This window comes from Pempheris klunzingeri, chromosome 2, assembly GCF_042242105.1.
Source record: "Pempheris klunzingeri isolate RE-2024b chromosome 2, fPemKlu1.hap1, whole genome shotgun sequence".
Lineage (NCBI taxonomy): Eukaryota > Metazoa > Chordata > Actinopteri > Acropomatiformes > Pempheridae > Pempheris > Pempheris klunzingeri.
This window is the reverse complement of record NC_092013.1, coordinates 2,300,482-2,428,288: the sequence shown is the minus strand read 5'-3', so window position 1 is coordinate 2,428,288 and position 127,807 is coordinate 2,300,482. Positions and strand designations below refer to the sequence as shown.

General features: G+C 42.9%; 15 protein-coding genes and 1 long non-coding RNA gene across 16 annotated transcripts; 7 read left to right on the top strand and 9 right to left on the bottom strand.

Moving 5' to 3' along the window:
* Positions 1 to 7,892: 7,892 nt before the first annotated feature.
* Positions 7,893 to 15,258, bottom strand: LOC139220218 (E3 ubiquitin-protein ligase TRIM39-like). The gene is made up of 4 exons (XM_070852287.1): positions 14,985 to 15,258; positions 12,367 to 12,516; positions 10,226 to 10,360; positions 7,893 to 9,345 (listed from the first exon to the last, which is right to left on the bottom strand). Exons 1-4 carry the CDS (start codon positions 15,256 to 15,258, stop codon positions 8,351 to 8,353), a joined length of 1,554 nt encoding a protein of 517 aa, XP_070708388.1. The 3' UTR covers positions 7,893 to 8,350.
* Positions 15,259 to 17,338: 2,080 nt separating this feature from the next.
* LOC139214458 (E3 ubiquitin-protein ligase TRIM39-like) lies at positions 17,339 to 20,742 on the bottom strand. Its single transcript, XM_070845323.1, has 2 exons — positions 20,447 to 20,742; positions 17,339 to 18,681 (listed from the first exon to the last, which is right to left on the bottom strand). The coding sequence occupies exons 1-2, from the start codon at positions 20,718 to 20,720 to the stop codon at positions 17,651 to 17,653; spliced, it is 1,305 nt and encodes a 434-aa protein (XP_070701424.1). The 5' UTR covers positions 20,721 to 20,742; the 3' UTR covers positions 17,339 to 17,650.
* A 1,514-nt stretch (positions 20,743 to 22,256) lies between these two features.
* Positions 22,257 to 25,736, bottom strand: LOC139214467 (E3 ubiquitin-protein ligase TRIM39-like). The gene is made up of 2 exons (XM_070845335.1): positions 25,441 to 25,736; positions 22,257 to 23,582 (listed from the first exon to the last, which is right to left on the bottom strand). The coding sequence occupies exons 1-2, from the start codon at positions 25,712 to 25,714 to the stop codon at positions 22,555 to 22,557; spliced, it is 1,302 nt and encodes a 433-aa protein (XP_070701436.1). The 5' UTR covers positions 25,715 to 25,736; the 3' UTR covers positions 22,257 to 22,554.
* Positions 25,737 to 27,318: 1,582 nt separating this feature from the next.
* Positions 27,319 to 30,723, bottom strand: LOC139218459 (E3 ubiquitin-protein ligase TRIM39-like). Its single transcript, XM_070850022.1, has 2 exons — positions 30,433 to 30,723; positions 27,319 to 28,576 (listed from the first exon to the last, which is right to left on the bottom strand). The coding sequence occupies exons 1-2, from the start codon at positions 30,704 to 30,706 to the stop codon at positions 27,549 to 27,551; spliced, it is 1,302 nt and encodes a 433-aa protein (XP_070706123.1). The 5' UTR covers positions 30,707 to 30,723; the 3' UTR covers positions 27,319 to 27,548.
* A 6,513-nt stretch (positions 30,724 to 37,236) lies between these two features.
* On the bottom strand, positions 37,237 to 40,723 carry LOC139217843 (nuclear factor 7, ovary-like). The gene is made up of 2 exons (XM_070849318.1): positions 40,421 to 40,723; positions 37,237 to 38,562 (listed from the first exon to the last, which is right to left on the bottom strand). The coding sequence occupies exons 1-2, from the start codon at positions 40,692 to 40,694 to the stop codon at positions 37,535 to 37,537; spliced, it is 1,302 nt and encodes a 433-aa protein (XP_070705419.1). The 5' UTR covers positions 40,695 to 40,723; the 3' UTR covers positions 37,237 to 37,534.
* Positions 40,724 to 42,522: 1,799 nt separating this feature from the next.
* Positions 42,523 to 44,832, bottom strand: LOC139213740 (nuclear factor 7, ovary-like). Its single transcript, XM_070844359.1, has one exon. It carries the CDS (start codon positions 44,739 to 44,741, stop codon positions 43,341 to 43,343), a length of 1,401 nt encoding a protein of 466 aa, XP_070700460.1. The 5' UTR covers positions 44,742 to 44,832; the 3' UTR covers positions 42,523 to 43,340.
* Positions 44,833 to 45,425: 593 nt separating this feature from the next.
* On the bottom strand, positions 45,426 to 52,309 carry LOC139217480 (uncharacterized). The gene is made up of 3 exons (XR_011585624.1): positions 52,182 to 52,309; positions 47,057 to 47,173; positions 45,426 to 46,402 (listed from the first exon to the last, which is right to left on the bottom strand). It is a non-coding gene; the product is annotated as an uncharacterized lncRNA (long non-coding RNA).
* A 3,159-nt stretch (positions 52,310 to 55,468) lies between these two features.
* eif6 (eukaryotic translation initiation factor 6) lies at positions 55,469 to 62,838 on the top strand. Its single transcript, XM_070850740.1, has 7 exons — positions 55,469 to 55,524; positions 55,757 to 55,981; positions 57,240 to 57,325; positions 57,588 to 57,763; positions 58,279 to 58,455; positions 59,793 to 59,977; positions 61,654 to 62,838. Exons 2-7 carry the CDS (start codon positions 55,875 to 55,877, stop codon positions 61,661 to 61,663), a joined length of 741 nt encoding a protein of 246 aa, XP_070706841.1. The 5' UTR covers positions 55,469 to 55,524; positions 55,757 to 55,874; the 3' UTR covers positions 61,664 to 62,838.
* Positions 62,839 to 66,241: 3,403 nt separating this feature from the next.
* LOC139213736 (E3 ubiquitin-protein ligase TRIM39-like) lies at positions 66,242 to 77,435 on the top strand. The gene is made up of 7 exons (XM_070844346.1): positions 66,242 to 66,292; positions 67,734 to 68,019; positions 68,287 to 68,355; positions 74,004 to 74,072; positions 74,259 to 74,339; positions 74,760 to 74,864; positions 76,130 to 77,435. Exons 2-7 carry the CDS (start codon positions 67,746 to 67,748, stop codon positions 77,305 to 77,307), a joined length of 1,776 nt encoding a protein of 591 aa, XP_070700447.1. The 5' UTR covers positions 66,242 to 66,292; positions 67,734 to 67,745; the 3' UTR covers positions 77,308 to 77,435.
* On the top strand, positions 70,782 to 72,187 carry LOC139219541 (E3 ubiquitin-protein ligase TRIM39-like; the record flags this gene model as incomplete). Its single annotated transcript, XM_070851443.1, has 1 exon — positions 70,782 to 72,187. A coding segment is annotated over one exon (510 nt), but the record flags the coding sequence as incomplete, so codon positions are not given.
* A 4,226-nt stretch (positions 77,436 to 81,661) lies between the features above and the next one.
* Positions 81,662 to 86,778, top strand: LOC139213146 (E3 ubiquitin-protein ligase TRIM39-like). The gene is made up of 6 exons (XM_070843784.1): positions 81,662 to 81,780; positions 82,766 to 83,051; positions 83,418 to 83,486; positions 83,592 to 83,672; positions 84,094 to 84,198; positions 85,462 to 86,778. Exons 2-6 carry the CDS (start codon positions 82,778 to 82,780, stop codon positions 86,643 to 86,645), a joined length of 1,713 nt encoding a protein of 570 aa, XP_070699885.1. The 5' UTR covers positions 81,662 to 81,780; positions 82,766 to 82,777; the 3' UTR covers positions 86,646 to 86,778.
* A 2,162-nt stretch (positions 86,779 to 88,940) lies between these two features.
* On the top strand, positions 88,941 to 90,620 carry LOC139213167 (nuclear factor 7, ovary-like). The gene is made up of 2 exons (XM_070843807.1): positions 88,941 to 89,009; positions 89,119 to 90,620. Exon 2 carries the CDS (start codon positions 89,136 to 89,138, stop codon positions 90,534 to 90,536), a length of 1,401 nt encoding a protein of 466 aa, XP_070699908.1. The 5' UTR covers positions 88,941 to 89,009; positions 89,119 to 89,135; the 3' UTR covers positions 90,537 to 90,620.
* A 17-nt stretch (positions 90,621 to 90,637) lies between these two features.
* On the top strand, positions 90,638 to 96,834 carry LOC139213155 (E3 ubiquitin-protein ligase TRIM39-like). The gene is made up of 6 exons (XM_070843796.1): positions 90,638 to 91,753; positions 92,697 to 92,982; positions 93,250 to 93,318; positions 93,506 to 93,586; positions 94,007 to 94,111; positions 94,796 to 96,834. The coding sequence occupies exons 2-6, from the start codon at positions 92,709 to 92,711 to the stop codon at positions 95,956 to 95,958; spliced, it is 1,692 nt and encodes a 563-aa protein (XP_070699897.1). The 5' UTR covers positions 90,638 to 91,753; positions 92,697 to 92,708; the 3' UTR covers positions 95,959 to 96,834.
* Positions 96,835 to 100,458: 3,624 nt separating this feature from the next.
* On the bottom strand, positions 100,459 to 110,050 carry map1lc3a (microtubule-associated protein 1 light chain 3 alpha). Its single transcript, XM_070848072.1, has 4 exons — positions 109,891 to 110,050; positions 106,882 to 106,937; positions 105,266 to 105,372; positions 100,459 to 102,831 (listed from the first exon to the last, which is right to left on the bottom strand). The coding sequence occupies exons 1-4, from the start codon at positions 109,928 to 109,930 to the stop codon at positions 102,669 to 102,671; spliced, it is 366 nt and encodes a 121-aa protein (XP_070704173.1). The 5' UTR covers positions 109,931 to 110,050; the 3' UTR covers positions 100,459 to 102,668.
* Positions 110,051 to 111,248: 1,198 nt separating this feature from the next.
* dynlrb1 (dynein, light chain, roadblock-type 1) lies at positions 111,249 to 114,785 on the bottom strand. The gene is made up of 4 exons (XM_070845499.1): positions 114,705 to 114,785; positions 114,324 to 114,399; positions 113,336 to 113,503; positions 111,249 to 111,829 (listed from the first exon to the last, which is right to left on the bottom strand). Exons 1-4 carry the CDS (start codon positions 114,705 to 114,707, stop codon positions 111,786 to 111,788), a joined length of 291 nt encoding a protein of 96 aa, XP_070701600.1. The 5' UTR covers positions 114,708 to 114,785; the 3' UTR covers positions 111,249 to 111,785.
* A 1,379-nt stretch (positions 114,786 to 116,164) lies between these two features.
* On the top strand, positions 116,165 to 127,036 carry ssuh2.1 (ssu-2 homolog, tandem duplicate 1). The gene is made up of 12 exons (XM_070849262.1): positions 116,165 to 116,245; positions 121,115 to 121,210; positions 121,314 to 121,398; positions 121,575 to 121,704; positions 122,742 to 122,802; positions 123,050 to 123,174; positions 123,270 to 123,332; positions 124,140 to 124,249; positions 124,827 to 124,919; positions 125,078 to 125,183; positions 125,535 to 125,642; positions 126,706 to 127,036. Exons 1-12 carry the CDS (start codon positions 116,221 to 116,223, stop codon positions 126,838 to 126,840), a joined length of 1,137 nt encoding a protein of 378 aa, XP_070705363.1. The 5' UTR covers positions 116,165 to 116,220; the 3' UTR covers positions 126,841 to 127,036.
* The last annotated feature ends 771 nt before the right edge of the window (positions 127,037 to 127,807 follow it).

Sequence of the window (127,807 nt, the reverse complement as noted above, 5' to 3'; positions counted from 1 at the left end):
CTGTCAAAGAGGACCTTTTTCTCTCTTTTTTTCACCATATAAAGCCAATGAATATCTTCATGTCAATGTAAAACTCCCTTCAGCTCGTAAAACGAAATCGAAGAAAAGCTTTGATTAACACAGCTTGGACTGATGGGGTTTTGCCGATGTAGAATAGAGGGTCATCAGCATATAATGATAGAAAAGATGTTCAACAGACAGTTAAACAGCCTCATCTCTTATTCTACACATTTTTTTTATATTTAACAAGCAGCACAAAACCAGGACCTGTATTTAGCAAACTGCTAAAAGTAAAACTTTGGATTTAAGTGAAAGTTTAAGGAAAATTTCTTAATTTTTACTCTCACTCAGAAATTTAAGAATAAAATCTGTTTATCACATTTAGAAATTACAACTTAAAAAGCCTCTCAAATTCAAAGGATCGCCACACACGTAAGAAATAGATGTTTTAGCCTACTATTCACATCTTAATTAATAATTTGACCAGATATTATACCAGTGCTCTCAACTAGCAGCTGAATTTCTCGCTATGAAGCAAAGAGCTTTTTTAACCCTAGACCGTGTCTACATGTGATTCTTAGACATTTGATTAAAAACGGCCCCTGAGCCGAACTAGTTGGTTTAGTTTGGTCCGTGAGTCTGTATTTCCCTCATCTTTGCATTTCTTTTCCACACTCTACCAACGAGAGAGGCTCCTGGAGATGTGAAAGAATTGGAGAAGAGAAAGTAAAGCAACAGGAAGGCAGAATAAAGCTGGGTTTCAATAGACGCAGGGGCAGGAGGGAGGGAGGGATGCACAGGGGATATATGTGGGTCTGTATTAGTATGCTGGATGTGACACAGCGACATCGACGGAGCTTAATGAAGTACTTCTGTTCACAAAGCTCTAATAGGGGCTACTCGTCCTCCACATCCCTCGCTTTAATCCCACTGTCGTCCCTCTGTCTTTTATTCACTGTCATCCTGCAATTCTTCCTGTCCATCTGTCCATCTGTCCTCTCCATCTATCTAATCTTTTACCCTCTCCTCTGTCCATCTGTGCCGCTCTTCCTGGCTACTCATCTCGTGTTTTACGCCTTTTTAGATCTTTTTTTTTTAATTTTTCAATCACACCATTAGTATTCAGTCTTATTAACACACCAGGTTGCGCCTATTATTCTTCAAATTTTATGTAATATTTGGCTTTAATCGCCCCATTGTGTGATGTATGGGAGTTATTGTTTTGTTTTTTTTTATCTCAGAAAGATAAATTCAGATTTTATACAGCACATTGATCACTAGGATTAATGGTCATTTTCCTTTTCATCACTTGTGGCCCATTTGGTGAACATGAACAAGCTGTGGGCAGTTTACTGTTGGTATCTTGGTACAATTTCAGAGTGTTTTCTGGGAAGATTGGGTGATTTAAACGGCTGCCATTTTGGGGATGTCGAAGTGTAAAACTCCTGCATTTCACTTTGATGAACAGACTGATCATGTAGACGAAAAGATGCACGCATGCAAAAGTAGATTTTGACTCATCTTACGTAACACTCAAGTCCTCAGCACGACTTCTGAAACAGCAGCACTGCAGCTCTAACTTTGCATGCTATTAGAAAACACATGCTGCTCATTTAAATGTCATTAACTCCAGTATGACTCACAATAGTTCACTCGGAGGCCAGTCGGCTCCCCAAAGGGTTTGGAGTCCCCCATCCATGACCTCCCGCCCCAGGCTGGAAATCATTGTTGCAGGACGAGTTGGGACATCCAAAACTGAGTCACTCCTTCTCCAGACTGTCTGTGTTACTCTGCTGATTCTAAGTTGAAGATTTGATTTATCTTGTTCCTGAAAGTTCTAAAGAGTTTGTTACTGCTCACGCACTCATGCAGATTAATATTGCAGCAGGGTGCAGCATGTCTTTCCAAGGCTACTGTAGACCCCATACATTTATAAAGGCACATGCTGCCTCTGTGCATCTCTCTCCTTCTCTGCACCGCCTTGTTCTTGTTCTCCTTCGCTCAGCTTTGTACCTTATTCACCAAGCTCTCTGTTCCGCAGTAATTGAATGTGTTCTCGCCGCATATCCTTGCAATTACTCGCTGCTGTCGAGAGCAATTCAGCACACGCAGCATTCAGCACAAATCGATGTCGTTCAATATCCTGCAGCGCTATTTTGACTTGGTGGAAAGACGCATATTTGTTCCTTGAGGGTGTACAATAAACACAGAACAAGACATTCTACTCCTTTTACCTTTAAGCCTATATACAGAACTCAGACTCCGTCTGCTGGGAGGTTTGTAGGAGTTTGTAGAAACGTGAATGTCTATACAAAGAAAATTGCCTATTGGACCAAACTTGTCTTTCTCTTTGTGTTTTCTCAGCTGGAATGAGACAGAGCTGCTTGATTCAAGTAAAAGAAAATATGCATTTGATCTAAATTTAAGTGAGACAAGTTTAAAAGCTGCTTTCCAAAAGGAGATATCCAACACTTGGATGTAATTAAGGTTCACATGCAGGGCTGTGACCAATAGTTATTTCCATTTTTGATTAATCTGCCGGCTCTTTTCTCTACTGATCAATGTATAATTTGTGTATGAGATGTGCTTTTGATCACATTTGAGAAGCTGGAACCAAGAAATGTTTGACACATTTTCTCAAAAAATTACTTAAATGATTAATTGATTATCAAAACGGTTGCTGTTTCATGTTCCGTCGATCGATCAATTAATCATTTAGGCTTTAGTCATATACTTACTATGAATATTCAGAATGAACATGATGGGAACACGATCACTGCTGGAAAGAATTGTATCGACTCTTATAATTCAGGCTGATAAATTTCACTGTCAGTGTTGTACTCATGTCAGTTGTTGAAATATTTATTGATGTGCTGCTTCGGATGAAAATAATCATCCATAATTTTTGGGATGAAACGCTGAACTGGTGATTAACTTAAAACGCAGCTCATACGGCTCGTAATCTGAGCAGGTTATTAGAACAGGAGATCTTGTGAATTGACAGGAAATGGAAATTAGCCTGCATGTTTCCTCACAGCAAAACGAGCATTAATGTGGAGTAATTAGGACGATAATGGTATTGAGTGCCGTAACCATTACTAGTTTAGAAAGGCTCCATTTTTGGACTGTTTATCTTGATATCACTGTGTTCTGTTTTAATTTGTTGATTGTCTTCCTCAATTTTCTGGGAGGGGAGGGAGGGTGGGGGCACTCTAAAGGTCACGCTATGAAGCTATTTTATCTGTTTATTTCACAGCAGCTTTATCGATGAGTAACGCGTCACGTTTACTGCTTAGTGCACTTCTTAGGCGAGGTGGGCACTCGTTAAGGTGGCTATCAGCTGCTTGCCGCTGGCTGGCACACGTTGTGAATAATAGAGCTCCAGGCTGGTGGCTTTTTTGTGATTTAACGTGAGAGACGATGGGAAGGGAGAGTCGCAGCTTTCTCTCGGCGCGTTCTCCCTGAGGGGGGAAACATTTCATCGAGCTAACGAGGGGTTTCCATCCCACTCCAACACACCCACATGTAGTAATAATAATATCTCCCAATTCATTTCTCTCACTCTCGCATCGTCGTCGTTCTTGGTGCTCATTCATTATGTAAACGACAGAGGCGTAGTTGTTGCTGAGAATAACTTGCATACAGGATAATTACTTTGCTATCAGGTACTAACTGTAGGTTTTACATTGCAGGCAGATTATATGTTGCAAGCCGCTGAGTCGCTGCACTGATGCAATCAGGGATTAAGTGCCTTGCTTCACGGCACTTCAGCAGTAGATGTTGAGGGAGAGAAGAGAACTTCTCATGCAGTTTCTCATGCTGATTTTCACAGCACTCTGAGGCGTTAAAGCCGGCGACTTCCTGTGTGATTTTTTTGCCTTTTTTAACAGTTTAGGCTCCTGCCGCCCCGATGTTGCTTTGACGCCGAATGACTCCTGTTCTCAAATCATCCTCATCAGGTTACAGCGGTTGTATAAAAGGACGCTCGGTGTGGGTTTTACCAGCTAAGCAGTGAGTTTGACTCGGATTGCAGTACTTAATGAGAGAGGGTAATTTTGTTGGATTTTACCAAGGAGGGTGGTGAGAAGATAAAACATTTTCATCATGTTTTACCTGGGGGAAAAAAAAAAAAAGAATCAGATGCATTTATAAAATGTGTTCTGTATTAAAGAGACACCACCCTCCCTTTATCCCGCTGGTCTGAAACTGTGTATATATTTACTGAGATTTACAGAAAAATAGCAGTTTACAAAAGTAGAGTGTATTTCAGCAGATGTCTGTTTGTGGAAATGGAAGAAGGGTACTTGAAGAAAACATACTGTAGTGATTTATTGTCGCTTATTCATATTACTTATGGAACACACATTAAGACAAAATATATGTACATGAGGTTTTTAAATTACGTGGTGGACGCTGTCTGTCCACAGCTCTTCTGTTTGAAACGTATTTATTCAGCTAGGTTCTGTGCTCGTCACAGAGGGCAAAGGGTCCTCTGAAAATTTGCCTCTTTATGGTTATTGTATGCAGACCTGGGATAAACTGGCACTGACACCTACTTTATTTACACTGGTGTTGTGGGATTTTTTTTTGTTTTTTTGCCTTGGAGTCCACACCTGCCACAACTCGACAGTTGTCTGTCTTTGGCCATTACACAGAACTTACTGTGCATCCATCATGTGAGCATTACTCTGAGTTCAAAGGAGGAAGGTGATCTCTAAGAGCTTGGTGGTACCTTCAGCTCAGTTTTGTCCCAGGTCTGGTGATGTTCTGGTGGCTTTGGACAACAGTGAGTTGCCTTTAAAGGTAGACTTAGTTATCTGATATGGCCACTCCCAAACAGGGGTGACACTTGCCAAAGATGGTACATCTGCAGTACAGTCAATTCAGAAAACTGCCGCTCAATGACTTCAATCTCTGAAAAGCAACAAAACGATGCAAGTTTGTCTTTAAGGCTTGGTTCAGACTGCAGGCAAATCAGATTTGTTTCCCAAATTAGATGTTTTTCACTAGAAGTTTTTAACTGTTGTTGCTGTTATTTGGAAGTGACCAAACTGGATTTGTGTGTCCAGACATCGCCAGCCTTTCTGCATGGGTGACTCAGCTTTCCACCGTGGAAGCAAGACAATTAGAGATCAGTCATCTCGCCCTCCATGCAATCGTGCTGTCAAGTCGTGGATCAGACCTCCTCGGTTCTCTGAGTTGTCCTTCATACCTCTTCTCTAGTATCAGCATGGATTCTGCTCAGCCGCTCTGCAGCATATACGTCACCATCATGTGTCGTATTGCAAGTGACGGAAAAGACACTTTGAAATTCAATTTTGAGCAGCCAGACTGAGACGCATCTGTAGAGATCCAACTGGAGTCGCGTCCTAAATCACCTCCGAATGTGGCGAGGATCCAAAAAATGCATTTCATGTGGTTTTTAGCTGTCCAGACTTTCCAAAATCATTCTGGATAAGCCACAAAAACGGATTTGGGCTGGCAGTCTGAACAAGGCCTTCTTTTAAATTAACATTTTTGAGTTGTTGTGGACAGAAAATATCTTTAACTTCACATATTTGTTTTATTTTCCTGTGTAAAACCATTGTGAGGACTAGTTTCACCTTTACAGGTCATTCTGCTATAACTGCCTCTTTGAGTCCACTGATTACAGCTCTTCTTTTTAACTCCAGAAATGGTTTTTTAACTGGACTTTAAGTGTATTGGTACAAATTCCATCTGAAACATCTCTGGCAAACGTTGCAATGAGTTTGTGGCGTGGCTTCATGTGGCTAAGTCTTCCTTTAACTTGCCTGTTGTTGCCTTTAGTTTCTAACGTTCTCTTTTCTTAAAAAAAAAAAGATAAATAAAGTATACGTAGGTGAATAAAAACATATCAAATGTAGTCTGGGCAGACTTTTTGAAGTAACAAGATATACTGAAGTTCTTTGGATAATATGACAACAAGTACTACTACTACTTTTAGGGAGAGTTTATCAGATATAGCTTTAAGAGAGATTCAATTCTGTTAGTTTTTCTTATGAAGAAAAAGAAGAATTTTCTGTAAATACAGTATGATTTTTGTTTGGTTTTGGGTTTTTTGACCAAATGGGTTGATTATAAAATCAAAATGAAAAAAATCTGACCTTGGCTCACTTCTTTACATGCAAAATGAAGCACCATTTTGTTTGTGGATTTTTTTATAGGGTCATCACGTAGTCCTTTCCAGTCGGATATCAAATATCAGCTCATGTAAATAGAAACCAACGAGAGCTTTTGAAAAGTTTTGTATTTTTATTTCTCTCTTATTTAAGATGAAAGTCATCATCCTTTGCACATAATGTTATACCATTTTTATGACAATGCTTATATTGGATAGGCATGTTTACGTTTATGACTTGAGAAGATTATTCTGTAATTCCAGTTTTATTTCTAATGAGACATAGTTTGATTATTTGAAATGCTAACATGACTGGATTTTTTTCTATGTTTGGTTTGGTTTGGTTTTAGTGTCCCACACCAATTATATACCAATAACACCATGTTCTGTTAACAATGAAATGTCAATAAAAGTGAAAACTTCATTGTCTCAGAAGTGTTTTTCATGGAGATGTGACACATATATTCATGCATTCATAGCCTAATCTTTCAATTGTACCTCTTACTAACAGAGAACTTGACGACTGCCACAATTGGCATCAAAATTCGCTCTCAAATCTGAACACAGAAAAAACACATATGTTCAGTTTCTGTGTGATGTACACTTTTAAAGCTGCTTAAAAATCAATCATAATCATTATAGCTCCAGAACTTGCCTTGAAATTATCACATTTTTAAGTTTTCTTCAGTATCAAAGTAATCCAGTGATAACTGTCTGTGCATCCATGGGTACACTGCAAACAGGAACTGCTAATAGGTAATTCGGCATACTTTTAATGGTGCCAATTAGCGAAAATGGAAACCAATATAGGCTGAAACTGCAGAGCTCAAATGTTAGCCCACAGCTAGCTAACTGGCTCTGTGGAAAACATTAAGAATTCTTGTTTACATCCCCCAAAGCCTCCAAGTAATGTGAGCTGTAGTTCCAAAAGTTAGAGCACAATAATTACCCAGATCAAAGTAAGACAAAGGACAATAGAAGTTTCAGAATCCATTGATATTAATTTTCATGTTGCATTATCAATATTTGATTTAAGTAACTAGGGCTCAGTGTCCCAACAACATATCATATTCCTGACACGCTCCTCTATTCAGTCATGGACAGATTTGCCTTTGGGGGGTGTTTTAGGAGGGGCAGTTTGTCCCAGGGGGGGCTCGCAGTCACTGTATTACATAACTGCCTTCCCCCGTCATTACTTTATGTAATCTTGTCAACTCTGCAATGAGAGAATAACCTGAGCCATCCCAGATTAACTGAGCCCCATTCCTGCTTTCAATAATAATTATGGTTTAAGATCTTTTTTTCTGAGCAAGCTCTCCCTCCTTTTTATAATTCAAACATTTATGCACATATTTCTTTCTTCTGACACTCTTATCTGTCATACATTTGAATTTTTTTATGTACTTTTGCTCTTTCCTGCTAAACGCTGCATTCTGTATTGATATGAAGCATGTCGTTTCCGTCCTGTAACATTTGATGCTCCCCTGTTTATCTTGTCTTTGTGCTGTTGTATGGCTGTTGGTCTTCACAGTGTGGGACAGCAGGAAACCTTCACTGAGTCTGACTCACAGCTGGAAATGCTTTTATTGCTCTGCCGTTTTTTGTTTTTTTTTAGATTTTTTTTTTTCCAGGAAAAACACAGTATTCAGTATGACAGTGTTTAAGTGTACATTTCACACTCGTTAGCCTTCGATAGCCAAGATATCAAATGAATTTCTGCAAGTCCATTAACATTTTTGGGGCATCTGTGAGATTATGTGCAGTATAAATCTACCACATGTGCATAATAAATCTGCCTTGTGGTATTTTGCTGAAATACCCCTTTAGGGACATATATGCATCTCCGCTGGTGATATGCAATATGTTCAACCACCTGCCCAGTAATGGGATTGGACAGACTGGCTCCGCAGAAACCGATGCCTTCCAACACCATTTCAATTTCATGGCAATTTAATGTGTTATTTGGAGAAACTTTAATTTCCTCTATTTTAGCCAAATGGACTTTTAGGTCAGCTTTCACATTTTTTTCTTTCCCAGATTTTACGCTTGGCAGTAGTATTGTTCTAAATGGGTCAGTACATCACCATTTCACAAAGTTAAAGGCAGCCTGTGGACTTTTGGACCACTAGTGTCACTGTAGAGCACCCACACAAGGACGCACAGGGGTGGCCTGATGCACAGATCTGCTGTTAAATCAATCATTTCAACCTGTTATTTTGGTAATATCTTCACTGAGAGATTATTCCAAGCATGAATGTATGGAAACACCCTCTCAGTGAAGGTGTGTGTGAAGGTGTGTATGTGTCTGTTAGTATCAGGATCAAAGAACGACAGCTTTCCTCTGTTCCAGTCCAGATTCACTCTGATCCTCTGAGGCTTCTTCTGCACCACGAGATCAGTGGCTGGAGCTGATGGTGAGAGTGCTGAGTATTTACCATTATAGAGTCCTATTCTCCAGAATCCAGACTGTATGTTTCCCTTCCTCTGGACAGACTCTGCTAACAGACCCAGTGTCCACCTTGTGTTGTCTCCAACCTCAACATCCCAGCTGTGAGTCCCTGAGGTGAAGCCCTCAGATCCCAGAACACCTTGTAAATAATCAAACCTCTCTGGATTATCAGGAAGCTTCTGTTTCTCTCCTCCTCTCACGCTGCTCAGATCTTCAGGCAGGATGAGTTCTGGATGTGCAGTGTTTGGGTCCAGGATCACAGGAGAGTAGGAGACCATGTCCTTCATCTTGTTCCAGATGTTGAAGTTCAGGTTGCCCAGGTGTTTGGCCTCGTCTATCAGAGCTCCTGAGGGCAGCTGTGGATCCTCCAGCAGGAGGCGCTGCTGGACTCTCTCCACTGCAGCCTTGTAGTTGTTCAGGAATGAGACGTCTTCAGCTCTCAGCTCCTCCTCTGTGGCTCTGACTGTGTGTGAAAGAGCTGCTATCTCTCTGATCAGAGCCTCCATCTTCTCCTTCATCATCTGACTCTTCTGCTCCTCTTCCTTCCTCAGTGCAGCCATCCTCACCCCCTCTTCCTCTTCTAGAAACTGGTGAAGCTTCTTAAACTGCTCCTTAATCTGCCACTCTGTCTGTCTGGCCTGGACCTTAATGTGTTTTTCTGTTTGATCAAACTTCACTTTAACTTGTTCAGAAACCTCTAACTTCTTCTTTAAGGGCTCCAGAGTTTCCTGAAGTTTCTTCTTGTCGCTGAACGAAGCTGAAAGCAAAGCAGACAGAAACTACAGTCAGTGTGTGTGAGAACAACCTTAAATTTCTCAGTATCTGCATCACTCTGCTACTTATCTAGCATACAGTCAAAACCCCCCTTCATATATAAAAACAACCCTAAACCTGGTCCACAGTGCACTTAGAGGTGGAGTAGGCAGGTTATTCTATCCATGATAACCTTTCAGCATGTTGCAATTCAAGTGGTCAGATAGAAAACTAGACTTCTGTACCTCCTCTTGGCTGTTTTCGGGCTTTGGTAAAGAATAATAATAAGAATAATACATTTTATGTATAATGCACTTTTCATTTGGAAATACAAATCTCAAAGTGCAGCAATTAAAAAAACACAAGACATTTAAAAACAACAACGTTTAAGAACACAGCCTAAAAAACAACAGTCAAATTTAACACCTAGGTTGGTGACTGATGGCCAGATAAAGATATAGAGGTAATGTTAGATGCCCGGAATTAATGTGGGGTGCCGACTAAGACGGCAGAGTTGTTGATTTGCAGGAAGTTGAGATTCATCCACACCTTTATCTCCTCCAGGCAGGTGGTGAGTGTGGATGAATCTCAACTTCACCCCACATCAATTCCGGGCATCTATGGCTGCAGAGGAGTTGGGGTTAGTTTTGAAATAGAGTTGTGTGTCATCAGTGTTACAAACCTGGCTCACAGGTTGCAACAAAGGAGAGAGTCCACACCAAAAGTAGCAGGGAGATATTAATTAACACAGCATAAGTCAACAGAAATATGAACAATGTACTAAACAACAAAGGTTTTCTGGCCATGTGGTCAGCCAGCAACTCAGCCCCAGAGAGAGAGCAGAAGGACAGAGACGGCCTCTCATCGGGTAGGACTACACCTACAGGTGCGGCCAGGTGACTCGACGACTTCTCCAGACGCATGACAGGGGTCAACAGTGTAGATGCGAAAGGCCAGCAAGGCCAACACAACCCCTCCCATAAAGATGAGGGCCCAAAGGGTACTCGATCCAGCCCATCCTGCAAAAAGAAGCAAATTAAGATAGTGAGGGAGAGAGGAGCAGTTCAAAAGAATGAAATGGACCATCATGCTGGAAACACTCAAGGAAGGAATGCACGTGACAGAGCATCAGCCACACCATTCGCAGAACCTTCTATATGTCGAATGTCGAGGCTGAAGGGCTGAAGGAACAAACACCACCACCACCATCAAACTACCAGGGTTTTACCTCTACCACCCACATAAACCTCAAAATTCGTCTGAGAACAGAGAAGGAAATTCCAAAATTAGGTTAGACAACTCTTTCCTTTCAGGCTCAGAAAAATGTCCCAACAACTTATCCAAGTTACTCAGTGATTCTGAATCACTCATTTTCTCTTTCCCACCTTCCTCCACCAAAGAGGAACAGGATAAAGCACCCAGCAGAACCACCAGGGCCGCTGACTTTATTTCTCCCTCACTGGAACAAGGAAAATAAGGTTTCAACATATTTACATGGCACAACTGTGTCATCTTCCGTCTGTCAGGAGTGGAAACCAAATCATTCAAATCTGAAACCTGTTTCACAACAGAATAAGGACCTGAAAACCTTGCCTGAAAAGGAGAACCCACCACAGGAAGGTTTACCAGAACTTGATCCCCTGGACAAAAGACATGCACTTCAGCCCGGCAATCATACAAGCGCTTCATTTTTCCCTGAACCTTTTCTAGATTGGTTTTAGTCATTTTACCTGCTTCATACAAACGTCTCTTGAACTCATTCACATAATCAGTTAGATCTGAAGGACGAGAAAGCATCTTCCAGTCAGCCTGTAGCACTGCTAAAGGACCACGAACGGTGTGACCAAACACCAGGTCATTTGGGCTACAACCAGTACTCTCCTGAGTGACCTCCCGGGCAGCTAGCATTAGCCAAGGCAGCCCTTCTTCCCAATAACAACACAGCTCAGTACAATAAGAGTGCAAAAGGGACTTCAAAGTTTGATGGAACCGCTCAATAGCTCCCTGGCTTTCTGGATGATAAGCAGTTGACCGAACATGTTTAATATGAAGTTTTCATTATAGACTTGGTGGTTGTGCAAGGGAAAAGCAGCTGGATATCTGGTTGTTTCACACATCACTGTAAACAGATACAAACTACCAGATTTGGATTTAGGCAGTGGACCGACACAATCAATCAACAAATGCTCAAACGGTTGATTTGCTACCGCTATGGGCTGCAAAGGAGTTGGTTTAGTAGACTGATTCGGTTTTCCTGTGAGCTGACAAGTGTGACAGGTTTTGATATAGGCAGAAATATCCTTCTTCAACCGAGGCCAGTAAAAGTACCATAAAATCTTGTCATAGGTCTTTTTAACTCCCACATGCCCAGCCACCATGTCATGAGCAATTTTCAAAATACCATCCCATAACTTGGTAGTGTTACCTCTTCAGCTCCGTGGTGTATACCGTAGTAAACGGCACTGCTGCATTGACTCGTTTCGTGCCGGTAACAAGCAGTTCAGGCCGCTGTCATAACAGACTGCAGGAGAGGCAGTAAGCCTTGCGAACTGGAACCGTTTTTATTTCTCTTTTTAGACACAGTGACAAGTGCAGTACAGAGCGGGATGTACACCTAGCGCGCCTCTCTTTCTCTCCTGCATTTCCCAGAAGCCCCCATGCTTAACGGGCCAGGCTTACCGGTAACAGTAGGAACAACAATCTGGAAAATGGCATCACCCATAAACTTATCACCCTGAGGCAATAATTTTCTCACCAACATACCCTCTTCAAGGAAGTAACCATGGGCCACACTTTCCAACTCCTCCACTGGACGCACCTGCTGAAACAGGTCAGACAAAGTATAATCCTCTTTCTACCCCTGTATTAACCCAGCACGCGACACAGAAAAGGTAAAGTCAGGTAAAGGAAACTGAACATTTGGAGAAGTTTTTTTTTAATTTGATTTCCAACTTATTTTTGTTCAGTGACTGAGCCCTAGTGACAACACATACTGGAAAAACCTGCTTGTCATTTTTGTACTCACCCTGATCCCCAGAAGGAGAACAAGTAACCACTGGGGAGGGAGATGACTCCAAGAAGGGACCATCACTTAGATCATTCCCCAGAATCCGCTGCACATCTCGTACTGGAAGGGTAGGACGCACTGCCAGAGCTACTTCCTCTTCCTCCTGATCTGAAAAGAAAACCATTTTATGCAAAGGTACTGGAAACACAGTCAACCCCACACCTCTAACCAAAACAGTCCCCTGTAGCAGTATCAGCTGTAAAAGGCAGCACAGATGCTAAGATAAAAGAATCTAAGGCACCAGAATCTCTCAAGACTTTAACTGGAACTCTTTACACTCCTTACAAACCCATCACTGACATATTCCCAGTATCCTGGATCAATTTCCTCAGGCATGTCAGCCTGGCAAAAGTCACCTGATGAAGACACACCAGATTCCTCAGGAAGAAGCTGAGGCTCAACAGATGAGACATGACCAGCTAATGCTGACGGCTTAGAGTGCTGCTGAACTGCAGCAATAGCTTTAGCTTTCTCACTCATGTTTGTCAACCGTACTGGGACAGCCAGGGCCGCAGGTTTGACCGGGCGGTGACCTGGTTGAGAATTCTGTTTTATTTTTAGGACAGGACATTTCACTTTCCAATGACCTTTCCCTAAACAGTGGTTACAAGTATGTCCTAAATCTGATTTGCTACCACTGCTACCTGATTTTAAAAAAAGGTCACCTCCTGAACCCTTCTGATGACCCCTACCAACACCATCTCTGCGGGCATAGGCACCTTGCATTTTATGAGTTAAGGCATACTCATCTGCTTTAACTGCAGCATCATTTAAAGTTTTAGCATTTCTCTCACTCAAAAAAATTGCCATGCGCTCAGGAAGAGTTTCTTTAAACTGTTCTGACAAAACAAGTTCACACAACTGTTCAAAAGTCTGGCCCTCAGAAGCCACCCGCCATCGACCAAAAAGAATAGACAACTCATGCGCAAACTCCACATAGGTCTCTTTCTCAGACTTTCTTACACTCCTAAATTTCTGCCGATAAGCCTCAGGTACTAGTTCATGCTCAAACTCTTGACACTCTTTCTCCTGCTGTAGCTCAGCTTCACGTATCCTCACATTACACTTTAACCTCTCAATTTCAACAGCATGCTCCTGCGCACGAATAGCTTGGTCTCTATCCAATTCAAATTTGTGCTGTAAAGTTAATAACTCCTTTTGCTGCTCAAAAGTTAAAGGCACTCCTGTCGGAGCAACAGGCCTCACTAATTTCAGAGATGGCTCTGGAATACTAACCTGGGGAGAAAACACCCTCTGAGTGTCACTACTTTTAATTTGTAGATGGTGAAGAGGATAGGACCGAGGACTGATCCTTGAGGAACTCCACAGGGTGACAGGGTGTATCTGAGATTTAGCATCTCCCAGAGCAACATGTTCTGCTCTTCCTGTGAGGTATGACTGAAACCAGTTTAGGACAGAGTCAGAGAGTCCAATGGTGTGCTGTAGGCGGTAAGAGGATGTTATGATCAACCATATCAAGAGCCGTCGTCTGCTGCCATAAGAAGATCATTAGTGACCCTTCAGTGCTGTGGGTGGAGCGGAAACCAGATTGGAATTTTTCATAGAGATTATTTGATTTGAGATGGCCGTGCACCTCGGTGGCAACGACTTTTTTCAAAACCTTGGAAAGAAATGGTAGGTTGGAGATGAACCTGTAGTTGGCTAGGACTTCGGGGGTTTTGGTTTTTTTGAGCTGGGGTTTGATGACAGCTGTTTTTAGTGCAGGTGAAAACAGGCCTGGAGAGAGACTGGAGAGACTATTCCAGTGACAACAACTGTCTACAGTGGAAAGCAACATGGAAAAGGAAGAAATAGAGTTTAACAGCTGTTCTTCAAACGCTGATGAGCGTGAACATGCCTTCAGTTTCCTGATCCAATGACGGAAAGTCCTGCAGAAAAAGTTGCTATTCCATTGACAACAACTGTCTACAGTGGAAAGCAACATGGAAAAGGAAGAAATAGAGTTTAACAGAGGCTGTTAGGTGTGAGCAGCAGGTGATGAGTGGATGTTGCTAAAGGTTTAGCCTTTAGCCACTCATGTAGCTAACGCCAGCTAACATTACAGTAAATCATCCCAAAGGACTTCACAGGTCCACACCTTTGAAAAGAAAGTAGGGAGGTAATTGTCAGAATTGCTGCTGCACAGTATGACAGCATTAGGATCACAAACACAATCAGTTGAAGCTGCTAACTTCAGTTTCCTGCACGAATTAAGAGAGTGCCCGAGTGTGCAAGTGTCCGTGCTGCAGTCATGTGCTCATCTTCACTGACACTGACTCGTTTATTACATTTATTTTCAGCCTCTGTTTGATGAGTCTGTCTTCCTTTCTTTGGGTGTAGACAGTCGTTCCTCCATTTAAGCAGGCTTTCAGCTGCATCTGAAGGGAAATTCACATGCTTTTATAGGCCAATAGGAACGCTGTCCCTCTGAGAGGACCTGTGATTGGCCAAGAGGAGGTGCAAACAAACTGCCTACGCCAACTTTAAATCTTTTCTCATAATTACAAGATCAGTCATAGTTTCCAAGTTCTGTTTGTCATACAACTCTTTATCTGGAAACACAAATGTGTTCTGACCTTTTGGTTCTGAGATGGCGTCTGACAGACTCTGCACCAGATCCTTCCTGGACATTTTCTCTAAAATCATCTTGGTTACCTTCCGAGCTCCGTCAAGTTCACATGTTTGTACCATCAGATCCACTGTGTTCGGCCTGTCTGCCTTCTCCAGTTGGGACTTTGTTATGGTTTGGTTGCCCTGCAGGATGTCGGGCTTCCGCAGATACCATTTGAAGTCATTGAATTCATCGTCTCCCAAGTCCTTAAGAATCTTCAAAAGGTCCTCTGACGTCATGGTGTCTCCCTACTAAAACCAGAAGGAAAACTTGAACACAAACACATCAGAGCAGCAACAGGAGCTGCAACTAGAGTCAATGGTGGAACAAAGGCCAGATATTTCTGCTGACGTTCACTGTTTTTAAGTTTTTAAGTTATCAAGCGAAAGAGAGTAAAAAAAAAAAGATGAATTTACAAATTGATATAACGCAGTTTTGTTCTAAGACAGACAAAAAAAACTGTTGGACTTTGGAAAGAACATCAGCCTGTAAATACGTCTCTTAGTGGGTGCACAGGTTTGGATGTGGAGCGAGATCACTGAAGGGGTCCCCACTGGATGCTGAGTGTGGGGCTTAATGGAAGTTTCTCAGAGCTGCATTTTGACTAAATATAAGATTGTAACTTCTATTTTAAACAGAGTCACTCCTCAGCCTTTCTGCAAAGACACTGAGACTGCAGAGCTGCAGCAGGTCCTGCAAACATCATTTGCTCAGACAGCTTTTTCTGTAAAAGGCTCAAAGTCCTGGAGCTTCCTATCTGATCGGCTGCAATCTGCCACAAGCTCCAACACTTTAAACAGTTAAAAGACCGACCTCATCCTGGTGAATTCAGCAACAAACCTGTACTCATGTCTAGTTCTGGACTGAAAGGTTTTTAAACTTGTGCTTCATTGTGTTTTGCTGTATCCAGTTTACCTTCTGTTAATCTCACCGGTTCAATCTGTTATTTTCATAAAAGTCCTTGTAAAGACGGGAGCTGCAAGTTACCATCCACTATAAACACTATGAACCTTGCATGGGAGAGCTGTACTGCATCTGTCCCTATCAAATAAACCATGAATGAATAATGGCTCCCCTCCCTGCTCTACTAACTTCTCTGTAATGTACTTTCATTTTGAGTGTTTTTTTAGTCAGACTCACGTTCAGTGTGTGTGGAGACTCAGCAGCTTGAAGCAGGAATTGAGCAGTTTTCCATTTTTCTCTCCTGTAGCTGAACTCACTCAGAGAAAGTTGGTAGTTTGGTCTGAAGGTGAATCTGATCGTCTGCTCTTCAGTCTGTGTGTCTCTCTTTAAACAGGAAGAAACTGTTTCCTGGTTTGTCTCAGGTGAGTCAGGTGAGGGGTGGGGCTTTGTAGGCTTTGAACCTACACTGAGTGCAGTGGAAGAGTTAGAACATAACTTAAAGCCCAGGGTGTTTTTATAGTAAAGTTTTTATAGTAAACGTAAGAGAATATTTTAGATCCAAGACGAAAACTGACAGACAGGTCGGACTGAGAGAACAATTATAAATCAGTCTGCCACTTCATGAACATCAGGTTGTGTGTGTGCGACAGGTGTCTTCCCTTTTCTTCTCCACACAGCGGTCGCTAGTCTTCATGGCTCCACACTAAAACCAGACAGTGCAGTTCAACCAGAAGGAAAACTTAAACACAAATACATCAGAGCAGCAACAGTTGGCTGTGATCAGTCTTCCTGTCCGGACTGACTGCTGACAGTCTTTCATGTCAGTCATGAGCTTGTTGAGCTCTGGGAGGAGCAACAGACACACCTGAGCTGTGGGAGGAGTCAAAAACACACAGGTGAACTCCACCTGCCCTGAACCAGCGCTCGCTTTTACAGATCAGGTTACTCATTATGACTTTATGATTGGCTTTACGTGGGAAAGCCGTTTAAAGTCTGTATTTAATTATATGCTGTGCATAAATGATGAATACAGTCTGGGAATAATATTTATTCAAACAAATATCAGTGTTTCAGTTTATCATCAGTGAAAAAATCTTAAAACTGGATGAATGATAATATCATATATTGTCAACACTGTGAAAATGAAGCATATTTTCAAAGTCAGACTGATGACTGACGTGCACTCACAAACAAACTAGTTGAACTCACGGCACAGAACTTGACATCCGGCCAATCATAACGTCACAGTTTGACTGAGGTTCTTGTTCTTCTTGTTGTTCGAGGTTCTTCTTGATCATGAATGAAGCTTTGCAGAAATATGAACAACAGTTTGTTTGGCTTTACATTCACAAACTCAGTGCTGAACTTAAACTCTACATCTTGCAAAGTAATGAGACACAAACGACAAAAGCTCAACCATCTTTATTTCAGTCGTTGCTTTTGAAATGTTTGATTTGGCTCAAATTCAAACCTCACAAATTCAACCCCCACCAAAAGAATACACCCTTCTGCTGGGGTGCGAGACGTGAAGATTATAAATGACGTGAAATCATTTTACATATGAAAAGGTCAGTGACAGAAACAAACAGCTGATTGCTTAACAAAAGAACAATATAAACTGGCACAAAATAAGTAATCTTTGGGATAATGAGGCAGCAGGAGGATATTAAATTCAGTGACTTTTCCCTTGAAGAAATGAACAGCATCATAAATACAATCAGCCTCTCTTTATCTCTGACTGCTCTGTCCCACTGTCACACTGACCTGCACTGGTAATATCTTCACTGGGAGATTATCCCAAGCGTGAATGTATGGAAACATCCTCTCAGTGAAGGTGTGTGTGAAGGTGTGTATGTGTCTGTTAGTATCAGGATCAGAGAACGACAGCTTTCCTCTGTTCCAGTCCAGATTCACTCTGATCCTCTGAGGCTTCTTCTGCACTACGAGATCAGTGAATGAAGCTGGTGGTGAGAGTGCTGAGTATTTACCATCATAGAATCTTATTAACCAGACTTCCAATAGTACGACTCCCTTCCTCTGGACAGACTCTGCTAACAGACCCAAAAACCAGCCTGTGTTGTCTCCAACCTCGACATCCCAGCTGTGAGTCCCTGAGGTGAAGCCCTCAGATCCAAGAACACGTTTAAAACAATCAAACCTCTCTGGATTATCAGGAAGCTGCTGTTTCTCTCCTCGTCTCAGGCTGCTCAGATCTTCAGACAGGATGAGTCCTGGATGTGCAGTGTTTGGGTCCAGGATCACAGGAGAGTAGGAGACCATGTCCTTCATCTTGTTCCAGATGTTGAAGGTCAGGTTGCCCAGGTGTTTGGCCTCGTCTATCAGAGCTCCTGAGGGCAGCTGTGGATCCTCCAGCAGGGGGCGCTGCTGGACTCTCTCCACTGCCGCCTTGTAGTTGTTCAGGAATGAGACGTCTTCAGCTCTCAGCTCCTCCTCTGTGGCTCTGACTGTGTGTGAAAGAGCTGCTATCTCTCTGCTCAGAGCCTCCATCTTCTCCTTCATCATCTGACTCTTGTGCTCCTCTTCCTCCCTCAGTGCAGCCATCCTCACCTCCTCTTCCTCTTCTAGAAACTGGTGAAGCTTCTTAAACTGCTCCTTAATCTGCCTCTCTGTCTGTCTGGCCTGGATCTTAATGTGTTTTGCTGTTTGATCAAACTTCACTTTAACTTCTTCAAAAACCTTTAACTTCTTCTTTAAAGGCTCCAGAGTTTCCTGAAGTTTGTTCTTGTCTCTGAGCGAAGCTGAAAGCAAAGCAGACAGAAACTACACTCAGTGTGTGTGAGAACAACCTTAAATTTCTCAGCATCTGCATCACTCTGCTACTTATCTAGCATACAGTCAAAACCCCCCTTCATTTATACCCTAAACCTGGTCCACAGTGCACTTGAGGTGGGGTAGGCAGGTTATTCTATCCATGATAACCTTTCAGCATGTTGCAATTCAAGTGGTCAGATAGAAAACTGGACTTCTTATCCTCCTCTTGGCTGTTTTCGGGCTTTTGAATGTTTGGCTTTGATAAAGAGACAGCGCTCCTATTGGCTGTTCTTCAAATGCTGATGAGCGTGAACATGCCTTCAGTTTCCTGATCCAATGACGGAAAGTCCTGCAGAAAAAGTTGCTATTCCATTGACAACAACTGTCTACAGTGGAAAGCAACATGGAAAAGGAAGAAATAGAGTCTAACAGAGGCTGTTAGGTGTTTTAGCTTGTGTACATATATATACCATGGAAGCAGGTGATGAGTGGATTTGCTAAAGGTTTAGCCTTGTGCTAACCGTAGGAGAATGTTCATGTAGCTAACGCCAGCTAACATTACAGTAAATCATCCCAAAGGACTTCACAGGTCCACACCTTTGAAAAGAAAGTAGGGAGGTAATTGTCAGAATTGCTGCTGCACAGTATGACAGCATTGGGATCACAAACACAATCAGTTGAAGCTGCTAACTTCAGTTTCTTGCACGATATAGAGAGTGCCCAAGTGTGCAAGTGTCCGTGCTGCAGTCGTGTGCTCATCTTCACTGACACTGACTCGTTTATTACATTAATTTCAGCCTCTGTTTGATGAGTCTGTCTTCCTTTCTTTGGGTGTAGATGGTTGTCGTCGTTGCTGGAGTAGAAACTGCAGGACTTCCCTCCATTGATATCAGAATTTCATCTCTGCTTTTTGCAGATGATGTGGTTCTGTTGGCTTCCTCAGACTGCGACCTTCAGCAGGCGTTGGGGCGGTTTGCAGCTGAGTGTGAAGGGATGAGGGTCAGCACCTCTAAGTCTGAGGCCGTGGTTCTCTGCTAGAAAAAGGTGGATTGCCCCCTCTAGGTTGGGAGTGAGTTGCTGCCCCAAGTGGGGGAGTTTAAGCATCTCGGGGTCTTGTTCATGAGTGGGGGTAAAATGGAGCGTGAGATGGACAGATGGATTGGTGCAGCGTCAGCAGTAATGCGAGCGCTGTACCGGTCTGTTGTGGTGAAGATTGATTGATTTACCAGCCAATCTACTTTCCAGAGAGCCTTAGATATAGGGTGAGGAGCTCGGACATCCGGGAGGGGCTCGGAGAAGAGCCGCTGCTCCTTCACATCGAAAGTAGCCAATTCAGTGGTTCGGGCATCTGGTCAGGATGCCTCCTGGGCGCCTCCCCTGAGAGGTTTTCTGGGCATGTCCCTCCAGGAGGAGACCCAGAACCCGCTAGAGGGATTACATCTCTCGCCTGGCCTGGGGACGCCTCGGGATCCCCCAGGAGGAGCTGGAAAGCATTGTTTGGGAGAAGGGAGTCTGGAACTACTTGACCTGTTGCCACCAAGACTCAACCCCGGATAAGCAGAAGATCTTGGATGGATGGATGGAGGTGCAAAAGTCTTTCTCTCAAACCACTTGAATTACAACATGCTGAAAGTTCAAAATAAGCTGCCTACCCCAACTTTAAACCTTTTCTCATAATTACAAGATCAGTCATAGTTTCCAAGTTCTGTTTGTCATACAACTCTTTATCTGGAAACACAAATGTGTTCTGACCTTTTGGTTCTGAGATGGCGTCTGACAGACTCTGCACCAGATCCTTCCTGGGTATTTTCTCTAAAATCATCTTGGTTACCTTCAGAGCTCCGTCAAGTTCATATGTTTGCACCATCAGATCCACTGTGTCCAGCCTTTCTGCCCTCTCCAGTTTGGACTTTGTGATGGTTTGGTAGCCCTGCAGGATGTCAGACTGCTGCAGATACCATTTGAACTTCTTGAATTCATCGTCTCTTAATTCCTCCAGAGTGTTCAAAAGGTCCTCTGACGTCATGGTGTCTCCCTACTAAAATCAGACAGAGCCGAAAAACCAGAAGGAAAACTTGAACACAAACACATCAGAGCAATTTAAAGCATTTACGTTGCTTTTGTTGCCGTGTGAAGCATTTTGTAACACTTCCTCTATAACTTACGTTTATTATTATGAATCATGGGAGTAAACTGAAGAAATTTTATAGTTCAAAAATACAGAAATATGTCTCCAAGGAAGCATGAAATCATTTCACAAGACTTCACTCTATAGATTCTGTAACATGCAATTCCAACTGAACAGCGAAGTTAAAAAAAACTGGTTTGGTCACAATAAAACATCTGACAGCCCAAATAAGTGGGCAACATGACAGTACAGAGAGCCTAATGGTTGACACAATGACCTTGACAAAAATGTTAAAATACAAATGGATAGGGACTTAAATATATCATTAAGTGCTACATGTTTTGGCTTTAGTGTTGCAGAAACCAGCCCACACCTTTCATAACACGTTTTGCTCCATTCCCATGCCTCTCATTCCAAACTCATATATATCTTTGACTCAAAGCACCAAGGCCGCACCCCTTTGAGCGGAAAGAATGCTGTTTTCACATAACATGAGAAACAGAGCCGAGCGTCGCCAAAGAATATGAGATTTAACTCTTTCACACTGTTCACTGGCCGTGTGCTAAACAGAACAATGATGCTGGTTACCAGTCAGACAGTTCAGCTGCGCCAGTAAACATGACTGTCGTCTTAGATCTCAGTCGGGCTCAGATCAAACGATTGGCTCTTAACATCTCTAGGTTCTGTATTAATTCAATAAAACCATAAATGTTTGGTGGCTGAATTTTAAAGATTAGTTCAAGTCTTAATAATCTTAATAAAGAAGTCACAAGCCTTACTGTATGTGTGTCAGAGCTGTAGCTGGCTGTGATCAGTCTTCCTGTCCGGACTGACTGCTGACAGTCTTTCATGTCAGTCATGAGCTTGTTGAGCTCTGGGAGGAGCAACAGACACACCTGAGCTGTGGGAGGAGTCAAAAACACACAGGTGAACTCCACCTGCCCTGAACCAGCGCTCGCATTTACAGATCAGGTTACTCATTATGACTTTATGATTGGCTTTACATGGGAAAGCCGTTTAAAGTCTGTATTTAATTATATGCTGTGCATAAATGATGAATACAGTCTGGGAATAATATTTATTCAAACAAATATCAGTGTTTCAGTTTATCAGTGAAAAAATCTTAAAACTGGATGAATGATAATATCATATATTGTCAACACTGTGAAAATGAAGTATATTTTCAAAGTCAGACTGATGACTGACGTGCACTCACAAACAAACTAATTGAACTCACGGCACAGAACTTGACATCCAGGTAATCATAACGTCACAGTTTGACTGAGGTTCTTGTTCTTCTTGTTGTTCGAGGTTCTTCTTGATCATGAATGAAGCTTTGCAGAAATATGAACAACAGTTTGCTTGGCTTTACATTCACAAACTCAGTGCTGAACTTAAACTCTACATCTTGCAAAGTAATGAGACACAAACGACAAAAGCTCAACCACCTTTATTTCAGTCGTTGCTGTTGAAATGTTTTGGCTCAAATTCACACCTCACTGGGGTGCTCAATTTCTGGGGTGCGAGACGTGAAGATCATAAATGATGTGAAATCATTTTACATATGAAAAGGTCAGTGACAGAAACAAACAGATGATTGTTTAACAAAAGAACAATATAAACTGGCACAAAATAATTAATCTTTGGGATAATGAGGCAGCAGGAGGATGTTAAATTCAGTGACTTTTCCCTTGAAGAAATGAACAGCATCATAAATACAATCAGCCTCTCTTTATCTCTGACTGCTCTGTCCCACTGTCACACTGACCTGCACTGGTAACATCTTCATTGGGAGATTATACCAAGTGTTAATGTATGGAAACATCCTCTGAGTGAAGGTGTGTGTGAAGGTGTGTATGTGTGTGTTAGTATCAGGATCAGAGAACGACAGCTTTCCTCTGTTCCAGTCCAGATTCACTCTGATCCTCTGAGGATTCTTCTGCACTACGAGATCAGTGAATGAAGCTGATGGTGACCAGGCTGAGTATTTACCACCATAGAGTCCTATTCTCCAGAATCCAGACTGTATGCGTCCCTTCCTCTGGACAGACTCTGCTAACAGACCCAGTGTCCATCCTCTGTTGTCTCCAACCTCGACATCCCAGCTGTGAGTCCCTGAGGTGAAGCCCTCAGATCCAAGAACACTTAAATAATCAAACCTCTCTGGATTATCAGGAAGCTGCTGTTTCTCTCCTTCTCTCACGCTGCTCAGATCTTCAGACAGGATGAGGTCTGGATGTGCAGTGTTTGGGTCCAGGATCACAGGAGAGTAGGAGACCATGTCCTTCATCTTGTTCCAGATGTTGAAGGTCAGGTTGCCCAGGTGTTTGGCCTCGTCTATCAGAGCTCCTGAGGGCAGCTGTGGATCCTCCAGCAGGAGGCGCTGCTGGACTCTCTCCACTGCAGCCTTGTAGTTGTTCAGGAATGAGACGTCTTCAGCTCTCAGCTCCTGCTCTGTGGCTCTGACTGTGTGTGAAAGAGCTGCTATCTCTCTGCTCAGAGCCTCCATCTTCTCCTCCGTCATCTGACTCTTCTGCTCCTCTTCCTCCCTCAGTGCAGCCATCCTCACCTCCTCTTCCTTTTCCAGAAACTGGTGAAGCTTCTTAAACTGCTCCTTAATCTGCCTCTCTGTCTGTCTGGCCTGGACCTTAATGTGTCTTGCTGTTTGATCAAACTTCACTTTAACTTCTTCAAAAACCTTTAACTTCTTCTTTAAAGGCTCCAGAGTTTCCTGAAGTTTCTTCTTGTCTCTGAGCGAAGCTGAAAGCAAAGCAGACAGAAACTACAGTCAGTGTGTGTGAGAACAACCTTAAATTTCTCAGCATCTGCATCACTCTGCTACTTATCTAGCATACAGTCAAAACCCCCCTTCATTTATACCCTAAACCTGGTCCACAGTGCACTTAGAGGTGGGGTAGGCAGGTTATTCTATCCATGATAACCTTTCAGCATGTTGCAATTCAAGTGGTCAGATAGAAAACTGGACTTCTGCTCCTCCTCTTGGCTGTTTCCGGGCTTTTGAATGTTTGGCTTTGATAAAGAGACAGCGTTCCTAATGGCTGTTCTTCAAGCGCTGATGAGCGTGAACATGCCTTCAGTTTCCTGATCCAATGATGGAAAGTCCTGCAGAAAAAGTTGCTATTCCATTGACAACAACTGACTACAGTGGAAAGCAACATGGAAAAGGAAGAAATAGAGTCTAACAGAGGCTGTTAGGTGTTTTAGCTTGTGTACATATATATACCGTGGAAGCAGGTGATGAGTGGATGTTGCTAAAGGTTTAGCCTTGTGCTAACTGTGGCAGAATGTTCATGTAGCTAACGCCAGCTAACATTACAGTAAATCATCCCAAAGGACTTCACAGGTCCACACCTTTGAAAAGAAAGTAGGGAGGTAATTGTCAGAATTGCTGCTGCACAGTATGACAGCATTGGGATCACAAACACAATCAGTTGAAGCTGCTAACTTCAGTTTCTTGCACGATTTAGAGAGTGCCCAAGTGTGCAAGTGTCCGTGCTGCAGTCGTGTGCTCATCTTCACTGACACTGACTCGTTTATTACATTAATTTCAGCCTCTGTTTGATGAGTCTGTCTTCCTTTCTTTGGGTGTAGATGGTCATCGTCGTTGCTGGAGTAGAAACTGCAGGACTTTCCTCCATTGATCTCAGAATTTCATCTCTGCTTTTTGCAGACGATGTGGTTCTGTTGGCTTCCTCAGACCGCGACCTTCAGCAGGCATTGGGGCGGTTTGCAGCTGAGTGTGAAGGGATGAGGGTCAGCACCTCTAAGTCTGAGGCCGTGGTTCTCTGCCAGAAAAAGGTGGATTGCCCCCTCTAGGTTGGGAGTGAGTTGCTGCCCCAAGTGGGGGAGTTTAAGCATCTCGGGGTCTTGTTCATGAGTGGGGGTAAAATGGAGCGTGAGATGGACAGATGGATTGGTGCAGCGTCAGCAGTAATGCAAGCGCTGTACCAGTCTGTTGTGGTGAAGATTGATTGATTTACCAGCCGATCTACGTTCCAACCCTCACCTGTGGTCATGAGCTCTGGGTCATGACCTAAAGAACAAGATACAAGCGGCTGAAATGAATTTCCTTCGAAGGGTGTCTGGGCTCAGCCTTAGAGATAGGGTGAGGAGCTCGGACATCCGGGAGGGGCTCGGAGAAGAGCTGCTGCTCCTTCACATCGAAAGGAGCCAATTCAGTGGTTTGGGCATCTGGTCAGGATGCCTCCTGGGCGCCTCCCCTGAGAAGTTTTCTGGGCATGTCCCTCCAGGAGGAGACCCAGAACCCACTAGAGGGATTACATCTCTCGCCTGGCCTGGGGACGCCTCGGGATCCCCCAGGAGGAGCTGCAAAGCATTGTTTGGGAGAAGGGAGTCTGGAACTACTTGACCTGTTGCCACCAAGACTCAACCCCGGATAAGCAGAAGATCATGGATGGATGGATGGAGGTGCAAAAGTCTTTCTCTCAAACCACTTGAATTACAACATGCTGAAAGTTCAAAATAAGCTGCCTACCCCAACTTTAAACCTTTTCTCATAATTACAAGATCAGTCATAGTTTCCAAGTTCTGTTTGTCATACAACTCTTTTTATCTGGAAACACAAATGTGTTCTGACCTTTTGGTTCTGAGATGGCGTCTGACAGACTCTGCACCAGATCCTTCCTGGGTATTTTCTCTAAAATCATCTTGGTTACCTTCAGAGCTCCGTCAAGTTCATATGTTTGCACCATCAGATCCACTGTGTCCAGCCTTTCTGCCCTCTCCAGTTTGGACTTTGTGATGGTTTGGTAGCCCTGCAGGATGTCGGGCTGCTGCAGATACCATTTGAACTTCTTGAATTCACTGTCTCTTAATTCCTCCAGAGTGTTCAAAAGGTCCTCTGACGTCATGGTGTCTCCCTACTAAAATCAGACAGAGCCGAAAAACCAGAAGGAAAACTTGAACACAAACACATCAGAGCAATTTAAAGCATTTACGTTGCTTTTGTTGCCGTGTGAAGCATTTTGTAACACTTCCTCTATAACTTACGTTTATTATTATGAATCATGGGAGTAAACTGAAGAAATTTTATAGTTCAAAAATACAGAAATATGTCTCCAAGGAAGCATGAAATCATTTCACAAGACTTCACTCTATAGATTCTGTAACATGCAATTCCAACTGAACAGCGAAGTTAAAAAAAACTGGTTTGGTCACAATAAAACATCTGACAGCCCAAATAAGTGGGCAACATGACAGTACAGAGAGCCTAATGGTTGACACAATGACCTTGACAAAAATGTTAAAATACAAATGGATAGGGACTTAAATATATCATTAAGTGCTACATGTTTTGGCTTTAGTGTTGCAGAAACCAGCCCACACCTTTCATAACACGTTTTGCTCCATTCCCATGCCTCTCATTCCAAACTCATATATATCTTTGACTCAAAGCACCAAGGCCGCACCCCTTTGAGCGGAAAGAATGCTGTTTTCACATAACATGAGAAACAGAGCCGAGCGTCGCCAAAGAATATGAGATTTAACTCTTTCACACTGTTCACTGGCCGTGTGCTAAACAGAACAATGATGCTGGTTACCAGTCAGACAGTTCAGCTGCGCCAGTAAACATGACTGTCGTCTTAGATCTCAGTCGGGCTCAGATCAAACGATTGGCTCTTAACATCTCTAGGTTCTGTATTAATTCAATAAAACCATAAATGTTTGGTGGCTGAATTTTAAAGATTAGTTCAAGTCTTAATAATCTTAATAAAGAAGTCACAAGCCTTACTGTATGTGTGTCAGAGCTGTAGCTGGCTGTGATCAGTCTTCCTGTCCGGACTGACTGCTGACAGTCTTTCATGTCAGTCATGAGCTTGTTGAGCTCTGGGAGGAGCAACAGACACACCTGAGCTGTGGGAGGAGTCAAAAACACACAGGTGAACTCCACCTGCCCTGAACCAGCGCTCGCATTTACAGATCAGGTTACTCATTATGACTTTATGATTGGCTTTACATGGGAAAGCCGTTTAAAGTCTGTATTTAATTATATGCTGTGCATAAATGATGAATACAGTCTGGGAATAATATTTATTCAAACAAATATCAGTGTTTCAGTTTATCAGTGAAAAAATCTTAAAACTGGATGAATGATAATATCATATATTGTCAACACTGTGAAAATGAAGTATATTTTCAAAGTCAGACTGATGACTGACGTGCACTCACAAACAAACTAATTGAACTCACGGCACAGAACTTGACATCCGGCCAATCATAACGTCACAGTTTGACTGAGGTTCTTGTTCTTCTTGTTGTTCGAGGTTCTTCTTGATCATGAATGAAGCTTTGCAGAAATATGAACAACAGTTTGCTTGGCTTTACATTCACAAACTCAGTGCTGAACTTAAACTCTACATCTTGCAAAGTAATGAGACACAAACGACAAAAGCTCAACCATCTTTATTTCAGTCGTTGCTGTTGAAATGTTTTGGCTCAAATTCAAACCTCACTGGGGTGCTCAATTTCTGGGGTGCGAGACGTGAAGATCATAAATGATGTGAAATCATTTTACATATGAAAAGGTCAGTGACAGAAACAAACAGATGATTGTTTAACAAAAGAACAATATAAACTGGCACAAAATAATTAATCTTTGGGATAATGAGGCAGCAGGAGGATGTTAAATTCAGTGACTTTTCCCTTGAAGAAATGAACAGCATCATAAATACAATCAGCCTCTCTTTATCTCTGACTGCTCTGTCCCACTGTCACACTGACCTGCACTGGTAACATCTTCACTGGGAGATTATACCAAGTGTTAATGTATGGAAACATCCTCTGAGTGAAGGTGTGTGTGAAGGTGTGTATGTGTGTGTTAGTGTCAGGATCAGAGAACGACAGCTTTCCTCTGTTCCAGTCCAGATTCACTCTGATCCTCTGAGGCTTCTTCTGCACTACGAGATCAGTGAATGAAGCTGATGGTGACCAGGCTGAGTATTTACCACCATAGAGTCCTATTCTCCAGAATCCAGACTGTATGCGTCCCTTCCTCTGGACAGACTCTGCTAACAGACCCAGTGTCCATCCTCTGTTGTCTCCAACCTCGACATCCCAGCTGTGAGTCCCTGAGGTGAAGCCCTCAGATCCAAGAACACTTAAATAATCAAATCTCTCTGGATTATCAGGAAGCTGCTGTTTCTCTCCTTCTCTCACGCTGCTCAGATCTTCAGACAGGATGAGTTGTGGATGTGCAGTGTTTGGGTCCAGGATCACAGGAGAGTAGGAGACCATGTCCTTCATCTTGTTCCAGATGTTGAAGGTCAGGTTGCCCAGGTGTTTGGCCTCGTCTATCAGAGCTCCTGAGGGCAGCTGTGGATCCTCCAGCAGGAGGCGCTGCTGGACTCTCTCCACTGCAGCCTTGTAGTTGTTCAGGAATGAGACGTCTTCAGCTCTCAGCTCCTCCTCTGTGGCTCTGACTGTGTGTGAAAGAGCTGCTATCTCTCTGCTCAGAGCCTCCATCTTCTCCTTCATCATCTGACTCTTCTGCTGCTCTTCCTCCCTCAGTGCAGCCATCCTCACCTCCTCTTCCTTTTCCAGAAACTGGTGAAGCTTCTTAAACTGCTCCTTAATCTGCCTCTCTGTCTGTCTGGCCTGGACCGTAATGTGTCTTGCTGTTTGATCAAACTTCACTTTAACTTCTTCAAAAACCTTTAACTTCTTCTTTAAAGGCTCCAGAGTTTCCTGAAGTTTGTTCTTGTCTCTGAGCGAAGCTGAAAGCAAAGCAGACAGAAACTACAGTCAGTGTGTGTGAGAACAACCTTAAATTTCTCAGCATCTGCATCACTCTGCTACTTATCTAGCATACAGTCAAAACCCCCCTTCATTTATACCCTAAACCTGGTCCACAGTGCACTTAGAGCTGGGGTAGGCAGGTTATTCTATCCATGATAACCTTTCAGCATGTTGCAATTCAAGTGGTCAGATAGAAAACTGGACTTCTGCTCCTCCTCTTGGCTGTTTCCGGGCTTTTGAATGTTTGGCTTTGATAAAGAGACAGCGCTCCTATTGGCTGTTCTTCAAATGCTGATGAGCGTGAACATGCCTTCAGTTTCCTGATCCAATGACGGAAAGTCCTGCAGAAAAAGTTGCTATTCCATTGACAACAACTGACTACAGTGGAAAGCAACATGGAAAAGGAAGAAATAGAGTCTAACAGAGGCTGTTAGGTGTTTTAGCTTGTGTACATATATATACCGTGGAAGCAGGTGATGAGTGGATGTTGCTAAAGGTTTAGCCTTGTGCTAACCGTAGGAGAATGTTCATGTAGCTAACGCCAGCTAACATTACAGTAAATCATCCCAAAGGACTTCACAGGTCCACACCTTTGAAAAGAAAGTAGGGAGGTAATTGTCAGAATTGCTGCTGCACAGTATGACAGCATTGGGATCACAAACACAATCAGTTGAAGCTGCTAACTTCAGTTTCTTGCACGATTTAGAGAGTGCCCAAGTGTGCAAGTGTCCGTGCTGCAGTCGTGTGCTCATCTTCACTGACACTGACTCGTTTATTACATTAATTTCAGCCTCTGTTTGATGAGTCTGTCTTCCTTTCTTTGGGTGTAGATGGTTGTCGTCGTTGCTGGAGTAGAAACTGCAGGACTTCCCTCCATTGATATCAGAATTTCATCTCTGCTTTTTGCAGATGATGTGGTTCTGTTGGCTTCCTCAGACCGCGACCTTCAGGAGGCGTTGGGGCGGTTTGCAGCTGAGTGTGAAGGGATGAGGGTCAGCACCTCTAAGTCTGAGGCCGTGGTTCTCTGCCAGAAAAAGGTGGATTGCCCCCTCTAGGTTGGGAGTGAGTTGCTGCCCCAAGTGGGGGAGTTTAAGCATCTCGGGGTCTTGTTCATGAGTGGGGGTAAAATGGAGCGTGAGATGGACAGATGGATTGGTGCAGCGTCAGCAGTAATGCAAGCGCTGTACCAGTCTGTTGTGGTGAAGATTGATTGATTTACCAGCCGATCTACGTTCCAACCCTCACCTGTGGTCATGAGCTCTGGGTCATGACCTAAAGAACGAGATACAAGCGGCTGAAATGAATTTCCTTCGAAGGGTGTCTGGGCTCAGCCTTAGAGATAGGGTGAGGAGCTCGGACATCCGGGAGGGGCTCGGAGAAGAGCCGCTGCTCCTGCACATCGAAAGGAGCCAATTCAGTGGTTTGGGCATCTGGTCAGGATGCCTCCTGGGCGCCTCCCCTGAGAGGTTTTCTGGGCATGTCCCTCCAGGAGGAGACCCAGAACCCGCTGAAGGGATAACATCTCTCGCCTGGCCTGGGGACGCCTCGGGATCCCCCAGGAGGAGCTGCAAAGCATTGTTTGGGAGAAGGGAGTCTGGAACTGCTTGACCTGTTGCCACCAAGACTCAACCCCGGATAAGCAGAAGATCTTGGATGGATGGATGGAGGTGCAAAAGTCTTTCTCTCAAACCACTTGAATTACAACATGCTGAAAGTTCAAAATAAGCTGCCTACCCCAACTTTAAACCTTTTCTCATAATTACAAGATCAGTCATAGTTTCCAAGTTCTGTTTGTCATACAACTCTTTATCTGGAAACACAAATGTGTTCTGACCTTTTGGTTCTGAGATGGAGTCTGACAAACGCTGCACCAGATCCTTCCTGGGTATTTTCTCTAGAATCATCTTGGTTACCTTCAGAGCTCCGTCAAGTTCATATGTCTTCACCATCAGATCCACTGTGTCCAGCCTTTCTGCCCTCTCCAGTTTGGACTTTGTGATGGTTTGGTAGCCCTGCAGGATGTCGGGCTGCTGCAGATACCATTTGAACTTCTTGAATTCATCGTCTCTTAATTCCTCCAGAGTGTTCAAAAGGTCCTCTGACGTCATGGTGTCTCCCTACTAAAATCAGACAGAGCCGAAAAACCAGAAGGAAAACTTGAACACAAACACATCAGAGCAATTTAAAGCATTTACGTTGCTTTTGTTGCCGTGTGAAGCATTTTGTAACACTTCCTCTATAACTTACGTTTATTATTATGAATCATGGGAGTAAACTGAAGAAATTTTATAGTTCAAAAATACAGAAATATGTCTCCAAGGAAGCATGAAATCATTTCACAAGACTTCACTCTATAGATTCTGTAACATGCAATTCCAACTGAACAGCGAAGTTAAAAAAAACTGGTTTGGTCACAATAAAACATCTGACAGCCCAAATAAGTGGGCAACATGACAGTACAGAGAGCCTAATGGTTGACACAATGACCTTGACAAAAATGTTAAAATACAAATGGATAGGGACTTAAATATATCATTAAGTGCTACATGTTTTGGCTTTAGTGTTGCAGAAACCAGCCCACACCTTTCATAACACGTTTTGCTCCATTCCCATGCCTCTCATTCCAAACTCATATATATCTTTGACTCAAAGCACCAAGGCCGCACCCCTTTGAGCGGAAAGAATGCTGTTTTCACATAACATGAGAAACAGAGCCGAGCGTCGCCAAAGAATATGAGATTTAACTCTTTCACACTGTTCACTGGCCGTGTGCTAAACAGAACAATGATGCTGGTTACCAGTCAGACAGTTCAGCTGCGCCAGTAAACATGACTGTCGTCTTAGATCTCAGTCGGGCTCAGATCAAACGATTGGCTCTTAACATCTCTAGGTTCTGTATTAATTCAATAAAACCATAAATGTTTGGTGGCTGAATTTTAAAGATTAGTTCAAGTCTTAATAATCTTAATAAAGAAGTCACAAGCCTTACTGTATGTGTGTCAGAGCTGTAGCTGGCTGTGATCAGTCTTCCTGTCCGGACTGACTGCTGACAGTCTTTCATGTCAGTCATGAGCTTGTTGAGCTCTGGGAGGAGCAACAGACACACCTGAGCTGTGGGAGGAGTCAAAAACACACAGGTGAACTCCACCTGCCCTGAACCAGCGCTCGCATTTACAGATCAGGTTACTCATTATGACTTTATGATTGGCTTTACATGGGAAAGCCGTTTAAAGTCTGTATTTAATTATATGCTGTGCATAAATGATGAATACAGTCTGGGAATAATATTTATTCAAACAAATATCAGTGTTTCAGTTTATCAGTGAAAAAATCTTAAAACTGGATGAATGATAATATCATATATTGTCAACACTGTGAAAATGAAGTATATTTTCAAAGTCAGACTGATGACTGACGTGCACTCACAAACAAACTAATTGAACTCACGGCACAGAACTTGACATCCAGGTAATCATAACGTCACAGTTTGACTGAGGTTCTTGTTCTTCTTGTTGTTCGAGGTTCTTCTTGATCATGAATGAAGCTTTGCAGAAATATGAACAACAGTTTGCTTGGCTTTACATTCACAAACTCAGTGCTGAACTTAAACTCTACATCTTGCAAAGTAATGAGACACAAACGACAAAAGCTCAACCACCTTTATTTCAGTCGTTGCTGTTGAAATGTTTTGGCTCAAATTCACACCTCACTGGGGTGCTCAATTTCTGGGGTGCGAGACGTGAAGATCATAAATGATGTGAAATCATTTTACATATGAAAAGGTCAGTGACAGAAACAAACAGATGATTGTTTAACAAAAGAACAATATAAACTGGCACAAAATAATTAATCTTTGGGATAATGAGGCAGCAGGAGGATGTTAAATTCAGTGACTTTTCCCTTGAAGAAATGAACAGCATCATAAATACAATCAGCCTCTCTTTATCTCTGACTGCTCTGTCCCACTGTCACACTGACCTGCACTGGTAACATCTTCATTGGGAGATTATACCAAGTGTTAATGTATGGAAACATCCTCTGAGTGAAGGTGTGTGTGAAGGTGTGTATGTGTGTGTTAGTATCAGGATCAGAGAACGACAGCTTTCCTCTGTTCCAGTCCAGATTCACTCTGATCCTCTGAGGATTCTTCTGCACTACGAGATCAGTGAATGAAGCTGATGGTGACCAGGCTGAGTATTTACCACCATAGAGTCCTATTCTCCAGAATCCAGACTGTATGCGTCCCTTCCTCTGGACAGACTCTGCTAACAGACCCAGTGTCCATCCTCTGTTGTCTCCAACCTCGACATCCCAGCTGTGAGTCCCTGAGGTGAAGCCCTCAGATCCAAGAACACTTAAATAATCAAACCTCTCTGGATTATCAGGAAGCTGCTGTTTCTCTCCTTCTCTCACGCTGCTCAGATCTTCAGACAGGATGAGGTCTGGATGTGCAGTGTTTGGGTCCAGGATCACAGGAGAGTAGGAGACCATGTCCTTCATCTTGTTCCAGATGTTGAAGGTCAGGTTGCCCAGGTGTTTGGCCTCGTCTATCAGAGCTCCTGAGGGCAGCTGTGGATCCTCCAGCAGGAGGCGCTGCTGGACTCTCTCCACTGCAGCCTTGTAGTTGTTCAGGAATGAGACGTCTTCAGCTCTCAGCTCCTGCTCTGTGGCTCTGACTGTGTGTGAAAGAGCTGCTATCTCTCTGCTCAGAGCCTCCATCTTCTCCTCCGTCATCTGACTCTTCTGCTCCTCTTCCTCCCTCAGTGCAGCCATCCTCACCTCCTCTTCCTTTTCCAGAAACTGGTGAAGCTTCTTAAACTGCTCCTTAATCTGCCTCTCTGTCTGTCTGGCCTGGACCGTAATGTGTCTTACTGTTTGATCAAACTTCACTTTAACTTCTTCAAAAACCTTTAACTTCTTCTTTAAAGGCTCCAGAGTTTCCTGAAGTTTCTTCTTGTCTCTGAGCGAAGCTGAAAGCAAAGCAGACAGAAACTACAGTCAGTGTGTGTGAGAACAACCTTAAATTTCTCAGCATCTGCATCACTCTGCTACTTATCTAGCATACAGTCAAAACCCCCCTTCATTTATACCCTAAACCTGGTCCACAGTGCACTTAGAGGTGGGGTAGGCAGGTTATTCTATCCATGATAACCTTTCAGCATGTTGCAATTCAAGTGGTCAGATAGAAAACTGGACTTCTGCTCCTCCTCTTGGCTGTTTCCGGGCTTTTGAATGTTTGGCTTTGATAAAGAGACAGCGTTCCTAATGGCTGTTCTTCAAGCGCTGATGAGCGTGAACATGCCTTCAGTTTCCTGATCCAATGATGGAAAGTCCTGCAGAAAAAGTTGCTATTCCATTGACAACAACTGACTACAGTGGAAAGCAACATGGAAAAGGAAGAAATAGAGTCTAACAGAGGCTGTTAGGTGTTTTAGCTTGTGTACATATATATACCGTGGAAGCAGGTGATGAGTGGATGTTGCTAAAGGTTTAGCCTTGTGCTAACTGTGGCAGAATGTTCATGTAGCTAACGCCAGCTAACATTACAGTAAATCATCCCAAAGGACTTCACAGGTCCACACCTTTGAAAAGAAAGTAGGGAGGTAATTGTCAGAATTGCTGCTGCACAGTATGACAGCATTGGGATCACAAACACAATCAGTTGAAGCTGCTAACTTCAGTTTCTTGCACGATTTAGAGAGTGCCCAAGTGTGCAAGTGTCCGTGCTGCAGTCGTGTGCTCATCTTCACTGACACTGACTCGTTTATTACATTAATTTCAGCCTCTGTTTGATGAGCCTGTCTTCCTTTCTTTGGGTGTAGATGGTCATCGTCGTTGCTGGAGTAGAAACTGCAGGACTTTCCTCCATTGATCTCAGAATTTCATCTCTGCTTTTTGCAGACGATGTGGTTCTGTTGGCTTCCTCAGACCGCGACCTTCAGCAGGCATTGGGGCGGTTTGCAGCTGAGTGTGAAGGGATGAGGGTCAGCACCTCTAAGTCTGAGGCCGTGGTTCTCTGCCAGAAAAAGGTGGATTGCCCCCTCTAGGTTGGGAGTGAGTTGCTGCCCCAAGTGGGGGAGTTTAAGCATCTCGGGGTCTTGTTCATGAGTGGGGGTAAAATGGAGCGTGAGATGGACAGATGGATTGGTGCAGCGTCAGCAGTAATGCAAGCGCTGTACCAGTCTGTTGTGGTGAAGATTGATTGATTTACCAGCCGATCTACGTTCCAACCCTCACCTGTGGTCATGAGCTCTGGGTCATGACCTAAAGAACAAGATACAAGCGGCTGAAATGAATTTCCTTCGAAGGGTGTCTGGGCTCAGCCTTAGAGATAGGGTGAGGAGCTCGGACATCCGGGAGGGGCTCGGAGAAGAGCTGCTGCTCCTTCACATCGAAAGGAGCCAATTCAGTGGTTTGGGCATCTGGTCAGGATGCCTCCTGGGCGCCTCCCCTGAGAAGTTTTCTGGGCATGTCCCTCCAGGAGGAGACCCAGAACCCACTAGAGGGATTACATCTCTCGCCTGGCCTGGGGACGCCTCGGGATCCCCCAGGAGGAGCTGCAAAGCATTGTTTGGGAGAAGGGAGTCTGGAACTACTTGACCTGTTGCCACCAAGACTCAACCCCGGATAAGCAGAAGATCATGGATGGATGGATGGAGGTGCAAAAGTCTTTCTCTCAAACCACTTGAATTACAACATGCTGAAAGTTCAAAATAAGCTGCCTACCCCAACTTTAAACCTTTTCTCATAATTACAAGATCAGTCATAGTTTCCAAGTTCTGTTTGTCATACAACTCTTTTTATCTGGAAACACAAATGTGTTCTGACCTTTTGGTTCTGAGATGGCGTCTGACAGACTCTGCACCAGATCCTTCCTGGGTATTTTCTCTAAAATCATCTTGGTTACCTTCAGAGCTCCGTCAAGTTCATATGTTTGCACCATCAGATCCACTGTGTCCAGCCTTTCTGCCCTCTCCAGTTTGGACTTTGTGATGGTTTGGTAGCCCTGCAGGATGTCGGGCTGCTGCAGATACCATTTGAACTTCTTGAATTCACTGTCTCTTAATTCCTCCAGAGTGTTCAAAAGGTCCTCTGACGTCATGGTGTCTCCCTACTAAAATCAGACAGAGCCGAAAAACCAGAAGGAAAACTTGAACACAAACACATCAGAGCAATTTAAAGCATTTACGTTGCTTTTGTTGCCGTGTGAAGCATTTTGTAACACTTCCTCTATAACTTACGTTTATTATTATGAATCATGGGAGTAAACTGAAGAAATTTTATAGTTCAAAAATACAGAAATATGTCTCCAAGGAAGCATGAAATCATTTCACAAGACTTCACTCTATAGATTCTGTAACATGCAATTCCAACTGAACAGCGAAGTTAAAAAAAACTGGTTTGGTCACAATAAAACATCTGACAGCCCAAATAAGTGGGCAACATGACAGTACAGAGAGCCTAATGGTTGACACAATGACCTTGACAAAAATGTTAAAATACAAATGGATAGGGACTTAAATATATCATTAAGTGCTACATGTTTTGGCTTTAGTGTTGCAGAAACCAGCCCACACCTTTCATAACACGTTTTGCTCCATTCCCATGCCTCTCATTCCAAACTCATATATATCTTTGACTCAAAGCACCAAGGCCGCACCCCTTTGAGCGGAAAGAATGCTGTTTTCACATAACATGAGAAACAGAGCCGAGCGTCGCCAAAGAATATGAGATTTAACTCTTTCACACTGTTCACTGGCCGTGTGCTAAACAGAACAATGATGCTGGTTACCAGTCAGACAGTTCAGCTGCGCCAGTAAACATGACTGTCGTCTTAGATCTCAGTCGGGCTCAGATCAAACGATTGGCTCTTAACATCTCTAGGTTCTGTATTAATTCAATAAAACCATAAATGTTTGGTGGCTGAATTTTAAAGATTAGTTCAAGTCTTAATAATCTTAATAAAGAAGTCACAAGCCTTACTGTATGTGTGTCAGAGCTGTAGCTGGCTGTGATCAGTCTTCCTGTCCGGACTGACTGCTGACAGTCTTTCATGTCAGTCATGAGCTTGTTGAGCTCTGGGAGGAGCAACAGACACACCTGAGCTGTGGGAGGAGTCAAAAACACACAGGTGAACTCCACCTGCCCTGAACCAGCGCTCGCATTTACAGATCAGGTTACTCATTATGACTTTATGATTGGCTTTACATGGGAAAGCCGTTTAAAGTCTGTATTTAATTATATGCTGTGCATAAATGATGAATACAGTCTGGGAATAATATTTATTCAAACAAATATCAGTGTTTCAGTTTATCAGTGAAAAAATCTTAAAACTGGATGAATGATAATATCATATATTGTCAACACTGTGAAAATGAAGTATATTTTCAAAGTCAGACTGATGACTGACGTGCACTCACAAACAAACTAATTGAACTCACGGCACAGAACTTGACATCCAGGTAATCATAACGTCACAGTTTGACTGAGGTTCTTGTTCTTCTTGTTGTTCGAGGTTCTTCTTGATCATGAATGAAGCTTTGCAGAAATATGAACAACAGTTTGCTTGGCTTTACATTCACAAACTCAGTGCTGAACTTAAACTCTACATCTTGCAAAGTAATGAGACACAAACGACAAAAGCTCAACCACCTTTATTTCAGTCGTTGCTGTTGAAATGTTTTGGCTCAAATTCACACCTCACTGGGGTGCTCAATTTCTGGGGTGCGAGACGTGAAGATCATAAATGATGTGAAATCATTTTACATATGAAAAGGTCAGTGACAGAAACAAACAGATGATTGTTTAACAAAAGAACAATATAAACTGGCACAAAATAATTAATCTTTGGGATAATGAGGCAGCAGGAGGATGTTAAATTCAGTGACTTTTCCCTTGAAGAAATGAACAGCATCATAAATACAATCAGCCTCTCTTTATCTCTGACTGCTCTGTCCCACTGTCACACTGACCTGCACTGGTAACATCTTCATTGGGAGATTATACCAAGTGTTAATGTATGGAAACATCCTCTGAGTGAAGGTGTGTGTGAAGGTGTGTATGTGTGTGTTAGTATCAGGATCAGAGAACGACAGCTTTCCTCTGTTCCAGTCCAGATTCACTCTGATCCTCTGAGGATTCTTCTGCACCACGAGATCAGTGACCTGAGCTTGTGGTGAGAGTGCTGAGTATTTACCACCATAGAGTCCTATTCTCCAGAATCCAGACATTCTGTCTCTCTTCCTCTGGACAGACTCTGCTAACAGACCCAGTGTCCATCCTCTGTTGTCTCCAACCTCGACATCCCAGCTGTGAGTCCCTGAGGTGAAGCCCTCAGATCCCAGAACACTTAAATAATTAAACCTCTCTGGATTATCAGGAAGCTGCTGTTTCTCTCCTTCTCTCACACTGCTCAGATCTTCAGACAGGATGAGGTCTGGATGTGCAGTGTTTGGGTCCAGGATCACAGGAGAGTAGGAGACCATGTCCTTCATCTTGTTCCAGATGTTGAAGGTCAGGTTGCCCAGGTGTTTGGCCTCGTCTATCAGAGCTCCTGAGGGCAGCTGTGGATCCTCCAGCAGGAGGCGCTGCTGGACTCTCTCCACTGCAGCCTTGTAGTTGTTCAGGAATGAGACGTCTTCAGCTCTCAGCTCCTGCTCTGTGGCTCTGACTGTGTGTGAAAGAGCTGCTATCTCTCTGCTCAGAGCCTCCATCTTCTCCTTCATCATCTGACTCTTCTGCTGCTCTTCCTCCCTCAGTGCAGCCATCCTCACCTCCTCTTCCTCTTCTAGAAACTGGTGAAGCTTCTTAAACTGCTCCTTAATCTGCCTCTCTGTCTGTCTGGCCTGGATCTTAATGTGTCTTACTGTTTGATCAAACTTCACTTTAACTTGTTCAAAAACCTTTAACTTCTTCTTTAAAGGCTCCAGAGTTTCCTGAAGTTTCTTCTTGTCTCTGAGCGAAGCTGAAAGCAAAGCAGACAGAAACTACAGTCAGTGTGTGTGAGAACAACCTTAAATTTCTCAGCATCTGCATCACTCTGCTACTTATCTAGCATACAGTCAAAACCCCCCTTCATTTATACCCTAAACCTGGTCCACAGTGCACTTAGAGGTGGAGTAGGCAGGTTATTCTATCCATGATAACCTTTCAGCATGTTGCAATTCAAGTGGTCAGATAGTAAACTGGACTTCTGCTCCTCCTCTTGGCTGTTTTCGGGCTTTTGAATGTTTGGCTTTGATAAAGAGACAGCGCTCCTATTGGCTGTTCTTCAAATGCTGATGAGCGTGAACATGCCTTCAGTTTCCTGATCCAATGACGGAAAGTCCTGCAGAAAAAGTTGCTATTCCATTGACAACAACTGACTACAGTGGAAAGCAACATGGAAAAGGAAGAAATAGAGTCTAACAGAGGCTGTTAGGTGTTTTAGCTTGTGTACATAGATATACCATGGAAGCAGGTGATGAGTGGATGTTGCTAAAGGTTTAGCCTTGTGCTAACTGTGGCAGAATGTTCATGTAGCTAACGCCAGCTAACATTACAGTAAATCATCCCAAAGGACTTCACAGGTCCACACCTTTGAAAAGAAAGTAGGGAGGTAATTGTCAGAATTGCTGCTGCAAAGTATGACAGCATTGGGATCACAAACACAATCAGTTGAAGCTGCTAACTTCAGTTTCTTGCACGATATAGAGAGTGCCAAAGTGTGCAAGTGTCCGTGCTGCAGTCGTGTGCTCATCTTCACTGACACTGACTCGTTTATTACATTAATTTCAGCCTCTGTTTGATGAGCCTGTCTTCCTTTCTTTGGGTGTAGATGGTCGTCGTCGTTGCTGGAGTAGAAACTGCAGGACTTTCCTCCATTGATCTCAGAATTTCATCTCTGCTTTTTGCAGATGATGTGGTTCTGTTGGCTTCCTCAGACCGCGACCTTCAGCAGGCGTTGGGGCGGTTTGCAGCTGAGTGTGAAGGGATGAGGGTCAGCACCTCTAAGTCTGAGGCCGTGGTTCTCTGCCAGAAAAAGGTGGATTGCCCCCTCTAGGTTGGGAGTGAGTTGCTGCCCCAAGTGGGGGAGTTTAAGCATCTCGGGGTCTTGTTCATGAGTGGGGGTAAAATGGAGCGTGAGATGGACAGATGGATTGGTGCAGCGTCAGTAGTAATGCGAGCGCTGTACCGGTCTGTTGTGGTGAAGATTGATTGATTTACCAGCCGATCTACGTTCCAACCCTCACCTGTGGTCATGAGCTCTGGGTCATGACCTAAAGAACGAGATACAAGCGGCTGAAATGAATTTCCTCCGAAGGGTGTCTGGGCTCAGCCTTAGAGATAGGGTGAGGAGCTCGGACACCCGGGAGGGGCTCGGAGAAGAGCCGCTGCTCCTGCACATCGAAAGTAGCCAATTCAGTGGTTCGGGCATCTGGTCAGGATGCCTCCTGGGCGCCTCCCCTGAGAGGTTTTCTGGGCATGTCCCTCCAGGAGGTGACCCAGAACCCGCTGGAGGGATTACATCTCTCGCCTGGCCTGGGGACGCCTCGGGATCCCCCAGGAGGAGCTGGAAAGCATTGTTTGGGAGAAGGGAGTCTGGAACTACTTGACCTGTTGCCACCAAGACTCAAACCCGGATAAGCAGAAGATCTTGGATGGATGGATGGAGGTGCAAAAGTCTTTCTCTCAAACCACTTGAATTACAACATGCTGAAAGTTCAAAATAAGCTGCCTACCCCAACTTTAAACCTTTTGTCGTAATTACAAGATCAGTCATAGTTTCCAAGTTCTGTTTGTCATACAACTCTTTTTATCTGGAAACACAAATGTGTTCTGACCTTTTGGTTCTGAGATGGAGTCTGACAAACGCTGCACCAGATCCTTCCTGGGTATTTTCTCTAGAATCATCTTGGTTACCTTCAGAGCTCCATCAAGTTTATATGTTTGCACCATCAGAGTCACTGTGTCCAGCCTTTCTGCCTTCTCCAGTTTGGACCCTTTGATGGTTTGGTAGCCCTGCAGGATGTCGGGCTGCTGCAGATACCATTTGAACTTCTTGAATTCACTGTCTCTTAATTCCTCCAGAGAGTTCAAAAGGTCCTCTGACGTCATGGTGTCTCCCTACTAAAATCAGACAGAGCCGTAAAACCAGAAGGAAAACTTGAACACAAACACATCAGAGCAGCAACAGGAGCTTCAACTAGAGTCAATGGTGGAATGAAGGCCAGATATTTCTGGTTCACAGTTTTTAAGTTTTTAAGAAATCAAGCGAAAGAGAGTGAAAAAAAGATGTATTTACTAATTGATATACCACAGTTTGGTTCTAGGACAGACAAAAGAAAACTGTTGGACTTTGGAAAGAACAACAGCCTGTCACACCTCAGCTTGACTCATTCTTGCACTAATTAGACCCTCTCAGGGAAAAAATCAACACTGGAACACATTTACTCATTTACAGTCCTGCTTCACTTGTAAATACATCTCTTAGTGGGTGCACAGGTTTGGATGTGGAGCGAGGTCACTGAAGGGGGCCCCCGCTGGAAGATGAGTGTGGGACTTACTGGAAGTTAATCAGAGCCGCATTTTGAGTAAATACACTACTCACAAAAAGTTAGGGATATTCAGCTTTCGGGTGAAATTTCAGGATGAACCTAAAATGCATTGTAACTTTTCCAGGTGAACTTAATGTGACCTTCTCTAAACCTTTGAATGCACATGTCCAACTGTTCAGTGTCTCAGTACTTTCTGCACCAGCTGCTGTTCTCTAACAAGAAGCTTAACAGCAACATTCACAACAGGTTTGATCCATGAATCCACCAATACATTTCCTGGTTCAATTAGAATTGGTATTTAAACAGTCCTCCTCATTGTGCTGTTCACAATCTGACATCATGAGAACAAGACGACACCTAACAATTGATCAACAGCACCTCAACACTGGAGGCTTCAAACAGGAAGTCCTCAGACGGAGGTGTTCACTGAGCTTAGAGGGTCACAGAGTGTCATCAGGAGGTTGGAACAGTGATACAGAGACTGGAAGAGTCACAGAAAGGAGAGGAGTGGACGTCCTTTGGCCACGTCCCAATTTACTGAGACACTGAAATGTTTTGTTGTGGTATACCTACCACTATTGTTAGATTTTCTTTCAATAAAGTGTTTAAAATGAAGAAATTACCAGTGCATGCTTCTACTTAAATGCCCTACTTTCATGATGGTGATGGTGAATTCAGCAACAAACCTGTACTCATGTCTAGTTCTGGACTGAAAGGTTTTTAAACTTGTGCTTCATTGTGTTTTGCTGTATCCAGTTTACCTTCTGTTAATCTCATTGTTTCAATCTGTTATTTTCATAAAAGTCCTTGTAAAGACGGGAGCTGCAAGTTACCATCCACTATAAACACTATGAACCTTGCATGGGAGAGCTGTACTGCATCTGTCCCTATCAGATAAACCATGAATGAATAATGGCTCCCCTCCCTGCTCTACTAACTTCTCTGTAATGTACTTTCACTTTGAGTGTTTCTTTAGTCAGACTCACGTTCAGTGTGTGTGGAGACTCAGCAGCTTGAAGCAGGAATTGAGCAGTTTTCCATTTTTCTCTCCTGTAGCTGAACTCACTCAGAGAAAGTTGGTAGTTTGGTCTGAAGGTGAATCTGATCGTCTGCTCTTCAGTCCGTGTGTCTCTCTTTAAGCAGGAAGAAACTGTTTCCTGGTTTGTCTCTAGTGAGTCAGGTGAGGGGTGGGGCTTTGATCCTACAGCACCTCCTGCTGACACCATCAGGCTCCAACTCTTCCTCAGTACAATTTTAAAACAAAGTATTCACTCCAGTTTACACCCTGAGGTTCTGGTTTCTTCTTGCTGCATTTATTAAAACAATGTAAAACAACTTATTTAAACAGAGAATAAATTGTGATATTTGGTTACATTGATTCACACTTATTGATTGGTTACATGTTCCATCACCTTTATTAATTGATCAACACTTGTCATCGTATTAAATATCTTTATCAATTCCTACTTCATCTTAATCAATACGTTATATTTACATCATGTGATATCTCAATATTTGATTCCATAATATTCATCTACTTCTCTGATCTTTAACCTCCCAAAACATGAAGAGAAACACATTCATACACAGCTGTAATCATCAGAGTTTAGAAATACTTTATGTTTCCAACAGGCAGTTTTTACTGTCCAAGTGTGTTTGCTCCATTTCTAGAACGCCATCGTATTTATGGGCCACGAATCTTTATCTGCTCTCCATCCCATTTTGAGCCTCCTTGTCGTGACTGAACTGAATGTGAAAGAAGTCAAAACGGGATCATAACTTTTACTTTTCCAGGCATGAACCTGGTCAGTTTATTCCCTGAGAGACTCTCACAGCAGGTTTCCTGTCCTCCTTCTTCTCATTATGGGCATTAACATCAGGTTGTGTGTGTGCGACAGGTGTCTTCCCTTTTCTTCTCCAAACAGCGGTTGCTGGTCTTCATGGCTCCACACACACAAGTGAAGAGAATTAAAATATGGACAACAATTTAAAATGATACAGTATTATTAATAAAAAGACAAATCCTGAATAGACCAGAGATAAAGATCAGAAAAATGTACACATGAAAAGATCGTCAGTAGAAACAAAAAGTAGATTTTCAAACTAAATAAAGAGAAAATTAAAACAACAGCAGAAACTAAAATATGCGTCTGTGGAATAATGAGAATAATGAGACAGGTGGAGGACAGGTGCAGCTTCATCCTCTTTATCTCTGACTGCTCTGTCCCACTGTCACACTGACCTGCACTGGTAATATCTTCATTGGGAGATTATCCCAAGTGTCAATGATTGGAAACATCCTCTGAGTGAAGGTGTGTGTGAAGGTGTGTATGTGTCTGTTAGTATCAGGATCAGAGAACGACAGCTTTCGTCTTTTCCAGTCCAGATTCACTCTGATCCTCTGAGGCTTCTTCTGCACAACGAGATCAGTGAATGAAGCTGGTGGTGAATGTGCTGAGTATTTACCATCACAGAGTCCTATTCTCCAGAATCCAGACTGTATGCGTTTCTTCCTCTGGACAGACTCTGCTAACAGACCCAGTGACCAAGTCCTGTTGTCTCCAACCTCAACATCCCAGCTGTGAGTCCCTGAGGTGAAGCCCTCAGATCCAAGAACACTGAAGTAACAATCAAACCTCTCTGGATTATCAGGAAGCTGCTGTTTCTCTCCTCCTCTCAGGCTGCTCAGATCTTCAGACAGGATGAGTTGTGGATGTGCAGCGTTTGGGTCCAGGATCACAGGAGAGTAGGAGACCATGTCCTTCATCTTGTTCCAGATGTTGAAGGTCAGGTTGCCCAGGTGTTTGGCCTCGTCTATCAGAGCTCCTGAGGGCAGCTGTGGATCCTCCAGCAGGAGGCGCTGCTGGACTCTCTCCACTGCAGCCTTGTAGTTGTTCAGGAATGAGACGTCTTCAGCTCTCAGCTCCTCCTCTGTGGCTCTGACTGTGTGTGAAAGAGCTGCTATCTCTCTGCTCAGAGCCTCCATCTTCTCCTTCATCATCTGACTCTTCTGCTCCTCTTCCTCCCTCAGTGCAGCCATCCTCACCTCCTCTTCCTCTTCTAGAAACTGGTGAAGCTTCTTAAACTTCTCCTTAATCTGCCTCTCTGTCTGTCGGGCCTGGACCTTAATGTGTTTTGCTGTTTGATCAAACTTCACTTTAACTTGTTCAGAAACCTTTAACTTCTTCTTTAAGGGCTTCAGAGTTTCCTGAAGTTCCTTCTTGTGTTGTTGTGCAGCTTCATCAATTGGTCTGAATCTGTGGTTGGTGTGTTTTTCTGAATCTCTGCAGATGAGACACACCGGCTGCTGATGGTCCACACAGAAGAGTTTGAGTTTCTCAGAGTGCAGACTGCAGAGAGCCTCTGAAGCTCTCTGATCTCTCTCCAGTAAGAAGGACTCACACAGGTTCTTTAACGCCAGGTTTGAAGGAGGTTCTGACCTTGAAGATCTTCTCTTACAAAGTGGACACTCCTGTGTTTGTTTCTCTCTCCACCATCTCTTCAGACAGTCTTTACAGAAGCTGTGGCTACATGACAGAACAACAGGATGTTTGAAGATGTCGTGACAGACCGGACAGCAGAGATCCTCCTCTGATCTGGAAGCCATTTTGTCTGTGAGTGAAGCTGAAAACACAGCAGACAGGGATCACAGTCAGCCACAGCTCCCCTCCCTTCTCTCCTAACCACAGTGAAGTTTACTTTCAGTGTGACTCCAGTTTTTAGTCAAACTCACATGCAGTGTTTGGAGACTCGGCAGGTTGAAGCAGCAGTGTTGTTGTTTCCACTTTTCTCTCCTGTAGCTGAACTCACTCAGAGAAAGTTGGTAGTTTGGTCTGAAGGTGAATCTGATCGTCTGCTCTTCAGTCTGTGTCTCTCTCCTCACTGAAGAAAAATAACAGACTGTTTCCTGGTTTGTCTCGAGTGAGTCAGGTGAGGGGTGAGGCTTTGTAGACTTTGAACCTACACTGAATGCAGTGGAAGAGTTAGAGGATAACTTGAAGCCCTGTAATATTATAGGACTGGTGGATCATGGGAGGGAAAGGGATGGAGGGAGGGAGGTGTGTCGGTGATCATAGCCCAGTGTCACTGAGTGTGTTGAGCTTGTTTTAAAACTGTATTTGCTTACAATAGAAACACCACAGAGGGGGGGGGGGGGGGGGTTATTAAAAACACTTGTAAGGAGAGAAAAACAGTACAATAAAAATCAATTGTGAGCTATAATTTGAATGTAATGAATTTAATGAGACACGAGTGAAATCAAACATCTTTATTTCAGTTGTTGTTGGTGAAATAATCCATTTGGCTCAAATTCACAAACTCAGTGAACTGACAGAGATTTCAACCAACCACAGACCAGATATTCATCTACTTCTCTGACATTTAACCTCCCAAAACATGAAGAGAAACACATTCATACACAGCTGTAATCATCAGAGTTTACAAATACTTTATGTTTCCAACAGGCAGTTTTTACTGGCAAAGTGTGTTTGCTCCATTTCTGGAACGCCATCGTATTTATGGTCCACGAATCTTTATCTGCTCTCCATCCCATTTTCGGCCTTCAATTCAAACCTCACAAATTCAACCACCCACCAAAAGAATACACACTAATGCTGGGATGCCATTTAATTTACAGTCCATGTGTCTTCACATCCTCTCCGAACCTTCTTGTTCCTCTCGGTCACAACTGAAATGGATTTTGCAGAAACTCATAATGCAATCAAAGCCTTTAACTTTCCGTGTGTTTACCTGCTGTGTTTATTCATTCTAAACAGGTTTCCTATCTACATTGTTCCTAACCCGCAGCGGCTGTGACATCAGGCTATTCCTTTGACTGAACCAGCGTCTGAGAGAGTAGTTTAGATAACTGGATTCATCCATTTTCATACATCGAGCTGTAATACTGGTAAAGAACCTCATTGTAAGAACAGCAGGTGAAAGGTTCAGACAAACAAACAAGCAGTCAGCAGTAAAAACATCAGCATTCATCTTCTAACTACTCACTGACACTGCAGGATTTTCCAAACAAGTCCTCTAAAAATGCAGCAAGCACGTGGGACTTCAGCGAAGATTTGGTTTTGGATTTTCGGAGGGTTCCTGAAGAGTCACAACAACTTCTCCCATATTTTAGCTCATATGAGCATCTTCTGTGTCGTGAACCTGTTGTTCCAGGACCAGTTTAGTACCAGTTGGTGCACGAGATCATGAAACACATGTTGTCTACCTTCCTGTTTCCCATCTGGCACTGGGGCAGCTCTCCTGGGGTGTCTGCGGGACAAAAATGCATCACTTGCTGTAAATGAATCCTCTTTTTCATGATGTGTGCAATGACATTTTTGTTTTTTTGCTTTTTACTTCTAGGATAAAAAAAGAGGTGACGATGAAAATTCATTCTCATGAAGTTGGCTTCTTTAGGACGAATAAGACAAGGAAGGTGAGTAGAGGTCAGCAGTAATTTAACTTGTCACTGCAGAAAGGTATTCAGAGCCTTTATTTAAGTAAACATACTGTATTTTAGAGGCTTATTGTATATTTTCATGTTAAAAATCTTACAGGGATCATTAGTTAGTTTGCCTTATTGGGTGAGTTTGGTGTTTTTAAGGGTCAGTTTGGATCCAAACTAATGCATTACAACATCAACGTCTGGTGGGTTTGAAGAGAGCAGCTTTAGTTCCCATTCGGCTACAGCTGTCTGATGGAAAGGACTAAACGTGGCATTAACTTATATTATAGATATTGATGTTTCCAGCTGGGTTAAAACCCTTTTTTCCTTGCATCAAAAAATCCAAACTATCCCTTTAATCTGAGGAGAAACTACATTAGAAAAATGCAGTAGCGTGGAAAAATAAAATGAAAATAATGAAGTCAAGTCAAAATTGTCCGTAAGAAGATTAGTCGAGAACGTGTCCTTAGTTATTTTACCTTCAGCTTCAGCAGGTCCTGAGCTGTCAGTGTTGGCAGACTCCTGATGTTTGCCAGCCTCCTCTTCTCTCTCCTCAGCCTTCCTCTCGTGGCTCTGCTCTGCTCCCATCATCACACCTGAGGGCAACAAACACAGGTACGTACAGGCATGCATGCCGACCTCCCTCTAATAGCTGAGGGTTAAGATTAGGTGAGCGGCAGTGGGAAATACGCTTATTTGCTTCTTGCCAAGAGTTAAGATGAGAAGACTAATGCTCCTCTCATGTCTGTACAGGAAATATGAAGCTACAGACAGGCAGCTTAGCTTAGCATAAAAACAGCTAACCTATTGCTCAACATAAGGTGACAACTATCAGCACCTGTAAAGCTGCGTTTCCCCTAAACGCAAAGCAACTTGTGTTTGATCACCAGAACATTTTCAATTCGCTCGACTCGCTTCCCGTGTGCAGCGTCACCCACCGCCTCTGCTCGAGCCTCTGCACCGACTTTGAATGTAATGAAACATTTACTTCCTGGTTGGTGGAAACACACCTTTCATCAAAGTCACAAGTTATAAAATCACCAACGCTTTTGCTTTGAACCGGTGGCCATTTTAACAAGACTTTGACGCCGTTTTAACATCCCCATAAGTTTAAATATAAGCTGCATATATGACGGCAGAGACTTCCATGAAAATGCCAGAACCAACTGTGAATGATCCCAACAAATACTGATATATCTGCTTCAGTTCAACTGTTGTCCAAAAACCAACACTTGCACTGGCTGACGTGTTCCTTCATCACCACCAACACACACACACACACACACACACACACACACACACACACACACACAACAATAGTTTATTTAGACTCACACACTGTCCTGCTGCCCCAGATACTCACTTGAGCACCACGTGTGGATTAATCCCCTGCTGGAAATAGTCCCCATCAAATGTGCTATTTCCACCTGTTTATCAAAAACTACAGTGAGCAGCTGTTTTGGGAAATTACTGAGGAGTGAAACTATACATTCGAAGAGTATTTTCATCTTCAGTGGGAACCAATGGGCAAACCAATCAGAGAAATGGATTTGCTGACAAAAAGAGGATACAGAATAATCAATCGTGTCCTTTGATATTGTTTAATTTATGAAAAGTTGATAGCTGAAGCTTCAGTGGGGGGAAAAAGTTAAAAAAAAAAAAAGCATGGGATGTGCGTTGGGATCTGAGAGATACTCCTCATTTGTCTGGAAGTGGGACAGAGAGCGGACACCGATGGGAAGACCTTGACAGACGAGAGCGATCACGGATATCAGCTCGGACATCTCTAATCCCCTCCACAACAATCCGTCCACGACGCCAATCCAATCAGCCACAACTGAATCAGACACGACTGATGGGATCATCTCACTCTGATTAACACTTTACACGATCGCCGCGTTGAGCCGTGACGGCTTCCCGGTGGTCTGTAATGCATGCTGGGAAATTACACAGGACAAACAGCACCTCGCGGCTTATTTTAATCAATCTATTGGTTATTTCTCACTGATTGGACAAACCAGGAGGACACATGCCACAAACATCCAACTGATTCTTTTGTCCCAAAGAGGTTCGGGCTGTAAGAAAAAACTTTACTTTTGGAAATTACTTGATTTAGTCGGTTAAAAAATGTAAATCAAAGCAGCAGAACCAGAGCTATTGTCTTTTTTAAGTGGGTCCCCAATACATCTGGATTTCTTCACATTTTCTTATCCGATAAACAAACACTAACTAAATAATTAATCAAAATGCTTTTATTAATTTAGTTAAATTATTAGTATTTTTTGGTGATATGACTAAATACATTTACTCAAGTACTTGTACACAGATGTTTCCAGCTTCTGTAACTTTATACTCCACTGCAGCCCAAAAGGTATTTTCCCCATAGACCTCCATTGTTTCACAGGACACCTCCAGCGATAAATGATCAATTATTGCTCTTTGCACAGGACATTACGAGTACGAGCCGATCACCAGCGCGGTTGGGCCAGAGGCATGATGGGATGGACACACAGACTGTGTGAAGGATGTGGACGTAGCAACCAGAAGCCTGACTGGATGGAAGTCAATGGGGAAAATGAGCCGACTTCTCTCTTTTCCTGATGAGTTTCTGCTCTTAGTCTCTAGTTTACTGTCTTCTTCAGCACAGCGGGATGTTCATTTAGGAAATTATGGTCCATTTAGAGGAAGATAGACCAGGAAACAGAGTATGATTTAGGGCGGGACAACACAAACCAATGGATGACGTCAAGGTGGCAACGTCCACTCCTTTTATTCAGTCTACTTATAATACGTCCGTGGTCTCTGCCTGTGTTTCTAGAGAAGCTAGAAATTACCTCATCCACTGCAGGAGATGAAGAAACACCGCTTCTGAAATAACCGGCAACAAAATGCTGCTGATGATTTCCACACTCCCCAAAATGATTTCATTCACTGCGCTGTGCCAAATGGAGACTGTAACCAGTGTGTCAATACGCTAGTAGAAATAATGGGCGGCAGTAAAGTGAGAAATTAACAGCCTCACAAATGCAGAGCATCCACCGGTGCTCTGACTGCATGTTAAAGCTGATTAGGGGCCTAACCTTTACTAATATAATATAAGATGGGGGCGGACATGAAGACTTAACTCGCAGCCAGTGAGTAAAACAAAGAATATCAAGAGAGAACTTATGGATCTGTGGAGCAAAAGTGATGTTATGGCTGAAAAACACTGAACTCTTGAGGGCTGATTTTATTATTTTTCCTTCCAGCCAAGCTGTTAAAACGTATCAGGCAAGTAGTATAACGAGTTAATCTGAGTGACACATGCTTCATTCATGAATTTAAGAGCATCTCAATCAGCATTCAGGGCCGTCGCCTCACTTCCCCTCTCCAGCTGTCACAGCTGGAGAGAAAGCTGGGCTAAATATAGCCCCCCCACCACCCACCACCACCACCACCCCTCTCTTTCTCTGAGATACTGTTTTGTTTTGACTCGAGCTCTTTCTTATCTCCACTGCTGCCCCCTTCTGTTGGAAATAAGCCGCATGTGTCCCCCCCCCCCCCCCCACATGTGACCCAGCTGCAGGCCTCACTCCACTTATTCACCCCCTCCTACTTACTTCCTTTTTGTTCTTCTGCTCTGACACTTCATTGCTAATTCAAGGGTTGGTAGTCTGATTCCTGCTGGACCACCGGGCTCCTGTGAGGCTCGTTCATGTTTAGGTTTCATTTCCTTCAGAAAATTAAACACTTTCAGCACAAACCGGGAAATAATAAAAGATAAATCATCTCTCACCAGCAGATTAATTACAATCTATCTGCGTTATTGGTTTGATTAAAGCGAGCGCGAGTTTGCGAGTTTCAGCTCGCACCACATCAGGACCACAGCTGAGGGACGCCACAGCGGGCCACAGTGGGTTACAGTGGATTACAGTGGGCCACGGTGGGTTACAGTGGGTTACAGTGGGCCACAGTGGGCCACAGTGGATTACAGTGGGCCACGGTGGGTTACAGTGGATTACAGTGGGCCACAGTGGGTTACAGTGGATTACAGTGGGCCACGGTGGGTTACAGTGGATTACAGTGGGCCACAGTGGGTTACAGTGGATTACAGTGGGCCACAGTGGGTTACAGTGGGTTACAGTGGGCCACAGTGGGTTACAGTGGGCTACAGTGGGCCACAGTGGATTACAGTGGGTTACAGTGGGCCACAGTGGATTACAGTGGGCCACAGTTAGTTACAGTGGGTTACAGTGGGCCACAGTGGATTACAGTGGGCCACAGTGGGTTACAGTGGGTTACAGTGGGCCACAGTGGGTTACAGTGGGCCACAGTGGGCCACAGTGGATTACAGTGGGCCACAGTTAGTTACAGTGGGTTACAGTGGGCCACAGTGGATTACAGTGGGCCACAGTGGGTTACAGTGGGTTACAGTGGGCCACAGTGGGTTACAGTGGGCCACAGTGGGCTACAGTGGGCCACAGTGGGTTACAGTGGGCCACAGTGGGTTACAGTGGGCCACAGTGGGCTACAGTGGGCCACAGTGGGTTACAGTGGGCCACAGTGGGCTACAGTGGGTTACAGTGGGCCACAGTGGGCCATAGTGGATTACAGTGGGTTCGTTTGTTTGGCAGAAAAAACTGATTTCCATACAGAGATCCTGGAGTTACTGCGTCTTTGCTATCTATCCAACACAACGCAAAAGCCCACCGGTTATGTGTATTTCTACCTTTATGTGTGTATTTCTACCTTTATTTTAGTATTTCTACCTTTATTTGAGTATTTCTACCTTTATGTGTGTATTTCTAACTTTATGTGTGTATTTCTACCTTTATGTGCGTATTTCTACCTTTATTTGTGTATTTCTACCTTTATGTGTGTATTTCTACCTTTATTTGTGTATTTCTACCTTTATGTGTGTATTTCTACCTTTATTTGTGTATTTCTACCTTTATGTGTGTTTGTATTCTTTGTTTTTAGCTGTGTGTCTGTGAGTATGACTGTATGTGCGATTGTATCCACATTTAAAAACAAAACAGAAACTTTGCTGTTCACACAGGCTTACGGGTGATAACTGTGTGTGTGTGTGTGTGTGTGTGTGTGTGTGTGTGTGTGTGTGTGTGTGTGTGTGTGTGTGTGTGTGTGAGCTGACATGGTCACACTTTGTTAATGTTAATGAATGATGAGTGTTGCTCCTGTTTGAGCATTTGGAGCTTACCTTTAATAATAAAATGTGCCGTATACCTTTATAGTATATAAATTGAACAGAAGTATAAGATTCAAATCACATGAAGGCACAAAGTAGTAACTTCACTGCACCAAACTTAAGGTGGACTACTTCTTGAGATGAAATAGGAAACAGCCGCCTCCACTAATGTTTTCTGCACAATAACACAAATCAAAAATCTCCTATAAAAGGGACTGTTGATGTAAGTCAGTGTAACCAGAGCCTGCACACAGGCTTTATTCAGCTGCTGCCTCAGACATGTTTACAACACTGAGAGCTCCGCCCACACACACACACACACACACACACACACACACACACACACACACACACAGCTCTTAGTGCATAGTGTGTGTGCTGTTTGCTGCTGTCGGGAACATAAATTAATTTTATCCCACCTAGTCGACCCCCTGCTTTCCTTCGGGGCCCGTCGGTCTCTGTCGGCCCGCCGGTACCGATCAGTTTCTCGGTGTTTCCAGGCAGAGTTTCCGGATCCGACGTGTCGGCGGAGCGGCGCACCCCACAGATCGTCTACACAGACGAGAGGGATCACTCCGAGAGTTAGATCAGCGGCGGACAAACAGAGATTGTGAACTGAAAGAGAAGTCAGATTTTCATTGAGGTTATTATAATTCATCCCGAGGTAGACATGAATGGCTGCGTTCAGTTTTGAGGCAATCCATCCAATAGTTAAAGATATTCATTCATTACTCAAGATGTAGAAGAAATTCTTCCGTTATAGAAAGATATAGTTTATTCAAAAGATATATATGAATATCTATTTTTAACAATGAATGCAGTGTACATGTAGGAGCCGTTAACGTTTGTTGTCGGCATGTTACTTTACTTTTATTCTCGTATTAATTACTGTTTTGGACACTGGGCTGTATATGTGGGGGCAAAGGTCAGAATCAGGATCAGATTTATTGTCATCATACAGCAAAGTACAATGAGATTTCGTGTCTCATTGCAGGTGAGAGGAAGAGGAGGGCACAGCTCTCACCTGACCGACCGGAAAATGTCTATTATTGTCTGCGTAACAACACTAATCTCACCTGTGAAGCAAAGCCAAGTGGAAAAACAGCACAGAGTTGCCATTACAATACATATACATTGTATAAAGTGCCTTTGCATCGCGAGATATTTCCGTCCGGACCAACGTGGTGAGTTTGAGTAAAGTCAAGTTTATTCATGAAGCACATTTCAAACGACAGGCGTTGGTTCACTGTGCTTCGGAATAAAAGGAAAATAAAAACAGGTAAAGATCGCACACAACAAAAACATACAGGACAAGACGAGTACAACGATCTACCGCCTGTTTTTGGTTGTAACCATAAACCTGCATCCTGTCCAGGTCCAGCAGGGGGCGACTCCAGTGGTCAGATTGGATGGAAGTCAATGAGAAAATGAGCCGACTTCTCTCCTGATTTATCAGCTCAGTGAACATTTTCCTGATGAGTTTCTGCTCTCAGTCTCTAGTTTACAGTCTTCTTCAGCACAGCAGGACGTTCATTTAGTAGATTATGTTCCCATTTAGAGGAAAATAGACCAGGAAGAGGGGGAGAGGGGCTTTAGGGCGGGGCTTCCTGCTCGCTAACCAATCAGAGACAGGCCATGCCTAAACATAGCCAATCAGAGGAGGGTCCTCACAGAATGAACGTCACTTCAAAAACCTACGATGAAGACGGCAACAATCGCAAACACGAGGTATGAAATCGGCGGTCCATAATAAACTGATTGGCTGCGACTGTGATGCCAATTCATCATTTTTAATCAATACTTGATGTCTCATGCTAATTTACCTTTAACAACACGTTTGAATCGATAACGACTGACCGGTTTTCTCAGAGGAGGATATTAAAAGACAGCATGATAATCTTGAGTGTATAATAAATATGATAGATAGATAGATAGAAATACTTTATTGATCCCCGGGGGGTAATTCTGGTGTTACAGAAGCAGCATAGAGAGTTAAAGTGACCACCACCATGAAGACAAACAAATAAGCAAAAAATGTAGAAAATGTTGTAAGTACCAGATCAATAAGAATTAGCAAGAAAAAAATTGCAAGGTAAATAAATAAATGACTAAAACGAAGGTAAATAAATATAAAATGTAATATACACTATAAAATGTACCAATGCAATATGCAGGGTAAAAATGCCAAATATGGAGAACAAAATGAACACTGCAGTGTAAAATAAATTATAAAAGAGAAAGAAAACTTCACTGACATCGTTGTGGCGGGGTCCGCCACTCTGGCAGCCCTGCTTGAAACGGTGTCTCACGCAGCAGAAAATAACCAGTTGATTTTCCAGACCAGCCAGGTTCAATCCACTTAATGCCACAGATATTTCCCGTTTCATTCCAATAAGGCTTGAACTCACCTTTGTGCTAATCGCCCAAGTGAATATAAATCAGCTAGCAACAGCAACTACAAGTGTAGGAAAAGCAGACGTTGAATGTGAGCAGACAGAAACAGGAAGGAGTGACACCTCCTCACCTCTCAAGCTCTTTGTCTCCTCCTCCTCCTCCTGGTCGGCCCAGACCTGCTGCAGTGACGTCACACAGGTGGTGAGCTAATGGAAGATGTCAACAAACGGGACGTCACGCGGAGAGGCCGACGTGATTGGCGGTGCTGCACGAGGGAAGAGGAAGAGGACGGCAGCGCCTGCAGTTGCTATGCAGGTTAGTGAGGAGGGAAGGCGATTTGGAGATTTATTTATTTGTTTTTATTTACTTCAAGTCGCCTCCTTGCTCTCCAAAATCATCAGAAAAAAACAAAACAAAAACGTGACGGAGACAAATCTGAGGCCATGAAAGCAGAGAGAAATATCATTATATATATATATATAATATTATACATATTACTGTTCATACAGTGCGTCCAATAACATGTTTATTCAAATAGAAAACTGTTCAGGCTGCACAGCAAACAGACACACATGCTGTCCATGCACCCACCGTTTGGTTTAGTAATGAATTCTATTAGAATATTTATTGCAGCCCTCCCACTCAGCCCTGCACTGCTTCTATTCTTCTTTACAGTAAGAGTTTGACCTGTGCACAGGCACTGTATGCTGTCCATTGTTTATATGGATGGCACACCTGTATGCGCCTGTGTGCTTATAGCAATAACTACATATATATGTAAATATGCCACAAAAGTTATATGTATGTTTGCGGACACTAATGTCGTCTCCACATCTGACTAATGCATCACATTAAAACACAGTTTAATTTCTTTTTTCTGTGCACTTTGCACCTTTATTTTTTCGTATTGTTAACTTTTCCACATTTATTTATCAAAATTTTACACGTTTTAAATGTATGTATCATATTTTGTATCGTAAATCTATATTTTAAATCTGTATTTTTAATTATTGACTGCTTCAGTTCTTTTACTCTTATTATTATGCTTTTTGTTCTGCCCCTAAATATCAAGAAATGTTTATGACTTTATATTTCCTGCGTAAAATAGACAACCGATGACAGAGAGCAATTATTTTGTGTCAAAACTAAACAAAATATGGAAAAAGTTCGGTGTTCGTGTCAAAAAAGTACCTTTTAATAGGATAAATGAAAACATGCGGCATCTTTGCTAAAGTTCATTGTATTTTTTTTTTTTTTTTTTTACGCATGGTACGTCCTACGTCACCACGTTGACCCTAAAGCGGAAGCGGAACACGTGGGGTTGTGGGGAATCACCACGCACGTTGAGTGGAAAGGAACCAAACTCAGGTAATTTTATGTCGTGTTTAGTGAATATCTGGAGTTGTTTAAAAACAGGCCCGACTGCACATTAAGTCGAAGCGGCTCGTCGATAAAACGAGGCGCTAAAGCGACGCGTTTAACGTCCGTGAACTTTAGAAAACTAGAAAACTAGCTAGCTTAGCCTGGTTAGCCCGGTTAGCCCGGCTAACTGTGTCAGCTGCTCACATCGTAAATAACTTTGTTGCGTTTTTGCCAACAGCTCACAAAGCTCCGTGTTTCTAAAACAACGTGTGCTGTTCCAGGATCAGAAGCCACCCTCCTCCTCCTCCTCATCATCAGTCATCATCATCGTCTTCTTCATCATCATCATCACCACCATGGCTGTGAGAGCGTCGTTTGAGAAAAACAACGAGATCGGCTGCTTCGCCAAACTGACCAACACGTACTGCCTGGTGGCCATCGGCGGCTCCGAGAACTTCTACAGGTGAAGTTTGGCCTTTTGGCCGTAAATGACACGTGGCTTGATTAGTTTTTAGACACTTATGGAGGCATGGATCTGTCTGCCTGTCTGCCTGTCTGTCTGTCCAGTGAAGTGAACAATCTCTGTGTCTGCAGAGATAAGCTGTAATGTAGATGACAAAGTGCAGTTTCCTTCCTCTGACATCAGCACACGTGTTTGGGTGTTCGGATATAAAGTTAATATTGATGCTGTCCTCACACTAGAAGCCCTGTGGTCTTTACTTTTGACACAGCAAGGTGACGATTTTAAAGAATCTTTTCTCACACAAGATGATTTACTAAAAATTTAAGGGCGTCTCTCCGTAAAATCTGAATATTGATCCTCTACACTTTGACCAGCAGGTTAATGAGCCCCATTCGGACAGCTACATTAAAACGCTGCTTACACGTCAATGCGGCAGTAACAATTACAGGTACTGTGAAATGCTATGACGGCACGATGTCAGGTCTCCCTCTTCATGTTAACACCGTTTGATCCGGATTGCCACGTTTCTCCCACATTTCGGTCTGAGTTCTAAACACAGGACCCCTAACCCTAACCCATGATATTAGCTTATATGCAGATATGTCACTGTGTGTGTGTGTGTGTGTGTTTAGGCTGTTAAGTGTCGAGAACACAAATGCCAAAAGTAGGTTATTTAGAAACAGCGTCATGATTTGTTTTGTCCACCAGAAGCTGCGTTAAACTTGATTATTTATCTTTAAAATGTCCCTCTCGGCGGGAAAAACAAACTAATGTCGTTCAATGTATCCAAATCTTTAAACTTTGAAATATCTGTAAAAATATTTAATGAATGAATGATAAGTAAACCATGCCAATCTTGTTGCAGAAATGGAGGCAGTGCCGCACCAAACCTCATTGGAAAATCTGATAAATTAAAGTTTCCCTCCACGTAGGCAAACATGGATACCAGGAGGAACATGGTTTCATATATTTCAAGAATCAGGGGGGTCCCCTTTGTAATTCAGCATGTTGGTGATCCAGTACGCAGTCACAACAACACAATCCCACTCTCCTGAACCGACCTGTGCTGCTCAAAATTCAGTAGTTTAGTCTGGTTTGAGCAAACGTCGTTGTCGTTTTACACATTAAGATTTAATGTGAAGAACTGTTTTGTCTTTTGGCTGAGTGGTGAGTGGTTATCAGCTGGCTGAGGAAAGAAAAGCCAGCGTGGTTCAGTGACTGGAGAAGTGACAGGCTGCTGTTGTTTGTGTGACCGCAGTGTGTTTGAAGGGGAGCTATCAGAAACCATCCCAGTGGTTCACGCTTCCATAGCAGGCTGCCGCATCATAGGCAGGATGTGTGTGGGTGAGTATAAGGCTCTGGAGCGCACACACACACACACACACACACACACACACACACACACACACTTTTCAACAGCATCTTTTTTTTCATCCTTTGATTTTCATCTGTCCTTGTTTTTGTTAAATTTTTCCACTTTCTCTGGTCCCAAAACTTATTCAACACTCCAACACTTTCCTGTATCTGCAGGCATGAGAACTTTACCAACACAGGCATGTCGGTGTTCCTGACTTTCTGACTTTTCTGTTTCTCGTCCTGAACTCAGGGAACCGTCACGGCCTCCTGGTGCCCAACAACACGACAGACCAGGAGCTGCAGCACATCAGGAACTGCCTGCCGGACGCCGTGAGGATCCAGAGGGTCGAGGAGAGGCTGTCCGCTCTCGGTAACGTCATCGCCTGCAACGACTACGTAGCGCTGGTCCACCCCGACCTCGACAGGGTGAGACGGACACACACAACTGTACACCTCGGAGGCTCATGGGGGGGGCTGAGCCTGTGACAGTGTTAGTTTAGTTAATTAAAAGTTGTTTTTTTTGTCATTTATGAAGAAAAGTATAATCCTTATGTTCACAGATGGATTAGCTTTTCTCTTTAATTATCATTGATTTAATATCCACTGCAATCTGCCCTTAAATACAGGCTTGCGTTCCCCTCGGAGCTCGAAAGCCTCATTATCTGATATTTTCTATGATTCTTCTGTTTCCTTAATTCTTGTTTATTGTGTACTTTTGGTGTTTTTATCTTAATTAAATATTATTAAATAAAGGTCAAAAAATCATCATTAGCTAAATGAATCTGTGGTTTCTCTTCTAAACTAAATGGGCCGTGGCTTCTAATCAAGACATTCATGGGTTAAGCTACAGTTCACACGCTCTTGTGATTAAAAGAAATAAGCAGTAAAGTTGCAGACAGTATCTCTGTTATGAATACATGCTCTCCCTCCCTTCCAATCAGGAGACAGAGGAGATCCTCGCAGACACTCTGAAGGTGGAGGTTTTCCGTCAGACGGTGGCGGAGCAGGTCCTGGTCGGCTCCTACTGCGCATTCAGCAACCAGGGCGGCCTCGTCCACCCGAAGACGTCCATAGAAGACCAGGACGAGCTGTCGTCCCTGCTGCAAGTCCCCCTGGTGGTGAGTGACGGGTGGGGAGGAGGCTAACTTCACAGCTTGACTTCACATCTTCACCATCCTACGGCTCGATTTTAACTGGCAGCCTTATGTGCAGTTTGATTGGTTGATGGCGGTGTCCTTCGCCTCCCCCCCGTGTTTGAGCTGCCGACATCACAGAGCAGCCAAACCTCCGAGACAGTGTGGAGAAGCAATGAGATAAAGATTTACACAAGTAACAGGAGGCGTAAACCATAAAACGCTTCCTGTGAGGCAGTGAAGAGCAACTAGACAGAACAATAATTATTATTATTAGTAGTAGAAAAGTAGTAATAGTTCTGATTGATGACTTTAGTTATAGATATTTATTTTTAAAAAACAAAGGCTACAAAGTGTTTTTTTATACAATAAAACCCCAAAGCAGCAACAACAAAATGGAATAAAAGGTAATATGAAGTAAACTTGTGCAATTAGACACAGATCAGAAATCCTAAATAATAGTGATGGGGACTAAACTTACATAAAGCCTGTTTATAAAAGTGTCTTTTTAGAAGGGATTTGGAAAATGAACCTGATTTAGCTAATGCCCTCACCTCACACAACTAACCACAGATGATCTGTGGATGTCGGCTGGTATTGTATCATGGAGCTTTCTAGCCCCTCGGTGAACAAACTGCCTTCTGCTGCAGCTCATCGGTCCAGAGAGGCAAAGGGTGGCCACACCAAATATTGGGACTTTTGCACAGCACAATACATGTTTATTTTTTAAAAATCGGTTTAAAATGAAAAGCCCTGCAGCGTTTCTGTGGCTCGAGGCTTTTATTCGGTGGCCATCACCAAAAGCAAACTCCATGTAGACAGACGTGGAGGCAGATAGCAGCAGCAGCAGCAGCAGCAGGTCAGCGAGGTAGCCGCCATGCGATCAAGGTCAAGATAGGCGGCGTGTCACCGGCGCCGGGCAGCTCGATCCTGACGCAGAGAGCACTCTGTGGTCCTTTTTCTCTGAGGATGCTGCATTTGGGCTTCTGAGTGTGTTTTGGTGTCGTGTATCTCATGTTTTGGTCCATCGATGTTAGAAGGTTTCTCTTATGCTACACGTTGCAGGAACATGTACCATAGATGGTATGGTTGCTGTCCTTAAGTCAGCGTTCGTGGCTCCGCTTTGCCTGTTCGGTCCAAGGAAAGGTCACGTCCATCTGGCTTTAACACCCGAGCTCGTGAACGACATAAAGTTCCTGAATGCGTCTTGTTGTCGTCTCTTCATTTCGAACAACCACAGAAGGGCGTCCCTACAATCAGTCAGCAGGAGAGAATAGGAGCAAATGGCTCGTTCAATAACGGTGGTTTCACTCCCTGTTCAGGCCGGCACCGTGAACCGGGGGAGCGAGGTGATCGCGGCGGGGATGGTGGTCAACGACTGGTGCGCGTTCTGCGGCCTGGACACCACCAGCACTGAGCTGTCGGTCATCGAGAGCGTGTTCAGACTCAGCGACACGGCGCAGCCCTCCGCCATCGCCACCAGCATGAGGGACTCGCTGATCGACAGGTGGCTCCCACACACACACACACACACCACACACACACACCACACACACACACACACACACACCACACACACACACACACACACACACACACACACACACACACACACACTGTCCAACCTCTTTATTTCTGTCTCACTATGCTGATTTTACAGGTTTGTTTGTCTTCGTCATCTGTGCACCTGAAACAAGATGTAAACAACCTAACAAAGTTAATAAGGATTAAGTGGAAGATCGTGTTTGACCCACATATTTCTTTTTTTTTTTTTTTTTTTAAACGCACAATCACGCAGAAATGATTGTAACACTCCTTCACAACACCTGTGGAACAGACAGGTTCATTTACACCTGTTCATCACACACACACACACACACTGAGACACTTGAGATTACCATGGGTGATGCTTTTCTTCGTCCTCACAGCCTAAAAAAAATGTCTGCACACACACACAGGCAACCATCTGTTCATTTTAAAACTACTCCCTGCTTGCAGCCTAGTTTGACTTTACAGCTTTAACTTTTTGAATCTCTCACGCCACCTGTCAGCGGACGTCTTCTGGAGGCCATGTTGTTGCGTCTCTGCTGCCTGCAGGTTCACGTGATCTTCACTCCGTCTGTCATTCAGACCCTCGGATGAATTTTCTGCTTTAAGGAATCGTGAAATTAAAGTTAATTTCTCGCCTAAAAATGAATCATGGGAAGTATTTCAGATGAAGGCAACTCGTCGTCATTGTCAGCTTATTTCTAGATTCTAGCTGGACAGTTGGATGGATACTCCTGTCACGTCTGTGCCATGAAGCTACAGCCAGCAGCTAGTATAGCTTAGCATAAAGACTTGAAACTGTTGTTCTGTGAGGAAACCATGGAGATTTCTCACCTGACTGCAGCTCTTCAGAGCAAATTTCAGCTTTGTTTTGGTTTTAATGGCCTCAACTGTTCACGTTCACTGGTGTCAAAGCTTTGTCTTCAGCAGCAGACATACTTGGTGACCAAAAAAAACGCAGCTGAAAAGTGTGTATATTATTTTCATAGATTTTATTTTATTTACTGTTGGACTCCATCCATCAGGGGGCCGAGAGAGCGGCTCCGAACGAATGAATGCTTCTGCTCTGAATGTGCTGGACGTAGATGGAATCTGACCCGCTGCTCCCAGATTATAGCCTCTTACAAGTGACTTCACATTATCGGGTTTTCTTCCCTTTAAAGCACCATACGGAGAGTGTACCTGTTTCCGTTTAAACACGTGTGTGTTCATAAATATATGTAGGATGTGTACACCGTAAACTCGGACTACCAGCTAAAGTCTAAACTAAGAGTTCTGTTCTTTGGTTCTGTTCTCGATTTGAAGTGGTCTGCACACACACACACTCTCACTCCCATCTTTCTGAAGCACAACTGAAATGATCACAATAAGCAAATAAATGCCCCCAATTGTTTGGTTGGAAAATCTGATTATTGGTCTTCCTTCAGTGGTTTAGGCTCCGTCGCACCTGTGCACGTTCATCAGTGGTAGCACTGGTTTACAGTCCATCTCCGAGTCTCCTGGTGTCCTGTTTAATCTGAAAATAAGTCACAGGAAGTAACTTGAGTCCCGTCTTACAGAAACAGTGAGCCTTTACATGTCCATTTTCCTGTGATTTCAACCATCTTCTCTCTCTCTCCCTCTGCTTCCCACCAGCATGGCGTAAGCCGCCTCTGCAGTTTCCTGCTTTCGAGGAGCTCTGCTGTGGTTCGTCTGGTGTCACACATGAAGCCAACAAGCTGCTGGATGTCATTTCTCAACCTTAAACGCCTCCTTCCACACAGTACAGTTCACTTTCACCCAGAAATCACAGCTGCCACACTGTAATCATCATTTTCAATCATTTTGTACCTTTGTTAGCATTTGGTTTGATCTTCCTAAAGCCTTTCCTGTGGTTAGCGCAGTCATTCTTCAAAGCAGCTTTCTGCAAGGAAATGATCAGTTTTCAGTGAAAATCCTGGAGTTGTACATTCGCCGCCTCATGTCGAATGGCGACTGAGACCGGTGGAGAGAAATTGGTCATCCTTTTTAAAAGGAGAGGCTGTGGCTGCTGATTCTTTCTGCTTCAACATGGAAAAACTGGTGCAGAAATGGTGACAAAGGGTGATTTTAGCCCTTTGTGGCACTGATTTGAATATTTTTCTAACCAAACGGGTAGAAACGAACGGTTTCCCCCAGTTTGGATAGATCAAAAGTGGCCAAGGCTGTGCTAAAAGGATTTAAAAATCAATCAAATTTATTTTTGTGCCTGTATCATTAAATAGAAAGAAAACGTGTCTACAGTCTTTAGGTAGGAGCTTGTAATTCTAAACCGTCTTAACAGAAGCACCTCCCCAGCCGGCTGTAGCTTCTGTTGCTTAAAGGCAGTAAGGAAACATGTTTTGGTTCCTCACTCTGTTGTCTGCAGCTATGAGGGAAACACACACCCATCTCAGAGCTGCATCGCCACCCCAAAGGTTTTTCTGATCCACAGGATTTAATCCACTGTTTGCTGCTTTGGTGGATGAAACTGTCGGGAGGCAAAGATCCAATATTCATCTGAACGTTATTGAAGGGTTAAGACTGATGCTTTGCCTGAGCGAGTGATTAACAGCATGCAGTGTGATAAATACACACAGGTAGAGTGTGATTTCAGTGTCAGTGGTCTTTCTATGTCACAATAACACAAAAGCCATCTAATGAAAAAGTCGGCAGATCATAAAGAAGTATGAAATGAGGAGTTTTTAGTCGAGTCTCTAACAAATGGAGGTCCGCCTGCTGAACCCCAAACATGCTCGACCTTTCTTAGCCAACAGAACGTCTCGTCTGTCTTGTAAAATAAAATAAATCACCCTCTTTTTATCTGCTTGATGTGTTTTGTTTTTGAGGTTATGCTGTATAGAAACATAGAATAGAGTGAGGAAGTCACTAAGGTATTCACTGAAGTACCGTTGTGCATCAGCATTTTTCTCTCTTTATTCTTGCATTACATTTCAGAAGGGAATATTTAGCCACTGCTAGATTTTTTCAGATTTAAGATTCGATATATAAAATAAGATCCAATGCTTTGTCAAACCAGTTAGCAGCTATTTGAGCTGTGTGGTCGTTTTCACCTCCCAATTTCTCACATGGTTTCTTTTAGATAACTGTCCTACAGAGGTAGAATCACCTGCTCTACCTCTATAAATATCTATTCTATAAAAGAACACAGAACAACTTCATTACCTCTTTCCCCTCTCATTCATCATCTCATGCAGCTCTGCTAGCGTCCAGCTAAAGAGTAGCAGGAGTCCTGTGTCGTGGGTGTGTGAGGTTCACAGCAAAAACAGACGGTGAAACACTTTGTGATCATCAGATCGACATCAATCCAGCAACATCATGCACGTTTCACCACAGTTTAGATGAATGTAGATGTTGAATAAGATTCAGACATTGCAAATGTAAATACATACACATTACTGTGCAAATGTTTTCAGCCCGGACACAGAGAGCAGTCTGTTAGTCCACCAGTGTTAGAAGGTTTTTCTTATGTTATATATTGCAGGAACATGTACCATAAAAACATTTTCATCCCAGCCATCTCCCATCTCTTCCGGTGTTCCCCAGGGTTCTGTCCTTGGACCTATACTTTTCATCATCTATCTCCTCCCCCTTGGCCACATTTTCCGTAAATATAACATTCACTTTTATTGCTATGCAGACGACACCCAGCTCTACCTTTCCACCAAACCCACCTCCTCCCTACCTCCCACCTCCCTCTGTGACTGCCTGCAAGAAATCAACTCCTGGTTCTCCTCCAACTTTCTCAAACTCAACAGTGACAAAACCGAAGTTCTCCTCATTGGTACCAAATCCACCCTCACAAAAGCTAACAGTTTCACCTTCACCATCGCCAACTCCTCTGTCTCCCCCTCCCCTCAAGTAAAAAATCTGTGTGTCGTCCTCCCACCGGACATCAGGAACATCAATACTTTGACCATCTTCAAATCTCACCTCAAAACCTACCTGTTTAAACAAGCCTACTCACTGTAACATCACTCTGCAGATCTTCCACCCCTTGGTTTTTTAAATTTTTTGACTTTTTAACTTGCTTTTTCACTGTTTGTTTTTAACTGTGTTGTACGGTGTCCTTGAGTGCCTTGAAAGGCGCCTATAAATAAAATGTATTATTATTATTATTATTATAGATGATATCTGGAGGTTGGGAACCACTGGACTAAATTAGTTTCTTCAAATTCAGTTCAGTCCTTTTACAAAACCTTTTGATGGCATATGGTCGTCTTTAGGATTCATTCACCACCATCTGTTCTGCTTTCTGCACTTGGCGGATGTGGCGCTAAAGCGCAGTAGATGTACGGCACTGGAGAGCGTTCAAGTGGATGTTCAAGGGGCAGATTGGAAGCAGGAGTTTGAGCGTTAGTTGTTTCAAAGTTGTATTGTCACATACACGATCGTACACAGTTCAACATGGCTTATGTGTAAGGCATTCAGTGTGGATGGTAAAGTAAGATTTTCATTGTACAGGGAAACCTGTTTCTGTACTGTACACTTGAATCTTTAGGACAAATCTAACAATAGAGTAAGAAATATACTAATATGCTAAACTTAAGTATTAAAATACTAAAATGTTTTGTATCTGTAAATACAAAACACATGCAGTGAGAATTAACAATATGATCGGTATGAATTTTACAGTAATTAGATAGCGTAGAAAGTTATGAGTTTAGTACAAATTGTTGTCTGTCAGGACGCTTTCTATGGTGCAGGTTTAGAAAAAGTGCATGGGACTTCAGCCAGCATCATCACCAACATCGGCACACCTCAGGGGTGTGTCCTCAGCCCCATCCTCTACACCCTGTTCACCCACGACTGTGTTGCCTCCCACAAGGACAACACCATCCTGAAGTTTGCAGACGACACCGCTGTGATAGGACGCATCACCGGTGGAGACGAAGCATCCTACAGGAGGGAGGTGGACAACAACCTCACCCTCAACACGGACAAGACTAAGGAGATGATAGTGCACATGAGGAAGGAGAGGAGCCCTCATCAGCCACTGCTCATCCGAGGTCAGGAAGTGGAGAGGGTGAGCAGCTTCAAATACCTGGGGGTCCACATCAATGAGGACCTCAGCTGGACACTGAACACCACACAGCTGCTGAGGAAGGCCCAGCAACGGCTGTATTTCCTGAGGAGGCTGAGGAGGTTTGGCATGTTGTCAAAAATCCTCACCAACTTCTACAGCTGCGTTGTTGAGTCCATCCTAACCGGCTGCATCACCGTGTGGTACGGCAGCACCACCATCATGGACCGTTAACTCCTGCAGAGAGTGGTGAAGACTGCGTCCAAGATCACCAGGACTCCCCTGCTCTCTCTGCAGAGCATCTACAGACACAGAGTCCACCGGAGGGCTGCCTCCATCATCAAGGACTCCACCCACCCCCAACACAAACTGTTCACTCTCCTCCCCTCAGGCCGGAGGTACAGGAGTCTGAAATGCAGGACGTCCAGACTCAGAAACTCCTTCTTTCCCTCCGCCATCAGGCTCCTTAACCCCTCCCTCCTAACTCTAATCTGCACATTCATCTGCACATTGACTGTACTTTATGTTAACCCTGGAGAACCCGTGGGGTCAAATTTGGCCGCTGTTAATTGCTGCTACCCAAAATGAACAAACATAAAAAAATTGTCAAATTTAACTTCAAAAACCCAGAGTGCCACAGAAGTGGCAGTTAAATTTGACAATTTTTTTTATGTTTGTTCATTTTGGGTAGCAGCAATTAACAGCGGCCAAATTTGACCCCATGGGTTCTCAAGGGTTAAGTTGCACATTTTGTAAATATATTTATATGTTAAGCAATAGCAGTTTATTTAGCAATAGTAGTTTATATTTATATGTTTTTCTATTTTCTTTTATCCTCTTCTTTTTTTACTCTTTGGCATTCAGTGTGGATAGCAAAGTAAGATTTTCATTGTACAGGGAAACCCGTTTCTGCACTGTACACATGACAATAAACGCTTTGAATCTTTGAATCTTGAATCTGAATCTGAAACAAACCCCTGTGTTACATGTGAAGTAAAAGCATGTAGCAGAGCCGGTCTGACTCCACCCCTCACCTGACTCACCTGAGACAAACCAGGAAACAGTTTGTTATTTTTCTTCAGTGAGGAGAGAGACACAGACTGAAGAGCAGACAATCAGATTCACCTTCAGACCAAACTACCAACTTTCTCTGAGTGAGTTCAGCTACAGGAGAGAAAAGTGGAAACTACAACACTGCTGCTTCAACCTGCCGAGTCTCCACACACACTGAACGTGAGTCTGACTAAAGAAACACTCAAAGTGAAAGTACATTACAGAGAAGTTAGTAGAGCAGGGAGGGGAGCCATTATTCATTCATGGTTTATTTGATAGGGACAGATGCAGTACAGCTCTCCCATGCAAGGATCATAGTGTTGATAGTGGATGGTAACTTGCAGCTCCCGGCTTTACGAGGACTTTTATGAAAATAACAGATTGAAACAATGAGGTTAACAGAAGGTAAACTGGATACAGCAAAACACAATGAAGCACAAGTTTAAAAACCTTTCAGTCCAGAACTAGACATGAGTACAGGTTTGTTGCTGAATTCACCAGGATGAGGTCGGTCTTTTAACTGTTTAAAGTGTTGGAGCTGGCGGCAGATTGCAGCCGATCAGATAGGAAGCTCCAGGACTTTGAGCCTTTTACAGAAAAAGCTGTCTGAGCAAATGATGTTTGCAGGACCTGCTGCAGCTCTGCAGTCTCAGTGTCTTTGCAGAAAGGCTGAGGAGTGACTCCGTTTAAAATAGAAGTTACAATCTTATATTTACTCAAAATGCAGCTCTGAGAAACTTCCAGTAAGCCCCACACTCAGCATCCAGTGGGGGCCCCTTCAATGACCACGCTCCACATCCAAACCTGTGCACCCACTAAGAGACGAATTTACAAATGAAGCAGGACTGTAAATGAGTAAACGTGTTCCAGTGTAGATTTTTTCCCTGAGAGGGTCTAATTAGTGCAGAACATGAACCAAGCTGAGGTGTGACAGGCTGGACAGCGTGTTGTTCTCAGAGGACAGGACTCCACTCCAAGATCAGACGCCAGATAACTTCAGTCATGTCTTCCATCAGTCTGCAAGTGTCGTGGTTACTTATGACTCCAGTTCTATGAGGACATGAATGAGCTTTTTCTACAAATCACTCCAAGGAGTTATAACAGAGAGTAATAATAATGAACTTTATTTGTAGAGGAAGTGTTACAAACTGCTTCACATGGCAATAAAAACAGCAATGAAGCAAAAATGAACACAATGAAATTAAGCAAGGCTTCCAGATTATTTATTCACAGTTAAGGAGTCAAAGACAATAAATTCATGAACTAAACTACAAAATAAAACTTTGAATTGCACATTGTTGTTTATGTTTCTGTATCTAAGGTGAAACTTCAGAGAAACTGAAAATACACTAAAAAAATAATGGTGGTGTTTTGCTGCGTAGTTTTCACACGAGACAACAACAGAGTCATTCTCTGTATTTTCTGTTTGAATGGATGAGATGAATCATTTTTTTTTTTCACCCTCTTTGGCTTGATTACTTAAAACCTTAAAAACAGTGAACGTCACCAGAAATATCTGGCCTTTGTTCCACCATTGACTCTCGTTGCAGCTCCTGTTGCTGCTCTGATGTGTTTGTGTTCATGTTTTCCTTCTGTTTTTTTCGGCTCTGTCTGATTTTAGTAGGGAGACACCATGACGTCAGAGGACCTTTTGAACACTCTGGAGGAATTAAGAGACAATGAATTCAAGAAGTTCAAATGGTATCTGCAGCAGTCTGACATCCTGCAGGGCTACCAAACCATCAAAGGGTCCAAACTGGAGAAGGCAGAAGGGCTGGACACAGTGACTCTGATGGTACAAACATATAAACTTGATGGAGCTCTGGAGGTAACCAAGATGATTTTAGAGAAAATACCCAGGAAGGATCTGGTGCAGAGTCTGTCAGACGCCATCTCAGAACCAGAAGGTCAGTCACTCTTTCTTTTATCTGTAAACAAACAGAGTCTCTCAGTAATGAAGATCATTGTAATCACCATAAAAATGGAGGCCTGATCTTGTAATTATCATCAAATGTCATCATTCTTTGAGAGGACAGAGGCGTGATGGTGCTACCTGATTAAATTCCCTTTTATTTACTTCTTGGTGTGAGACAATGAGATATTAAAGTGAGTAATATGATATGACTTTATATTTATCAACGTTAGCCAGCATAGACTAACATCATGGCCTTCAGTTTCAGAAGCAGCCACAGAGGTTGGAGCAGCAGCAGGTCCCTCATTTCTTACCGAGGACGTGAGTCCAGGTGAACTCATCCTGCACAGTCTTACCTTCAAAGCTTAACATCACACTTTATTGTTGGAACTAAAAGTTTTTCCTTGCAATCCTGTGGAGGTAGCATCTATTGGAAAGCTCATTCTTTCTGTTTTGTTCCTGCAAACCAATCATGACTGTAGTGAAGTCTACGTAGGAGAAGAAGCATTTTCTTGGAGCAAGGGTTAGAAAATTAAGATGGTATTTTTTAGCTTTGTCTTATACCTCAGGAATGATACATTCTTGGATAAACATGAAGAAAAGGATGTCTTAAGCACAGGGATGTACCAAAACTATGATAATACCATGAGAAAAAGTTCACAATATGATATTTATCACAAAAGCTTTAACTGTCACCACATGCTTAAATCCTGTTTTCTCTACGAACGTGCATGTTCGCATATCCACAGTGATAAACACTTTTGGAGCTTTAGTAGTTACAACACTGAGACAGTCTGAGGAGGTGCATCTCTCCGGTGTCTTAGAGCAGTACTGCCATGGCAAAACAATTATTTTGGAGACCTCCAGTTTTAGGCAACCTTAAGACTTTAGCTTGACCAGTAGCTGCTAACCAATGCTAGCTTCATTGTGTCGACCAACTCTGTTGTGAAGACTAAAAAACGGCGTAGAAACCTTACATAAACGTTTCTGTGGCAGCAAACACAACACACAGCCTTTCAGTAACTCTACCCCTAGAAGCATGCGCTTTTCTGTGGCCGTGGCAACTAAAAACACGGACATGACAGGATGGTCATCTGCCATATTGCATATTAATTCATATTTGAATGTATTTAATGTATCATGCAGGCTCAAAGGAGGTTTTAACTAGCTGTGTGCTGGATCAGCAGCCACCGCAGCACGGTGTCTCATTTGTTCTGTACACAACCGCTGACTAACAGCCTCACTTTGAGTTTTCAGTCTGGCAAATTAGCAACTCTGTTAAATGCCACAATCATTTAAGCAACAAAGAAAAATAGCAGCCTTGTTATTTTTAGTTCATAGTTCTTGCTCATTCGGTTCAGAGGCTGTGACTCTCTTTAGCCCTGTGGAAGACCATTTCATGTATTGATTGTTGTTGAGCTGAGGAGGAGGGAGGGGAGCTGTGGCTGACTGTTCTTTGTGTTTGCTGCGTTTTCAGCTTCACTCAGAAACAAAAGGACTTCAGAGGCTCTCTGCAGTCTGCACTCTGAGAAACTCAAATTCTTCTGTGTGGACCATCAGCAGCCGGTGTGTCTCATCTGCACAGATTCAGAAAAACACACCAACCACATATTCAGAACAATTGATGAAGCTGCACGACAACTCAAGAAGAAACTTCAGGAAACTCTGAAGCCTTTAAAGAAGAAGTTAAAGGTTTCTGAACAAGTTAAAGTGAAGTTTGATCAAACAGCAGAACACATTAAGGTCCAGGCCAGACAGACAGAGAGGCAGATTAAGGAGCAGTTTAAGAAGCTTCACCAGTTTCTAGAAGAGGAAGAGGAGGTGAGGATGGCTGCACTGAGGGAGGAAGAGGAGCAGAAGAGTCAGATGATGAAGGAGAAGATGGAGGCTCTGAGCAGAGAGATAGCAGCTCTTTCAGACATAGTCAGAGCCACAGAGGAGGAGCTGAGAGCTGAAGACGTCTCATTCCTGAACAACTACAAGGCTGCAGTGGAGAGAGTCCAGCAGCGCCCCCTGCTGGAGGATCCACAGCTGCCCTCAGGAGCTCTGATAGACGAGGCCAAACACCTGGGCAACCTGACCTTCAACATCTGGAACAAGATGAAGGACATGGTCTCCTACTCTCCTGTGATCCTGGACCCAAACACTGCACATCCACAACTCATCCTGTCTGAAGACCTGAGCAGCCTGAGAGGAGGAGGGAAACAGCAGCTTCCTGATAATCCAGAGAGATTTGATTGTTTACAAGGTGTTCTGGGATCTGAGGGCTTCACCTCAGGGACTCACAGCTGGGATGTTGAGGTTGGAGACAACACAAGGTGGACACTGGGTCTGTTAGCAGAGTCTGTCCAGAGGAAGGGAAACATAAAGTCTGGATTCTGGAGAATAGGATTCTATAATGGTAAATACTCAGCACTCTCACCATCAGCTCCAGTCACTGATCTCGTGGTGCAGAAGAATCCTCAGAGGATCAGAGTGAATCTGGACTGGAACAGAGGAAAGCTGTCGTTCTCTGATCCTGATACTAACAGAGACATACACACCTTCACACACACTTTCACTGAGAGGATGTTTCCATACATTCACGCTTGGAATAATCTCTCAGTGAAGATATTACCACGGTCAGTGTGACTGAGGAGTCAGAGATTATATTTATATTTATTTCTTCAAGGGAGAAAGTCACTAAATTTAACGTTTTTCTTTTGTTAAACAATTGTCTGTTTGTTTCTTTCACTGACCTTTCATAATTTATTTATTTATCCAGAACTCATCCTGTCTGAAGATCTGAGCAGCCTGAGAGGAGGAGAGAAACAGCAGCTTCCTGATAATCCAGAGAGGTTTGATTGTTACTTCAGTGTTCTGGGATCTGAGGGCTTCACCTCAGGGACTCACAGCTGGGATGTCGAGGTTGGAGACAACAGAAACTGGTTACTGGGTCTGTTAGCAGAGTCTGTCCAGAGGAAGAGAGTCACACTGTCTGGATCCTGGTTAATAATATTCGATGATGGTAAATACTCAGCACGGTCACCACCAGCTTCATTCACTGATCTCGTGGTGCAGAAGAAGCCTCAGAGGATCAGAGTGAATCTGGACTGGAACAGAGGAAAGCTGTCGTTCTCTGATCCTGATACTAACACACACATACACACCTTCACACACACCTTCACTGAGAGGATGTTTCCATACATTTACACTATGGATAATCACCCAGTGAAGATATTACCAGTGCAGGTCAGTGTGACAGTGGGACAGAGCAGTCAGAGATAAAGAGGATGAAGCTGCACCTGTCCTCCACCTGTCTCATTATTCTCATTATTCCACAGACGCATATTTTAGTTTCAGCTATTGTTTTAATTTTCTCTTTATTTAGTTTGAAAATCTACTTTTTATTTCTACTGACAATCTTTTCATGTGTACATTTTTCTGATCTTTATCTCTGGTCTGTTCAGGATTTGTCTTTTTATTAATAATACTGTATCATTTTAAATTGTTGTTCATGTTTTAATTCTTTTCACGTGTGTGTGGAGCCATGAAGACCAGCAACCGCTGTGTGGAGAAGAAAAGGGAAGACACCTGTCGCACACACACAACCTGATGTTAATGCCCATAATGAGAAGAAGGAGGACAGGAAACCTGCTTTGAGAGTCTCTCAGGGAATAAACTGACCAGGTTCATGCCTGGAAAAGTAAAACTTATGATCCCATTTTGACTTCTTTCACATTCAGTTCAGTTACGACAAGGAGGCCCAAAGTGGGATGGAGAGGAGATAAAGATTTGTGGACCATAAATACGATGGCGTTCTAGAAATGGAGCAAACACACTTGGACAGTAAAAACTGCCTGTTGGAAACATAAAGTATTTCTAAACTCTGATGATTCCAGCTGTGTATGAATGTGTTTCTCTTCATGTTTTGGGAGGTTAAAGGTCAGAGAAGTAGATGAATATTGTGGAATCAAATATTGAGATATCACATGATGTAAATATAACGTATTGATTAAGATGAAGTAGGAATTGATAAAGATATTTAATACGATGACAAGTGTTGATCAATTAACAAAGGTGATGGAACATGTAACCAATCAATAAGTGTGAATCAATGTAACCAAATATCACATTTTATTCTCTGTTTAAATAAGTTGTTTTACATTGTTTTAATAAATGCAGCAAGAAGAAACCAGAACCTCAGGGTGTAAATTGGAGTGAATACTTTGTTTTAAAATTGTACTGAGGAAGAGTTGGAGCCTGATGGTGTCAGCAGGAGGTGCTGTAGGATCAAAGCCCCACCCCTCACCAGACTTCGAGACAAACCAGGAAACAGTTTCTTCCCGCTTAAAGAGAGACACACGGACTGAAGAGCAAACGATCAGATTCACCTTCAGACCAAACTACCAACTTTCTCTGAGTGAGTTCAGCTACAGGAGAGAAAAATGGAAAACTGCTCAATTCCTGCTTCAAGCTGCTGAGTCTCCACACACACTGAACGTGAGTCTGACTAAAGAAACACTCAAAGTGAAAGTACATTACAGAGAAGTTAGTAGAGCAGGGAGGGGGGCCATTATTCATTCATGGTTTATCTGATAGGGACAGATGCAGTACAGCTCTCCCATGCAAGGATCATAGTGTTGATAGTGGATGGTAACTTGCAGCTCCCGTCTTTACAAGGACTTTTATAAAAATAACAGATTGAAATGGTGAGATTAACAGAAGGTAAACTGGATACAGCAAAACACAATGAAGCACAAGTTTAAATACCTTTCAGTCCAGAACTAGACATGAGTACAGGTTTGTTGCTGAATTCACCAGGATGAGGTCGGTCTTTTAACTGTTTAAAGTGTTGGAGCTGGCGGCAGATTGCAGCCGATCAGATAGGAAGCTCCAGGACTTTGAGCCTTTTACAGAAAAAGCTGTCTGAGCAAATGATGTTTGCAGGACCTGCTGCAGCTCTGCAGTCTCAGTGTCTTTGCAGAAAGGCTGAGGAGTGACTCCGTTTAAAACAGAAGTTACAATCTTATATTTACTCAAAATGCAGCTCTGAGCGACTTACAGTAAGTCCCACACTGATCTTCCAGCGGGGGCCCCTTCAGTGACCTCGCTCCACATCCAAACCTGTGCACCCACTAAGAGACGTACTTACAAGTGAAGCAGGACTGTAAATGAGTAAACGTGTCCCAGTGTGGATTTTTTCCCTGAGAGGGTCTAATTAGTGCAGAACATGAGCCAAGCTGAGGTGTGACAGGCTGTTGTTCTTTCCAAAGTCCAACAGTTTTTTTTTATCTGTCTTCAATTTATCTGTCTTCAAACAGTGAACGTCACCAGAAATATCTGGCCTTCGTTCCACCATTGACTCTAGTTGCAGCTCCTGTTGCTGCTCTGATGTGTTTGTGTTCAAGTTTTCCTTCTGGTTTTACGGCTCTGTCTGATTTTAGTAGGGAGACACCATGACGTCAGAGGACCTTTTGAACACTCTGGAGGAATTAAGAGACAGTGAATTCAAGAAGTTCAAATGGTATCTGCAGCAGTCCGACATCCTGCAGGGCTACCAAACCATCAAAGAGTCCAAACTGGAGAAGGCAGAAGGGCTGGACACAGTGACTCTGATGGTGAAGACATATGAACTTGATGGAGCTCTGAAGGTAACCAAGATGATTTTAGAGAAAATACCCAGGAAGGATCTGGTGCAGAGTCTGTCAGACTCCGTCTCAGAACCAGAAGGTCAGTCACTCTTTCTTTTCTCTGTAAACAAACAGAGTCTCTCAGTAATGAAGATCATTGTAATCACCGTAAAAATGGAGGCCTGATCTTGTAATTTTCATCAAATGTCATCATTCCTTGAGAGGACAGAGGCGTGATGGTGCTACCTGATTAAATTCCCTTTTATTTACTTCTTGGTGTGAGACAATGAGATATTAAAGTGAGTAATATGATATGACATTATATTTATCAACGTTAGCCAGCATAGACTAACATCATGGCCTTCAGTTTCAGAAGCAGCCACAGAGGTTGGAGCAGCAGCAGGTCCCTCATTTCTTACCGAGGACGTGAGTCAAGGTGAGCTCCTGAAGTGGCGACTAAAAGTTACTGGTGTTAATTAAAGCAGTTGTTATTCAATAGACACTCCAATTAGCATAATCAATATTGATGCTTAGATTTGAGGCAACCAACCAGGATAGCTTGAAGCAGTCATCTGTCAGTGTTACCTGGTGAAGCTCAACATCATGAACTACATGTCCTCAGTTTCAGGAGCAGCCACACCGATTGGAGCAGCGGCCGGTCACCCATCATATCTTGATTATGTTACCGAGGATGTGAGACCAGGTGAGCTTTGTTGAATTGATTCTGATTGGTTGATTACAGCATTCTGCAGTCTGTTATTTCTATATAACGGACTTTGGACACAGTTCTGATATCGTAATCTAAATAAAATCATTTTTAAATCGACTGAAATATTTTTAAATCAGTGTTTTATATCAAATTGTTGATTTCTTTACCACAAAGCTGTGTAATAAGTGGGATAATGTATAGCGAGCGTCCGTTATTGCAACTCCTTGATTTTTGCACTAATGACCGGCCTGCTGTACATTATCCCTTAATATTGGTATGCTGCTTAGATTGGAGGCAACCAACAAGGATAACTTGAAACATATGTTTTTGCATAAAGTAATCAGCGTCATAGCAACAGTTTCATCTGTCAGTGTTACCTGGTGAAGCTCAACATCATGAACCACATGTCCTCAGTTTCAGGAGCAGCCACACCGATTGGAGCAGCACTTAGAGCAGTGTTTGGAGCACCGGCAGTTCGCCCATCATATCCTCATCATTTTACGGAGGACGTGAGACCAGGTGAACTCATCCTGCACAGTCTTACCTTCAAAGCTTAACATCACACTTTATTGTTGGAACTAAAAGTTTTTCCTTCCAGTCCTGTGGAGGTAGCATTTATTGGAAAGCTCATTCTTTCTGTTTTGTTCCTGCAAACCAATCATGACTGTAGTGAAGTCTACGTAGGAGAAGAAGCATTTTCTTGGAGCAAGGGTTAGAAAATTAAGATGGTATTTTTTTTAGCTTTGTCTTATACCTCAGGAATGATACATTCTTGGATAAACATGAAGAAAAGGATGTCTTAAGCACAGGGATGTACCAAAACTATGATAATACCATGAGAAAAAGTTCACAATATGATATTTATCACAAAAGCTTTAACTGTCACCACATGCTTAAATCCTGTTTTCTCTACGAACGTGCATGTTTGCATATCCACAGTGATAAACACTTTTGGAGCTTTAGTAGTTACTTGTGCACAGTCTGAATCTGCAGTGAGAGGCTGCCTGAATGCCACAGCTGATAGACGAAAACTGGCGCACTGACAAAACCTTCTGCTCCATGTTAGATTTCACAGTACACTCAGCAGCACTGAGACAGTCTGAGGAGGTGCATCTCTCAGGTGTCTTAGAGCAGTACTGTCATGGCAAAACAATTATTTGGGAGACCTCCAGTTTTAGGCAACCTTAACGGACTTTAGCTTGACCAGTAGCTGCTAACCAATGCTAGCTTCATAGTGTCGACCAACTCTGCTGTGAAGACTAAAAAACGGCGTAGAAACCTTACATAAACTTTTCTGTGGCAGCAAACACAACACACAGCCTTTCAGTAACTCTACCCCTAGAAGCATGCGCTTTTCTGTGGCCGTGGCAACTAAGAACTCGGACATGACAGGATGGTCATCTGCCATATTGCATATTAATTCATATTTGAATGTATTTAATGTATCATGCAGGCTCAAAGGAGGTTTTAACTAGCTGTGTGCTGGATCAGCAGCCACCGCAGCACGGTGTCTCATTTGTTCTGTACACAACCGCTGACTAACAGCCTCACTTTGAGTTTTCAGTCTGGCAAATTAGCAACTCTGTTAAATGCCACAATCATTTAAGCAACAAAGAAAAAAAGCAGCCCTTTTATTTTTAGTTCATAGTTCTTGCTCATTCGGTTCAGAGGCTGTGACTCTCTTTAGCCCTGTGGAAGAATGTCTCATGTATTGATTGTTGTTGAGCTGAGGAGGAGGGAGGGGAGCTGTGGCTGACCGTTCTTTCTGTTTGCTGCGTTTTCAGCTTCACTCAGAAACCAAGCGACTTCAGAGGCTCTCTGCAGTCTGCACTCTGAGAAACTCAAATTCTTCTGTGTGGACCATCAGCAGCTGGTGTGTCTCATCTGCACAGATTCAGAAAAACACACCAACCACATATTCAGAACAATTGATGAAGCTGCACGACAACACAAGAAGAAACTTCAGGAAACTCTGGAGCCTTTAAAGAAGAAGTTAAAGGTTTCTGAACAAGTTAAAGTGAAGTTTGATCAAACAGCAAAACACATTAAGGTCCAGGCCAGACAGACAGAGAGGCAGATTAAGGAGCAGTTTAAGAAGCTTCACCAGTTTCTAGAAGAGGAAGAGGAGGTGAGGATGGCTGCACTGAGGGAGGAAGAGGAGCAGAAGAGTCAGATGATGAAGGAGAAGATGGAGGCTCTGAGCAGAGAGATAGCAGCTCTTTCACACACAGTCAGAGCCACAGAGGAGGAGCTGAGAGCTGAAGACGTCTCATTCCTGAACAACTACAAGGCTGCAGTGGAGAGAGTCCAGCAGCGCCCCCTGCTGGAGGATCCACAGCTGCCCTCAGGAGCTCTGATAGACAAGGCCAAACACCTGGGCAACCTGACCTTCAACATCTGGAACAAGATGAAGGACATGGTCTCCTACTCTCCTGTGATCCTGGACCCAAACACTGCACATCCAGACCTCATCCTGTCTGAAGATCTGAGCAGTGTGAGAGGAGGAGAGAAACAGCAGCTTCCTGATAATCCAGAGAGGTTTGATTGTTTTAAACGTGTTCTGGGATCTGAGGGCTTCACCTCAGGGACTCACAGCTGGGATGTCGAGGTTGGAGACAACACAAACTGGTTACTGGGTCTGTTAGCAGAGTCTGTCCAGAGGAAGGGAGTCATACTGTCTGGATTCTGGAGAATAAGATTCGATGATGGTAAATACTCAGCATGCTCACCACAAGCTCTACCCACTGATCTCGTAGTGCAGAAGAATCCTCAGAGGATCAGAGTGAATCTGGACTGGAACAGAGGAAAGCTGTCGTTCTCTGATCCTGATACTAACACACACATACACACCTTCACACACACCTTCACTCAGAGGATGTTTCCATACATTTACACTTGGGATAAAGTGAAGATATTACCAGTGCAGGTCAGTGTGACAGTGGGACAGAGCAGTCAGAGATAAAGAGGATGAAGCTGCACCTGTCCTCCGCCTGTCTCATTATTCTCATTATTCCAAAGATGGATATTTTAGCTTCAGCTATTGTTCTTTAATGTTTTTATTTTCTCTTTGTTATTTAGCTTGAAAATCTTTTTGTTTCTACTTCTATCTTTTCATATGTACATTTTTCTGATCTTTGTCTCTGGTCTGTTTTGGATTTGTTTTTTATTATTAATCCTGTGTCATTTTAAACTGTTTATGTTTGAATTCTTTTCACTTGTGTGTGTGGAGCCATGAAGACCAGCAACCGCTGTGTGGAGAAGAAAAGGGAAGACACTTGTCGCACACACACAACCTGATGTTAATGCCCATAATGAGAATAAGGTGGATGGGAAACCTGCTTTGTGAGTCTTTCAGAGAATAAACTGACCAGGTTCATGCCTGGAAAAGTAAAAGTTATGATCCCATTTTGACTTCTTTCACATTCAGTTCAGTTACGGCAAAGAGGCCCATAATTGGATGGAGAGGAGATAAAGATTCATGGATCATGAATACGATGGCGTTCCAGAAATGGAGCAAACCCACTTTGACAGTAAAAACTGCCTGTTGGAAATAGAAGTAGAGGTAGAGGTCAGAGAAGTAAATGAATATCATGGTATCAAATATTGAGATATTGTCAGGGTGTGAGGTAGGACCCAAACGCAGCCCAATCTCTGAGACAAAGTAGCCATGTCCTTTAACTTCACTCTCGGCTCCTACACCAAGCACAGTTCGTGGTTGATGCTGAAGTGGAGTCAGCAACAGACCAGTCCATCTCCTCAGCTGGGAGGACAGAAGGGTCAGAGTGGGTGGAGTCCTCATTGTCAGACGACTCCTCCACAAGGGGAACAGGCATGGAAGAGGCGAGACCAGTTGGACCTCTAGATGGTCCGGATGGTGATGGTGAAAGTCGGAGATAAGGTCCGGATCAAGGATGTGGATGTGGCGAGTGACCGTAGCCCTCCCAGTCGACCAGATACTGGAGTCCCCTCCCACAACGACAGGACTGAACCAGGTGCGGGGAGGAGGAGGGGGCCAAAACGCTGGCGACAGAGGGCTCACGTGGACCGGCTTCACCTTAAACGCCTCCTCTATATCCCAGGTCAGGTTGGTCAGACAGGTGCTGGGACCAGGCTGACCCTTAGTGGCGGCCCTCACTCTCTCCTCTATATCCCAGGTCAGGGTGGCGACGACACAGGGAGGAGAGAGGATGGTTTCAGGCCCCTCAGCAGAGTATTCTCTTTTGAGGAACTGCCGAGACAGGGCGTCAGGCTTGACGTTGCGGGACCCTGGACGGTAGGAGAGGGTGAAGCGGAACTGGGTGAAAAAGAGAGACCAGCAATTCTGGCGAGAGTTCAGTCTCTTGGCAGTGTGGATGTATTCAAGATTCTTGTCTCCAAGAAGGGTTCTTTGGTGCCCTCCAACCAATGCCGCCACTCCTCCATGGCCATCTTCACTGCCAGCAGCTCCCTGTTCCCAATGTCATAGTTTCTTTCAGTGAGTGACAGGCGCTGAGAGAAGAAGGCGCAGGGTTAGGGTTAGAGTTAGGGTTAGGCATCTGGAGGATGGGCGCTAAAGTAAACCTGGACTTCAGGGTCTGGAATGCTTCATCGGCAGCAGGGGACCACTGGTATCTTGGAGCTGGTGAGGGCAGTGAGTGGAGCGGCCACAGAGCTGTAGTTGCGGATGAAGCAACGATAGAAGTTGGTAAATCCCAGGAAATGTTGCATTTGTTTGTGGGAATCAGGAACAGGCCAGGAGGTGACTGCGGAGACCTTTGCTGGGTCCATCTGGATGCTTCCTTAAGCCACGATGTACCCCAGGAACGAGACGGAAGAGACATGGAACTCACACTTCTCAGCTTTGACGAACAGGGAGTTCTCGAGGAGACGCTGGAGCACAGACTGGACGTGGTGGACATGCTCCTCCTGGGTCTTGGAGAAGATAAGGTAGACGAAAACAAAGCGGTTGAGCATGTCTCTGAACACGTCATTGACCAGTGCCTGGAAGACAGCAGGGGCATTGGTTAGGCCAAAGGGCATTACGAGGTATTCGCAATGCCCCGCGGGAGTGTTGAAGGCCGTCTTCCACTCATTGCCTTCTCTGATGCGGACTAGGTGGTAGGCATTGCATAGGTCAAGCTTAGTGAAGATCATGGCCCCCTGAAGCAGTTCTTAATGGTGATGTCATTCAGCCCCCTAAAGTCTATGCAGGGTCTCAAAGACTTGTCTTTCTTGTCTACTAAGAAAAAGCCTGCCCCAGCAGGAGATGACGAGCGGCGTATGATGCCTGCAGCCAAAGTCATTGATGTAGGTCTCCATGGCCTTTCTTTCTGGGGCAGTCTCCCAGGTAATGTGGGGGTTATACCAGCGGAGCCATGGGTAGCCCAGGATGAGCAGCAAGCAAGGAGAGTCCAACATATGAAACTGGATTGTCTCGTGGTGATTACCAGACAGGAGCATGGGAACCGGGGTGGTCTGATATGTGCCGGTGCCCAGTATGTAACCATCTAGCGGCCGCAAGGTAACTGGATGAAGCAGAGGAACCCTCCCGAGCCCCAGCTGTTGAGCCAACGTCTTGTCGATGATGTAGGCGTCAGTACCAGAGTCTAATAAGGTCGCCAGTGTGTGAGGGCCGTCAGGAAGGAGTAGCCGAGCTTGGAGTAGAGGTCGTTGGTTGTGGGGAGGTAGCGCCCCCTGGTTACTGGTGAGCCTTGGTCTTTTCTGGAAAGGACTGACATCTGACAGTGGGAGGCCCCCTGATGCCTCTCTCGTCTGCGGGCCTGGATGCGGAGGTCAATCCGGATGCTTAGCTCAATGACCCCATCCAGTGTTGTAGGAACATCCTGAACACACAGTATGTCCACCTTCCTCCTTTGCATCATGTCAACCAACTCTCTAGCTTTTCCTGTCACAGTCCCAACATTCAAAGTCCCTACTCTCAGTCCTAGACTCTTGCCTTTCCTCTTCTCTCTCTGCCTACGGACATGCCTTCCTCCTCTCCTTCTTTGACCCACAGTAGTCCAATTTCCAGCAGCGCCCTGTAGGTTAACAGCACTGATGGTGGTCGTTGTTAACCCAGGCCTCGACCAATCCGGTATGGAAGTCAAAGAATTGATTCCCATGTTAAGTTTGGCACAGTTTTTACGCCGGATGCCCTTCCTGACGCTACCCTGTGCGTTTTTCCGGGCTTGGGACCGGCACAAGGAAGACACTGACGTGTGCCCCCCTAGTGGCTGCATTATTTTATAATCTGTTTAAATATGTTGTTTTACACTTTGTTTTTAAAAAAACACAGCAAGAGGAAACCAAAACCTCATGATGTAAAATGGACTTTGTTTTTAATAAATGTATTGAGGAAGAGTTGGAACCTAATGCTGTCAGCAGGAGGTGCTGATGATAAATGATAAGTCCCCAGGTGGAACAAAGTGATCAGGTCAAATTAAGGCCAGAGGGACAAACTCCTCCTGGTAAAGTGTGGGGTATTCTAATTGGCTGGGTGCAGATGCTGGGGGGGGGGGGTGAGATCACCTTTGCATTGTTTCGTAAGAACTGTCCAGGATTTAGTCTTGTTCAGGTCTTGTGGATTTTTGTCGACAGTAAACCTCTACTGCTCTGAACTTTGAAGTCTCCCGCTGCCTATTTGGACGACTGACTCTTTGGTTTTTGACACTTTGAAAGACTTCAAACCTGGAAGGTTTTTAATGTGGCCCAAAAATGGGATGGAGAGGAGATAAAGATTTGTGGACCATAAATACGATGGCGTTCCAGAAATGGAGCAAACCCACTTTGACAGTAAAAACTGCCTGTTGGAAACATAAAGTATTTCTAAACTCTGATGATTACAGCTGTGTATGAATGTGTTTCTCTTCATGTTTTGGGAGGTTAAAGATCAGAGAAGTAGATGAATATTGTGGAATCAAATATTGAGATATCATGATGTAAACATAAAGTACTGTTTAAGTATTGATTAAGATGAAGTAGGAATTGATAAAGATATTTAATATGATAATAGGAGCGTTGATCAATTAACAAAGGTGATGGAACATGTAATCAATCAATAAGTGTGAATCAGTGTAACCAAATATCACATTTTATTCTCTGTTTAAATAAGTTGTTTTACATTGTTTTATTAATGCAGCAAGAAGAAACCAGAACCTCAGGGTGTGAATTGGAGTGAATACTTTGTTTTAAAATTGTACTGAGGAAGAGTTGGAGCCTGATGATGTCAGCAGGAGGTGCTGTAGGATCAAAGCCCCACCCCTCACCAGACTTCGAGACAAACCAGGAAACAGTTTCTTCCTGTTTAAAGAGAGACACACGGACTGAAGAGTAGACGATCAGATTCACCTTCAGACCAAACTACCAACTTTCTCTGAGTGAGTTCAGCTACAGGAGAGAAAAATGGAAAACTGCTCAATTCCTGCTTCAAGCTGCTGAGTCTCCACACACACTGAACGTGAGTCTGACTAAAGAAACACTCAAAGTGAAAGTACATTCCAGAGAAGTTAGTAGAGCAGGGAGGGGAGCCATTATTCATTCATGGTTTATCTGATAGGGACAGATGCAGTACAGCTCTCCCATGCAAGGATCATAGTGTTTATAGTGGATGGTAACTTGCAGCTCCCGTCTTTACAAGGACTTTTATGAAAATAACAGATTGAAACAATGAGATTAACAGAAGGTAAACTGGATACAGCAAAACACAATGAAGCACAAGTTTAAAAACCTTTCAGTCCAGAACTAGACATGAGTACAGGTTTGTTGCTGAATTCACCAGGATGAGGTCGGTCTTTTAACTGTTTAAAGTGTTGGAGCTGGCGGCAGATTGCAGCCGATCAGATAGGAAGCTCCAGGACTTTGAGCCTTTTACAGAAAAAGCTGTCTGAGCAAATGATGTTTGCAGGACCTGCTGCAGCTCTGCAGTCTCAGTGTCTTTGCAGAAAGGCTGAGGAGTGACTCCGTTTAAAACAGAAGTTACAATCTTATATTTACTCAAAATGCAGCTCTGAGCGACTTACAGTAAGTCCCACACTCAGCATCCAGCGGGGGCCCCTTCAGTGACCTCGCTCGACATCTAAACCTGTGCACCCACTAAGAGACGTACTTACAAGTGAAGCAGGACTGTAAATGAGTAAACGTGTCCCAGTGTGGATTTTTTCCCTGAGAGGGTCTAATTAGTGCAGAACATGAGCCAAGCTGAGGTGTGACAGGCTGTTGTTCTTTCCAAAGTCCAACAGTTTTTTTTATCTGTCTTCAATTAGTAGATTCATATTTTTTTTCACTGTCTTTCGCTTGATTACTTAAAAACCTAAAAACAGTGAACATCACCAGAAATATCTGTCCTTTGTTCCACCATTGACTCTCGTTGCAGCTCCTGTTGCTGCTCTGATGTGTTTGTGTTCATGTTTTCCTTCTGGTTTTTCGGCTCTGTCTGATTTTAGTAGGGAGACACCATGACGTCAGAGGACCTTTTGAACACTCTGGAGGAATTAAGAGACAGTGAATTTAAGAAGTTCAAATGGTATCTGCAGCAGTCTGACATCCTGCAGGGCTACCAAACCATCAAAGGGTCCAAACTGGAGAAGGCAGAAGGGCTGGACACAGTGGATCTGATGGTGAAGACATATAAACTTGATGGAGCTCTGGAGGTAACCAAGATGATTTTAGAGAAAATACCCAGGAAGGATCTGGTGCAGAGTCTGTCAGACTCCATCTCAGAACCAGAAGGTCAGTCACTCTTTCTTTTATCTGTAAACAAACAGAGTCTCTCAGTAATGAAGATCATTGTAATCACCGTAAAAATGGAGGCCTGATCTTGTAATTTTCATCAAATGTCATCATTCTTTGAGAGGACAGAGGCGTGATGGTGCTACCTGATTAAATTCCCTTTTATTTACTTCTTGGTGTGAGACAATGAGATATTAAAGTGAGTAATATGATATGACATGGTATTGAAATTCAAGATGGTGCCGTGACAGTGGCAGCCAGTTACAGCAGCTTGTGAATTTCCCCCTATGGGGGATCAATAATGGAAATCTAATGACATTATATTTATCAACGTTAGCCAGCATAGACTAACATCATGGCCTTCAGTTTCAGAAGCAGCCACAGAGGTTGGAGCAGCAGCAGGTCCCTCATTTCTTACCGAGGACGTGAGTCCAGGTGAGCTCGTGAAGTGGCGACTAAAAGTTACTGGTGTTAATTAAAGCAGTTGTTATTCAATAGTTACCTGGTGAAGCTCAACATCATGAACCACATGGTCCTCAGTTTCAGGAGCAGCCACAACGATTGGAGCAGCGGCCGGTCACCCATCATATCCTGATTATGTTACCAAGGATGTGAGACCAGGTGAGCTTTGCTGAATTGATTCTGATTGGTTGATTACAGCACTCTGCAGTCTGTTATTTCTGTATCACGGACTTTGGACACAGTTCTGATATCGTAATCTAAATAAAATAATTTTTAAATCAACTGAAATATTTTTAAATCAGTGTTTTATATCAAATTGTTGATTTCTTTACCACAAAGCTGTGTAATAAGTGGGATAATGTACGGCAAGCGTCCGTTATTGCAACTCCTTGATTTTTGCACTAATGACCGGCCTGCTGTACATTATCCCTTAATATTGGTATGCTGCCTAGATTGGAGGCAACCAACAAGGATAACTTGAAACATATGTTTTTGCATAAAGTAATCAGCGTCATAGCAACAGTTTCATCTGTCAGTGTTACCTGGTGAAGCTCAACATCATGAACCACATGGTCCTCAGTTTCAGGAGCAGCCACACCGATTGGAGCAGCACTTAGAGCAGTGTTTGGAGCACCGGCAGTTCGCCCATCATATCCTCATCATTTTACGGAGGACGTGAGACCAGGTGAACTCATCCTGCACAGTCTTACCTTCAAAGCTTAACATCACACTTTATTGTTGGAACTAAAAGTTTTTCCTTCCAATCCTGTGGAGGTAGCATTTATTGGAAAGCTCATTCTTTCTGTTTTGTTCCTGCAAACCAATCATGACTGTAGTGAAGTCTACGTAGGAGAAGAAGCATTTTCTTGGAGCAAGGGTTAGAAAATTAAGATGGTATTTTTTAGCTTTGTCTTATACCTCAGGAATGATACATTCTTGGATAAACATGAAGAAAAGGATGTCTTAAGCACAGGGATGTACCAAAACTATGATAATACCATGAGAAAAAGTTCACAATATGATATTTATCACAAAAGCTTTAACTGTCACCACATGCTTAAATCCTGTTTTCTCTACGAACGTGCATGTTTGCATATCCACAGTGATAAACACTTTTGGAGCTTTAGTAGTTACTTGTGCACAGTCTGAATCTGCAGTGAGAGGCTGCCTGAATGCCACAGCTGATAGATGAAAACTGGCGCACTGACAAAACCTTCTGCTCCATGTTAGATTTCACAGTACACTCAGCAGCACTGAGACAGTCTGAGGAGGTGCATCTCTCAGGTGTCTTAGAGCAGTACTGCCATGGCAAAACAATTATTTGGGAGACCTCCAGTTTTAGGCAACCTTAAAAGACTTTAGCTTGACCAGTAGCTGCTAACCAATGCTAGCTTCATAGTGTCGACCAACTCTGCTGTGAAGACTACAAAACGGCGTAGAAACCTTACATAAACTTTTCTGTGGCAGCAAACACAACACACAGCCTTTCAGTAACTCTACCCCTAGAAGCATGCGCTTTTCTGTGGCCGTGGCAACTAAGAACTCGGACATGACAGGATGGTCATCTGCCATATTGCATATTAATTCATATTTGAATGTATTTAATGTATCATGCAGGCTCAAAGGAGGTTTTAACTAGCTGTGTGCTGGATCAGCAGCCACCGCAGCACGGTGTCTCATTTGTTCTGTACACAACCGCTGACTAACAGCATCACTTTGAGTTTTCAGTCTGGCAAATTAGCAACTCTGTTAAATGCCACAATCATTTAAGCAACAAAGAAAAAAAGCAGCCCTGTTATTTTTAGTTCATAGTTCTTGCTCATACGGCTCAGAGGCTGTGACTCTCTTTAGCCCTGTGGAAGAATGTTTCATGTATTGATTGTTGTTGAGCTGAGGAGGAGGGAGGGGAGCTGTGGCTGACTGTTCTTTGTGTTTGCTGCGTTTTCAGCTTCACTCAGAAACCAAGCGACTTCAGAGGCTCTCTGCAGTCTGCACTCTGAGAAACTCAAATTCTTCTGTGTGGACCATCAGCAGCTGGTGTGTCTCATCTGCACAGATTCAGAAAAACACACCAACCACATATTCAGAACAATTGATGAAGCTGCACGACAACACAAGAAGAAACTTCAGGAAACTCTGGAGCCCTTAAAGAAGAAGTTAAAGGTTTCTGAACAAGTTAAAGTGAAGTTTGATCAAACAGCAAAACACATTAAGGTCCAGGCCCGACAGACAGAGAGGCAGATTAAGGAGCAGTTTAAGAAGCTTCACCAGTTTCTACAAGAGGAAGAGGAGGTGAGGATGGCTGCACTGAGGGAGGAAGAGCAGCAGAAGAGTCAGATGATGAAGGAGAAGATGGAGGCTCTGAGCAGAGAGATAGCAGCTCTTTCACACACAGTCAGAGCCACAGAGGAGGAGCTGAGAGCTGAAGACGTCTCATTCCTGAACAACTACAAGGCTGCAGTGGAGAGAGTCCAGCAGCGCCTCCTGCTGGAGGATCCACAGCTGCCCTCAGGAGCTCTGATAGACGAGGCCAAACACCTGGGCAACCTGACCTTCAACATCTGGAACAAGATGAAGGACATGGTCTCCTACTCTCCTGTGATCCTGGACCCAAACACTGCACATCCAGAACTCATCCTGTCTGAAGACCTGAGCAGCCTGAGAGGAGGAGGGAAACAGCAGCTTCCTGATAATCCAGAGAGGTTTGATTGTTTTAAACGTGTTCTGGGATCTGAGGGCTTCACCTCAGGGACTCACAGCTGGGATGTCGAGGTTGGAGACAACACAAACTGGTTACTGGGTCTGTTAGCAGAGTCTGTCCAGAGGAAGGGAGACATACAGTCTGGATCCTGGAGAATAAGATTCCATGATGGTAAATACTCAGCACGGTCAGCACCAGCTCTACCCACTGATCTCGTAGTGCAGAAGAAGCCTCAGAGGATCAGAGTGAATCTGGACTGGAACAGAGGAAAGCTGTCGTTCTCTGATCCTGATACTAACACACACATACACACCTTCACACACACCTTCACTCAGAGGATGTTTCCAATCATTACCACTTGGGATAATCTCCCAGTGAAGATATTACCAGTGCAGGTCAGTGTGACAGTGGGACAGAGCAGTCAGAGATAAAGAGGATGAAGCTGCACCTGTCCTCCACCTGTCTCATTATTCTCATTATTCCACAGACGCATATTTTAGTTTCAGCTATTCAGCTAACGAAGTTGATGGAACATCAACAATCAATAAGTATGAATCAATGTAACCAAATATCACATTTTATTCTCTGTTTAAATACGTTGTTTTTCACTTTGTTTTAATAAATGCAGCAAGAGGAAACCAGAACCTCAGGGTGTAAACTGGAGTGAATACTTTGTTTTAAAAATGTACTGAGGAAGAGTTGGAGCCTGATGGTGTCAGCAGGAGGTGCTGTAGGATCAATAGAAATAATAAGTGCTCAGTAATAATTCCCAGATAGGACAAAGTGATCAGGTCACATTAAGGCCAGAGGGACAAACTCCTCCTGGTAAAGTCTGGTATATTCTAGATGGCTGTGTGCAGATGCTGGAGGGCTGGCAGATGAGATCATTCTGCTGATTTGGGGCTATAAAAGAAGAGACCTTTGCATTGTTTCGTCAGAACTGTCCAGGATTTAGTCTTGTTCAGGTCTCGGGGCTTTCTGTCGACAATAAACCTCTACTGTGCTGAACTCTGAATTCTCCCGGTGCCTATTTGGAATATTAACTCTTTGGTTTTTGGCGCTTTGAAAGACTTCGAACCTGGAAGGTTTTTAATGACCCCCTGTGGAGTTTTTAGATGACTCCTCTGTGATACAGACAACAAGGTATCTGAAGCTGTCCACCCTTTCCACTGGGGCCCTGTTGATCCTGAGAGGATGGAAGTTCCTGTCTTGCTTCTTCCCAAAGTTCACCATGAGCTCCTTCTGGCACTAGTTATCCAGGTGTCCGGGCCTTCTCCTCGTTATTGAACATCAGGCCCACAACAACTGCGTTATCGGCAGACTTGGTGATCGTGGTCCAACGCGGCCACACAGTAAAGTGCATAGGGAGGACAGCGGGAGCTCAGGACACATGTTTGGAGTGATGGTGAGGAGGGATGAGGTGTGTCTGCCAACCGCTTGGGGTCTGTTCATCAGGAAGCTGAAGATCCGGGTGCACAGGGTGGAGTTGAACCAAGGCTCCTCACGCTTCACGACAAGTCTGAAGAGGAAGATTGGGTTTTATGGCTTTGTCTGTGGATCTGCAAACTGTAGCAGGTCCAGAATCAGTGAGCAGGTGATGAAGTCTCAGTCCAACCTCTCAAAGCACTTAAGCACCACAGAGGTCCGGGCTACCTGAGGGCCGGTAATCATGGGAATCAGTCCAGTTGGACGCACCTGGAGGACGAATGCCCGATCCACCTGAACTGGCTCCTTTCTACATGAAGGAGCAGCAGCTCCACTCTGAGCTCCCTCTAGATGTTCAAGCTCCTCACCCTATCTCACAGGCTGAGCCCAGACACCCTGCAAAGGAAACTCATTTCAGCCGATCGTGTCCGCAGTCTCATTACCCAGAGCTCATGATCACAGGTGAGGTTTGGAATGTACATCCACTGGTAAACAGAGACTCCACCACAATGGTCTGGTACACTGCCTGTATTACTGCTGACACCGCACTAATCCATCTGTCCCATCTCCTACTCCCCTCACCCTCACTTTGAACAAGACGCCGAGATACTTAACTCCCTCATTTGTGGCACCAACTGCTTCACACTGGGCTGCAGACCGCCCCACTGCCCACTGGAGGTCACGGTCTGGAGAAGCCAACAGGACCACATCATCTGCAAAAGGTAGAACGGACGCTGTCTTTACCACAGCTCTACCTTGAGATCCTGTCCATGGATCACAAACAGAATCGGGAAAGAGTCCATGATCCATGGTACCCTTCATCTAAAATAGTCCATGGTACACTTAGAATATAATGAATACTATTTATTACTACTTACATACATTATTGCATGCAACCAATATCATGGCACCCCTTCAGGCAGACACTACTCCTCTCCAACGATGTAACCCCTTTCCCTCAATGTTCAATGATGTTATTGAAATTTCATGAACTTATATATTGAATACATTCAACCTATTGACTATTTTTGAATATAAACATAAGTGATCTGCCACATCTGGCACACACCTGAAGTCTGCTTTTCCAGCAAAGAATCAATTTCCTGAAGCTGAGACAAACCCCTGTGTTACATGTGAAGAAAAAGCATGTAGCAGAGCCGGTCTGACTCCACCCCTCCCCTGACTCATCTGAGACAAACCAGGAAACAGTTTCTTCCTGTTTAAAGAGAGACACACGGACTGAAGAGCAGACGATCAGATTCACCTTCAGACCAAACTACCAACTTTCTCTGAGTGAGTTCAGCTACAGGAGAGAAAAGTGGAAACTACAACACTGCTGCTTCAACCTGCCGAGTCTCCAAACACTGCATGTGAGTTTGACTAAAAACTGGAGTCAAAGTGAAAGTAAACTTCACTGTGGTTAGCAGAGAAGGGAGGGGAGCTGTGGCTGACTGTGATCCCTGTCTGCTGTGTTTTCAGCTTCATTCACAGACAAAATGGCTTCCAGATCAGAGGAGGATCTCTGCTGTCCGGTCTGTCACGACGTCTTCAGACATCCTGTTGTTCTGTCATGTAGCCACAGCTTCTGTAAAGACTGTCTGAAGAGATGGTGGAGAGAGAAACAAACACAGGAGTGTCCATTTTGTAAGAGAAGATCTTCAAAGTCAGAACCTCCTTCAAACCTGGTGCTAAAGAACCTGTGTGAGTCCTTCTTACTGGAGAGAGATCAGAGAGCTTCAGAGGCTCTCTGCAGTCTGCACTCTGAGAAACTCAAACTCTTCTGTCTGGACCATCAGCAGCCGGTGTGTCTCATCTGCAGAGATTCAGAAAAACACACCAACCACACAATCAGACCAATTGATGAAGCTGCACGACAACACAAGAAGAAACTTCAGGAAACTCTGGAGCCCTTAAAGGAGAAGTTAAAGGTTTCTGAACAAGTTAAAGTGAAGTTTGGTCAAACAGCAAAACACATTAAGGTCCAGGCCAGACAGACAGAGAGGCAGATTAAGGAGCAGTTTAAGAAGCTTCACCAGTTTCTAGAAGAGGAAGAGGAGGTGAGGATGGCTGCACTGAGGGAGGAAGAGGAGCAGAAGAGTCAGATGATGAAGGAGAAGATGGAGGCTCTGAGCAGAGAGATAGCAGCTCTTTCACACACAGTCAGAGCCACAGAGGAGGAGCTGAGAGCTGAAGACGTCTCATTCCTGAACAACTACAAGGCTGCAGTGGAGAGAGTCCAGCAGCGCCCCCTGCTGGAGGATCCACAGCTGCCCTCAGGAGCTCTGATAGACGAGGCCAAACACCTGGGCAACCTGACCTTCAACATCTGGAACAAGATGAAGGACATGGTCTCCTACTCTCCTGTGATCCTGGACCCAAACACTGCACATCCACTACTCATCCTGTCTGAAGATCTGAGCAGCGTGAGAGGAGGAGAGAAACAGCAGCTTCCTGATAATCCAGAGAGGTTTGATTGTTACTTCAGTGTTCTGGGATCTGAGGGCTTCACCTCAGGGACTCACAGCTGGGATGTTGAGGTTGGAGACAGCACAAGCTGGTTCCTGGGTCTGTTATCAGAGTCTGTCCAGAGGAAGGGAGTCATACTGTCTGGATACTGGTTAATAGGACTCTCTAATGGTAAATACTCAGCACATTCACCACCAGCTCTACCCACTGATCTCGTGGTGCAGAAGAATCCTCAGAGGATCAGAGTGAATCTGGACTGGAACAGAGGAAAGCTGTTGTTCTCTGATCCTGATACTAACACACACATGCACACCTTCACACACACCTTCACTGAGAGGATGTTTCCAATCATTACCACTTGGGATAATCTCCCAGTGAAGATATTACCAGTGCAGGTCAGTGTGACAGTGGGACAGAGCAGTCAGAGATAAAGAGGATGAAGCTGCACCTGTCCTCCACCTGTCTCATTATTCTCATTATTCCACAGACGCATATTTTAGTTTCAGCTATTGTTTTAATTTTCTCTTTATTTAGTTTGAAAATCTACTTTTTGTTTCTACTGACGATCTTTTCATGTGTACATTTTTCTGATCTTTATCTCTGGTCTATTCAGGATTTGTCTTTTTATTAATAATACTGTATCATTTTAAATTGTTGTTCATGTTTTAATTCTTTTCACGTGTGTGTGTGGAGCCATGAAGACCAGCAACCGCTGTGTGGAGAAGAAAAGGGAAGACACCTGTCGCACACACACAACCTGATGTTAATGCCCATAATGAGAAGAAGGAGGACAGGAAACCTGCTGTGAGAGTCTTTCAGGGAATAAACTGACCAGGTTCATGCCTGGAAAAGTAAAAGTTATGATCCCATTTTGACTTCTTTCACATTCAGTTCAGTTACGACAAGGAGGCCCAAAGTGGGATGGAGAGCAGATAAAGATTCGTGGCCCACAAATACGATGGCGTTCTAGAAATGGAGCAAACACACTTGGACAGTAAAAACTGCCTGTTGGAAACATAAAGTATTTGTAAACTCTGATGATTCCAGCTGTGTATGAATGTGTTTCTCTTCATGTTTTGGGAGGTTAAAGATCAGAGAAGTAGATGAATATTGTGGAATCAAATATTGAGATATCACATGATGTAAATATAACGTATTGATTAAGATGAAGTAGGAATTGATAAAGATATTTAATACGATGACAAGTGTTGATCAATTAACAAAGGTGATGGAACATGTAACCAATCAATAAGTGTGAATCAATGTAACCAAATATCACATTTTATTCTCTGTTTAAATAAGTTGTTTTACATTGTTTTAATAAATGCAGCAAGAGGAAACCAGAACCTCAGGGTGTAAATTGGAGTGAATACTTTGTTTTAAAATTGTACTGAGGAAGAGTTGGAGCCTGATGGTGTCAGCAGGAGGTGCTGTAGGATCAAAGCCCCACCCCTCACCAGACTTCGAGACAAACCAGGAAACAGTTTCTTCCTGTTTAAAGAGAGACACACGGACTGAAGAGCAGACGATCAGATTCACCTTCAGACCAAACTACCAACTTTCTCTGAGTGAGTTCAGCTACAGGAGAGAAAAATGGAAAACTGCTCAATTCCTGCTTCAAGCTGCTGAGTCTCCACACACACTGAACGTGAGTCTGACTAAAGAAACACTCAAAGTGAAAGTACATTACAGAGAAGTTAGTAGAGCAGGGAGGGGAGCCATTATTCATTCATGGTTTATCTGATAGGGACAGATGCAGTACAGCTCTCCCATGCAAGGTTCATAGTGTTTATAGTGGATGGTAACTTGCAGCTCCCGTCTTTACAAGGACTTTTATGAAAATAACAGATTGAAACAATGAGATTAACAGAAGGTAAACTGGATACAGCAAAACACAATGAAGCACAAGTTTAAAAACCTTTCAGTCCAGAACTAGACATGAGTACAGGTTTGTTGCTGAATTCACCAGGATGAGGTCGGTCTTTTAACTGTTTAAAGTGTTGGAGCTGGCGGCAGATTGCAGCCGATCAGATAGGAAGCTCCAGGACTTTGAGCCTTTTACAGAAAAAGCTGTCTGAGCAAATGATGTTTGCAGGACCTGCTGCAGCTCTGCAGTCTCAGTGTCTTTGCAGAAAGGCTGAGGAGTGACTCTGTTTAAAACAGAAGTTACAATCTTATATTTACTCAAAATGCAGCTCTGAGCGACTTACAGTAAGCCCCACACTGATCTTCCAGCGGGGGCCCCTTCAGTGACCTCGCTCCACATCCAAACCTGTGCACCCACTAAGAGACGTATTTACAAGTGAAGCAGGACTGTAAATGAGTAAACGTGTCCCAGTGTGGATTTTTTCCCTGAGAGGGTCTAATTAGTGTAGAACATGAGCCAAGCTGAGGTGTGACAGGCTGTTGTTCTTTCCAAAGTCCAACAGTTTTTTTTATCTGTCTTCAATTTATCTGTCTTCAAACAGTGAACGTCACCAGAAATATCTGGCCTTCGTTCCACCATTGACTCTCGTTGCAGCTCCTGTTGCTGCTCTGATGTGTTTGTGTTCATGTTTTCCTTCTGGTTTTACGGCTCTGTCTGATTTTAGTAGGGAGACACCATGACGTCAGAGGACCTTTTGAACACTCTGGAGGAATTAAGAGACAGTGAATTCAAGAAGTTCAAATGGTATCTGCAGCAGCCCGACATCCTGCAGGGCTACCAAACCATCAAAGGGTCCAAACTGGAGAAGGCAGAAGGGCTGGACACAGTGGATCTGATGGTGAAGACATATAAACTTGATGGAGCTCTGAAGGTAACCAAGATGATTTTAGAGAAAATACCCAGGAAGGATCTGGTGCAGAGTCTGTCAGACTCCATCTCAGAACCAGAAGGTCAGTCACTCTTTCTTTTATCTGTAAACAAACAGAGTCTCTCAGTAATGAAGATCATTGTAATCACCGTAAAAATGGAGGCCTGATCTTGTAATTTTCATCAAATGTCATCATTCCTTGAGAGGACAGAGGCGTGATGGTGCTACCTGATTAAATTCCCATTTATTTACTTCTTGGTGTGAAACAATGAGATATTAAAGTGAGTAACATGATATGACATTATATTTATCAACGTTAGCCAGCATAGACTAACATCATGTCCTTCAGTTTCAGAAGCAGCCACAGAGGTTGGAGCAGCAGCAGGTCCCTCATTTGTTACCGAGGACGTGAGTCAAGGTGAGCTCGTGAAGTGGCGACTAAAAGTTACTGGTGTTAATTAAAGCAGTTGTTATTCAATAGACACTCCAATTAGCATAATCAATATTGATGCTTAGATTTGAGGCAACCAACCAGGATAGCTTGAAGCAGTCATCTGTCAGTGTTACCTGGTAAAGCTCAACATCATGAACCACATGGTCCTCAGTTTCAGGAGCAGCCACACCGATTGGAGCAGCGGCCGGTCACCCATCATATCTTGATTATGTTACCGAGGATGTGAGACCAGGTGAGCTTTGTTGAATTGATTCTGATTGGTTGATTACAGCATTCTGCAGTCTGTTATTTCTGTATAACGGACTTTGGACACAGTTCTGATATCGTAATCTAAATAAAATCATTTTTAAATCGACTGAAATATTTTTAAATCAGTGTTTTATATCAAATTGTTGATTTCTTTACCACAAAGCTGTGTAATAAGTGGGATAATGTACGGCAAGCGTCCGTTATTGCAACTCCTTGATTTTTGCACTAATGACCGGCCTGCTGTACATTATCCCTTAATATTGGTATGCTGCCTAGATTGGAGGCAACCAACCAGGATAGCTTGAAACATATGTTTTTGCATAAAGTAATCAGCGTCATAGCAACAGTTTCATCTGTCAGTGTTACCTGGTGAAGCTCAACATCATGAACCACATGTCCTCAGTTTCAGGAGCAGCCACAACGATTGGAGCAGCACTTAGAGCAGTGTTTGGAGCACCGGCAGTTCGCCCATCATATCCTCATTATTTTACGGAGGACGTGAGACCAGGTGAACTCATCCTGCACAGTCTTACCTTCAAAGCTTAACATCACACTTTATTGTTGGAACTAAAAGTTTTTCCTTCCAATCCTGTGGAGGTAGCATTTATTGGAAAGCTCATTCTTTCTGTTTTGTTCCTGCAAACCAATCATGACTGTAGTGAAGTCTACGTAGGAGAAAGAGCATTTTCTTGGAGCAAGGGTTAGAAAATTAAGATGGTATTTTTTTTTATCTTTGTCTTATACCTCAGGAATGATACATTCTTGGATAGTCATGAAGAAAAGGATGTCTTAAGCACAGGGATGTACCAAAACTATGATAATACCATGAGAAAAGCAGCACCGCAGCATGGTGTCTCAATCATTATGTACACAACCGCTGACTAACAGCCTCACTTTGAGTTTTCAGTCTGGCAAATTAGCAACTCTGGATGTACGGTTAGCTCACTAAACGAGAGTCTGTTGCAGTTTTCAGACTCGAGAGCAGTTGCTTTGTGCAGGGTAACGTTAAAACTCAGGTGAGGATGCTGAGCTGTGACTCTGAGATTTTAGCATTTTCACATTTTCTCTCTTCCTTGATGAACTTGCTCTCTTTAGCCCTGTGGAAGGATATTTCATGTATTGATTGCTGTTGAGCTGAGGAGGAGGGAGGGGAGCCGTGGCTGACTGTACTTTGTGTTTGCTGCGTTTTCAGCTTCACTCAGAAACCAAACGACTTCAGAGGCTTTCTGCAGTCTGCACTCTGAGAAACTCAAACTCTTCTGTCTGGACCATCAGCAGCCGGTGTGTCTCGTCTGCAGAGATTCAGAAAAACACACCAACCACAGAATCAGACCAATTGATGAAGCCGTACAACAACACAAAGAGAAACTTCAGGAAACTCTGGAGCCCTTAAAGGAGAAGTTAGAGGTTTTTGAAGAAGTTAAAGTGAAGTTTGATCAAACAGCAAAACACATTAAGGTCCAGGCCAGACAGACAGAGAGGCAGATTAAGAAGCAGTTTAAGAAGCTTCAACAGTTTCTGGAAAAGGAAGAGGAGGTGAGGATGGCTGCACTGAGGGAGGAAGAGCAGCAGAAGAGTCAGATGATGAAGGAGAAGATGGAGGCTCTGAGCAGAGAGATAGCAGCTCTTTCACACACAGTCAGAGCCACAGAGGAGGAGCTGAGAGCTGAAGACGTCTCATTCCTGAACAACTACAAGGCTGCAGTGGAGAGAGTCCAGCAGCGCCTCCTGCTGGAGGATCCACAGCTGCCCTCAGGAGCTCTGATAGACGAGGCCAAACACCTGGGCAACCTGACCTTCAACATCTGGAACAAGATGAAGGACATGGTCTCCTACTCTCCTGTGATCCTGGACCCAAACACTGTAAATTCAACATGCATCCTGTCTGAAGATCTGAGCAGCGTGAGAGAAGGAGAGGAGCAGCAGCTTCCTGATAATCCAGAGAGGTTTAATTGTGCTCCCACTGTTCTTGGATTTGAGGGCTTCACCTCAGGGGCTCACAGCTGGGATGTCGACATTGGAGACAGTACATACTGGTTTGTGGGTGTGTCAGCAGAGTCTATGCAGAGGAAGACAGTATTACCATCTACAGTCTGGAAAATAGGATGCTATGGGGGTAGTTACAAGAAATGGTCGCCATCAGAGTGCCTCACTTATCTCGTAGTGCAGAAGAAGCCCCGAAGGATCAGAGTGAATCTGGACTTGAACAGAGGAAAGCTGTCGTTCTTAGACCTTCACAGTAACACACACATACACACCTTCACAGACACCTTCACTGAGAGGATGTTTCCGTACATTGACACCTCTGAAAAGGTGAAGATATTACCACAGAAGGTCAGTGTGACCGTGGGATAGAAACTAGTCAGTTAGGTTCTTTTTAATTGTCTTTTTGTTTATATTTAGTTTGACAGTCAGCTTTTCTGACGTCAACCTTTTCTCTATTCCACTTTGTTTCCAATCGTCATGGTTTGGTTCAGTTAGACTTTTCTTTCTCATTGGTTCTGTGTTACTTTAAATTGTTGTTGACTTGTTTATTATTCTGACTTGTGTGTGTGTGGAGCCATGAAGACCAGCAGCCGCTCAGTAGGAGCTGTTGTGGATCCAAGACCCAAACAAGAAGTAATCAGTTTATCGATGACTGCTGTTATTGTTTGGATCCGACTTTATTTCAAACTGTCGTCCAGATTATAACGTTTCTTTAAACTACGCTTTAAACTTGCCATTTTTCTCTCTGATGTAATGATGTAAAAGTGTTTTCATTCAGTTACCATCAGTTGAATTCTGCTATTAGTCAAAAAAGTAATTCTGTTTAAGGTGGACATCTCATGTTTGGCTTCATACGTTCATGCTGAATGCACATGAATCCCTGTTTTTCATCAGAATAATAAGATATTGTCTTTTCTTGTATTTTCTTCTTTTCAGTTTAATTCTCTGATTTAACCCTTTATTTCTTACAAGAGTGGAATCAGAGCGGCTAAAAGTCTGGAAATGCTAGTTTAGATGACAATTCCTCAAAGTTTACGGTGTAATCTTTTTATTCTGTGTACCAGTAGAGTACAGTACAGTTTTCAGGTTCAGAACAGATGGACTGAGTTTACATTTAAAACATTTAAATAATGTATTTCACCACCATTTTTAAAAATTTTTTTATTTGTGTCTCATTACTTTTCAAGATGAAAATTGATTTTTACTTTTGTGTTTTTCTCTCCTCTCTCCTCTCAACACACTGAATAAAAAGCCTAAAAACATGTTAATTTAGCTGTATTGATTTACAAAACCTTCTTCTGACATCTGCTAATGGTCTTCATTCATTCATTCATTCATTCATTGCCACCGTCTGTAATGCTCTCTGCAGATACTTTTAAAAGGAAGTTTTAGTCCGTGTCCTCACCAGACTCACCTGTAACAAACCAGGAAACAGCTTGTTATTGTATTGCCTTCAGGATTATTTATTGTATTTAAGTAGAACTCTGAATATCTATACCAGATTTACATGTAACCACAGCGAATAAGGAGGCAACAGCAACCTCATGAGCAAATGTTTGAACAGTGCCTGTGTACGTACGTCTGTGAAGATTCTCAGTTATCCAGGTCATAGTTATTCCTTAGGAGTTGAGCAAAAGTCAACTGGACTTGTTGAAGGTACTTGAAGACTCATATGACTTAAGGACTCACGTGACGACTGGGTAATGACCCACATAGGACCGAACGACCTCAGCAGTGTTTACATGCCTGACCTCCCTACCAGTCAGTCAGAACCGAAGAAGCCTCCTGGATGAGAGGCGAAACGTCTTCAAGTACCTTCAACAAGTCCAGTTGATTTTTGCTCAAGTGTTTGTGAAAGACTGACAGGAAGTTCTGCACTGCGAGTTTAACAGAAAAGCATTTAAATATTTCTGCAGTTCTCGTGAATAAATCTTTTAGGAAGTATTCTGTTTCTGTGCAGCAACAATACTGATCAGGGCTCGAGCTTCAGGGCGTCCAGCAGGCCCCGGACTGATCAGGGCCAATAATCACTACATTTTGAGACAGAAGGCAGGTCTGGCTTTGTCACACCCTCTGCCTCCCCCTCAGGGTGTGGGTGTGTTTCTGCCGCTCTCTCTCTCTCTCTCTCTGATTGCAGGAGTGGAAACAGCTGCACAGGAGTCGGGTCCCAGCTTCCTCTCATTAGCCCTGCCTTTAAAGGAGCAGTCCGGACTCCGCCCCGCCGTTGACCCAACTCGCCGTCAGTCGTGTTTAAGCCTTTTCTGAGTGAACTTGTCTGCCTGTACGTTCTCTCCAGACGTCCTGCTCAGCTGGCCCTCTCTGCCCACCCGCTCACTCACACTCCCCGGCCGCATCTCCCACGCTCCCTGGTCTCCTCTGTTCTGGCTTCACCCCCAAAAAATGAACCGCAACACGACACCCACTGCCTCCGTCTCTGTGTGTGCTCTTGGGTCCACAAGCTCAGCCTTCAACGGTACCGTCTGGTAATGCTGCAGGGAGGCGGCAGGATGGGAGCGTGAGCGGAACCAGTCTCTGAGACGACTGGGGCGTCAGACTTGATGCTGCAGGATCCTGGATGATAAAGTTAAACCTTCCAAAAAATAGAACCCACTTTACCTGACTGGAGTTGATACTCTCAGCTTCATGGTGAGAAGTTCCCTGTTACCAATGTAACAATCCTTTTCTGTGGGGGAAGAAAGCACCCACCCCAAAGTCCGAGGCATCCTCCTCCACAGTGAACTGAAGGGCAGGATCAGGTTGGACGAGGAGAGGAAAGGAGCCTTAACAAGCTGGTGTCCTGCCAGTGGAGGGTTAGGGTTCATATAGCCTACGTGTTGTAAAGTAATTTTAACACAACATTTAACTCTGACAAAGGTGTCCGTGCAAAACTCACACTCTAGAGCTCCTGGTATTTATTGTTAAGTCACACTGCAGAAGCCTCCTAATCTTCAGCTGAGCTTTAGAAGTCGTCTTCACACAGAATGTGTTTGCACAGTCGGTGTGGACAGGATGATCTCAGCCAACATACATGTGCTAGGTGATGTTTTGCATTAAGAAGTGAAGACGTGGATAAAAGTGAACTTCTTTAAGTTCAGCCAAACATTGATGGTGTTGTTGGACACATGCAGAGCAGATATTCTAACGGGACATTTGTGGTGTAAATGTGTTTTAGCTTCAGTCGAGCTCGCTGCTTCTTTATCGATGCAGTTTGTATTTGTCACATGTTGTCGTGATTTGACAGACCGTTCTCCCTCCAGCATTCAATAACTAACCTGTTTGTGTTTCTCTTTTTTTTGTTTTTGTTTTTGGACTTTCTTGGAGCTCTCCCATCGGAGCACTGACAGCTCAGACTGGGTTTCTGCTCCCACGTCATACCCACGTTTCTGGATTTGGATTCCAAGGTTTGAGGCAGAATTAATTGACCACTTATTCTATTCTATATGTGACTTTATGGCCAAAATGAACCCTTTCATGTTTAGTTTAGTGACATTTAACCAGCACCAGGAAACAAGTAAGATTTGAATCAGAGCTTTAAATTAAACACTCTTTAACTCAAGCTTTTATTTCTCACATTTAAACCCATCCTTCATCCCACCAGTGACTCTAGTTGCAGCTCTGATGTGTTTGTGTTCAAGTTTTTCTTCTGGTTTATTACGGCACTGTCTGTCTTTAGTAGGGAGACACCATGACGTCAGAGGACCTTTTTTGAAGACTCTTGAGGAATTAAGAGATGATGAATTGTAGTTCAGATGGTGTCTGCAGCAGCCCGACATCCTGCAGGCATGCAGAGGGCAGAAGGGCTGGACAGTTTATCCTGGCATGTTCTGTATAGTTTCTCTGGCGTTGCCTCAGTGACCTGCTAGCATATTTTCTTGTCTGTGTATCGGATCTCTTAGTTTCATTAAATAAATTAGTCTCTTTTAGTTGATCCCTGCTGGGTGTCATGTCCCGCTGATAATACTTGTATATATTTAAGTGTAGTTTTAATTGTTACTTGTAATGGAGTACTTTCACATTACTATTTTAATACTAAAACGCTCTTAACACTCCCGCCACCACTTAGATATGTTCTGCACTTCTCCCTCATGCTAATGTCTGGTGGTGTTCAGTCTGAGCTCCTGGCCAATAGGAGACATACACTACTCACAGAAAGTTAGGGATATTTGACTTTCAGGTGAAATATATGGAAAATGTAAAAAGTGAATGCTACAGTGATATTATATCATGAAAGTAGGACATTTAAGTAGAAGCATGCACTGGTGATTTTATTCATCTTAAACAATTTATTGAAAGAAAATCTAACAACAGTGGAGGGTAAACGTAATTGGGACGTGGCCAAAGGACGTCCACTCCTCTCCTTTCTGTGACTCTTCCAGTCTCTGTATCACTGTTCCAACCTCCTGATGACACTCTGTGACCCTCTAAGCTCAGTGAACACCTCCGTCTGAGGACTTCCTGTTTGAAGCCTCCAGTGTTGAGGTGCTGCTGATCAACTGTTAGGTGTCGTCTTGGTCTCATGATGTCAGAATGTGAACAGCAGTATGAGGAGGACTGTTTAAATACCAATTCTAACTGAAGCAGGAAATGTATTGGTGGATTCATGGATCAAACCTGTTGTGAATGTTGCTGTTAAGCTTCTTGTTAGAGAACAGCAGCTGGTGCAGAAAGTACTGAGACACTGAACAGTTGGACATGTGCATTCAAAGGTTTAGAGAAGGTCACATTAAGTTCACCTGGAAAGGTTAGAATGCATTTTAGGTTCATCCTGAAGTTTCACCTGAAAGCTGAATAACCCTAACTTTTAGTGAGTAGTGTAATTAAACAATCCTTCAACACCATCATTACACATGAAAGACAAGAAAAAAAACATTTTAAAGGCAACTTTTTTTTATTTATTTATTGGCAAATGCTTTGAATAAGGTTGTAGCAATGCGTCTATGTACACCCCTCCAAACAGTGACAATGTCAGAAAGCCTAAAGAAAAACACACTTTGTAATACAGCTCGATTATATGATCGTTTATACGCACACATTTTTTTTTTTTGTTTGTTTCAAACATACACATACACTTATTTTCAGTTTTTGGTTTGGAAAACATCTAAAAAGACTTTCTAAATTAAACAATACAATCATATCTATTGCGTAAAATCAATATACATTTGTAAAAAAAAGAAAATGAAAACATGCAAGGTTTGTAGTGCATCACAACCTTTTGTGTCTATAAAGTCTTATTAAACAAAGGCAGACAGACGGACAGACAGACAGAGAGCAGCGGAGCTCAGAAAAGAGGAGCAGATACAAAAAGAAGAGAGAATTGTTATATAGATACAGTAATTCCTAAAAAAATTCTATGCCAACTCTTTTTTATATTTGTATTAATTTATGTGCAAAAGAAGCTCATTCATTTCCAACATTAAATACATTTTATTATGTCTAATGCTCATCTCTATGCTACCATGACACGCGGCGTTCTTACAAGCTGTCTAACACGAGGCCTCACAGTGGACAAATGATATTAAAGCAGGGCCTTGTGTCACCTCGCCTCAGCTGAGAAGCTTTACTGGGATCTGATTACGGCTGTGTCACCTCAGCTCGATATACAAAATGGGATCATTTTATTGGCATTTCTGCAGCGCGGTCCAAGCCTGCCAAACGGAAATTAGGAAAAAAGAAAAAGCAACTGATTCTTTCTGTCAAAGCAGACGCGTCCCGTCCTGCCCTCGAATCATCCACATGTAATTGCTTGTGACCCCTTGTTTGCCCCCCTTGTGGAGACGGTGCTCCGTCCTGTGCTGCTAATCCGACCCAACAGTGTCCGTTTCGAGCTACACAACTCAGACTATTGTCATGTCCTAAATCAAGCAAGCATTTAACTTTACGCCCGTTGGAACAGAGCGCATCCCTCGTTGTTTCCAGTGGCTAAAAAAAAATCTACTGGAGAGGCATTTAAATCTGCTTCACCTGATCTGGTTGTTCTGTGATGCTAAATGCAGGGGAGTTCGGTGCAAGGCGACAGGCGAGTAGTGATATTACAGGCGTATTGTGCTTCTGGGGCAAAATATATATATATATATATATATATATAAAAAAAAAAAAAAAAAGACATCAAGTTCAGAGTGTTGGTTTATGTCTGTTAACAGGATGTAGCAGCGTGCGGCTAGAGGCGCTAATGCTAACTTGGCGGTTAGTGGAGTAGTGTTGTGCTGTGTCGGGTTACACGTGAATATTGCACATGTGAAATGACTCTAAATGCTGTTAAATTTACGAGAACTACAGTCGTCTTTAGCCTGATTGTCAGCTACTCGGTAGCCAGTGGCGGGTTGGCGAGTTGAGCTACAGGCTGACGGTAAATGTAGGATTAAAACAAAACTCAGGTCTAAGCTTTAGAACACAAACTTAACTACGGCTAATATCTCAAACAAAAGACAACAATTTAAAAAAAAAAAAAAGAAGACTCAAATGTGAGTTAAAGGAGTTAAAAGGAATCACTACGGATCTATCCCCTAGCTTGTACTACTGTTGTGAATTACTGGGTAGTGATGAAGCTGACTGTGCTGTGTTCTCACCTGCGAACACATCAGAGGGTTTAAACTCACTAAAGCGGTGACTCCATCAAGTTTAGCTTGTCTAATACATTTACACACGTGTGGTTTTGAAGGATGCATTTCAATTTTACTGGCAGATATCCAAACGTCACTGGTTGGTTTGTCCCAGCTTTTCAAAATAAAAGAACTCTCTGCCTACGTGGGGGAATAAAACTAGAAACACTCAGAGATATCACAGGTATGATTCTGAAATCTAACTCTGGTAACACAGGATATCCTCTGGCTTCTGTAGCTAGTGTTACTGACCAATAAGAGAAGAGGGTGCTGGACTACAACTGGGAGAGAGGGGGAGGAGGGTGAGGGGGGGGTCTGTCACATGTACACTGACTGACGGGGTGCTGCTATGTGGAGAGGATGAGGAGTTTGGTGGTTTCCGGTCGGCTCTGACACCATATGCCTCTCTCTTCCCCTCCAGCGCCCCCCTCTCCCCTCTCCCTGTCCCGCCAGCGCCTGGTGGTGTCCCGCTCCCCCTCCCTAGCAGCCGAAGGTCTCCTGCGAGGCGTAGACCATGTAGAGGAAGCCGTCCTCGTCCCTCTCCTGCTCGTAGATCTCGGAGATGGGTGTGGACACGGACACCATGCTGTGCTGGTTGACCAGCAGGAAGAAGGCCTGCGTGGGGTTCAGCTGCAGCCGACGCCTGGTGGGGGAGAGGGGGGTGAGGGTAATGAGAGAGAGGAAAAAGAGGGTGAGGAGGTATTTTCGCTTGTAGCATCACTTGCTCAGGTGAAACCACTGAACTCTTCATGCCAGCTTCTTTGGATAATGGTCTTAATCGTGCTTTTCTTCCACTGGTTTTACACTTTTTGGAGGAAACAGTCAGAACTCTACTTCACAGTGTCTTTGTGTGAACATGAACCGCCAAGTATCAGTCACGACTCTTCTTCCTGTGGTGTCATTTGGAGTAAAGAGCCTCTGTTTTAAGGGGCCGTCCTGCTGATCACACCACCTCCTCCCTTCATTGCTCCAGTGTCCTCCTGCATGTGACATCTATGGAGGTTAGAGGACGCTTCAATCCCTTAAATGTGTCTCTCAGAGGAGACAAAGTGTGTGGCAAACATACGACGACGATATCGCCTATAGATTCGGTTCATCACTCCGCTCTAAGTTTTATTACAGGTGGGTGTCATCGGCTTGTGTTAACTTATCACATCAACAACAACTTATTAGGTCCCTCAAGATGGCGGACCAGGACGAGAGGCACAGCCCTGCTGGGAGGAGCCACGTCAGCCAAAATTGAAAACACCTTGGTACCTGATTGAGGCGCTAACAGCGTGGGTGACACACCAACACAACAGCCAATGAGAGAGCCGGGAGAGGCAGTTTCTGACCAATCGAAGAGCAGCAGGCAGGTTCTTCAACATACGCTCACCTGTTTGAGAGCTCACGTGTGGGCAGAGAGGAAACCTGAGTTGTCGGGAATATTTTGTCTAAACTATGAGCGTCTGGAGCAGGAAGGACGTACAAATGGAAGCTGGAGAAGTGGACTGGGGATCTGCCACGGTGATGAAACTAGGGCCACGTAGAGAGCAGCGGGTGAGTGTTTGACATTAAAGCATTGTCTCATGTGGTTAATTAGAGCTGCCGACTGTAGGGCGTGATTTAATGGTCATTTATGCATCATCGTGCTCCGTATTGCTGCCATATATGCTTTATTCAAGGTTAAGAGGAATAAATGGACTTCGCACCTACAGGTCCCATCTTCCTTTTATCTGAAGGTCCGACTAGAGCAGGTTTACATGGTTTAAAAAACATCTTTTCTCGTGGCTGCTGCAGCTGTTTTCAGCCTCTGTCTGCTGCTTTGTTCTCGCCTTGCACATCTTGGTGTTACGGTGGGTTCAGGAGCAAAATCTCTAGACACACTGGAGACATATTTATGTTGAAAAGACATTGTGAAGTGTATTTTGCATGCTTTTATGTTGGTGTTTCAGGAATGACTGTTGGCACTTCCTACTGTAAATGGCTTTCTTCACAGTCACTACAGGACTAACGCATTTATACTGCTAGAAATTTATACTTGCAAGAAATGATCAGCAGCTCAGACATAAGCAAACTACAACCTGCGGCACATTTCATTTACAATTATCTTCATTATCTATTCATCTGCCCATCTTTCTCTATCCATCATTTTATATAGAAACTACTGAAAACTGTCCGTTACATTTTCCAGGGGGTGTCTTCAAAGTGCTTGTTGTCAAGAAAAAATGTCCAAAAACCACAAAAAATGTTAAATCGATTTTGGCCATTTTTTTGGAAAGTTAAACAATTATCATTATTCAAATGACTAATTAATTGTTTCAGCTTCATTCAACACTGAAACATATGGAGCATCATCACAGACATGCTCGTAAAACAAACCCAATTACAGTAATTGGTTTTTATTTGTCACTTGTGTCATTTACTTTTCAAAAGAGAGAGACGACAGAAAAACGGCTGAATTGCGGTAAAAGTTGACTGAATGCAGTCAGAATCGATGCAATCACACATTTTTGTCTCTCTATTTGTGGCCTGTCTCATTTTTAGCTCCCCTTTCTCGTGTTTCACCTCCTCAGTTTCCTCTTCACCTTCATTTTTGGCCCTAATGCTCTTCAGCCCCAACATTTCCTCAGCAGTAGGAAGGGATCCACAATATGCTGACCAACTGTAAATGCATTGCGACTGGATGAATGTAAGTCAGAGAGACATTTTATGGCCGATTTACATCACCAATAAATAACTGCCTTCATACTTCTGCCTCATCAGCATTTAAGCCTGATAATGAAACGATCCTGTCAACCCCTCAAAGATGTATTATGGTATTTCTGCACTGAAGGACCGTAATATCTTAATTTACTGCCCCATTATTTTAAAGCTGAATGTAAAGTCATCCTCTGTTTTTCACCCGTTCACTGTAAACAAGCTGGTTAACTGCCAAACACATGAACTCCCTCTTATGGTATGTAAAACACCTCCAGCTAAGGGACGGCCAAATATACATGCACATACCGAACATGAACACCTAAATGAACTTAACTTACACTGGTATCCAATTCAGCAGCCTATGATACACTGTGTGTGTGTGTGTGTGTGTTTACCTGATGATCTTGACCAGCTCACTCATGTTGACGTGGTCAGGTACCAGGAACTTTGTCTTGTCCAAAACAGGCAGCTGCTTCTCTCCCTTGTATCTCTCAATGATCACCTGCAGCAGCCAAAAAAACATAACAAACCCAAAGTCGTTTTTTTTTTAAACCCATTTTTACTGATTCTGAATCTCCTTTGGGGCAACTCCAGCAGATCAAGGTACGTCCCTACAGAGATGGACCTGTAGGATCCTTTTTGACCAAACTGACATCGCTGTCAAATCGCTTGGTTCAAAGCCACCAGACTCCACAGATAAAAACGGTGATTTTACCTCACAGAACACTGGAGTTGCTGGTCTACTGCTGCCTCCATTGATTGCTTGTTCGTGTTATTGTGCGACTTTGCCGTAAAGAGTTTGGACCCAAAATGATATTTCTGTAACACAGAATAATACAAACTAACAAACCAATCAAGGCAGAGGTAAACAAGCCACTCCTGTGATCAGCAAGTTAAAATCCCTGTTTTAGTGAATGTAGTCTGGTGTGTGTGCAGAGAGAGATGTAACGGCTGTTTGTGGTTAAACCAAAAGGATCTTCCAGGTCTCTCTCTGTAGGGATCCTTTCCATGATGCTGTCACACACTTAGAATAACACTCTGAGCCTGTCAAGCACTTTTAGTGGACCTACTGTGATACCTGTTTTCGGGTGTCGGCGGAGTCAATCTACTGGACCAGTTTTTGACCATAACCATCATTTTGACTCCAAAATAAAAGTAGGAGCCAGGTTTGGAAATATTGGAGTTATCGTTTTAAGCCATTTTGTAAACTGTACAGTAAATAAAGCTGCCAATTAGCTTAGCTTAGCACAGAGAGGAGAGGGTTGCGCTGACAAACAGGGAAAATGTTACTCTGCACTCAGATCTTGTACTTGAGTAAAAGAAGCAACGCCTAAAAGTATTAGCATCAAAATAAACTTAAGCTACCAGGAGTAATAGTACTCGTGCATAATGTTACATTTAGATTATCATTATAGATGCATTACTGTTGGAATTGGTTAATATGGCACTTGTTTTATCTGATCCACTTCATTAGATTTCAGCTTAAACTATAATTTAATATCATGTATTTGTTTGTTTCATATTATCACGCTGAAAATGCAAAGTAACTAGAAGCTAAAGTCATCTAATAAAAGTAGTTTAGGTGAAATGAGTAGAAAGTAGCATAAAATGGAAATACTCAAGTACAAATACCTCCAGGATTGTAGAGTACTTCAGTGAATGTACTTACTTACATACTATTCATTTGACCCTGAATAAACAAACAAGATGCAATGTGTTATAATAAGACAATGTGTTAATAATTAATTAATGAGCTTTTAGGGGTGCTGGTACAGGACTGGACAGAGCCAGGCTACGTTACACAATGTGTGAAGCTTTCTACTTCTGCCTCGGTCTTTCTTCTGCACTTCAGCAGCCACCAAAAGAAATAAATAATAAAACAGAATAAATTCTCATGCCAGTGCACACAGAAACCTGTCGCAGGCGATATGGGTCACCGGAGTTTGCACTGCGGTGTATTAAAGGCTAATGAAGTGTGGTGTGCTCAAATCAGATTTGAACAGCAGCTTACGGGGATCTTGTTGGGGTGCTGTTCACGGATCTGCTGGACTTCTTTGCACCGGTCAGCTGCAGGCAACGAAAGACAAAATTAATTAACAGCAAGTCCATCTTTTAAAAATGACTCTCAGCGCCTCTTTACCAGATATAAATCTGTCCCCATTATTAATACTGGTTTTAGCTTTCAAAATGAGAAATGTGTTCAGAGAAAAGCATCATTAAAACACACTGGGTGTCTATTTGGGGACAGGACAAACAAGCCTTTGTGCATAATTAAGTACAAAAGAGTTAAATCATGTCACTATTTGTAATTGTGTTCAATTGAAACACATTTATTTAACGCTCAAGATGGCTAGATAGAAATACTTTATTGATTACAATAGTAAAGAAGTAAAAGTCACCACCACCATGAACACAAACAAATAAGCAAAATAAAAATGTACAAAATGTTAAACTATAAACAGCTAAATTCAAAGCAAATCTCGCAGACGTGTGAAGAAACAGGGAGGCAGGTTATCCAGCATAGTGCACGATAGAGACACACAGTCATAAATACCCACGGTACACATGAAAATCTGCAGCCTAACACTACGCTGAAAGTTTGTCATCATCCCTGCCCCTTCTCATCTTCTCCCCTGCACGCAAATCATTACCAACTAGAAAAAAACACACTGGCTGAGACCCTGCATGTTTGGCCTATTTGAGCAAATTAATTCCTGGCTCTGGTTTCTGTCAGAAAATCCACAGACAGTGACAAACTACACATTCAGGTGAAAATAAGAACGTATATCCCGAGCAGCAGCGAGCCGTGTCCCGTGTCTGTTTTTGTGTCCACATTATCCACGACCTGCTCGTTCTGTAGTTCATCTTCAGAAAAGACAAATGGACATTTGGAAGTATTCATTTCAGAATACTTTGTATTAACTATCTTTGTTTTTGATAACTTATTTGGTCTATAAAACATTAGAAACCAGTGGAGATGGTTTCTTAAAGGTGACTTTATTAAATGTTTTGGTTTGACTGACAAACAAATTCAACTTATAATAACATGAAAAAAACAGAAAGCCAACAAAATTTCACATCTGACAACTTGGAACAATCTTTTTTTTTTTTTTTTTTTTTAACGATTTAGTTGATTATCAAAATAGTTGCAGATCAGTTTTCTGTCGACCAGCTAACTGATTAACCGACTCTGGTGGGTTGAGAAAATAAAACCACGCTAATATCTGCTTCACTTAAAAACGAGTTCTGTTCTTTAAAAAAAAAAAAAAGTATAAAAACATGTTAATCAGAAACTTGGACTTTATTGTCATTATTTAAAGGAATAACTTGAGTTTTAGAAAAAAAGCTGCACACTCCTTTTTTTTCTGTTATTCAGATGATGACGCTCATCAGGACCAGTTATCTTAACTGTCAGTTACGTTTTATTTGTAACTCTGTGGGAAAAGAACTGGAGTCAATGGTTTGGCAAACTGTGCACAGCAGTAAGAGCCAAAATATAAGAGCCTCCCTTTGTTTTTAGTGAAAAACAACTCCTGCCCTTTCACTTGTGTTAACTTATCTTGGGAGCAAGTTGAATGCAAACGTGTTCTGTAAAGTGGATTAGAAATTGATGTGTTTTGTTTGTGTCGGCCAAATTTACATATTTCACAACTCGGCATATAACTTGTGTGTGAATGTCTCCTTTTATTCCTGCAGTGTTCCTCTCTTTAACACCGACAGGACTCAAAGCTCAGGTAGCATTGAGAAGCAGCGTGAATGGCTCCTTTTGTTTAAGTCTGGGGGTGTTTTTCTTGGCTGGCTATGGAAATGACTGATGCCGATGACTAAGATATATGTGAATTTATCAAATATACTGTGGACTTAGGCAAGATCAAACTACAAAGCTTCACTCATGAGAGAATCCAACATTACCATCTTGTTTTAATAAGCCATGCCCTATTTTGTGAGTGTTTTTCTCTTTAAAAACACTACTGTACTTCACTACTAGCTCTAATAATTCTGCTTTCCAAACAGGAAATATTTTACTGAGCCAATACCCGAACAGGGACTTAGTTCTTAATCTCGTATCTGCTTGAAACATGCAGTATACCTAACTTTATATGTGTATAATAGAGTTATAAAGTACTTCTTTATACCTAAATACTAGTTAAACTGAACAATCTAACTAGTCAATCACTCCGGTCAAGGTCTTGTTATTTACTGTAAAGTGTGTCAGTGTGACACCAGAGGACAAGGAGGTTAAAGGTTATGGTTCTGAGGAGGTTAAACCCAAACACACCAACACGGTGGAGGGACTATTTCTTCCCTCTCAGCTGTGACACTGTTGCTGATTCCTTCTTTCTCTGCTTTGACAAGATTATGTAATGGACATGGAGTCTGGGCTCCTCCCTACCCAGCACAGGGGCCGTGGTTTGGCTTCATATTACAGCATAAATCACTGAACACGTGTGCTGGGGTAATGTGTCAGCACATGTTGTTTTCCCTTTGGAGCAAACACGAAATGTTTACTGCTGACATGGAGCAGCTAGCTTAGCCAGCTGTGTATAAAAAAACATAAAAACACCACACACAAAGCTGGAGATGGCAGGCCTGGCTAGCTTTAAGGCTAATGTGACAGTGACCCAGATGGCCCTTTTATTTTTTGTTTTCTTTAAACTTTAGCAGCCAAAGAGCCCAAACACACTGGCTGTCTTGGGCTTGTTTATTTAGCTTTCACATGTTATTCTTCATTATTGACTAGCACCAAAAAAAAAACTACCACAGAGGATTATTCTCCAAACTACACGCCCCAGATTGTTTCTGCCCCATGATGTTGTTGTTGTTGTCGACCTCCACCATAAACCCCCAACCTTTAAAACAGCCCGTAAACACTTGTAACGGCTCCAGAAGCACAACACACAGGTGGACACCGTGTAACTACACCTGTCAACAGACTCGGCTGAGCTAGCTGCTAGCTGTTAGCTGTTAGCTGCTAGCTGTTAGCAGGCCGGCTAACTCTCGAGCCTCGGTGGTTTCTTACCAAATGTCCTCCTTTGTTTGAAGGGTCTGTCGGACGGCATCTCTCTCGGGGTCGTTACACAGTTATGACCTAGTGAATAAGCAGCACAGCCGCCTGCGGGAGCTACTCGGTCGGTGCTGAGGCGGAGGACTTGGTGCGGAGCTCCTCTGCTCGTCTCTTCGGTCTGAAGCTGAAAAAGCTTCGGACAAACAAAGCGAGTAAACCCAGCGATGACGTCATGTGCTGGATTTAAAGGGGACGTGCTCCAGCTAATCTGTGTTGCACCTTTTTTTTTTTAAATTATTGGATTAAATCTAATAATCCACACACTGCTATTAAGGTGTTTCATGTGCAAGGCAGCTGACAGGGAATGATGTCATATTTAAAAGGTCCCATATTATATCCCAAATGTCATCCCAAATAATAATAACAATCAGGAAGAATTATTGTTTTAAGATTGTTATAATTCCTACTGATTGTTATTATTTTCTCATTGAGATATATAGATATATATATATAGATATATGTATGTATATTATTATATTTATATAATACGCCTTACTCTGAATGTACATGTTATATATTATTATTATAAGACTCTGGACTCACCTGGTGCAATAATTTACCTCTGTGTAATTTGTAATAGTTTTTAATACATCATTTTTTATACATACTTTATATATTTATATTTTAACTTTGTGTTTTGAAGTTTATTCTTATTCTTTTCAGAATCAGAATTACTTTAACAATCCCCAGGGGGAAATTGCTTTTTGTTACACACAGCTCCAAAAGAATAAGAATAAACTTCAAACACGAAAGTAATAATAATGATGATAATAATAATAATAATACAAATAATACCACTACTACTAATAACATATAACAACATGTACACTCAGAGTGAGATGTATTATATAATACTAATAATACTACTACCACCAACAATAACATATAACAACATGTAATGTATTTGGAGCTGTGGGTAACAAAAAGCAATTTCCCCCTGGGGACTATTAAAGGAATTCTGATTCTATGTACATCTATATTTTAATCTTTAGACTAGTCCGGGAGTCCCAACGCAATTTCGTTGTCTGCTGTTAACAGCTGTACAATGACAATAAAACCTCTTAACATCTCTTGTGCAAAAATGTAATTTTTAATGTCTTTTCAACATGACTGTGTCCCCAGTCTGTCCAGAGGCCCTTACACTCTGAGAAAAGACTCATATTTTGGATGATTTAATTGTTAATTTGTTCATAAAATCTTCTTTTTCTCTCAAACACATTCCCCTAGACTGCATAATAAAGACACAAAAGTGTAAACTCTGGCATGATCTACATAAAGAACAGCACAAGAAACACACCAAAAGACCATTTTGCCTTTTTTTTAAATTTTTTTTATTTCTTAATTTGTTAAAAATAACCAGGAGCAACTTGACACAGCGAGAGCAGGGACGTGTTTGTAGTGGAGTTCACTGCTCACCAGAGAAATACTGCGATTCAACATCTTTTGCCAACAAAATAAATAACATGTGTTGTGGTCTCTCTCTCTCTCTCTCTCTCTCTGTCATATACTGTGCAGACATGTACGCACCGGTTCGGTTTTAACTTCACTACTTTTGCCACAGGTGTTTTAGCAGGTGTGCACGTCTCACCATGTGCTATAAAAGGAGACATGGTGTACAGTATGCACAGAGAGGAGACCAAACTGGAATGCTAAAACATGGAAAAAGAAGTTTGCCTGCATGAGTGACAGAAAACTGATCCTGAAACTCAAATATTGCCGTTACATCCTGATACAGCACGTGCAGAAAAGGCTTCTGGTAAGCACGTTCTTTTGATTTAGCGAGACAAAGGAAAATGTTTTAAATATGAAGGACAGTTAAAGAGCAATGAGTCGGGGAGCAGGTGCTTGTTTCAGTCCGAGGGGTTCTGGATGACGATCAAGAAATAGTCCTTATCTGTGGAGGGAACGGCAGAACAGTTAAAACCCCTGAGAAAGTGACACTAAAAATCATTTAAAGCTTCATTACGAGCTGCGTCACACAAAGCTGAAGGCAGATTGAGGTGAACTGCAATGCAGAGGCTGTGAAGTGGACGTCAGGTTTCCAACGGGGGGGCAGGAGGAGCCTCTAATCACAGTTTGTCTGAGAGCAATCTGCTGTAAAAGTTGATGTTGTGGAACAAGTTTCACCGCCAACCGACCGAAACGCTCCGGTTGATTGTCTTCTTTCTTTGGACTGATGATATTCTAGCTCTCTGTTAGGACTGACTCACTCAAATATCTTCCCAGAGTCTCTGTGTTTCTTGGTGGGCAGCACAACAACATTCAGGACTCGTGCTGCAGCTTCCATGCAAACAGTCTTCGCTCGACTCTATGCAAACCGATTCAAAGTCGCTTGCTGCTCTGGATTTCGCCCCGCGTCGCTTCTAAATGCACAGTTTTACGTACAGCATCAGATTTTTCTTAATTTCCTTAAGAGTTTATTTTAAAAACAGCACTGACACCCCCATATTCACACTGAAAGGGTTACTGTTGTTCCTTCAGTCCATAATGGCTACAAAGAAATGCCTTCCAGCGTAAGAGATGTGGGACAAAATCTACAAATCTCCTCTCTGTCAGAAAATGTATTTTAACGTTTAACTGAAGTGAAAATGATGTTTCTGTGTGTCTTCAGAAGTTTCTGCCTTTTTTAGTATGAAAATCTAAGAAAACTCTTCCTAACTGAGTCAGAACAGGCAGATGCCAACGCAAAGCAGGGATTTAGTGATTAACAACACCATAACTAACTTTGAAAGAATCCAAAGCCTCATTTGAGCTTCAGATTTCATGACTGCACAGAAGAAGACCTGAGGATTTGATCTCATATCGCTTGGACTGGCATTGTTTTACAAAGGGTTGTGTCCAGTACGGATGGAAGGAATTATTATTATATTATTATTATGTTTTCAATAAACATGACACTTTTTTTAATGTGCCTGTTAAGACGGAGTAGACTGAGCTTGTCAAAAAGAGATGAGACTTCACAGCACAAGAGAGATTTGAGCACCGTGTTAAAAGTCTTAAAGCGTTACAGTATATGATTTATTTGTTTATGCACCAAAAGACAGACTTTGTTGGGGTTTTTTTGGAGGTATGTGGCCATTTTTATCTCTGATTTTGGGGCGACTGTGACTCGGGTGGCGGAGTGAGTCGGCCATTAATCTTCTGGTTGGTGGTTCAGTCCTCTTTCCACATGATGAGGCGTCCCTGAGCAAGTTGTTGAACCCTGAATTGCTCTCAATGTGCATGCATGGGAGGGAATCCAAATTCACTTGAGAGAAAAACTGCCAAACTAATGTAATGTCGTGTAATTTCTCCTTGCTAATAGAAGATATCGCACGTTAAACATGAGATTGAACTGTGGGAGAAGATGTTTCAGACACAAATTCTTAAATATTTATCACATTTCTGCCCACCCCCTCACCTGGAGCGATCATGATCTCGTTCTTCTTGGAGCGCACGCGGAGAAAGGTGAGGTCGTTCTGGGGGTCAATGTCTCGTACCGTGCTCCTGGCCTTCATCACCAGCTGGTGGATCAGACCTGCGTACTGCACCGTGCTGGCGTTGTCCAGAGTCGTCTTGATGGGGATTCCTGAGGCAAACGGGTTCATTCACGTTTATATGCAAACGTCCAGATGAAGTCAACTGTTACTGGGAGTTTCATGTATCTGTAATCTGGTTATTTGTTGGAATTAAAGTCAAATATGAATAATTTCAGTGTTTCTGGTGACTAATCTACCTTTCATTCTGTGTTTTGCTTCTGCACGCGCAAGAAGAGTGAAAACAAAAGAGTCTGTTTTTTTGTGGGTGAACAGCAGCCTTAAATTACAGCCTTAAAAATGTTAAATCCACTGACACAATTCAAACCTTTCAACTTTCTTTCTGTTTCTCAATCACAAACGTTTCCCTCCACTCACATGTGCATTAGATAACTGAAGAGCATGTAAACTCTGGTTCGCGTGGTAGTGAGCTAACTGCAAAGCATCTCAACGTTTGACCAGTTTTCATACATTACGTTTGCATTTTAAAACTAGCAGACTTGAGGATCAAACAATGAATCATATAACAGTTGATTAAGACATTCTCTGGTTCTGTCTCATCAAATGTGATCACTTGCTGCTTATATCTCCTTTACATTGCTGTAAACTGACTGATTATGGGTAAAATGAGTTTATGGTGAGCATCTCTGACTACTATGAGGTACCTAAAGTCGTAAAATGTAGAGAGTGCAGAGGGAAAAAGGCAGAAGATGAGTTTAATCCCTCCTGATGGCTGCACTGTTGTTACTGTGATGTACCACTGCCTGTGTAGATGATGTGGTGTTATGGTTGGCATATGACAAGAGGCATTATAAAGGACCATCTGGAAAGACCAGTAGAACTGCAGCTAGACACGTGTTTCAATGGTTTTACCTTCTGAATTGACAATGATGATACCCTGAACTCCCTTTTGACCCTGGATCCTCTTCAGGGTTTCCTCTACTTCAGCCTGGGAAACGGCAACATGAGTTAGCATCATTTTGTAGCTGCTATTGGCTAGGCAATCACAAAACAATAAGAGATCAGCAACTTAGTCATAATCAACTTTGTTTTAGCTGCTGTCAAAACAGCCTATTAAAAAAAGGCTAACTAACAGCTAACGGTGCTAAGCAGACAACGCCCGACTAGCATAAGTAAGCTAGCCAGTTCGCGTTATATTAGATTTTCTTCTTATACAACTAAATATTCACAACAGTTACGACTGAAATATGAATACGTGTATGAAATACACCCGGAGCTTTCACTTCATCCTACCATTTTAATTTTATGAGGAGAAATCGGTGAGGAAACGGTCTCCGGGCTCAGCAGAACAACAGCTAACACTTCAGGCTTGTTGCTGGGAGAAAAACCACTGACGTAAACTTCCGGGTCAAGTGACGCGGTGCTGCGTTCAGGGTGCAGGGGAAAAGTGGAAGAAATGGTGTTCGTACCAAAATATGTAAATCCTGTCAGTTTGGATACAATTTTCAACTCCAAAGTACAAAACAACAGAGATCAAGAAAACATAGATGAATAAAGGAATAATAGTTCACATTTACTAATCCTATAATAATCCTATAGCTTCCAAATCCCTTTAAAACCAAAATAATATAAAGATAAACTGAGACAAACTATATAAAATGGAATTTCCCCCATGTTTTCTTTTATTTTAAGAGCAAAATAGAAATATACTCAGAGAGGAAAAGGACCAATGTCGAGCCAATAACCTCATCTAACAATCTTCTCAATTAAAAACAAAACAAAAAAAACAATCTGTATGTATGATATTTTGACTGAATTTTGACAGTGTAAGACCCCTAATAATCATTATCATTATCATCATTGTCATCAATAATCTATGTATATACTTCTACAAACGTTTTTAATCTAACTTTTATTTGTTTCTTGTGAAGAATGTAAACAGTGTGGGCGCGGCCAGGGGCTCCGTCAAGTCAGACATAAACACACAAGCCGAGACAGGAAGTTCACACATGTGGCCTTCAAAATAAAACTAATAGGCTGGGAACAGCCAGATTTCTTTATTGGTTTAGTGGACTCTATTATTATTATTATTGATTATGAATTCATTTATTTTTCGCTTATCGAGAAACTGTAGTTGAGTCTCCTGCTGCAAAAGTATTTCTTTTATGTGGTGTAGCTATAGTTGGTAATTACTCTTTCACACAAAAATGTATTGATCATCTTATAAGATAATCCATGAACAATAAACCCTGATGCACGAAAAAGGGTCATTCTGCATAATAAGTAGGTTTATTTTTACCTGTTATACTTTTAGTTGATGATACTTCAGTACTTTTACTTTAAATCCAGTTTTAAATCATAATCTGAAACAGGTTTGTCTCACATTCAAAGACCTGCTCCTAATGGGACTCTATTCTATTTTATTTTATCTTTTAAAAAGAAATAAAAATAGTAATTATGATAAATAAGAGAGCTGATTAGAACAAAATTCACTGTTTTTGTTGTGAGGATTCTTCCACTGAAACAGTCTGTGGAAACACAAAGAGGGAACTTTACACTAAACTATAAAAGATACTGGACAGTTAGGTCGGAAAGTGAAGCCTCACATTATCCTCAGATAAACCTTGGAGTGTATTTTCCCACAGAAAGAGGACTGTGCAGGTTTTAAAACAGACTTTTAGGCAGAATGACTTTTATTTTTTTTAAAAACCAGAACCGGAAGCTGTATGTGAGCACTGCTAACATGTTCCTGTTTTCGGTTCTGGTTTCAACGTTACGGAGCTTCATTCACGCTTAAAGCAGCGGAGAAATGGACGAAAAGGACGAAGATCTCGGTGAGCAATGAGCATGTTTAATAAAAACTGCAGAAAAAAGCTTTTATATCGAGCTCAAACTTTACGTTACTTGGTTGTGTTTGCGTTTACACCAATGCAGAACTCCTTAGAGAACTCTGAGCATTTTTTACAAGTGGGGCTCAACTGGACTAAAGCACGGCGACAGTTAAACCGGGTTAGAAAACCCACCTTGTTTGTCCTGGTTCACACGGATTTAAATGCCGTTGAGTCCAGAACAGAGTCCGTCTGACTCCTGATGTTTCTTGTTAGTTTTAATCTTCTTAAGACGCTGCACTAAATGTATAGAAAATGTGAATGGGGTCTGGTTGTTTTCAGACGGGCAACTGGGCAACAGGTATTTTTAGTGTCTGATATTGTCAAAGTGTTACTCCTGTTAGCAGTATCTTAGGTAAGATAAAACATTATTGCTTCATTGACTTTCAGGCAGAGTGCAGTTTTAATGTCTATTACTACTATCTGTGATCTGTACTTTATTATACTTTATATTATATATTAGACTTTATACTGTAGTATTTATTTAAGGCTGCAATAATAACCTCATGTAACCTGTACCTGTACCTCATGTCTGACACTCAGGAGCCAATTCCACATGTGGATTTGTCCCACTGTTGTGATTTCTTGTTGACTTTTTTTTTTAAACACGTTGGGAGAAAGTTGAATCGAGTCATCACTTCTAGAGACTGAACATCATGAGGCGTATTTCCAAAAACAGATCAGATCAGTTAATCTCTCTCACTTGAACCTCAGCAGCATCATTGCTGAAGTGCAGAGAACAGCGAATATGAAATAAAGTGCACGTGAATACAAAAAAAACACCAGATGAGGTTATTTTTAGGAACCTGTTTTTAGCATCCAACAGGTTTGAGACACACGTTTCCTTATTTGTAAAAGAGGATGAAGACACGAGAGTCGACTTGGACGGATGCATGACAGAGAAGAGAAGAAGAACAGGAGTCAAATCCAACATATGAGTTCACATCTGGTTAATCTGATAAGCTTCGATTGATCTTTTGCTCTTAAAATGTTCAAAAATAGTGGAAACATTCTGTTTTAATTTCTTACAGTCAAATGTTTTATTCAGTCCGACCACCAGTCGTTCAGCTTTACTGTCACATAACAGGAATCAGTCACTATTAAACTCTGTGGCCGTAAACTGAATATCTTTGGGTTGTGGACAAAACTTTAGTAATCGATTAATCAAGAAAATTATCTTCAAATTAGTGCACAAGACAAAGAAGCTGCAAATCCTCACATTTGATTTTTGCTGATTATTTTGATTTCACTCATAAACAAGAATTTTAGTGCTTTAGTTGCTGCACAGTAAGATTAGATTAGATTAGATTAGATTAGATATTGTTTATTGATCCCTCAGTGGGGAAAGTTTGCTGTTACGGCAGCTCAAAGGGGACAGACAAAAGCACACAGTTAAAGAAATAGAAAATCAAATAGCAATAATATAATATATACAGAGGAAAAACCTGTATATACAAAAGAAACAATTATATACACAATAATTACACATAAAAACAACAGGGGGAGGTGGAGGAGTGTTTTTGATGCTTCGTCGCTCCCTCTCTTTACTTTTCTCTCCCTCAGGCTGTTCTCACACTCCGTCCATCTCAGCCCAGATCTTTTTGGGAAAACACCTCCTCGCTGGTATTTTTATCCCTCAGCCGGACGTATTGTGTACGGGGTGATATAAGCACACTGACTGTTGTGTTTTTTCGTGCCGGGCAACTTGAGCCTGAAGAAAACACGGCTGATGGAAAACACTCAGAGGAGTTGCCGTTGTTGGGCTGAAAGTATTTGTGTCGGGCTGCGCGGTGCCTCGGAAGCGTCTCGCTCACAATCCACTATTGTGTATATTTATGTAATATTACAGCGTTGTGTGAAAACATTATATTCTTTGGTGTTTTGTGAGATTAATTTTGCTGATGCTGCTGCTGCTGCTGCTGCAGTTCAGGAAAGTCAGCAAAATACGATAACAGCTAAACACAATGCTGCACGAGTCCCCAGACACGCCGATCAGTAACGAGACGCACGACACAGTCAGGTTTTCTAAAACCAGACTGTCTGGAGCTTCTGGTCGACATAATAATAATAATAATAATAATAATAATAATAATAATAATAATAATACATTTTATTTTTAGGGCGCCTTTCAAAGCTCACAAGGTCGCCATACAGAATACAAATAAAACGTACAATAAAAATGAATAAATATAAATACAATGCCCCGTTGAGGTCATTTTAAAGGAGTAGTTCGGCATTAAGGGGCGGACACTGTTATTCTATTAGTGTTTGTGGATGTTGGGTGTGTGCAGTGTTATTTTCTCTATTCTGTGTTTTGTTTTATCAAATTCCTGCCTTTTAATTTAAAGCACTTTTAGTTGACCTGTAACCAAATGTAAATCTATATCTAGTATAGTTGTCGTTATTATTCCCACCAGTGATGAGACAGAGCTCTGTGTTCTGCAGTGGGCGTTGGAGGTGTTGGTTATTACCTTTGGACATCTGTTTTACAGCCATAGTTACTAGTTTCTCTGCAGATTAAGATCCTACACACAAAAATACATGATAATCTTGTGAAATAATGCTTGAATGATGCAGGAAAAGGGTCATTCTGCACAATAAGTAGGTTTATTTTCACCTGTTATACTTTTAGTTGATAATACTTCAGTACTTTTACTTTAAAGTCAGTTTTAAATCATAATCTGAAACAGGTTTGTCTCACATTCAGCATTCCTCCTGTTGGCTGTTCAAAGACCTAACGGGACTCTGTCTTATTTTGTTTTAACTTTAAAAAAAGAAATAAAAATAGTAATTATGATAAATAAGGAGGATTCTTCCACTGAAACAGTGGAAACACAAAGAGGGAACTTTACACTAAACTATAAAAGACACTGGACAGAAACATCCACTTAATTTGACTAGAACAGGCTACTGAAGCCTCCCATTATCTTCAGATTACAGTATTTTCCCACAGAAAGAGGACTGTGCAGGTTTTAAAACCATAAATGGAAGCTGTATGTGAGAAACATATCAAATGACCCAGATCTTTAGCGTCTTCACTCATAAACAAGATTATGCCTCAGATAATAACTCTAAATTTAGCTGTCAGAGAATCTTGCAGCTGCTGGGATTAGGATGATTTGGGAACGCCGGAGCAGATGGATGTAGGTGACTGGAACAGGTGGTCTGGTGGACGGATGAATGGTGGGTGAGCAAAATAAAGATGTGACAGACGTAATGTGCTACAGAGTGAAGACGAACACTAAAGTCTCGGCATCACGTGTTCGTCCTGTTCAGTCCTTTGAGCTGAGTTATATTTACAGAGGTCACATGAGTCCATTGAGAATAAACCTTAGGAAAACAAAGGTGAACCCACGCTGGGTGTGTTCAGAAATGGTATTTGCTATGTAGTTACTCCAGTTTGCTCCAACGGTCGGGGGGGGGGGGGTCACTTCTATAACCTTGTCTAAAATCACACACCGCTTCATCCCTATTTTGTCCTTCTGTCCAGTCTTCTTCTACATTCACTCACTTGTTGTTCTTCGACCAGCTGACGTGTGTAATCGTGCAAGACAATCAAATAATGAGTGATTATTAGCCGCTCTGTAACCCCGAAGGCCTTTCCTTTACTCTCTTTTAATTCACGGGATTATCTGCAATTATCTTTTGCATGTAAAACAGTCAAGTCTAACTGAATTAACATTGTATTTAAGAAACAGTAATGTGGAAATACAAGATTTTTACTTAGATTGTCATTTTCTTTATAGCAGTAAGGTGGCATTTAGCTGTGTGGAAAACTGTAGGATTCTCTGGCAGCGATTAAACTGGACACGGCAGCGTGTGATAACATCTAAATGATTTGCAGTGTCGTAATTGAAATAATTATGTGATTGTGGCATAAATTGCACCCGTGCAACAACATATTTTTGACCGCCATGATGACCTTGAACCTGTGCAGCGTTTTGGGGTCTGAGAACGCTTCAAATTCCTGAACCTGAATTCCTCAAAGTGGACTTCCAACGCAGGGCTGAACGCCTGCTCAGACTGTGTTTAATATGGTGATTGTTCTTTAGGCTGGTCTGTAATTTGAGTATGTCGGACAGGACCGCTGTGGACGGACGGATTGTGGAGCCACGTATGCTTATACCAGATCCAGAGGGTCTTCCATATCTGCTGAAAAGCTCATTATGTGTGTCAGCACTGGAGAAATGCTTGCATTGTGTAAATTACTATGCTGATATCTACTGGTAATGTTAGTGTGACCTGCCTCGTCTGTAACTTCAGGCTGGAACCAGTTTCCTGACAGCCTCTCCTAAAGAATGCATCCTCCCTTCCTGCCGAGCTCACAGAAACACTGTCCACCCCTCCCTCACAGAAATAAGCAACGTAAAGCTGCAAGTTTTGAAGTGTTCAATTAGAGCTTAACATTGAATCGATGCAGAGAGACGCTCCGAGGAGGAGAGAACTTCACAGGAAGTTTCCCTCCAAATTCGATATTCGAAAATTCTGCGATGTGAATATTGAGGTGAACAGTTGCTGGAGCTCATCGTCCGGTCGGCTGCTCATTAAAAGAGCTTAAACAATAGATGTTTCATATGTGGATGTGAGGGAGGTTACCGTCTCCTCACTGATCTGATGCTTTCAGCTCTTCACTGAAAGCTGAAGTCACATGTTTAGTGTATGTCATCATTTATTCACTACGCCTGTTTCCACTGTGCTTTTTCACATTTTGTTTTTATCACTGCACCTTTTCTATCTCAGCCACGACAAAGACAAAACTTTTTTTTTGCAATATTTGGCTAAAATCTAGCCAAAATCTATCTATTGTCTTTTCAGATGCATTTGATCCAAACATACCAGAGGAGGGACCTTCAGCTCCCCCCCCTGGCTGGCTGGATGACGTACATGGATACCAGGGCCACAAGGGAGGGGGTACGTTTTTTTTTTTTTTAATCTCGTCTTTTTTACCTCATTTGTTTTGTCTTTTGTTTCTTCATGTCCGTTGTTTTGTTTTTGTGTCGCTGTGTCTGTCCAGAGGAAGATAACCCGTTGTATCCTCCTCCCCCTGCCTATAACCCCCAGCCTGAACTCAACAGGAACACGCTGGTGCCCAACGTCAGGTAACACACCTCAGTAATTCACCTTATTTATACAACACACACGGTACAGTTAGATATACATTTTTATGCAACACTTTGCTGATGATTCTGTGCTTTATATTCATTGAAAATGTTTAAGATGTGAGGGGCGTGATTGGATAAAGGATGCCACAGTGAACAACTCTGTGTGTGCCCAGGGTCCCCACAATATCGGAGGATGTGGCCAGAGATGCCCTGCTTAAGTTTGTGGAATCAAAATGGAGGTACAGCTCCAAACCTGCCAGGAACCTCACCTTCAAAGAACTCAAACCCATCACTGTGTACAGGGTAGGAGCATGTCTCATGTCCGGATGGATATATTATCTTTCTTTTATCTAACCTGGACCGACAGGACCTGTGTGAACACGTTCTGGTGACTAATAGTGTGAAGAAGGGAAATAACCAGTTAACATACACATTACACTTTATATCTTATTCTGGCACCTTTTCAATTAAACACTTACATGCATGACATACGTATTGTGATAGTAAATTAAAACCTTATGGTTTGGTGTACATGTATGTCAGATAAAGAACCATTTCCATCCCAATTCCAAAGGGGCCTGATGCATTTACATGTTTAGGTGCCATCCAAATGCAAATCATGTGCAATGACTGCAGAGTATCTTATGTACTGAAAAATCCTTCCCAGAATCCACCTCCACCAGCTTTAACCCTTTCATGCATGAATAACCTCAGTCAGAGTTTTTTTACTAAGTGTTTTTATTCAATTTTAGGCTGAAAAACAAGGTTTGAACTTTATTTTTTTTTCAACCCATATTTTATATATATATATATATATATATATTTATATATATTTTATGTCCAGTAGTGATACATGATGTACACTTCAGTGGACATGTGATTAATATCATATTTCCTCCCAATATAAAATCAATACCTGGAAAATGTAGCAATTGCATGACTCCTTAGATGTTACTTGATGTCCCCATATGTTTCTTACCTGCAACGGTTTCTTTTTATTGAAGGTTTGAACAGAAAGAAAAGAGCAACTTGGTGTTTCTGGCTGTCTGTCGGCCATCTTGGCTCCACTGGGCAGCAGTCAGTGTATGAGATGATGCAGTAGCTTCACTGTAGCGGCTGATGTGCAGCTACGCCATCAAAACTCACGCATGTACAAGAAAACAGCTTTTGAATAGCTGCACACTGTAGTGACCTCTATGCATGAAAGGGTTAAGAGACGTAAGCAGTGGTTTCACAGAGTGTTTAGTTAGTCTTTAAACTCTAGTGTCCTGGGAGTCCTTTGGTCTGACTGTGAAGTGGTCACATCCATCCAGTGTTTGCTGACTGTCCTCCTTCTGCAGTATCGACTGGAGACCTACACTGAGACCAGAACCAGCGCCTGGCAGTTTGAACCCTACAATGGTAAAACTTTACTCCGGACACGATGGATAGAAAAGAAAACAACCACCTCTGTTATGAAAGGCTACAAAATAATGATATTACCACGAGACAAGTAAAATCATACTTAATAAATGAAATATAAGTGATTCGCCATGTTTAGAGGCTCTGAGGTCATGTGACTGAGGAAGTCTGTCACATCAGGTGGCGCTCACACACCGACCCCAGTGAAGAGTCCTGGCCTTCACTTCCTGTGCTGTTCCTCTAACAGGACAGATGGTCGATGGGCCTCAGTACGGGATGAGCCCTCCGCCGTGGGACATCCCCGTGTCGATGCCTCAGAGATACACCGACATGCTGGAGAAGGTCCGCGTGCCGCACTCATCCTTCGTGAAGGTACAGCTCAGTTTCAAGCTTTGCTCGTGTTGTTGCACACTTTTCTTGTTCTTTGTATCAAAGTAACTGTATCTGTGTGTGTGTGTGTGCTTTAGCTCTGTCACAAGTGCAATGGCTGTGGAAGAACTCGTTGTACTGCCTGCAGCGGCAGAGGCCAGGTGAGACGTCTTGTTTTTAAAGGCTTTACTAAACAGGTGGCAGCAAGAGAAGCAGTAAGTTTGGTTCAGTCGTAACGCTGCAAGCTCACTGCAAGTTCATGGTCAACCTGCAAATCTCTCAGTACGACGTTTCTCATGATCGAAGAATTCAGATTTCTAATTCTAAGTTTGTTTCCCAGTCTCTTAAATTCAGTTAAGATTCACATAAGCCAAAAGAGGGCAACGTATTCTTACAATTGAGAAGCTAGAAATGGGAAATGTTTGGCTTGCTTGGATGAAAAAACAAATGAAAAGAGTAATCCATCATCAGAACAGAAGCCCATTAATCTTCTGTTTCTGCTCTAAGTTCTACAGAAGAACATGTGTTTACAGTCATACGTGTGTTCTGTGTGATACTTTATCTGCAGTAGATCATTTTACAATGTAGTTTGCATCATGAAACAATATTTTTCTTGCAGGCTTGATCCTCCCAACAGGAGGTGACAGCAGAACCAGACCCTCAGTGCGTCTTTTCCTACACATACTGCAGCTTTAGGCATCAGACCATGCTCACTAAACAAACATAACTGCGTGGCCTCGTAACAGTGTGGGAACGATGCCGCCTCTGTTCAGGTGCTCTCCTGGCGGGGCACGTAACTCAAGCCCTCATTTCATCTTGCAGAAGCGCTGTGCCTTCTGCCACGGTCACGGCCGCTCCAGGAACCAGCGCTGCACCTCCTGTCACGGCCGTGGTCGCAAGAGGTGGGAGTCCAGTCTGCTCACTCTCTTTCCTTTCTCTCCGTCTGAATTTGCTTCTTCGTCTTGCAGAAGCGTTGTTTAACCTGCCACGGCAGCGGGTACAGAAGGCGGCCCAGGAATCACAAGCGGTCTTCTGGGAAGACTCGCTGTTCCTCTTGTAGCGGGAGAGGCCAGAAGAGGTGAGAGAGGAGACCTGACGAGCAGAGTTTGTATCATGAGATGAGCTAGAAGAGTAAAGAGCGCATCCAGCGGTCTAATGATGGTGTCAGCTTGTGTAGTTTTGGGGTTGATGGGAAATGTGCTTCCACTGCAGATGTAAATGCACACGTTTAGTCTTTTAGGTTTAGAACCGGCTGCTTTGTGGCACAGCTGATGGCCCAGAGGGGGGTGGATATTACTGATAATGCCCAGTTGGAGTGTTATTGTTCTGTCTAAGACGTCCCTCAGAGGATCATAATGGGGTTGAGATGTGGTGACTTCTGTGTAAAACACCATGTTCACGCTCATCAGATCATTCAGGAACCCTTCTGTGCGCAGGATGTTGGCATCTGCATGTTTCTGCGCTTTATTCTGGCCGGAGCTTTCCACCTTTCACGTCTTCTTGTTTTTACAGCTCTGCTTGTTTTTTTTTTGTATTTTGCACAAAATCCTTCACTTTTTTCATGTTTCACTTGAAGTGACACTGATGTGAGAACAAGGCCGTCGAGTATTTAGAGTATTTGACCCGTTGCTCTCATCTCTTCCCCACCTCTACAGGTGTATCTCCTGCCACGGCCACGGCTATAAGACCTGCTCTGTTTGTCACGGCAGCCAAAACCTGCTGCATTTCATCCAACTCACTGTGACGTGGTATGTCAAACACACACACACAGACTTTATTCCTTTTCCTACATGTTAAGGTACAGCACAGTTATTATTTATTCATTTTATACGTTGCACACTTTTCTTGTTCTTTGTATCAAAGTAACCGTGTGTGTGTGTGTGTGTGTGTGTGTGTGTGTGTGTAGGAAGAACGACATAGCTGATTTCATTCCAGACCGCCAGCCTGACTTTCCTGACAAGAAGTTCGAGAGGGTGACAGGAGATCCTTTCTTCATCGATGAGAGTCTTCTGGTGAAAGCAAAACACTTTTTTTATTTGAATTGGGAATTCAGATCAGATGTGAGATTTATCTCGTGATTTATCTCTGGAGTATATAAGAAGGACGCTGTGATGTGGAGTCAGTGTGGATGAATGAGAGCTGAACTGATGGTCTGAAACCAGAAAAAAACCTGCAAAATTAATCACATCAACATTGGCATCAGCTAATCGTTGTGTTCTACGCAACCTGCTGAATATCAGCCTGTTAGCATTAGCACGTTAGCTTTTGTGCAGCGCCTCCGCACAGCCTCACAGAGCTGCTAGCACGGCTGCAGACTCCTCGTCTTGTTGATGTGACGTGTTTTCCGCTCCGTGTCCTGCCAGGTGTACCCGATCCAGGGTTTCCCCGATCAGGAGATCTGCGATGCTTCTACAAAGCTGATTAACGAACACCTCAATCGCTTCAGTTCCACCAGCCGCATCCTGCAACAGGTATAAACCAACGTACACAAACCAGTTCATTCGCTAAACTAACGACTGTTGTGTCAAGTGTCTGCTTGATGTAGAGATGTAGCTTCATACCCTGTGGAGGATTAGAGAACGGGCCTCCAGGAAACAGACCCTGAGGTGGCAGAGGTGCAAAATGGCCACAAAGAGACAAAAAGCTCCCAAAGGGACACAAAACAACAATCACAGAAAGATGCAAACAACCACAAAGAAATGAAACTAGCTGTTTCTCCTTATAATCATCCTGTGTCTCTGTGTGGTCGTTTTGTGTCTCTTTATAGTCGTTTTGTGTCTCTGTGTGGTCGTTTTGTGTCTCTTTATAGTCGTTTTGTGTCTCTGTGTGGTCGTTTTGTGTCTCTTTATAGTCGTTTTGTGTCTCTGTGGTTGTTTTGTGTCTCTTTATAGTCGTTTTGTGTCTCTTTATTGTCATTTGTGTCTCTTTGTGGTCGTTTCGTGTCTCATTGTGGTCGTTTCGTGTCTCTTTGTGGTCGTTTCGTGTCTCTTTATAGTCATTTTGTGTCTCTGTGGTCGTTTCGTGTCTCATTGTGGTTGTTTCGTGTCTCATTGTGGTTGTTTCGTGTCTCTTTGTGGTCGTTTCGTGTCTCTTTGTGGTTGTTTTGTGTCTCTTTATAGTCATTTTGTGTCTCTTTATAGTTTCGCATCTCTTTGTGGTTGTCTCGTGTCTCTTTGGTCCTTTTGTAGCTGCGGCTCGGCCGCTTTTACGTGTGCCCAGTTGCTGCCTGTCTGGATGTTACCTGTGTTCCCATGGCAACAGGGTATATCATAACATTGAATTAAGCTTCAACACGTATTTCTCACATGCAACATCATGTACTCCGATGTACTCAGTACTCCGAGCAAAGTGAGATTTTAACCAAGCTTAAAAGCTGAGAGGTTCATTGAAATCTGTTGGGAATGAATTGCCAGATTTGGGATTTATTTTGCTCATGCCGAACGTCATGTTTGTGTTTCTCCCCCTAAATAAAAATCTGTATAACTTCAACTGAGCGTCACTAACGCCGTCGCTGCCTTTTCTTTTCCTCCGTAGCGTCAGACCATCGAGCTGGTGCCCCTGACTCACGCTTATTACACCTACAACGGAAAAGACTACAGCTTCTTCGTCTACGGGATGGAGAACAAAGTGTTTGCCTCCAAATATCCCTCCGCGTGCACTATTTTATAAGTAACAGCACATTTAATCGGCGCATTTAATCCCGTGTGTTATGTGGGTCATGCAGGAGGGATTTGTGTAGATTCAGGGGAAAAAGCTGAATTATCCATTTAACGTGCCCACATGCATTTATCAGAAATCTGTTTTATTGATGTCACATTGATGCATTTTATTCTTGTTATCTATATTTTATTTGCTTTGGACGTTGTTTCACCAGACCTGGTTTGTATTAGCCTGATAGCTTTGACTGCTAGTTAGTAACCATACGGAGCAAAGTGATTCAGCAGTAGAAACTAGTTATGGCCGATCTAAAGAGGTCATAAAACTGGATTAGGACTTTGGACTGAGGCTTTTATTGAGCCTTACTTTGGGGACCTGCTGACTTTTCTCCTCTAGCGCCACCATGAGGTTGAATTCTTTTGGAATATCTCATTGAATTTAGTTCAGACATTCACGGCCCCCAGAGGATGAGCTGTACTAATCCTCTGACTGGCGGCAACCTTTGTTATTCTGTAAATTTGTGTGCATCGATTATTAATTAGGTCGGCAAGATGTCGATAAACAGCGGGAGACGGGAGTCCCTTTAAAATCTCTGATTGTATTTGTCGATGTAAAATGATTTCATGTATAATTGTAATAAAGTACAGAGCTTAACAAATGTATCAGACCAGCTGTCATAAAAACACAAATATTTTAGAAATCTGTCAGAAACTTGTTTCAAATTAAACATTGTTTTATTATTTATTAGGCAAATAACAAACTGGAACAACTAAATAGTCCTTATTCACATATTTTAACCAAAAATCTTAATATCTAGTTTGACCTCCCTGATTGTTTTCATGGACTTTTCCACCGTCTCTTTTGTTATTGAGCTCCAAATAGTTCCCAGCTGTTCCCTCAGACTTGCTTTGGATTAAATTTGTGTGTGATCTATTTTTTTAATTCAATAAATCCCAGATCTGTTCGATAGGATTCAAGT

Bases quoted from the DNA above. Each gene is read 5' to 3' on its own strand.
- LOC139220218 (XM_070852287.1), bottom strand. From the start codon at position 15,258: ATGACGTCAGAGGACCTTTTGAAGATTCTTAAGGACTTGGGAGACGAT. The intron at 12,517-14,984 runs GTCAGAACACAT...TTTTCTTTTCAG, and splicing joins CGCCATCTCAGAACCAAAAG to ATCAGGAGGAAGAGGAAGTA. The intron at 9,346-10,225 runs GTAGGTGTAGTC...CTTTGCTTTCAG, and splicing joins CGAGTCACCTGGCCGCACCT to CTTCGTTCAGCGACAAGAAG.
- LOC139214458 (XM_070845323.1), bottom strand. From the start codon at position 20,720: ATGACGTCAGAGGACCTTTTGAACACTCTGGAGGAATTAAGAGACGAT. The intron at 18,682-20,446 runs GTCAGAACACAT...CTTTGCTTTCAG, and splicing joins CGCCATCTCAGAACCAAAAG to CTTCGCTCAGAGACAAGAAC.
- LOC139214467 (XM_070845335.1), bottom strand. From the start codon at position 25,714: ATGACGTCAGAGGACCTTTTGAACACTCTGGAGGAATTAAGAGACAGT. The intron at 23,583-25,440 runs GTCAGAACACAT...CTTTGCTTTCAG, and splicing joins CGCCATCTCAGAACCAAAAG to CTTCGCTCAGAGACAAGAAG.
- LOC139218459 (XM_070850022.1), bottom strand. From the start codon at position 30,706: ATGACGTCAGAGGACCTTTTGAACACTCTGGAGGAATTAAGAGACGAT. The intron at 28,577-30,432 runs GTCAGAACACAT...CTTTGCTTTCAG, and splicing joins CTCCATCTCAGAACCAAAAG to CTTCGCTCAGAGACAAGAAC.
- LOC139217843 (XM_070849318.1), bottom strand. From the start codon at position 40,694: ATGACGTCAGAGGACCTTTTGAACTCTCTGGAGGAATTAAGAGACAGT. The intron at 38,563-40,420 runs GTCAGAACACAT...CTTTGCTTTCAG, and splicing joins CTCCATCTCAGAACCAAAAG to CTTCGCTCAGAGACAAGAAG.
- LOC139213740 (XM_070844359.1), bottom strand. From the start codon at position 44,741: ATGGCTTCCAGATCAGAGGAGGATCTCTGCTGTCCGGTCTGTCACGAC.
- eif6 (XM_070850740.1), top strand. From the start codon at position 55,875: ATGGCTGTGAGAGCGTCGTTTGAGAAAAACAACGAGATCGGCTGCTTC. The intron at 57,326-57,587 runs GTGAGTATAAGG...TCCTGAACTCAG, and splicing joins CATAGGCAGGATGTGTGTGG to GGAACCGTCACGGCCTCCTG. The intron at 57,764-58,278 runs GTGAGACGGACA...CCTTCCAATCAG, and splicing joins TCCACCCCGACCTCGACAGG to GAGACAGAGGAGATCCTCGC.
- LOC139213736 (XM_070844346.1), top strand. From the start codon at position 67,746: ATGACGTCAGAGGACCTTTTGAACACTCTGGAGGAATTAAGAGACAAT. The intron at 68,020-68,286 runs GTCAGTCACTCT...CATGGCCTTCAG, and splicing joins CGCCATCTCAGAACCAGAAG to TTTCAGAAGCAGCCACAGAG. The intron at 74,073-74,258 runs GTGAGCTCCTGA...ACATGTCCTCAG, and splicing joins TACCGAGGACGTGAGTCAAG to TTTCAGGAGCAGCCACACCG.
- LOC139213146 (XM_070843784.1), top strand. From the start codon at position 82,778: ATGACGTCAGAGGACCTTTTGAACACTCTGGAGGAATTAAGAGACAGT. The intron at 83,052-83,417 runs GTCAGTCACTCT...CATGGCCTTCAG, and splicing joins CTCCATCTCAGAACCAGAAG to TTTCAGAAGCAGCCACAGAG. The intron at 83,487-83,591 runs GTGAGCTCGTGA...CATGGTCCTCAG, and splicing joins TACCGAGGACGTGAGTCCAG to TTTCAGGAGCAGCCACAACG.
- LOC139213167 (XM_070843807.1), top strand. From the start codon at position 89,136: ATGGCTTCCAGATCAGAGGAGGATCTCTGCTGTCCGGTCTGTCACGAC.
- LOC139213155 (XM_070843796.1), top strand. From the start codon at position 92,709: ATGACGTCAGAGGACCTTTTGAACACTCTGGAGGAATTAAGAGACAGT. The intron at 92,983-93,249 runs GTCAGTCACTCT...CATGTCCTTCAG, and splicing joins CTCCATCTCAGAACCAGAAG to TTTCAGAAGCAGCCACAGAG. The intron at 93,587-94,006 runs GTGAGCTTTGTT...ACATGTCCTCAG, and splicing joins TACCGAGGATGTGAGACCAG to TTTCAGGAGCAGCCACAACG.
- map1lc3a (XM_070848072.1), bottom strand. From the start codon at position 109,930: ATGCCGTCCGACAGACCCTTCAAACAAAGGAGGACATTTG. The intron at 106,938-109,890 runs GTAAGAAACCAC...CGTTGCCTGCAG, and splicing joins CAAACAAAGGAGGACATTTG to CTGACCGGTGCAAAGAAGTC. The intron at 105,373-106,881 runs GTAAGCTGCTGT...TGGCTGCTGCAG, and splicing joins AGCACCCCAACAAGATCCCC to GTGATCATTGAGAGATACAA.
- dynlrb1 (XM_070845499.1), bottom strand. The intron at 113,504-114,323 runs GTAAAACCATTG...CGTTTGCCTCAG, and splicing joins CATCATTGTCAATTCAGAAG to GAATCCCCATCAAGACGACT. The intron at 111,830-113,335 runs GTGAGGGGGTGG...TTCCCTCCACAG, and splicing joins CGAGATCATGATCGCTCCAG to ATAAGGACTATTTCTTGATC.
- ssuh2.1 (XM_070849262.1), top strand. From the start codon at position 116,221: ATGGACGAAAAGGACGAAGATCTCG. The intron at 121,211-121,313 runs GTACGTTTTTTT...GTGTCTGTCCAG, and splicing joins CCAGGGCCACAAGGGAGGGG to AGGAAGATAACCCGTTGTAT. The intron at 121,399-121,574 runs GTAACACACCTC...GTGTGTGCCCAG, and splicing joins ACGCTGGTGCCCAACGTCAG to GGTCCCCACAATATCGGAGG.